Source organism: Pteronotus mesoamericanus, unplaced genomic scaffold (genome assembly GCF_021234165.1).
Source record: "Pteronotus mesoamericanus isolate MK-2021 breed Mesoamerican mustached bat unplaced genomic scaffold, CSHL_Meso_final contig_177, whole genome shotgun sequence".
In the NCBI taxonomy this organism is placed as follows: domain Eukaryota; kingdom Metazoa; phylum Chordata; class Mammalia; order Chiroptera; family Mormoopidae; genus Pteronotus; species Pteronotus mesoamericanus.
Genome location: NW_026555073.1, coordinates 4,729,412 through 4,873,590, shown reverse-complemented (window position 1 = coordinate 4,873,590; position 144,179 = coordinate 4,729,412). Strand labels below are relative to the sequence as shown.

The following is a 144,179-nucleotide window of genomic DNA, read 5'->3' as shown; positions in this document are numbered from 1 at the left end:
ATAAAATAATATTCAATGTCAACTGTGGTTGAAACATAAAAAACAAAGTATTAGAGAAAAAAAGCTGTGAAACTAAAATATAACTAGACAAGTCAGCGTCTAAATATGAAGGCTTAATAAAATATTCTCATATATTAAAAAAAGTAAAATAATCCAAGTTCATACATAAGGGGTTATGACTTCACCATATCTTTTTTGGGGGGTGTGGTACAGTTCAACCTATATAATCCCATAGTAAAAATCAAGGCTTTTTGAAATAGAGGTATTGGGGAATAAATCTCAGCTATACTTTAGGCCTTCAACAAGTCACTTATGTTCTATGAACTCCATTTCCTCATGTGTAAAATGAAGATAAGAATATTTACCTCATCCTGGTTTTTGAAGATCAATGCTAGTGAATCCAAAAAAACATGGCATATAGTAGGAGGTTCAAAAATGAGGTTTTAATTCACTCATCAAGTGATGGGCACTAAGGCTGTGCATAAAAAAGCTGCTGGTACAGTTATACAATGGAATATTATACAGTAGTAAAAAAAGAAGGGACTCTTACCTTTTGCAATAGCATGGATCAACCTGAAGAATATTATGCTAAGTGAAAAGACAATTGCCGTATGATCTCACTCACATGTGGAGTCTAATGAGCACAAAAACCAACAAACAGAATAGAAACAGAGCCTAGATACATGGTACAGCCTCATAGTTGCTGGAGAGGACTGGGCGAAAGATGGTGGAGGGGTTAACAGAAGAGCATTTATGCATGACCCGTGGACACGGACAGAGATGTGGGGATTGACTGAGGAAGGGGAGGAGGTGGGCTGGGCGGAGGTGGGCAGAGGGAGGGAGAATGAGGACAACTGTAATAGGATGAACAATAAAAAAAAGATACTTTTATTAACAATTTATTTGTCAGATAATTAGTAAACCAGCTTATATTTAGTGGAATTAGTGCACTCTAGTACTAAATGACACATATAATTTCCGAGTCACTTTATATGTTGTATCTAATGCTTGCTGAGATAATTTATGCCTCTACATGATTACATTGTAAAAGGCACCTTATCACATAGCAGATGAAAATAGTGCCACTTATGTTTTGACATCACAGATTCACTAATTTGAAAGAGTTCGGGAACTCCAAAGAGTATCTATCCCCCATCAAGATAATGGCTGCTTGGATACAAATTTTTTAGCTGAATCAAAAATTCAGCAGGAATTTCATTTTCAGACAGGACAAGTTCGTTGGCTAAACCTTGACAAGCATCAAGAATATAAATGGCTTGTTCTTTCTTTGTAATATCATGTACATCTTATGTACAAAATTGACTTAAATTTGCTCGGTCTAGGGAACAGCATATGACCAATTTAAATTTGTTGCTCTCACTTGCCATTTCCATGAAGCGCGCGCGTGTGTTGGGGGGGGGGGCAGGTGCCTCTATTACAAATGTGGAAGTAATGGAGATCTGAAGGACTGTACTTGATAGCAAACCACATGGAGCCTGTGCCTGGAGCATAAAGGCTGCTGTCAGCTCTTCAAAACGTCAACTTGTTACAATTTCCAGAGACTCATGGTGCAGATGTGTCAGGCAGAATTTGGCCCACGGTGTTGGGAGTAAATATACTAATCCAACCTAATATCCAAAGGGCGATTGCTAAATCTAGGCGATCAGAAATTTGCACCACTCTTTTATCGTCCTGGTCCCAGATGGCCTTAAATGGGCATAAGGCATAATGAGATCTGGGAAGACGTTATTATATTCTTAGTTCAAAATTCACAGTCCAATCTTCTTTTTTGGACCAGACGGGATGATTTCCTTGAAGTGCTAATATTTGCTTTTGATTGATTCTGCAGACTGTTTTCAAAGTTCACAGTTTTTATTTATTTTATGATTTTATTTTATTTTACTTATTTTATTCTATTTTATTTCATGGAAATGTCCCTTTTTATTTATTTTATTTTTTATTTTATTTTCCCATTACCATTTACCCCTCTTATACCCTCTTGTTACAGAGTATTTATTTTAGATATAAATAGGGTCATTAATAGCCAAAAGTCTGCAACAAAGATACCCATTCATATGGCAATTCACCCCAGCTACTGCAGTAAAAATAATGTCTACTTTTCTCTCAATTTATATTTACAGCTCTAAGAAATGTATTTTTGCAATGGGAAAGAAATGAACTTATCATAATGGCCAACGAGTACTCTCAATGCATCTTTAAACTGACAGTTTTCTACACAGCTCTTTTGAATCCAGAATGTTGTAAGAAAGCAAAATAAAGCAAAGTTTGAAATGTGTGCTTGTTTAATACCCCTTCCACCATCTCTAGCTGAGAATACAGGTGGCCGCGCACAAGAGTTCCTGCCAATTTCTAAAGTTACACTTTTATCCACTAAACAAGCATCCTGATCCGGGTTACCAAACAGGGCACTCAACAGGAGCCCCTGAGCGTGCATATTAAATGTCACTTATGCCTCTGCCTGGGCCATCCACATTAAGGAATGCTTGATCTCAGTCTGTTTCACCCTTTTCCTGTGCTCCGTGGCTTTGGGTAATGAACTTTCCCCAGAGACATTTCCCAGAAAGGATCTTCACGTAGAAAAGTTGATGCACATGCTTCTATTTTAAAAACCACATGTTCAGCACATTTTTCTTTTGTGAAATGGAATATGGTTTAAGTTTGTTTCAATCAAAAAGAGAGTTTGGCTGGAAAGACTTATGTCAAAGTGCAAAAGGTTTTATACACATTGAAGGTTTTTTCCTTCTTCTTCCTCTTATAACTGAAGAGGAGAAAATAATAAAACTCTTTGCCATAACAGCAGTTGATTTTTTACATATGGATGAATTTATAAGGCAGCTTGTTATGAAAACACCATCCTTTTTATTTATTTTGGATTCAGCTGATTTATTGTAAGAGTCACATCAAGAAAAGCAGCTCTTGCCTCTACTATGAAACTTAATATGTATTCACAGTAAATAGTCTCAATGTCTGAATTTAATGGATCATATTAAAGACGGATTCTTGAAGTAACTGCTATTGTATCAGCATGGTACCTAAGGAGTTTTACTTTAATAAATACCTCCCCTAATTCAGTATTCATATTCAATAAAATGCACATCTCAATATGGAAAGTCCTAGACAATGAGTAATAAAATTAAAATTTAATTGCTTATTTCTAAATCATATTATTAAATAACAGGCAATAGCAGCATGAAAAAATTCTTGTACCTGACATTGTTTTGTAATGTCTGAATTACTCAATGTCAGTTTAAGGGTAAAATTTTTGGAGGTTGACATATTAAGAAAAGGGGATCATTTTGAATCTTTAGATACAAGAATCCCAATAATTCCCATTCGAACACAGACTTGATGAATTTTTATTTTATTTTTACAAAGTTTAACTACTCATATTTAAAACCACATCAAAATAGTTTATCTACAGAATGCATATGTTAAATAAAAATCCACCAGGATTTATCGAGTATTCAACTTATTCAAAGCATAATATCAGGGGAATCTGTAAGAGCTACAAAAGAACGAGACAGCGTCCTCATTCTTATGGCATTTACTTTGCAATCTAGTTGAGAAGACAAGACAAACATACATAAGATAAAAAAATAGAAAATGCTAGTTTATAAGATGTCTTTATGCAAGCATCTGAGTTTTAGGAATACAATACCAGTGTTATTATTTATTAATTTTTTAAATGTTTACTGAGTACTTATCTTCTACAATCAGTGCCAAGAATTGGCCTTGGGAAAACTTAATGTTACCCATCAAGGCTCTACCTCCCTCCTCCATGGGCTACTAATAAAGAGACAATGAGATGATATACTTAGTAATATCCTCAAATATCTGTAACCCAGCTGATTCCATATGGGTGTAATGAATGAGTAACAAACTATTGAACTGGCAGATTTAGACCAGGTTTACAGTTTATTATCCGGAAATGATTTATAAGTGAAAGTTGCACTTCACAAATCTTAAAAAAAAATTCTCACCCAAGGATATGTTTTTATTAATTTTAGATGAGAGAGAGAAAGAGAGAGATGTGAGAGAAAAATATCCATTGGTTGCCTGCCGTACGTTCCCTGACCAGGGATCAAACCCACAACTTTTTGGCACATGAGAGGATGTTCCAACCAACTGAGCAACCCAGCCAGGGTAACACACGCCTTTTAGAAAAACTGTTATTGTTTTTTGATTGTTATCTTAGCTCAGGCTGTTATAATAGACACATTATAGACTGGGTGATTTAAAGAATAAACAATTTTTCTTACAGCTCTGGGGGCTGCAAGTCTGGGATCAAGGGCCCAGTCACTGTGCTGTTTGGTGAAGACCTCTTCCTGGCTTGTACACAGCTTCCTTCTTGCTGTATCCTCACATCAGAGAGACGGGGGGCAGGAGAAGGAGAGGGAGAGCAAGGGAGCAAGAGAGCAAGAGAGAGAAAATGAAGAAAAGAGAGAAGGGAGAGAGAATATCTCATGTCTCTTCTTTTAAGGGTACAATCTCATCATGAGAACTCGCTTTTGACCCAATTAGCTCCCAAAGGCCCCATTATCCAAATACTATCACATTGAAGATTAGATTTTCAACATATAAGTCTGAAGGATACACAAGCATGTGGCCCTTAAGAATTGCTTAATTAACCAATGTAAATGAAGCAGCCAAATTCAATATTCAATACTTACGCTAAATTCCTATGAACTCAATTGTGGTAAACTAAAAAATCAAGTGAGGGCTGAATAGATATGATTATTATTACTTTTGGGGGGAAGCAGGGTCAGAGGAAAAATTCATTGGGAGGTACAGTATAAAACACTAGGTAACTTCAATAGGTATAAATACGCAAGTAATTAAAAGAGAAAAATTATTCTTGTCAACTGTTTCTTCCTAAATTACCCGCCAATCTATATTAAGACACTAGAAAGTACCTTGTTTGAAGTAAGACTTGAAACTCTAACCAGGGCCAGTTAAGCACTAGGGACCTACAGCCTGTGGTTAGACTGGCTCAGACAGGTACCTTGGATGCGTCTTCTAGGACCTGTCAAGCACCCCCCAGGTCAGGTGGCTGAGATTGAAAACTGTCTTTGTCTTTTCTTCAATCTGGAACACATGATTGGCTTGTTCAGATATAATAAATTACCATAGATTGGGTGGCTTAAACTGCAGGCATATATTTCTCACATTTCTGGAGGTTGGGGATCCAAAATCAAGGTCCTGGAAGATTCTCTTTTTGATAAGAGCCTACTTCCTGCCTTGTAGGTGGCTGCTGTCTTCTTGTGTCCTCAAATGGCAGAGAAAGAAAAGGCTAGCTCTTTTCCTCTTCTGGACACAAATCCCATCGTGTGGGCTTCACCTTTATGACCTAATTGCCTCTCAAATGTCTCAGCTTCAAAGGATGGTAAGACTTCAACATATGAATTTGGGGGGGTGGGGAGGGATACACAAATATTCAGTCCATAGCAGTGAATGATATCCTGTGATATCTGTCACCCAGTTGATTCTGAGGATTGACCGACCCACTCAAGCTGCTGAGGCGGGTGTCCCCTTCCTCCCGGTTATATCAACAATGTGTCTTGGTAACTTGAGATTACTTCTGTATAAAGTAAAATATAGTATGATGTCTTCCAGACCTCCTGACCTTTCCCTTGTTGCCCCTCGGATAGCCTCTCTCTACCCTCTGTGTGGAAGAGCTTGCAGAAATTGTCGCTCTTTCCATAGCAGTGGTTAAAACTATCTCTTTTTTCTTTTCTGAAAGTAGGTCCCAAATGGAGAAGTACAACAGACAAATCATGCCCACCTAAGAGCACAAGCAGGACGGGTTCCACGATGAAACACTACTCAGTCAGAAGAAAAGAGGAAATACTGCCATTTGCAACAACATGCACAGACCTTGAGAATATTACGATAAACGAAATAAGTCAGTCAGAAAAAGCTAAGAACCACATGACTGCACTCATATGTGGGCAATATGACTGAAACCTGTGGACACAGACAGCAGCGTGGTGGTTACCAGAGGGAAGGGTGTGTTAAGTGTCGTCAATCAAGATGACACTGGGACCCCAAAGCACTGTATCACAGCTTTTCTGGCATTCCTGGAAGTGTTAGATTTCCTGCTCATGAAAATGACATGATGTAACATAGGAAAAAAATTTATAAAGAATGGTACGCAGGGTGTCAAAAGCTTTCCACAAAAAAAGCACGTCTACAATTTGGAAATGTACTCTGAACCCTTCATAAGTGTACTCAGAGTACATTAATTACGTGCATCAAACGTGTTGTTTTCCTAAGCCATCAACCTTTGCTGTCACATGATGACATTGGGGCCCAGGGAGTTTGATTCTTAAAACATCAACAGCCACTTATTGGTAAGTTCTAGTATATTTAGAGTGATTGTTCTTTAAATTTTGGAGTGTCAATAGAATGGATAGAGATATTATCTATCTATTTAGGATTTTTATAAAGTCCGTGGACTTTCTCCATAAAGATGCAAATACATACATATGCAGAAAATTTAAGATACCACTGAGTAAGTTCATGGAACCATTAAAGTTTCTTACTGGACTCAGATTTTAACAGTAACTTGTTCTTTGAGTCAGTTCTTTTGCAAGTCGTTGAGATACCTAAATTGATGAATCTGTAAGAATAAGTAAAAAAGATTTTCGGGCAGTATTTGGCATAGTAGGTAAAAAAAAATCCATCTTAATAGAAGCCAAAATACCTCCCTTTGTGTAGATTAAAGTTGGCTTAATGTCATGGTGTAGTTTTGCAGGCTTTCATTGCCATTCTTAGGTTAATCAACTTAAATTAAGAAGTAGAAATTTTAACACAAAGTTAACTTGTACTCATGTGGCAGTTATATTATTCAGACTTCATGAGATGTCAATTTTTACAAAGAATTTGTCTGCTTTTTTTCTGAATCATTTATTTACCTCTTCCCATGATTAGTCTGAAGTGGGAAATATATTTTCTTATCAAGGACCATAACTTAGAAAGTATTACAAAAGAATTTCTAGCAATGTCTTATCTAGTTAGTTCCAAAGATGCAAAAGATATTTTCTGTTTGGGCTATAGATCACTTTGCAACTTGTCATGCACAATCTGCAAACAGAGATGGGATGAAATAGGAGTACCGGTTCCTACTGAATGATTTGGCAAGGCTGATGTTGTGCTCATGGCAAGTACGGAAAAATGGAGGCAAAGTGCGGAAAGAAATATTAAGGCAATTAAGTAAACTTTTACAAAAATTGTACAAGAAAGTCATTGGGATGCTTTATCGTGCCCTCTATGTAGAGTCTTCTGGACTTTTTTGAAACCGTCTTAACACATATGCTTTTTGTCCAGAAGGTATTCAGCCATGTAATATGAAAAATAGAGACATTTATTGAAGAAGACACAAGATACAAGAAACATTATACATAGCACAATGACACCTCTGTCCCCTTCAAAGTAGGCACTTTGGGACCTCACACACTTCTCCCAATTGCCATCAGCTGCCCTGTCATATTTTCCTGAATCCCATTGATGGTCTGAAATCTCTTCCCTGTCAAAGGTGATTTTTTTAGCCATAAGTCTCAGGGCGCCCAATCTGGGCTGTGGGGGAAGGGGCTGAGTCACCTGGGTGATTTGATGTTCCACTAAAGATCTCTGCACAAGATGTGATGCATGAGCGGGAGTGTTGTTGTGAATGAAGCTGCCAGTCACCAGTTGTCCATACCTTCAGCCTTCTGAACCACCCGAATAGTTTCTGCAGAGGAATGTTCAAGTTTAACACAAAAATTGATGCAGATTCATTGCTCTACTCACTCAGTCATTTTGAATGTGATGGCCACGCAGTACACATGCTCACTCAACAGTGTTCACCACTCCCATTGACCAGTACAGTGAAATCATCACTGTTCATGCATGTACATTCCAGTCCACTCTCCTTGGCTGCCAGGTTACATTGATATCGTACAAACCATTCTCATTATATTAACAATGGCTGGACTTTTTCTGGACAGACCTTATATACTTACCTGTATTTAATCAATATAATGGCTTAAATATTTTCTTCTCAGATGTATCCATACACTGTAATTGACAATGATATGTATTTTTTTCATAAAATGTAGTTGAACAAACATGGCCTTAGGAGAATACAGGCAAGCTTTAGCTTCTAATTATCCCCAGGTTTATTTGTTTTGGTCTTTAAGAAGAACGTTAGATGCTACAGAATTTAGGACAGAGCCTTGTGACTCAAATTTAGAATTTCTTTGAAGTCACTGTTGAAATTCTACTTGTCATTTCCTAAATAGTATGTGCATAATCCATTTTCAAATATCTATTTACTACCCATGCCTGCCAACATTATGCATGTGCTATATCTCATATGTTCTTTTAAGTATCAAACTGGGCTCCCTTCTAAGTATAATACTAACATTCTAACACTCCGGAATCTAAGTTAATTTTTTTTCTGCTTTCAAAATCTTTTTTTTCACCCCCTGCACAATCACGCATTACCCTGGTCCTACCTGTTCTTTACTAAATTTCAAAAATTCTTTCAAATTTACCCAAGTTATAACCTCTATACAACTATTTAATTCTACAAAAACCTCTAATTCAAATTTTCTACCTCTTTTTAACTGCATCTCACCTCTAGGTTTTGTAATAATAATGATGATAATAATAAATTTATTATTATTGTATTGTGAAAAAATATGTAACATGAGATTTACCTTCTTAAAATTTTTTAACAGTACAGTAAAGTATGAACAATTGCACATTGTTTTTCAGCAAGTCTCTAGAACTTTCACCTTGCTTGACTGAAATGCTATACTTATTGAATAGCAACCCTCTCTTGGCCTTCCCCGCAACTAGTAGAAACTATAACTCCCCTTTCTGCTTCAGTGAGTTGCCCTACTACTTCATATACATAGAATCATGTAGTATTTGTCCTTATGTGATTGGTTTATGTGATGGCATAAGGTCCTTGAGATTCATCCATGTTGTTGAGTATGACAGGATTTTCTTATTTTTAAAGGCTAAATAATATTACATTGACATATCCATTATATTTTCTTTATTCATTAATTTATTCATTTATGTAATTTATGAGCATTAAGGTTGTTTCCATCTTTTGGATAGTGTGGCTAATGCTGCAATGAATATTGAAATGCAAATATCTCTTCAAAATTCCATTTTCAGTTCTTTCAGATATACACCCAGAAGTCAGATGGTTGAATCATATGGTGATTTTATTTCTATTTTTTTTTTTAGGAATCACCACATATTTTTCCATAATGCCTGCACCATTTTTCATCACAAAAAATTAGCGCGCAAGGGTTTCAATTTCTCCACATACTTGCCAACAGCTGTTATTTATTTATGTGCTATTTAATGGCCATCTTGACGTGCATGACATAATAGCTCATTGTGGATTTGATTTTCATTTTGGTGATGAGTACTAAGTTTGACCATTTTTTTCATATAACTATTGGCCATTTCCATGTCTTTTTTGGATAAATTTCTATTCAATTCATTTGCCCATTTAAAAAAATTGAGCAATATTTATTTATCCATTTATATTTATTACAATTGCATTGTAGAGTTCCTCACAGATTTTGGGTGTTAACTTCTCATGAGTTATATGAGTTCCCAATATTTTATCCTATTCTTTCAGTTGCCTACTCACTTATTGTTTCCTTTTCTATATAGAAGCTTTATAATTTGATGTAGTCTCACTTGCCTATTTTTGCTTTTATTGCTTTACATTTGGTGTCATATCCAGGAAATCATTGATAAGACCAATCTTATGAAGCTTTTCCTGTAGGTTTTCTTCTAGGAGTTTTATAATTTCAGGTGCTACAATTAAGTCTTTCAGCCATATTGATTAGATTCTTGTGTGTGGCATAAAATAGGGGTCAAATATCATTCTTTTGTATGTGTATATCCAGTTTTTACCAAGTGAAAGAAGCTGTCCTCTCCCTATTATGTAATCTTTCAGGCTTGTTAAAGATCATTTGATTATACACGCATGGGTTTGTTATTTGGGTTTCTATTCTGCTCCATTGGTCCATATGTCTGTCTTTATGTTAGTACTATCCTGTTTTAATTACTGTATCTTTGTAAGATTTGAAATCAGGAAACATGACACTTCCTGCTTTGTTCTTTTTTCTCATGAATGCTTTGGCTATTTGGTTTCCTTTGTGTTGCCATATGAATTTTAGGATTTTTAAAATATGTATTTCTTTAAAAAGTAATTGTAATATTGATAAGGATTATATTGAATCAGTAGATCACTTTGGGCGGTGTGGGCATTCTAACAATATTGTTTTTCAAACCATGAACATGGGATGTCTGTTCATATATTTGTGTATTTTAAAAATTTTTTCAACATTAAAAAATTTTTTTTAGTGTACACATCTTTTACCTCATTGATATTTTAATTCTTTTTAATACTATTATAAATGGATTCACTCTAATTTCATTTTCAAATGGTTCATTGTTAGTGTATAGAAATACAACTGACTTTTATCTGTGGATTTTGTAGCCTGCAACTTTACTGAATTTATTTCTTTTAACAGTTTATTTTTCTGGTATGAAATTGTTAGGGTTTTCTATATATTAGATCTTGTCATCTGAACAAAGATATCATTTTACAATTTTTTCAACTTAGAAGGCTTTTATTTCTTTTTCTTGCCTAATTGTTCTAAACTAGGGCTTTTAGCCCTATGAGGAATATAAGATGTGAGAGTAGGTATCTTGTTTTCTATCTGGTCTTAAAGAAATAGCTGTCAGTTTTCCACAGTTGAGTGTGATGTTAGCCGTATGCTTTTCATATGTTGAGTGAGTGTCTTATTCCCTGATTTTTGAATGTTTTTATTATTATCAATAGACAATTGGATAAAGATGTGATATATGTGCACAATAAAATATTACTCAGCTGTAAAAATGAATATAATTTTACCATTTGCAGCAACATGGATGGACCTGGAATGTATTATGCTAAGCGAACCAAGTTAGTCATGGAAAGACAAATACATTATTTCAGTTATATGTGTAATCTAAAGAACAAAATAGTTGAACAAACGAAATAGAAAAAGACTCATAAATACAGAAAACAACTGAGGGTTGACAGAGTGGAGGGCTTAGGGCACTGGGTGAAAAAGGTGAAGGAATTAAGAAGTACAAATTGGTAGTCACAAAAGGGTCATGGGGATGTGAAATATACATAGGGAATACAGTCAATAATGTTGTAATAACTATAGTCAATAATATTGTAATAATTATGTGTGTTGCCAGAAGGGTCTTAGTCTTAGTAGGGTTATCATTTCCAAAATTATGTACATGTCTAACCATTATGCTGTGCACCTGAAAGTAATATAAAACATTATTGAATATCAACTGTGACTGACAAAAAAGTGTTGAATTTCATCAGATGCATTTTTCTGTATCTTTTGAGACAATCATGTGAATCTTATCCTTTGTTCTATTAATGTGGGGTACCACACTTATTGAATTTCATATACTAAAATGTTCTTGCATTCCACGAATATATCTCACTTGATTATAGTGTATGATCCTTTTAATGTGCTGCTACATTTGGTTTGCTAGTAGTTTGTTGAGGATTTTTCTATCTATATTCATCAGCGATTTTAGTCTGCTGTGTTCTTGTGTATTTTTCTGGCTTTGGTATCAAGGTAACATTGGTCTTATGAAAAAAAAAAAAGTTTGGAAGTACCAGTTTCTGCTGATATTTGAAAGTGAGCCTTCCTATGAAACCTTTCAAAATGACATCAAGTAAAAAAGTAATTACTATTAATTTATGTGGCAAAAAATTGGGTGTTCCTAGGCCCCAAATAGAACAAATATAATCATTCCCCATGATGGAAATGCATAGTTATATCCAGTTTTATGCCGTGTAACACCCTTACAAGTTCTCTTAGGCTCTTCTGAGACCTTACAACATATCTTGCTAACAGATACACAAAATAATTCAAGATAAATCACAGATGCTCCCAAAGACCATTCAAAGCTAAAGCAGCTTGATGGTGAGATACTCCATATAGGTCCTTGGAAAGGAGATTGGCTGTTCCCTTCTCACCAAGAGTGATGCACAATAATGTTTCACTGTAAAACAAACACGGAACACTATTCTCATTTTTCACCTTTATTTGCAAAAGTAAAAATCCTCTTTGGATTTCATTTGGCTAGCAAAAACAAGTACTAATGTAAGTCTTTCTTTTTGGCAAATTGGTATAATGAGAATTTTCAAGTAGTAGAAAATACCTATATTCTTTCCTCTTTAATTTCTTGGAAGAGTTTGAGAAAGAATGATGTTAATGCATTTTAAAATGTATGGTACACTTTTCTACTGTAGGCATCTGGTGCTGGAATTGCATTTGTTAGAAGGTTTTTGCTTCATGATTCCATCTCCTTACTAGTTATAGGTATATTCAGATTTTCTGTTATGATTCAGCCTTGATATGTTTGTTTCTAGTAGTTTATCCATTTCTTCTAGGTTATCCAATTTGTTCATGTATAACAGTTCTTCGTAGTGGTTTAAACCTCTAACAGGACTTATTCTTGATTTCATTTGTAAGAGTCTTTCCTTTTTTCCATAGTCTAGTGAAAGTTTTATCAATTTTCTTGATATTTTTATATAACTGACTCTTTTTTATATTTAAAAATGTTTAATTATAGTTTACATTCAACATTATTTTGTATTAGCTTCAGGTGTATAGCATAGTAGACAATCATATATTTTAGAAAGTATTCCCCCTGATATTTCGAGTATCCACCATATAACCAACTTTTTAAAAAAATCCTCACCCAAGGATATATTTATGGATTTTAGAGAGAGAGTGAGAGAGAGAAAGAGAGGAGAGAGAGAAAGGAGAGGGGGAGAGAGAGGGAGAGAGAGGGGGAGAGAGAGAGAGAGAGAGAGAGAGAGAAAGAGAGAGAGAGACTTTGATGTGAGAAACGTCACCTGGTTGCCTCCCATGTGCACCCAGACTGGGGATCGAACCTGCAACCCAGGCATGTGCCCTGACCAGGGATTGAACCCTTAACCTTTTGGGGTAAGGGACAACACTTTAACCAGTTGAGCCACCCGGCCAGGGCTATAACCAGTTCTTAATTTTGCTGATTTTTTTAAATTGTTTTCCTTTTATCCCTTTTGTTTATCTCTTGTTTCCTATCTTTTATTTTCTTACTTCTACTAACTTTGAAATTAGTTTGTTCTCTCTTTCTTAGTTTCTTCATGTGTACATTTAGATTGTTTATTTGATTTTATTTTTTCTTTAAGTGTTTACCTGCATAAACTTGCCTCTTGGTACTCCTTTTGCTGCTTCCCATAAGTTCTGGTATGCTCTGTGTCTTGTTTTTGTCTCAATATATTTTCTAATTTATTTTTTTTAATTCCACTTTTGACCCATTGTTTTTTCAAGAGTGTGATGTTTAATTATTAAATGTTTGTGAATTTTCTAGTTCTGATTTCAGCTATCGATTTCTAGTTCCATTCCATTATGGTTAGAAAAGATACTTAGTGTGATTTCAGTCTTCTTAAACAACTCACCACTGCATACAAAACTAATAATAATAATAATAATAATAATAAATTAAGTTTCAATTGTTGATCCACAATTCCAAGCATAAATGTGGTCCAGAGAAGAGATGCAGCTTCCCAGCAGTTTCTAAGTATGTTGCTTTGCCCATCAAAATGGGTATAAAAATGTTTTATAGAATTCTATATCCAGTATAATTTTTAAAAAAAGTTAAAAGAGAGATATTTTAAGACAAAAAAGTAACAATCTATCGTGCTCAGACCTATACTACATAAAAAAGTAAAGAAAGTGTCTCAACTCTAAACAAACTGCTCTTGGATTGAAGCAAGGAATATAAAGAAGGAGTGAAGACTCCTGAAAGAATAAATAAATGATTAAATATAAATTCAGCATCGTGGTGGCATAAAACCTTCTTCCTTTCTGTCCCCCTTTTTTAACAACTAATTAGGCAGCCATCCATAAACAAAAGTGCCTCTTTGGGAGCTGTGAGATCCAGCACCAACTGTGCATCCAGTAATAGGAGGACAGATCTCAGCAAGTGTTACAGAAACAGCAGGAACCAGTAATCCTGCCACAATACCTCTTGGTGGTAGGTAGGAAAAACCTGGAGAGTGCTGACTTAGGCAGACACCCTCAGATTAGAGAGACTTTGTAAAAGTCCAGTCTCACTGTGGGGAAATTCCAGCATGCCATTGGAAGAACAAGAACAAGAGCAACTACAATATACAAGGGTGGACGCATTAGATAAGGTAAGAGGAACTTTGCAAATGCTTCTCTTCTGCAAGGTGACACAAAGCAAGAGTGACCTAGGGGAGAGTTGCCTCTCCACAGAGAACATGGCTAGTAGAGAGAGGGTGCCAAACTAACCCACCTGTGTAGGACACTGCTGAAGAAACACACTTCATTCCAGTGGCATCCAAAGTACTGACTCGGGGAAAGGAGGATATTGGGAAAGAGGCAGATAAGAATACCACAGTGCATTAAAGAGGTGTGTTTACTGCAGATATTATCAGCTTAACGTGGATTGTTTTTCTTTTTAAAAGTTTTATTTAAGCCTAATGGTAATCATAAAGCAAAATGTTCTAAAAAGTTAAAAAAGGAGAAACAGCATACTTCTATGGAAAACAACCAATATACAATGGTAGGCAGAAACAGAGGGGGAAAAAAACAATATAACTATAAAACAGCCAAAAAATCAAGAAATAAGATGACATTCGTGAGTCCTTACATATTAATAATTACTCTTAACTTAATGTTTTAAATTCACCAATCCAAAGGCAGAGAATGGCTTGATGGATTAAAAACAGCACTCAACAGTATGCTGCCTAAAACCTCCTCACTTCAGATTTAAGTACAGGAGGCTACATTTAGATTTAAGCACACTCATAGGCTCAAAGTGATGGGGTGGAAAAGATATTCCTTGAAAGTGGAAACAAAGAAAGTGCGTGTGGGGGGGTAGCTATACTTATATAGAACAGACTCTAAGCAAGAAGGGTAACAAGACACAAATATCGTTATATAATGATAAAGGGGTCAACTCATCAAGAGTATAAGAATCATAAATACATATACACACAAAATGGGAACACTTCACAATACAAAGCAAATACTCATAAACCTGAGGAGAAAATAGACATCATATTGACAGTAGGGGACTTTGATACATCACTTTCAATAATTATAACTCATCCAGGCAGAAAGTCAAAAAAGAAACATTAGACTTGAACCATACATTAACAAATTAGACCTAACAGACATTTATAGAACATTCCATCCAACAGCACAAGGGATATACATTTTTTTTACAGCACTTGAAACAGTCTCTTGAATAGTTCATATGATAGTCCACAAAACAAGTCTTAGCAAATTAAGAAAATTGAAATCATACCGAGTATCTCTTTGACCACACTGTAATGAAACTAGAAATCAACAACCAAAGAAAAGCTGGAAAATTTAGAAGCATGTGGAAACTAAGCAACACACTCCTGAACAACCAATGGGTCAAAGAAGAAATTAAAAAGGAAATAAAAATATGTCTTAAAAGAAATGAAAATAGAAACACAACACACCAAAACCTATGGGATACTACAAAAGCAGTTCTGAGCGAGAAGGTTACAGTGATAAACACCTACACTAAGAAACAAGATCTTAAATAAACAGCCTAACTTTCCACCTCAAAAAACTAGAGAAAAAAGAACAAACAAAGCTCAAAGTTAGGAGAAGGAAGGAAATAACAAAGATCAGAAAAGAAATAAATGACATAGAGACCAGAAAAACAATACAAATATCCAAAAACCTAAAAAGTGGTTTTTTCAAAAAGATAAAAAAAAAAACCTGACTAACTTTTAGCTGGACTAGCTAAGAGAAAAAAGAGGACTCTAATAAATACAATCAGAGATGAAGGGAAGACCTTACAACTGATACTACAGAAATACTAAGATCATAAGAGACTACTATGAATAATTATAGGCTTTATATGCCAACAAACTGGATAACCTAGAAGAATTAGATAAAGTCCTAGAAATATAAAACCTACCAACAGGAAATAGAAAATCCAAACAGACCAATGATGAGTAGAAGATTGAATCATTAAACAAAAACCTGCTAACACAGAAAAGCCCAAGACCAGATGCCTTCATTGGTGAATTCTACCAAACATTCAAAGAATTAATGTCAATCCTACTTAAACTCTTTCAAAAATTGAAGCAATAGACACACCCAAAATCACTTTTTGAGGCCAGCATTACCCCGATATCAAGCCAGATAAGGACACAAACACCAAAAAAAAACCCCTAAAGGCCAATATCCCTGATGACCAAAGATTAAAAAATTTCTCAAGAAAATACTAGAAAATTCAGTTCAATGATACAATAAAAGAATCATACACCATGACCCAGTGGGATGGAAAGATGGTTCAACATATGCTAATCCATAAATGTTATATATCAAATTAACAGATTAAAAGACAGGATCACAAATAGATGCAAAAAAATTTAACTAAACACAACAATTTTTCTTGATCAAAAACCCTCAACAAATTTGGTATAGGAGGAAGAACCTCAACATAATAAAGGTCATATATGACAAACCCAGAGCTAACATACTCAATGGTGAAAAGTAAAAGCTTTACCTCAAATAAAAGAAGTAAGACAAGGATGCCCACTTTCATCACTCTTATTCAACATGGTATAAAAAATCCTACCTTGAACAAGTAGGGAAGACAAAGAAATAAAAGGTATCCAATTAGAAATGAAAACACAAAATTGAGTTATTTGTGGATGATATGATCTTATATATAAAAAATCCTAAAGACTTTACCAAAAAGCTCTCGTAATTAATCAACGAATTTAGTAAAGTTGCAAGATATAAAATCAACATACAGAAATCAGTTGTTTCTATACATTAACAACAAACTATCTGAAAATAAATAAAAAAAACCTATCCCATTCACAATAGCATCCATATGATTTCACCTATACATGGAACCTAATCAACAGAACAAACAAGCAAGCAAAACATAACCAGAGACACTGAAATAGAGAACGAACTGACAGTAACCAGAGGATGGGGGGGATAACAGGGGGAAAAAGGGGAAGGGTAATATAGGAACACGTATAAAGGACACATGGACAAAGCCAAAAAGGGGTAGGATCGAGGGTGGGAGGTAGGGATGGGAGTGGTGGGGGGCAATGGACAAAACTGTACTTGAACAGCAATAAAAAATTTTTTAAAAAGCAATAAAAAACAGGAATAAATTTAACCAAGGAAGTTAAAGAGCTAAAAAGAAAACTGCAAAATTTGTTGAAAGAAATTGAAAAATATGCATACACATGGAAAATTATTCCAAGTTCATGGACTGGAAAAATTACTATTGTAAAAATGTCCATACTATTCAAAGCCAACTATAGATTCAATGCAATCCCCATAAAAATTCCAATGGCTTTTCACAGAAAGAGAAAAAAAAACAATTCTAAAATGTGTATGTTACCACAAAGGACCCCAAATAGCCAAAACAATTTTGAGAACAAAAGAGAATCAAGATGGTGGAAGAGTGAGTGGAAGTCATACTGAGCTCCTCCCAGGACCAATCTGGAATTACAACTAAATTGTGGAGAAATCACCTGAAACAAACAACTGAACAATAGCGAGAGAGGAGACTTATACCCTCAGACATACAGAAGAATCAGCGTTAGCACAACCTAACTGGGAAGGAGTGCGGTAGAAACTCGAGAAGGTGGGCAGGGCCCTCACGGGCAGCACCAGAAGGATATTGAAACAGTCAGTGGGATCCCCCTGAGAAGAACAGGGTCTAAACCATAAGTGGGGATCCCTAGCCTACAGCACCAGAGCCCAAAAAGTACACAGATAACAGCCAGCTGTGGAAAGCGGCAGGGTTGCTCTCTGCCAGAGATGGGCGGCTGGAGAAGCAAAGAGCTGTTAAAAAGGCCATTACATAAATTTTTATTTGTAGCCACTTACCCTGGTCTCCGGTAAAGGCAGGGGGAGAGTGGGCTGGAGACGCCTGGGGAGAGACTGGAGGGGGAGGCTTTGTGGGGAGAACTGAGGGAGTGTCTTGCAGGATCCTGGTACTGACTCATCTCTCATGCAGCAGCAGCCATCTTGCTCAGGCAGACCACACCCCTGAGCAGCAGCATGAGAGGACGCAATAGCCCTGCCCCCAGGAGAGACTCTGCCCCACTCTGTGATGTCTAAGCCTGACTGCTGAGTGCAGAGTGATTAGATTAACAGCTGAAGGAGACAGCCACGGACAGTAGATTCCTGGAAGCCTCGAACAGGCTGCCTAAGGTCAGGCAGGGTCAACAACTGACATCATCAAAGGCAGATCCACAAAGAAAAAACAGCAGTCTCCTAACATGGAAGTTACCCCACACCACAAGTTCACATAGAAGTTCACACCACAAAGTCAGGAAATTAAGACAGATCGATTTAAGAAGCAGAAGCAAAAAATAAGTCTCACAAATAATGGGAAGACAAAGAAATATGCCCCACTCGAAGGGAAAGAAGGAATCCACACAAAGAGAACCAGTTGAAATAGAGGAACGTAAACTATCAGATACTGAGTTCCAAACAATGGTTCTAAGGAAGATCAACGAGCTCAGTGAGCTCAGAGAGAATTACGAAAAGCTATAGGGACACTATGAGGGACTTACTGCAAACTATATTAGCATGAAAAAGGACATAGAAACTGTCAGTAAGAGACAAGAGGAAATGAAGGATACAATTTCTGAAAAGAAGAACACAGTAGAAGAAATCAAAAGCAGGATCAATGAAGCAGAGGATCGAATCAGCGAGCTGGAGGATAAGGTAGAAAAAAGCACCCAGAAAGAGCAAGAAAATGAAAAAAGATTCAAAAAGAATGAAGAGGAGTTGAGGGAAATGCATGACAACCTGAAACGTAATAATATCTGTATAATAAGGATAGAGAAGGAGAAGAAGAGAAGGAAGGGATAGATAACCTATTTGAAAAAGTAATGATGGAAAACTTCCCTAATTTGAGGAGAAGAAAAGTCACCCAAGTCCAGGAAGCACAGAGGGTCCCATTCAAGAGGAACCCAATGAGGCCCACTCCAAGACACATCATCATTAAAATGGCAAATATCAAAGACAAACAGAATCCTAAACGTAGCAAGGGAGAAAGAGGTAGCAACATACAAAGGAGCCCCGGTATGGCTAGCAGCTAACTTCTCAACAAAAACACTACAAGCTAGAAGGGAATGCCAAGAAATATTCCAAGGAATGAAAAGCAAAAGCCTGCAACCAAGACTGCTCTACCCAGCAAGGCTCTCAATTAAAAGGGAAGGCGAAATAAAAAGTTTCCCAGACAAAAGAAGGCTTAAAGAATACATTTCCACCAATCCAGCACTGCAAAATATGCTAAAGGGACTCCTTCAAGAAGATGAAGAAAAAGAGTCTCTGAATACGCACTTCCTGTCACAGTCACCAATACTTGGTATTACCAATATTTTTAATACTTTTTAATCTGATTGTGACAATGAGGTATTATTTTCATTGTTCCTTTATTATTTGTTAAAACTAAACCTGTTTTTGTATATTTCTTGCCTATTTGTATTATTTTTAAAAAGCTTTAAATGACTTTTTGGTATTCTTTATCTATTTTTTGATTAAAGGTTTGTAGAATTTTTTCCCTAAAAGAAAACAAAACTATTAGATGTGTTGCAAATACTTTCCTATTCTATTCCTTGTCCTTTAACTTTTTTATATGTATATTACTATATAGGCTTAAATGATTAATATAGTCATATTGTCAATATTTTACTTTATAGCTTCTGAGTTTGAATATTTTACTTCAGGGTAAGAAAAATATTATTTTGTATTTTGTCCTAAAACTCCTTAAATTTTACATATTGATTTTTAACTCACATAAGTATTTTTGGTATAATGCGTGAGATAAAGCTCTGTATTTGTTTTATTTCAAGTAATAGTGGTCCATGCACCTTATTTGTTGAATAAACCTTATTTTCCCTATTGATTTGAAATATTAATTTAATCATATATTACATTGTTATACAGATATATATTTTTGTTTCTAGAATGTTCATTTTATTTCATGGATCTACTTGATTATTTCTGTGTTGGTGTCATGTTGCTTTAATTGCTGAGACTTTATAATGGATTTAAAAATTTAAATATTTTAGAATGGATCTTGACATTAAAAAAATAAATAAATAAAATCTGCATTAAAAGAAAAGAAAGGAGGAACTTCTGGCTTTTGCGACAGCATGGATGGATCTGGAGAGCATTATGCTAAGTGAAATAAGCCAGTTGGTGAAAGACAAGTACCATATGATCTCACCTATAAGTGGACTCTATTCAACAAAACAAACTGATGAACAAAATAAACCACAGGCAAGGAAACATGGAGCAGCCTGAAAGTGACCGTAGGGTATGGGGAAGGAGGACAATGGTAGAAAGAAGGAGAAGGGGCTAAAAAAAAATGTATGAATGACCCGCGGACATGGCCAATCGAATGGGCATTGACTGCGGGAGAGGGGGGCAGGGTGGGATGGGTGGTGGAGGGCAAAGGGGGAAAATTGAGGCAACTGTAATAGAATAAACATGATTTTTTTAAAAAGTAAAATAATTACTTAAAAGTAAAAAAAAAATTTTTTTGAAAACAAAAGAGCAAATCTAGAGATAACATGTCCTGATTTTAAAATATAAAACAAAGGTATAATAATTTCAAAAGTATTGTCCTGACATAAAAAGTAGACATTTACACCAATAGAACAGAATATAGAAATGGTAAGTAAACATTCACATAGATGGTCAACCGATATTTGCCAGGGCTAATATTTGCCAAGTTAGCAACGGACCCTCAATGGGAAAAAGATCATCTCTTCTACAAATTGTGCTGGGAAAGCTGAATAACCACATGCAAAAAGATATCTTATACCATTCACAAAAATTAAATCAAAATTATTAAAGGCTTAAACAGAAGTCCTGATATTCCAAAACCTCTGGAAGAGGACACAGAGAAGGATCTTCTTGTCATTGGTTTTGGCAACAATTTTTTGGATATCACACCCAAAGCACAAACAACAAGAGCAAAAATCATCAACTAAACCTAATTTAAACTAAATACCTTCTGTAGGGCCAAAGAAACAACAAAATGAAAAGGCAACCATGATGTTGTGATTGATAATATGAAGCATAGACTTGGTTTTTGTCCAATTTTTGGCACTTAGTTCTCAATAACCTTGGCATTTCCTAAATGATGAAAGTGATCAAGGTGATTTGTGTGCATCTCTGTTAATAAGGTGATATTTGGAAAGCATATTCAGGATGGAGGCTAGTAACCAGAAAAACTAATCATGTGATTGGAATGTTAGAACTTTGTCATGCCACCTACCCGGACCTCTGGTGGGGAAAGACAGGTTGGAGGTTGACTCAATCGCCAGTGGTCAATGACTTACTCAAACATGGCTATGCAATCATACCTTTATAAACTCCAAACAGAGAGGGTTAGGAGAGCTTTTGGGCTGGTGAACACAAGGAGATGTGAGGAGATTGGCTTGCCTGGCTAGTGAACGGAAGCTCTGCGTTCCTTCACACATACTTTGCTCTAAGCATCTCTTCTAGTATATGGCTGTTTCCTGAATTGTTCCCTTTTATAATAAACTGGTGATCTAATAAGTAAAATGTTTCTTTGAGGTCTATGAGCTGCACTAGCAGATTAATTGAACCCAAGGTTGAGGTTGTAGGAACCTCCTATTGATAGCTGGTCAGTCAGAAGCATAGGTGACACTCTAGGTGCATAGTATCATTATTGAGTTGAATTGAGAACTGAGCTGAGTTGAACTGAGTTGAAAGCAGTTGTATGGAAACCAACCACTCCCATATTGAAAATGGTCTCAAAATTTTTATCTACATAATGAGAGAAAATATTTACAAACTATATATTGGATAAGAGGTTTATATTCAAAATATATAAAAATTCATATAATTCAATAACAAAAAGAAAGTCTTACTAAAAATGTATAGAGGAACTGAATAGACTTTTTTTTTTAAAAAAAGCATCTAAACAGCCAGCAGGAACATGAAGAGAGATGTTCAGCATCACTATTATCAGGGAAATGCAAATCAAAATCAAAATGAGTTGGCTATCGTCAAGAAGACAAGATAATACAAGTGTTGGCAAAGATGTGGAGAAAACGAAACCTTTGTGTACTCTTGGTGGGATTATAAACTGGTTCAGTTGCTATGGATAACAGTATGGAGGTTTCTCAAAAAATTGAAAGGTTGAACTACTGTATGATCCAGTAATTCCATTTCTGTGGCTCTATTCAGAGGAACTGAAAACAGGATATCAAATAGATGTGTTTTTGATATGCTATCTTTATTGCAGCATTGTATTAAATAAGGAAGATATGGTAACAACCTATGTGTTTATGAACAGATAAACAGATAAAGGAGAAACGATTGAGTATGGCGGCAAAATAAAGGAAGAAGTGAAGGCTACGCAAAGTGAAATAAAGAAAAATTTACAGGGAACCAACAGTTAAGGGAATGAAATTGGGACTAAAATCAACGATTTGGAGCAGAAGGAAGAGATAAACATTCAACCAGAACAGAATGAAGAAACAAGAATTCAAAAAAATGAGGAGAGGATTAGGAGTCTCTGGGACAACTTTAAACCTTCCAACATCCAAATCATAGGGGTGACAGAAGGAGAAGAGGAAAATCAAGAAATTGAAAACATATTTGAAAAAATAATGAAGGAAAACTTCCTCAATTTGTTGAGCTCGGAAATAGACTTCCAGGAAGTCCAGTAAGCTCAGAGTCCCAAAGAAATTGGACCCAAGGAGGAACATGCCAAGGCACATCATAATTAAATTACCCGAGATTAAAGATAAGGAGAGAATCTTAAAAGCAGCATGAGAAAAGGAGAGAGTTACTTACAAAGGAGTTCCCATAAGACCATCAGCTGATTTCTCAAAAGATATCTTGCAGGCCAGAAGGGGCTGGAAAGAAGTATTCAAAGTCACTAAAGGCAAGGACCTACATCTAAGATTACTCTACCCAGCAAAGTATCATTTAGAAGGGAAGGACAGATAAAGTGTTTGCCAGACAAGGTAAAGATAAAGGAGTTCATCATCGCCAAGCCATTCTTATGTAAAATATTAAAGGGACTTATTCAAGAAAAAGAAGATTAAAACCATGAACATTAAAAAAGCAACAAATTCACAGCTATCAACAACTGAATCCAACAAAAAAAAAAACAGAACAGAAACAATTACAGAAATGACGATCACATGGATGGCTATCAGCTGGGAGGAGGAAGGGGGAGAATGGAGGAAAAGGTGTAGGGATTAAGAAGCATAATATGTAGGTACAAAATAGACAGGGGGAGGTTAAGAATAGTGTAGGAAATGAAGAAGCCAAGAACTTATACGCATGACCTGTGGACGTGAACTAAGGGGGGATTGCTGGAGGGAAGGTGGATATGAGGCAGAGTTGGGCAAAGGGGGAAGTTGGCACAACTAACAGCATAATCAATACAGTATATTTTAAAAATTGTGTATTAAGTATTACATGTTTAAAACTCCAGCCACCTTCAAAGTACTTTACATTTGATGCAATGCAACTATGAATATATTTTTCCACTGCTCAAAACAGTTTTTGAGCTCATTGATTTTGATGCCTTTTAGTGCTTTTTTGCCTTTTTTGTTTCACCTTTTCCACATTGGCAAAATATTTCCTTTTGGGGACTTTTTTCATCAGAGAAACAAACAAAAAAAAGTTGCTCAGTGTGAGATTGGGTGAGTGTGGAGGGTGGGGCACAGAGGTCCTGCTGTTTTGGGTCAAAAACTGCTGAACGCTCAGTGCAGTGTGGGCAGGAGCACTTGTAAACCACCCACTGTGAAATGGGCAAACACAGAGAAAGAGTCTTCAAAAAAATTCCCTGAAACTGAATGCAGCCTCTCACAACAACACCAGCTGGTACACTGATACAGATGGGTTCCTAGAACACTCACCCAGCAGGGGAAAGCCTGTCCTACAAGGGGCTACCCTCCAGAAGATAATTCCAGTTCTTTTTGGATAAGCTGTCATACATTCACATATTTATATTTTACAATAATGATTGTACAACTGATAAGAAAAGTAAATGAAATTGAAGTTTGATATAGTCCTTGCACTATTTGAAAATGGTAAATATATTATTTTTTAGTTTTAAGTCAATGATGCACATTGTAATCTCTAGAGTAATCTCTAAAAGAATAATACCAATAATACATATTTAATAACATAATTTAGAAGAAACAGAGAATAATAATAAATTTGATTAGTCCAAATGAAGGCAAAGAAGATGAAAGCAGGAAACAAAGCAAAACTTGTAAAAATCTAAAACAATAATGCATGGTAGCTATAAACCAAACTTTACCAGAATTTACATTAATTATAATGGACTAAATGCCCCATTTAAAAGGCAAAGAAATCAGACAGTATAAAAATCCATATGAACCCCACTATATACATGTTTACTGAGGTACATCTTAAATAATGGGACACAGAAAGTTTGAAAATAATGTACACCTGAAACTAATATGAAATAATATTGAATTTAAATTGTAAATTAAAATTTTTCAAAAATAAAAAAATTAGTTTGATATAATCTTATTTATTTATTTTTCTTTTCCTTACTTTGCCTTTGGGGTCAAATTCATAAAATGTTCTCTATGACCAAGGTTCATAAATTTAGTACCTATGATTTTTTTGCTATGCACTTTATTGTTTCATATCTTATATTTAGGTCTTCGATCCATTTTGAATTGATTCCTGTACAAAGGGACAAATTGTAATCTAGTTTCATTCTAACAGGTGTGGTGTGGTATCTCATTATAGGTATGATATTCATTTCTCTAATAGTGAAGTTGAGCATCTTTTCGTATAACTGTTGGTCATTTGTATGTCTTCTTGGGAGAGGTGTCTGTTCATGCCCTCTGCCCATTTTTCAATTGGACTGTTTATTTGTTTAGTGTTGAGTTGTATGAGTTCTTTATATATTTTGGATATTAGCCTCTTGTCTGACTTGTTGTTTGCAAATAACATCTTTCATTCTTTTGGTTGCCTTTTTGTTTTGTCGTTGGCTTCTTTTGTGGTGCAGAAACTTTTCGGTTTGATAGAGTTAGAGTGGCTCTGATCAACAACACAGGCAATAACAAATGTTGAAAGAGTTGTGGAGAAAAGGGAACCCTCACTCACTGTTGGTGGGAATGTGAACTGGTACCACCACTATGGAAAACAGTATGGTGGTTCCTGAAAAAACTAAAACTGGAGTTACCATATGACCCAGAAGCAACTCTTCTGTGTATCTATCTGAGAAACTCAAAAACATTTATTCTCAAAAATATATGCACCCGTATGTTCATTACAGCATTATTCATGGTGGACCAAGACATGGAGACAACCAAAGTGTCCTCCGCTAGATGATTGGATAGAGAAGATGTGGTTTATCTATACGATGGAATACTGCTCAGCCATAAGAAAAGATGAAATACTACCGTTTGTGACAACATGGATGGATTGTGAGAATATTATGTTAACCAAAAAGTCAGTCAGAAAAAGCTAAGAACCATATGCTTTCACTCATATGTGGGATATAAAACTGAAACTCAGAGACACAGACAGGCAACGGTTATGGTGGTTACGAGATGGAACGGGGTGGGGGGTGATGGAGGGTAAAGGGGGCCAAATATAGGGTGATGGAGGGTGATTTGACTATGGGTGTTTAGGTGCACAGTGTGATATACAGATCGTGGTAGAATGTACACTTGAAATCTATATGACCTTATTAACCAATGCCACCCCAATAAATTAATAAATTAAATGAAATAAAAGTAATTTAAAAAGAAAATAATGTATGAGGAAGTTTACAGTGCAAACACTATCTAGAAAAAGCTGGGGTAGTTATACTCTGCACAGGAAAAAATATCAGTAATTGCTACTAGAGATAAAGAGAAATACTTTATAAAGATAAATGGACAATCCACAAGAAAGTTAAAATAATTCTAAATTTAATGATTCTAATAACATAGCTACAAAATCTCTAAACTAAATGTGAGAATTAAAAAAGAGTAATATGCAAATAGATTTTACCACATTTCTCTTAGTAACTGATAAGACAAACAGATCAACAACTAATAAGAATCTAGAACACTTGAATTCCATGATAAAAAATTGGGTCATATATAAATAAAGTCTATGCCCAACTACTGTAAAAATTTACCATATTTTAGCCAATTTCAAAGTATAGAAACCATACAAAATATACTCTCTATGCATAGCTTAATTAAGCAAAATCAATAATAAAAAATTAGAAAGTCCCCATATCACTATAAATTAAGCAATGCACTCTTAAATGATTTATAGCTTGAACAATAAACTATATTAGAAATTAGAAAATATTTTGAGCTGATAAGAACTGAGAAGCCCCCAGCAAAACTGATGAAGCAAAATATAAATAGGAATAAGAACAGCAATAATATCAATAATAGCACCTAAAACATTAGTTAATGCCATGTAACACATTAATCATTTAATATATTCCAGGTTCTGTACTGAAACCTTTACATGCGTTATCTTGGTGTTCTCAAAACTGGCTGTCTGTTAGAATCCCATAAAGAACTCTCAAAAAGTGATGTTCAGACTCCATCTAGACTAATTAAATGAATATCTCTGTAAGTGGGTGACAGCCGACGACATTTTTGGAAAACGTCCTCAGGTGATCTTAATACACAGCCTGGATGAAGAACTATGCCATTATATCATATAATCACTAAAGCAATCTTATAAGATACTACTATTACAATGCCTTTATTTTTGTAAATGAAGGCTGAGATAAAAAGAGGCTAAATAACATACCCTGGGTCATACAGCTAGATAAGGCAATTAGCTAGCCAATTATTTCTTTGCACAACAGGAAATGCTGTGGCCTCTCAGCCCTCTGATTGCCACAATCTATTCAAATAGTGGCTTTGAGCAGCTCTACCACTGAATCACACTGGAGTCCCTGAGTGAGACTTAAAACATCTCTGGGGTTTAGGATAAATGCCAGAATTTTCGTCAATCAAACCATGCCATACACTTAACCCATCTTTCACCAATCCTTCTTCTGTGTATATTTTGGTAGAATGAAAAATGCCACCATTTCAGTGAAAACTTTCCCGGCCATTGTCCCAGAGATACTCCCTGGTTTGTGGCACTATGGAGTGTTAAGACTTCTGCGATATGAGCTTCAGGGCAGAGACAACATGTTATTTGCTTCAGTGTCCCCAGAAGTTAGTTCAGTGCCGGCCACATGGGCTGTGCTTAGTAGTGAGGAATGAAGGAATGAAGGAATGAATTACTAGACGATGAGAAGGGAGCATCTCTTACAATTATCAATGTAATTGTTAAGTCTCCATCAGTGTGGAGGCTTTCAACATATTGCACACTGAAATACACAATTAATCATTTTAATAAAATACATTCTAGCAACATATAATCATTTCTATTAAAAGAAATACAGAATATTCCCGTTTATCAATAATCACGTTTTCTGCAAAATATTCTTGCTGCCGAGAACAAAGACATTTTCAAATAACATGTTTATTCATATTAATTTGTATAAGCAATAAAATTTGTTTCCTTTTTTCCTCATAAAGGACTTTTTTCCCTCATAAACTTTTCCCGTAGAGGCCTTGACCTCGACAGCCTTGTTAAACTCACAGACTATATACGAGCCATTTTCACTTAAATTATTTTGAAATCTGGGCACTTGAAAAATTGATTATCAGGCTTTCATCATTACCATTTTAATTAATCATTTGTAGGTTGATAACTGAGCAGCCAGATATATAGCTGGGACTGATTGTTGAGATCAACCTAATAACTGAATAGGACTCACACTTCAGTGGACAAGTTACTGCTTGGTAATTGAACTTTTGACATTTAGGAAGAAAAGATACATAAATGTGTAGATTGATTTTGTTCATTCTAGTATGCTATATAGAAACAGCCTTTGTTTCAGTTTTAGATAAACCTCACAAGTAAAGCATCTTTACCACTCACAGCCTCTGTTTAACTTACAGATTTTCTTCTTAATATTAAATGCACTTGATTTATAAGATAGTAACTAGCAAGACAAAATATATCAGAATGGAGACCAAAGACTCAGATTTGAGCCTCAAAGGAAAACTCTTTTGAGGCAGTGGAATAGACTTTGATATGTATCTAAGAGAGTCATTATGCTGTTCCACATTTTTTTTTCTGGTTTGAACTTCACATTTTAAGCACGCAATTTATAGAAATGATTGTCACCGAGCTTAACATGCATGTGTGTTATAATTTTACTATTCACATTCAACAAAATGTTTTAGATATTATAGTTTATATATCAAATAATGACAGATTATGATATTTAATTGCCTATAGAATATAGTTAGGGCCCAGGAGGCTAATTTGTTTGCATTACTTGGTCAGGTCAACTGCTTAAAAAACACAGATTGTAGAACTACTGGTAGATTGCATTACACCATTTAAATAAATAGTAGCAATTTGTCAATGTCATCTTAACTTCAACATTTCCTTTGAAACACCAGGAAACAGTAATTCCAACTAATCTGGGCCCCCTTTTTCAGAAAGCGATGACCTAATCTTGTTCTTAGTAGATAATGCCTATATGTCCTTTATAAATTCTTATTAAGCATCTTTTTGGAAAGATAAGTAAGTAAACTTTGGAAGGAATGAAGAGTTTTTGGATCAATTCCAACCTATATTAAATGCTTAAAATAATGGATTGCAGAGGTATGATGTAACAATTGGGTAAAATAACAAAGGTTTAAAATTACTTTCATAACTTACATGATATTGTTCTGAATGGAACCCTAACCTAGAAGACACATCTCTGACAGATTAATGTGTTATATGTCCAAAGGGCTTTTGTTTTTAACTTTTCTCTAAGAATTCTACTGTTGAAACCATCCATGGGAATGTCAATGTAGTTATTTGCTTCATTTATTTAGATTATCTAAAATAAAATACCGCTATAAAAGGATAAGGGAAACAGAGGAGCTGATGAGTGTCCTTAAAGAAAACAAACTTAAAACATTGGGATTCTTTAACCTGGGAGACAAAAGATTGTTAATTTTTTAACAATTGTTGATAAGAAAAGTGATCAAATTCCACTCCACCACAAATGATAGAGAGAGGAAGAATACATTATTTTCTCAAGTCCTGCTCAAGTAGAATAAATGGGCCTCCTTTGCTTCTTGAAAATAAAATGTTTAGGGAAATTATAAATATTATTTTACTTAATAGAATAAATTTTAAGAGACCCATTGTCTTCAGAAGTAGTCGTATGCTGAGAATATAATTGACAAAGATGTTTTAGTTAACTAGTGATTGGGAATGTGTGCCCAGGAATGAGAAACCTATGGTTCAAGTACTGCTTTTATTTATTCTTTCACCGTGTATTTTCTGGCTGTCTTTTATGTGCCAAGCACTTGATATAAGACAATAATTAAGACATCTGGTACCCACCTTCATGGAACTTACTATTCAATAGAGGAGGCAGACATTTAACAAAACATCATAAAAATTAATGTAAATTAAAGCTATTTTAAGTTTTTCAAGTTGATTTAAATCTTTTGAAGAAAAATATAAGTGTCTATGAGAGAGTAAAATAGTGGTGATGAGTTAGACCTGAGGGTTGAGGTAAGGAAAGTCCTCTCTGAGAACGTAGTGTTTAAGTTGAAACTTGAAAAATATGTAGAAGTAATTTAAGCAGAATAGGAGGAGAAGCACTGCAGACATAGGAAAGTGTGTGTAAAGTCCTTAAGTGAAAAGGAAGTTAGTTTTCTGGGAGACTTGAAAGAAAGCCACTGTAAATTGAGGTTAAAAATAGGGTGAGTGAAATGAGAGAAGGATGCAGAAATGGTCTGGATTAATTTGAATATGTTATTTAATCACATGATGGAGACTTACAATTACATTGATAATTGTAAGAGATGCTCCCTTCTCATCATCTAGTAATTCATTCCTTCATTCCTTCATTCCTCACTACTAAGCACATCCCATATGGCGGTCACTGAACTAACTTCCGGGGATACTGAAGCAAATAACATGTTGTCTCTGCCCTGAAGCTAATATTGCAGAAGTCTTAACGCTCCATAGTGCCGCAAACCAGGGAGTATACCCGGGACAATGGCCGGGAAAGTTTTCACTGAAGTGGTAGGATTTTCATTCTACCAAAATGTACACAGAGGACATGATCAAAGCCAACTGAGACCACTCAGACTTGCCCTCATTAGCAGAGATGTCTAGCTAACTTGTAGACTCATGAAAAATAATGTTTCTTTTTTCTCCTGTAGGTTGTAGAAACTTTATTTTTTTATTGTTGTTCAAGTATAGTTGTCTCCATTTTCCCTCCACCACCCTCCCCTGCCCCACCCACCCTCCCCTCCCATCCTCAATCCTACCCCTTTTTGGCTTTGTCCATGGGTCCTTTATACATGTTCCTTGACTTCACCCTTCCCCTTCTTTCCCCTATGACCCCCCTACTCTGGTTACTGCTAGTTTGTTCTTTCAAGTTCTCTCGTTCTATTTTGCTTGTTGTTTGTTTCGTTGATTAGGTTCCACTTGTAGGTGAGATCATATGGTATTTGTCTTTTATTACTTGGCTTATTGTTTTAAACTACTAAGTTTTGGTGTTTGCTATGCTGTAAAAGCTAACTAAAACAAATATCTTAAGAGTTATTAAAGCTATTTTACCCATAAAAGATGTAACGTGCACAGACTAAGAAGTATACAAGCACTGAGGGGGTTGTGTTATTCCCAATACTCTCTTGCACTGGTTCCAGACATGGTCATTGGGATTAAACTTTACCCTTGCTTATTACTGATTTGTGACTCACTTAAAGAAAAATAATCAGAGTGTTAAAGTGATAATCATTTACTTATCCTCATGACACATTATAACAGTTCTCTGGGGGAAAAGGAGTACAGTTTGTACGCTATCTCTGGAGCACTTAGTGTGTAATAAGTGCTCAAAAGATCTTTAAATATGTGAATCGATAAACAAATGTAGTAACAAATATCTGAAAACAATGGAAGTGGCAGTATAAATTGGTAGTGCTCAGAATGAAAGAGAGAATAATTGAGGAGGGTGTGTTGACTTTCTGAAAATATTTTCAGGGCTGTCATGAGAAAATTCATACCAGCTCTTGGCTAGCAAAGAGGTAATACGTTGTAAACCCCTCGTTAGTTAGGTATTTCAAGGAGGGGCTACGTGATCATCCATTAGAGCTTCAACAGAATATCTTTATCGGATATTAGGATCAACATCAGAGGGGCTTTTCCACTCAAAGGTACTGAAAATACCTTTTCTTTGTTAGGAACATGATAGTTCCTAGTGCTTGAATGAAAATGTGCACAACTAATTATCTGCCTCACTGGTTGCAGCATTACGAGAAAAAGTCCAATGCAACATGTTGTAGCCCAACAGGCTTGGTGCAAGACACATATGGGCTCAATTCTTGTTTGTGCTACTTAAAAAAAAAATTACAATTTAACTTCTCAGGAATCGATCTTCACATCTATTAGATCAGTGCAGATATCCACACTCAGGATGGATCTCAAGGGTATAGAAATTTTCCCTTAAAAGTGAAGGATTTGTCCTCTGTATGAGGCACCCTAACCTTTAGATCCCGCACAGAACAGATGAACCCCAAAATGCCTGGCTTTGAGAAGTTATGAGGATTATGGACAGGAAAACTATAAAACTGTAGGAAACAAAGAACCCACTCTTAAACGGTTCACACCCTGACTCACTTACCTCAAAATCCAGTGCAAAACACCAGTTTGAAAAGTGCCTAGCCAATATGTGAGGGAGACCCACTGACTAGTCTTAAAGAATCTGTCAGAGAGGTTGGGAACTGCTGGAATTCACTCCATGTTCAAAAACACTGCTAGTGATCTCATTTTTGATCAAATGCTAGTGTAACATTTTTGTGATCTCATCCTACTTGCTAAGGCCAGCTCTATGGTAGGCCCCATTTTGGAGCGCTCTTTCTAACCTGCTATAGCCAGAGAGATCATCACCCCACTAAAAGTCTTTCCCACCACCATACCATTGTAGCAGCCACGTGTCATAGTCAGGCCAGGCTTCAGCACAATTCACTGCCACCTTGAAACTGTGACCCTGCCACAGCTGATGGGTACACACAGCTCACACGAGGGTGGTCAAAGTGGATTACACTTTGGGACCCAACGTGACATTTACTGCACAAGGATTTTCCTTCAGGACTGATAGATGAGGATGTTTTGCCTAGTACATAGATGCATACACTGAGAGTCAGAGAAAATGTGAAGACAAAATAATATGAACAAGAAAAAACTCAGAAAAAGTCAGTCATTAATGAAATAAAGATAAACAATTTACCTGATAAAGACTTCAAAGTAGACATCCGGGTATCCAACGGCCTGTACCTGTGGTGGTTTTGTTTTTTTGGCTAAAATTGGGAGAGTGAGGCGGCCCAGGGTGGCACGACACCGGACTCCGGACCAACTGCACGGCCAGGGCTGGACTGACCTGAAGAAAATGTCTGGATTTCTAGAAGGATTGAGATGCTCAGAATGCATTGATTGGGGCGGGGGAAACGCAATACTATTGCTTCCATTGCTGCTGGTTTTCTATTTTTTACAAGCTGGTGGATTATCATAGGTGCAGCTGTCATTCATTCCACTATGGAAGAGTTCAACCATTCATACCATGCCTGTGGTGTTATAGCAACCATTACCTTCCTAATGATTAATGCAGTATCGAATGGACAAGCCCAAGGTGACAGTTACAGTGAAGGTCGCCTGGGTCAAACAGGTGCTCGCATTTGGCTGTTCATTGGTTTCATGCTGGCCTTCGGTTCTCTGATTGCATCTATGTGGATTCTCTTTGGTGGTTATGTTGCCAAAGAAAAAGCCATAGTGTACCCTGGAATTGCTGTATTTTTCCAAAATGACTTCATCTTTTTTGGAGGACTGGTTTTTAAGTTTGGCCGCACTGAAGCCATGGCAGTGAAGACATCTGATTTACTACTACTGTACAGCAGCCCTGCATGGTTATTTTGTTTTTGTTTTTGTTCTTGTTCTTTTTTTACTACTCACTCCCAATTTTTTGTAAAGCCATTTTCTAAACTTATTTCTGAGTGTAGCCTCAGCTTAAATTTGTGTGATACTAAAATCATGAGAGATCCCTATTTAAATAACAACAAAAATCTATTGTGGTATGCATTTGATTAACCTTTGAAATGTTAAAGAAAAATATTTCACATGAGTAATTTTTATTGTTTTGTCATGGTATAATTTGTAAAAATAAATTACAAAAGAAAAAAAAGACTTCAAAGTAATGGTCAAAAAAAATGCTTGTCAAAGTGGACAGACAATGGATGAACACAGTGAGATCTTCAACAAGAGTAGAAAATATAAGAAAGTTCCAAACAGAAGTCATAGAGCTGAAAAATACAATAACTGAATTGAAAAAATACTCTAAAGGTGTACAACAGCATACTAGATGAAACAGAAAAATGCGTCTGTGAGTTGAAAGACAGAGCAAAGAAATTAATTCAGACAAAGGAGTAAAAAGAAAAATAAATTTAAAAACTAAAGATACACTAAGGAACCTTTGGGACAATATCATTCAAAATATCACTTGCATTATAGGAGACCCAGTAGGAGAAAAAAGGCAGATAGAGTCAGAAAACTTGTTTGGAGAATTAATGGCTGAAAACTTCCCTAATCTGGGGAAGAAACTAGACATGCAGGTCCAGAAATTCCAGAAAGTTCCAAAGAATATGAACCCAAATTTATCCACACCAAGATGCATTATAATTAAAATTGCAAATGTAAAATATAGAGAGAAAATATTAAAAGCAGTAAGAAAAAAAAAACTTGTTATGTACAAGGAAAACCCAATAAGGCTATCAGCAGACTCTTCAGCAGAAACTTGCAATCTTTCTTCATGACGCATAGTTCAAAAATAAAAACCTTCCAATCAAGAATTATCTACTCAGCAAGGTTATCATACAAAATTAAAGGTGAGATTAAGAGTTTTCCAGATAAGCAAAAGTTAGAGGAGTTCATCACCACTAAACTGGCCCTATAATAAATGTTTATAGTACATCTTTGAGCTAAAAAGAAATGGCACTAATTCATAATAAGAAAACATACAAAAGTAAAAATCTCACTAAAAATAGGTAAATATAAAGTAAATGTAAGTCAATCACTTATAAAGCAAGTACAAAAGTTAAAAGAAAAAAATAGTAAAAATAACTAAAACTACAATAATTAGTTAAAAGATAAATAAAATCAATAGATCTAAAATGTGATATTAAAAATATATAATGGGCCTTGATGTTTCTCTCTCACAATGATGTTTCCCTTTCTGTCTTTTGCCCCCTTCCCTTCTTTCTAAAAATAAAAATAAATAAAATGTGGGGAGTTAAAATGTAAAGGTTTGGAATGTGTTCAAATTTAAGTTGCTGTTAAGTCAAAACAGACCATTATATATATATCACACACACACAGTTATATATATATATATATTTATATATATAAAGCAATACACACACACACACACACACACACACACACACACAATTATATAAGAACTTCATGGTAACCAAAAAGCAAAGATGTAGAGTAAATAGACAAAATAAAGTGAAAATCTCTAAATACACAATCTAAACATAACACTAAAGAAAGTTATCAATCCACATCGGAAGAAAGAAATAAAACAAGAAAGGAACAGAGAAGAACTACAAAAACAGTCAGAAAACAATTAACAAAATGTCAGTAAGTAAATACCTATCAATAATGACTTTAAATGTAAATGGAATAATTTCGTCGATAAAAATGCCTAGTATGTCTCAATAGAGAAAATAAACAAGACCTTCGATATCCTGCCTTCAAGAGACTCACTCTAGAGGTAAGGGCAGTCTGAAAAATGAGTGATAAAAAAAGATAGTCCACGTAAATGAAAACTCATAGAAAGATGGTGTAGCTATACTTATGTAAAACTAAATAAACTTTAATACAAAGACTACGGTAAAAGATAATGAAGGGCATTACATAATAAAAGGGTTAATCCAGCAAGAAGATATAATATTTGAAATTTTTTATGCATCCAATATGAAGAACAAAATATATAAAACAAATATTGATGGACCTAAAGAGAGACGTTGACAGCAACGCAGTAATAGCAGGGGACTTTAACAGCACACTTCCATCAATGTATAGAACATCCAGACAGAAAATCAATATATGACATATTAGGCAAGTGGAATTAGTAGGTATATACAGAACACTATTCTCAAGTGCTCATGGAACATTCTGCCGAAGTGATCACATGTTAGGACATAAAACAAGGTCAATAAATTCAACAAAATTGAAATCATATCAATCATCTTCTCTGACATATGGTATGGAACTATAAATCAATATTAAAAGGCCAGCGTACAGTTGAGAAATGACAGTCTCTTCAATAAATGGCTTTGGGAAAACTGGACATTCAGATGTAAAAGAATAAAACTAGACCATAATCTTACACCATACACCGAAATTAACACAAAATGGATTAAAGGCCTGACCGAATGTAAAACCTTGAATCATAAAATTCCTGGAAGAAAAGAGACAATAAGCTCCTTGACATAGGACTTAACTATATTTTTGTACACCTTAATCCAAAGGCAAAGGAAACAAAAACATGAATAATTATATGGGACTACATTGAATTAAAAAGCTTCTGAATAGGGAAAGGAACCATCGTCAAAATGAAAAGGGAGAAGATATTTGCAAATCATACATCCAACAGGAGCTAGTATGCAAAATATATAAAGAACTCAAGCAACTCAATAACAGCAACAAAAAGAATTAAAAAATGGGCAGAGTATCTGAATAGACATTTTTGCAAAAAGGGTAGACAGATGACCAGGAAGCACACAAAATATTCAATATCACTAATTATCAGGAAAATGCAAATCACGACTATAATGAGCTATTACTTTATACATGTTAAAATGGCTATTATAAGAAAGAGGCAACAAGTGTTGTAGGGGGAAGAGTAGAAAAGGAAATTTATTGCACTGTTGGTGAGAATGTAAAGTGGTGCAGCCAGTATAGAAAAGAGGACAGAGATTCTTCAGAAAGATAAAGACAGAAATACTATATGATCTAGCTATTTCACTTCGAGTATTTATCTAAAGAACATGAAAACACTAATTTGAAGAAATATATGTTCCCTTGTGCACATTTCAGCATTGTTTACAATGGCCAAGATATGGAAGCAAGCTGGTTTTCCATCAATAGATAAGTGGATAAGGAATGTGTGGAATGTATACAATGGGATACTACTCAGGCCCCCAAAAGATGATGAAATACTGTCATTTGTGACAGAATGGATGGACCTTATAGGAATTATGTGAAGTGAAATAATTCAGATAGAAAAAGAAAAATACCTTACGATTTCACTCATATGCCGAATCAAAAAACAAAACAAAAAAAGCCCCTCCTCTATCTAGTTAAAGAAAACAGACTGGTGGTTACCAGAGGGTAAGGGTGATGGAAGGGATGCAAAATGGGTAAAAGGGGCCCATTGCCTGGTGGAAGATGGTAACTAGGCCTCTGCTGGTGATCACTTTGCAGCACATACAGATGTGGAACTTACATAATGTTGTGTACCAATTTTTTCCCTATAAAAAAGAAAGAAAGAAAGAAAGAAAGAATGAATGAATGAATGAATGAATGAATGAATGAAAGAAAAAGAATAGGGTAAGAACCAGTGGGACATCTATTTTCAAATTTGGTGCAAGTTGTCTCTATTCATGTGAAGGCACTTCTACATACGCTCATGGACTTGACTGTGCATCAAGTTCCCTTGAAGGCCCTTGAGGTTATCGTGTCTGTTATGAGAATAAAACTGCCTGGTGTGTAGAGTGTCTGCGGCAGCGTGCGGAAAGTCTCCATGGTAATCTCTTTAACCTCCTCAGAGGTGAGTTTCTTTTGATCATGGATTTTGAGACAGGATTTTCAGCCTGTGTTTATCTGGGTTACACAGAAGTCCTGCGGTAATTTTGGTCAATAGTAACTACTCTCATATCTACAGTATCCAGAGCACTTGCAGACAAGTAACCATAGGAAAGCAAATCATCTAAACCACTTTCCCAGGTTCTATGAGAAATAGACTGACATTGTTTTTTTAAAAATAAAACGAACAAACAAAGAATGCAAGAGACTAGACAGCTTACAGCTAGATTCCTGGCTCCCACTCACACTCAACTCTCCAGTAGGAAAAAATTATATAGTCAAATATACCAAGTAGAAATGTATCATTACCAATACACATCATATTTCCTCCTTTTTTCTTTGTCTCATATCAACTATTCTCTCTATTGGTTGACACCACTGCTTACTCTTCCAACATTTCCACTTCGTCTTGCCTTCAGCATGCTGGCAGCCATTCCTAAAAAGGAGCTAAATGAATACAGACTTGCAATGTACTAGCACTGTATCTGAAGGCAATGCTGAGAACTCATAACTCCTCCAGTTAGGCCATGGGCCTATGGGAGGCCATGGGCCTATAAGAGACAAAGAGAACCTGAGAGATTTTCTTCAGGGGCAAAGAAAATATCATAACTGTGTGAAGATGCCAGAATGCGAGACAAGGGCAGCAGTGAAGAAAACCAGAGAATTAATGTCTCACCAAATAGCATTAACTCTTTTGTTTAAAAACACTGGTCAGGCAAGTAAAAGGCAACTAAAGTCCAGATTTCATTTGGTTGGCCTTCATATGTGGTTTCACAAAGACCAAAGGAAAGTCTCTCAAATATTGGAGTTCTAGACTTTGTAGCAAGTAGTTTTAGAATACTTTGGGGCTGAAGGACCAGTTGGAATTCCCTTACAAAGTCCTCAAAATTATACCAATACTCCTGGAAACCATATTCCAGGGATTTTCTTGAAGGTCACCCCAGTTATAACAAAGTAGTTTTCAGAAACATCAGCTGACTCCAGCCACTCGCCTCAGCACCACACACTTTGATCCTCTAATTTGGATGAACTGTAAGAGACTTGTTTCTCACTGATGTTTATATGAACTCCACCTTGGCCACTCTAAGCTCTAATTAGCCTTCCCGCGTGGATGAGTAAGAATAGACAGAAGACGGACTTAAGGATTAAATACCTACCTTAATTTTGCTTTTGGTAAGACAGTGGTCAAAATCATTGCGTTCTATCATGCGATAATGCACATTTCTGATAATGTTCAGGTCTTTAAAAACAAGGCCAAGTTTAAAAACATGGAACAGGCTAAGAGATCTCAGAGGGGACGGGGGTGTGGGGACTGGAAGAGATTAGCCAAAGAACATATGTACATATATGCATGGTCCATGGGCACAGACAACAATGTGGTGAGGGCTGGGGGTTGGGTGGAAGGGGAAAAAAGGGGAGGGAATGGGGGACATCTGTGGCAGCATCAACAATAAAATCACAGAGCCAAGTATAGCAGGACAATTAAAATTCAAGGAGAAATCATTAAAATTGCATGGGATTCAGTATGTTATTTAATGCCTCTAACAAGGGTCAAATTCCAGGAACGATAAAAAAAAAAAAAGTCCTGATGTCTGTCATCACACTGAAGACACAGCTAGTTAGAAATGACACTTTGTGAGACATGGCGCCACAGACCTCTCTAAACTAATTTGTAATGGTCATGGTTCCATCTGACTGAGCTAAATCTGTCTGTCAACATAAACTTACTGAATTCCTTTGCATACCCTGTGGTGGGTTTAGTGATAGAAAGAATACCCAAAAGGGAGGATGGACATGTTGATCTAGTGGAGGTCCTATCCAGAGAGGGAGTCAAGAGTGATATGCATAGAAAGATAATTCTCACTTTGACTATATGGAGCTCTACATTTCACAGTGCTTCTCCTTATGCATAGTTTCTTTCTCTTTAAAAAAGAAATTTAATTTATTTATCTTTAGAGAAAGGGGAGAGGAGGGTGAAAGGCAGAGAAACATCCATGTGTGGTTGCCTCTCGCACGCCCCCCAATGGGGACCTGGCCCGCAACCCAGGCATGTGCCCTGACTGGGAATCGAACGGGCAACCCTTTGGTTCACAGCTCAGCACTCAATCCACTGAGCCACACCAGCCAGAACTCCTTATGCATAGTTTCATTACATTTTATAGAGACCCAATATGGGGAAATATACTAATCTAGTGATGCAGGTTATGAATGAATGCTCTAGTCAGACGGTGTTTTCAGACCTCTCTAAATGATTTCTTCTATTATAAAGAACTTGAAAGAAAGCTAGTGTGGCAAAGTATTGGCAACGTCTGCGGTAAAATTTGGTCATCAGTATTTGCCCACCAAGCTTGAGTGCAGCTGGCTTTGCTGAAAATCTATAAGGAAAATGATGTGCTCAGGGATTATGATATCATGATATGATAGCTGCCTCGCTGCCTTCCTTACCAATTCTATTTCAAAAGACATCATTGGGTGATTATTCTTCTTAGTTTTGAGGCTACATTCTCTTTTGTGTAAGTACTGGGTAAAACAGAACTACAACAAGGGTAAAGGTTCGCAGACTTCAGAAAGAAGTTAGGTTTTGCCCACTCAATTTAGAAGTGTTGCAATGCCCTTGGTAAGCTTCAGCTTCATACATAACTCCATTTAAGGGTTACTTATCTGGTCTTTTTACAGATATGACAGGAAAGCACTTTTTAATCCCAAAACACTTGGAGTTTTATCATTGGCAAGTCCTCCACTATTCCTTTCATAACATGGTGACCTTCCTTTTTTAAGTTCACCCCATCACTAAACCCATAACTTGATGTGTTGTAGGGGTGGAGTGAATCCGTGTTGTTTGACTAACTTAGCTCAATGGATTGCAAGCAAAAACATTACAAATCAGTTAAAAAAGGTCTGTGACCCCAAGTCTGATAAGGGGCCAATTACTAACTAGATGTGTCTCTGGGCAGATGACAAACATCAGACATTTTCTTTTTTTTAAACAAAAAGATTTATTTATTTTTTGAGAGAGGAGAAGGGAAGGAGAAAGAGGCAGAGAGAAACATCCACGTGTGGTTGCATCTCGTGTGTCCTTCACCAGGGTCTCGGCCCACAACCCAGGCATGTGCCCTGACTGGGAATCAAACCGGAGACCTTTTGGGTCGCAGGCCAGCCCTCAACCCACTGATTGCCATCCAGGCAATCATCAGACATTTTCTATTGTCCTTGGGATTCAGTCCTGGTTGAAGGCAATGGATAACATAAAAAAGATGCATTTAGCTGTGGTCCCTGTCTTTAAAAATTCCATAGGCTCATGGAGGAGAAAGTTACTGAAATAATGAGAGGTTTAATTAATTAGATGTTTGATAGCTTCATCAGAAGCCATAAACAAATACCCTCAGAGGCAAGGCAGGTAAAAAAGCTAATGGATAATATATGATAGGGAGTGGTAAGGATTGTAATCAAACATAAGTGAGCATGTCCTATCTAAAGCTTTCAAATTTACAATTATTTTAATATGCTCTATCTACCAATATATTGTCACCTGCCCAGGATATCAGGACTCTTTATCTCCCCAGAAGAAGAGGCTTTTAGTGTTAGGGACAAGTTGTTTGTGCAGAAAAGTAAAACTATGTTGATAGCTACATTAAATCCAATTAAAATGAGTTTGTCATAAATAAAGGTATTTAAAATCTATCATGATCTCACCTACAAGTGGAACCTAATCAACAAAACAAACAAGTGAGCAAGATAGAACCAGAGACACGGAAATAAAGAACTAACTGACAGTGACCAGAAGGGACGGGAGAGGGGGACAATGGGGGAAAGAAGGGGAGGGGTCAAGTCAAGGAACATGTATAAAGGACCCATAGACAAGGGCAACGGGAGGGGGGAGGATTGAATGTGGGAGAGGGGGGATGGGCAGGACAGGGGAAAGCAAGTGGGGGAAATAGGGACAAATGTAATTGAACAACAATAAACAAATTAAAGAAAAAATAAAATACATCATGGAGTGTGCATATCATGGAAACAGAATATAGTCATCTAAAGTTATTTTTTCAAAGAACATTTAATGACATGGAGAAATTCTCAAAATATGAAGACTGAAAGGTCCTGATAAAACTCTCCTTTTTTAATAATCCGAACACATGGACATGTTGTGAAAAATAAAGCCAAAATGTTTGCATTAGTTTACTCTGAATAGTGGGTTACCAAAACTTCTTTATTTTCTTCTTTATATTATTTCACAGTTCTGTAATAAAGTATAGTGTTGTTGTAATCAGGAAAAATTGTAATTATACTTAAATAGGCATGCTAATCCTGAGAAATAAAGGTCTTTCAATACAAGGAGAGTAATTGTGTATACAGTAGAGAAAGGGTGAATCTCCCACTTTCAAAGTCATATAACCTAGGCAAATCCATAGAGACAATGCTAAATCTGTCACAATTTGGAAATCGTTCTTGGCGGCTTATGCTAAAATATATGGCGTCTAGCAGATCCTAAACCTAGTTTTATTATCTAAGGCTGTAAATATATACTTTTTAAGATTTACCAATGCTCTCCCTTCTCTGTTTACTAGTATAACTTCCTTCAACTAATAAGTGTATTTCCTAGGATATGTGTGCGTGCGTTAAACTAACTTTAACTAACTTTAGTTGAGTACTTATTTTGTCTCTCGTAGTGTGCTAGGTGTTTTCCAAACACAATTTCACTTAATTTACACAACAGGCCAGAAAATGAAGTACTGTATTCCATAATTTACAGGTGAGAAAGCTGAGACTCGAGAAACTTGAATTATTTGCTCAAGGCAATGTGCACAGTTGCGGAGTGGCAAAGTTGAATCAAGTTCACCACAGTCTGGTCACAATAGGTGTTCCTTCTATGATACCATTTTGGCCGAATGTTTGCTGCCTAGCCTTTGAAACTTGGTTTTCTTTATCTTTAACATGAAGAGTTGACAAGGTAAAAAAACAACACAGGACTCTTTCAGGTCTCACATTTTATGTAGTTGCAATTGCAACCAGCCTCACAGAGAAGTTATGAGGATTTTGTGCATTGCCTTAAAAATGAGATAAGTATGGTACAAAGTCGAGATGTTATTTTAGGAAATAAAATTCCATTTTTTTTCCATCAAATCGCATGACAATTGCAGAGCTGCTTTATCATTCCAGCTGACAGGTCTTCAACAGACAGTTGCTCCTAAGATTTTCACTCTAAATTTCCCAGGCTTCTAAAGTTTTCATCCTAAGTTTCTCAGGCTCTATGTCTCTATGCAGATAAACAAATGTATGCACAAATGCTCTCTCTCTCTCTCTCTCTCTCTCTCTCTCTCTCTCTCTGTGTGTATGTATGTGTATTGACGTGTGGGAGATCTTAGAAAATTGGATATTCTCTTTTGTAATGTGAATAGTCTGGATTTAATTGCATTTTCATATATGACTTGTTTTTGTAGTTTTTGTTTTTCTAAATAGAGCCTACTCGAAGTAGAAGTAGCGTGGAGTACAAATGGAAAAATCACCCTGAAGTAAGTGAAATGCTACTTCACTCTGTCAAGTTTCTTCAAGATGTTTTTTTTTTTAAAAAATGTATTATCACTGGCCTGGTACTATGAGGAACCCGCATTCCCTTTGTGATTCTGTCTGTAATTTAAAGCAGATTTTTAATGAGTTAATTAAAAAGGAAAATCTTTTTCATAGCTATTTCCTACTCTTCCCTAAACTCAGCTTCCCAACAATATTAACCAAGTTGTAGAAAAGCAAAAGCCATTCACTACTGAATTTCTTGTACTAATGGGCACAGAATGCTTTCCTGTCTGTGTAAATGGCTTGCATGTGCAATCCCGAATTCAGCAGGTTTAAATTAAGGAACACACATAACAAATTTGAGAGGGTCTTCTGCGTCTTAGACTACATTTCTTCTTCTTTTAAAAAATGATATATTTAAATATATACACAACACCATGCGTTAGGAGTTAACATATTTTACATGCTTTTGGAGGATGGGGAGGCAAGGGGTATTTTTATGAGCGTTCTAGAAAAAAATCATTTTGATCTGTTCATATATTAAAATCATGTAGCAATGTTTATTGTGACAGAATTTTCGAAAACCAAAGAAAAATCCTTACAAGAAGTTTTAGCATGGGCAGTAGAAAGTAAGTAACCTCTTAAATAAATACTAGTTTAAATATAGGATGGCTATAGCAAATGTTCTATGTTAAGTTGATATAGACTTGATTAGTGATATTTCAGGTGTGTTTAAATTATGTAATGTGATGATGTTGTCTTCGGTTTTTCTTCTAAATCAGTAGACTACAATTTTACACAAGCTAGAATATTTTTATTTTACTCTGTTTTAGTCTGTTGCCAGAAGCAATATAATAGTTTGGAATAAATGAATCTAGGGGTAAATAATTATATTTACAGAAATAAATATTGTGCTCACTTTAGCCACACATATACTAGGAATAAATACTATTGATTGAAACATGTTTAGAATTTGGGATAACATTTTTTTCTAACCTATTCATTCATACAGACCAATTTTTAAGATAGATAATTCTTTGTCCTCATAAAAGTCTCTGTTACATGGATTCTTCTTTGTACTAGTATCTGAATATAGTTTTTTCATACGAGGAATAGCAAACTTTACTAACATTTGGCTTAAAGGCCAGGAATGGAAGTCCCTCTTTTTTGCCCGTTGTATAAACTATTGGACAGAGTTTTAATGTACAGAATTCACATGAGAAGACTTTGCACAGATCTATATTAAAAAGATCCAACATGTTAAAAATTATAGTGTCTATTGTCAGCAATACCGAAAGAAGGTCAATATGGTCAAATCAGGTTCTGTAAGAAACAAGTCAGAGCGGGGTCATTTATGTATTGGCAAGATATTATCACTAGTTTTGCAGCAAAAAACCAGAAGGACTTTCAAGGCTCGATTTCATCTTAAGTCACTACTACCTGCCAAAGATAGTAAACAAAAATAGATAAATAGAAATAAAGGGTACTTAACATGGGTAACTGCAGTTAGTTAATTGGCTTCACTTTCCTTCGTGTTATGTGCAGTTTTTTGGTCTACTGAATTGGGAGAAAACCAGCACAGAAAGTAAAAGTTGCATTTGGATTGTGTGGTTGTTTTTGGATTAACTATGTTGTAAATAGTTTATTTTTTAGTTCCTTTCACAGCTGAACAGTTTAGCTGTCCTTTGGAAATGAGTAAATCCACTTCAGCAGAAGTCCAGAAACCACAGTCAAAATATTTCGAGCCATGTTGTGATGATGACGACAACGTAATTCTGTTACTAGCACATTCTTTAACTGTAGCAGCTGTCTGAAGACTTGTATTATAAATTTAAAAGTAAATAAACAGCAGGTATTAAGCCAAAAATAAACAAACAAAACCTTTTTATCATTTTGACTGGTTTTAATGTCAACTGCTTTGAAAATGAATTGATTCCTTTAAAAGGAACCCTGACCAATCACAGCTGGAATACAGAATACAGCCCAGCCACTACTTTAGGAGATACAGTGCAGATGTTCTGTAATAAAGGGAGGTAGAAATTCACCTGGGTAATCAACTTTGTGACCTCGAAGCTGCTTCGTTGCTTACAGGGATATTCATTTAAGTGAGAGCCACACCTGGTAGTAATGATCAAAATGTGCTGGAATATTTAAGATCCCATCATGCTGACATTCTCAGCAGCAAGTGTACAGCATACGCTGGGATTGAGGATAAAAGGATTGCTACAGTCGAGTTCCAGGTGTGAAGGAGGAGATTTATGACAACCGATTTATTATGACTTTCTTTAAGGCCTAGAATCCCTACAGTAATTCACCTGAAGGGCCTAACGGCACTGCAGTGGTTTGCAAGAGGAACTGATCTACATATAAGAAAGCTTTGTTTCTGAGGGCATTAACCATACAGATAATTGCACTTACTAACTCACATGTCACGCTTGCATTTGGAGATTGAGGCTAAATGGCCCCTTCTCTGCTGCATAATGTCTGAAGCCTTCCTACTTTTACAATGACTTTTATATTTATTTTTAGAAAGAAAAAGAAAGGTGTCCCCGTGATTTCAATTCATTTGGTATGCCCCTCCTTCTTTATTTTTTAAAGTATAATTAGTATACAATACTATGTTAATTATTAGTTTCAGGAGTGCAGTATAGTGATTTGACATTTTATACCTTGCAGTGTGACGTGTTATACATATATCAAGCATGTACACTCAATAATTCAGTAGACAATGCTTTTCGCATTATGTCCTCTTCATATTGCAATGCTTGGAGTACTGTATAAATCTCATGCATAATATCACAGGATATGTTAAAGTCAGACGTTTCTTCTTCTGTAAGATTGGAAGAGAGGGGGAGAAACATCGATGTGTGAGAGAAACATCGACTGGTTTCCTCTCGCATGCCCCCAGCTGAGGACCTAGCCCGCAACCCTGGCATGTGCCCTGACTGGGGATCGAACTGGCAACCTTTCGGTTTATAGGCTGGCACTCAATGCACTGAGCCACACCGGCCAGGGCAGTCAGACATTTCTAAAAGCAAATGCCGGCTCTGCTACTTCCTTGATCAGGTAATTACACTTACTTATAAGTACAGTAAATTACATAAGACACATAAACAGATTGACAAAAAATGGTATGGACTTAACAATTGGCAGTTGCTTATTAAAGTAACTTTTTACCCAATTCAAGAAAGCAGGGCCATCACTCTGAGCATCCGTTCTCACTTTTAAGAGCCAGATATTGATAATATTGAGGTGAACTGCTCAACTTTATCACACATATTTTCGTAGCTAGTTGGTAGGGGTCAGGAAACATGAATCCTGAATATCAGCTTTTATATATTTGTCTCTTTCTTACAAAAATACATATTTAAATTTTTAAAAACTGTTTGATTTTCCGTCAAGTGGGGAAGTATTGTCATTACAAAAGGATTTTGAGATGTAATTTTAAAATGTACATTAGGATTTGCAAATACTTATGTAGTGTTACTTCAAAACGCTACACTCCCATATATCACTGAACACAGAGAACTATGGAAAAAAAGTGCAAGATTCTGAAAGTAGCGTATGGATAACTTGATTACTTAACCAAAAAAATAATGTGAAAAGAATTAGGACGTTTTTAGATTTTCAGTTTCTATTTAGTCAGTTTAACTCTTAATCCTTCCCCTAAAAAAATTATTACCAAAGTCATGTGGTATATAAGACTGGTCTATATTTCAGATGCGTGTGTGCGTGGATGTGAGAGACAGACAAAGAGACAGGGAGAGAAAATCCTTCAATGCAGTTTACTATATAATGACTTGGCTTTCACCTATGGGGACAAGTGTCACCCGAGTATCATTGGTCACTTAGCAGATCAAAGAGAAGAAAAACAACCCAGAGTCTGAAATGTCAAATGCCTGCTTTTTCCTTTCACATGTATATTTCAAAACAAAAACCAGGCTTTCAAAACAGGAGAATTTGGTAAGTTTCATGTGTGCTGCAGCCTCCCTGTTTCAGGCTTGTGTTTATATTGGATCCAAATGCTTCACTGACAGATGTGGGGCACATCCAAATAGTTGCTTCTGGATAAAGTTATTTACACTGAAGTTTGACCCACAAGGGCAACAGAGCAGCTAAGTACCCTGGGTAATACTAACAGACAGCTCTACTTTGCTCCAGATCATTTAGATTAAAAAAAAAAAAAAACTTTCTGTAAACTTCAAAGCTTTTTACCCCAGCATGCATGCTAGTTTCCATAAAAATAAAATTTTGAAACCTATACCCTTTATATCAAAATATCAGGAAACAGGATCTTAGCGTTTGGTCTCTGTCTCAAAAGCCTTCAGCAAAATTGGCCACATACCATTATCTATTATAGTTCTAGGCCACCAAGGTCACCAATGTGAAAGCAGGGGAATCATTATTGCATCGTAAGGTCCATTTAAAAAAGAATGTTGGAGGTGGATTGCAGGGAGGAAGGATTTAATTTGGTCCGCCATATGCGTGCTCATCAAGCAGGAATATACTTATGTAACATGCATTATACTTTGTGTGTATGTTCCCAGTCCCTTGCACATTGTGGCATAGGAAATGTTGCACAGTGAGAATATTTTGCCCATTCGTCTTGGTTTGATTGAAATGTAAATCTTGAGTTAACTGTAAGTTTAAATTTCTAATGCTGTAACCAAATTTAAGGGAAGGCTGGAAATGGAAAGGCAGGTAGATTTGTTTTCTAGTCTTTTATTTTAAAGGAGGACTTCACATAAGCATGGGGCATTTAAAATAACATTAAAGCCAATATCACAACACAATAAGATGTTATCCAAGTCCCATGCCATGTTAAGAAGGGAAATATGTCTTTGAAATAGTATTCAATACAACAATTTCCTCATGTATTAAAAGGATTAGCCTTTTGTAGTTGAACTGTAACAGAGAACTTTTCTTTCCATTCATCCCCAGCCTTCTTTTATAGTAATATTGCTTTCCTTATTATTCAAGTGGAAACAAGACAGCCTTGAAATCTGAAGGACAGACCTCCCCAACACATACACAATTTGCAAATGAGCCTTCATAGCATTGCACTGAAGAAAAGCTTGCTTTTATATCATACATGTGATCCAAATTCTTTGACAAAAAGTGAGTGTATTTCAACAGCTGTCAGTAACTGTAATGAGTTCCCCTCGCTGAAGATGAACCTATAATTTGGTAGCAGTAGATATGCTAATATTTTAAACCATGGTGTTCTTCTCGTTTACCTGTGGCAGCGATCACCTTTGAATTATACCCGTGCCATTGATCTAGATTGCTGCTCATTTTACCAGGAAAATTATTCTGTATCCCCTGCAAGGAACTTAATCCTGATGTGAATGTCAGTCTGAGACGAATAAGCGGCTGTTCTTGAAACGGGCTAACTTTTTATTTGGGAGTTTGGGATGAGAAGACAGTTTCTTACTTTGGGAGCAGGTAAAAAGGAAGAGAAAGAATTTCTTTATGTGGCCGAAGACAGAACAACTTCATTCCAAGCCCTGTGCCCTTTCCCGTGTGCTGCAATCGTTTGACAATTGTGCCACAAGAGCAACTGAAGAGGGGAAACGTTCCTCCTTGCTCGGGAGAATCAAATATTTTCCTTGGGGAGACCAAGTCAAAGAGGAACTCAAGGAAAGCAGCATTAAAGAAACTTTTGAAATAATACATTGTTTCTTCTACTTCAGTGAGAGTTGCCAATATTTTCAAAAAGAAAATAAGATAGTACAAATGCTACTGTCCACTTGAAGCATCTCTGAGAAACCTGCCAAAGTCAATGTTTATATGAAATTTAAGATTGTTATTCCCTTTCCTGTGTGGGGGTGGGGGTAGGGGAAAATTCCATATTTAAAATTTTTGGCACAAACAATAAGGGGGAAAAACAATTTTTCTGTCATTTTTTCTCTGAAGAGCTAATTTATTTTAGTGACACGAAAAGTAGTAGGTATTTATATGTAATAGTATAAGAATATATTCATTATATTTCCAGTTTCAAAATCAGAGGCTCTTCACTCTACTATACATCAAGTGAATGTAAATCCATAGAGATAGACAATTTATCCCACTTAGAATAATGGAGAGATTTCCAAGCATTTTTCTCTCAAGGTTACTGCTTGGTTGTAGAAGAAAAAGGAGATTAGAAGGTTAGACACCAAAATGTTAACATTGAGTACTTTTACGTACGTCTTAGCACTTGGTACTTATTTGAATTTCCTGCATTTTCTAAAATATATTAGTAGGAGGAGTAAAAGTTATTATTTTAATTGTGGCTTTGACATTATCACATATATGCACCATTTGAACCTTTTAAAATTAATCATTCTGATTCACAGTTCTGAGACTCGTGAGACAGACATATAGGAAGTGGCAGTGAAAATCTGCAGTTATTCTTCCATGTATTCATTCTAAAATATTTCCTATACATGTCTCATGTACACATCACTATGTTAGGTGCTAAATACTTTCACAAGAATCTCCTAATAGCCGCGCGTGGTTAGGGGTTGTAGTGCAAAAGCTCAGTGCGATACGAGTAGTCTGTGAATACCAGGTGAGAAAGTTTGGATTTTATGTTGTAAGTAAAGAGGAGAGATTGGAGGTTTTTAAATGAAGAACATGATCTAAAGAACGTCTGAGAGAGATATAATTTCTGTCCATGTTTGTTGTGCAGCATTAGATAGAATAGCAGGAGTCTGGAGCGAAGAGGACACTTAGGAGGCTATTGCAACGCGAAGTGCCAGAATTACAATAATGTTATCAGTGGGCAAGCGCTGCGAAAAAGCAATCTGTCTCAGTGCAGGGTGAGCCTGGAGCAGGCAAAGAAGGGGGTGCTGGCTGGCCACAGAGAGGATGGCAACAAAATTATCTCTGCCGTTGTTAACCTGGAAAGCGGAGGGAAATATTATCACATGCTAACAAATAAAATTCTGTCCGTCAGTGGTTGCATAGGGCTGCTGATGAGTTTTCATTTTCGCAGGAAAGTTTACCATTAAAAAAAAGGGAAAACAAATTCCAGGAATCCTGTTACTTGGCAATAGTTTAACAAAAGGACCCAGGCTAAGGGATTAGGAGGCTATGGTAATATTCTGAGCCCTATCACTAGCTACTTTTCTGTGCCTCTCTTTCTCTGTCAGCGGACCGAGTGAAACCACACTTCTCTCACAGGGATATTCACTGAGAGGTGGGGCAAGTGATTAGGTCTCCTCAGAAGGAAATTGACATAGAAATCCTAGCTTCATTATGTTCTGCTCCATAATAACCGACTCACAGGGAAACAATGGCAATGGTTGAAATATCTGAGAAGCAGTGCCTAGTGGAAACCGAACAAGACTCTTTTGTGAGGAATAAACTGGTCTTCTGAAGAGGAGAGAGAGAAGAGTAAAATCAAAAGGACTTAGTGCCCTCTTGGTGATCTCAAGGTCTGGAATAGTGAATGCATGTCTGTAAGCACCTTTTTTACTTTTCATTTCCTAGGCTGATTAGACCCATAGAATATTACAAGAGGCAAACTCATACTCAGGGGTACCTGGAGCAGGGGTTGTGAATGAAAGGGGAAAATCTAATTACATGACACTTGAAAATGGACTTCAGTTAAGAACAGCTTGAATTTTTCTCCCTAATACAATGGCACCTATTTTGTTCTCTATTGATGGTCCCATTTAATTTTTTAATTTGGTACAAGGAAAAACTAATATTTTATCTTCTGCAATATTACTTAAAATTTGCATTGCATTGCAAATAAATAAAATTGAGTGGGAAATAATTTTTCAAAAGAAAACAAAGACCAAAAAGAAGCTCTAGGATTGGAGGTTTTTCCACATTCCTTTTGTCATAAATGTGTGCTAAGTTATTGATCTTTATAAAGTAGAAACAGGCTGATAAAATTGTATACCCAAACAAGAGTATAAAAGTGTTCACAGATTTGATCCAAAAGGTGCCCTTTGAATCTAAGTGTTTATTTTTAAAATGGTTCCTTGATTAAATTCACATTTTGTCTTCTGATCATCAGATCACTCAACATCGTTATAGTTTACCAAAACAAAGATAAATCCTGAAAGAAAATGTGATTCCTGAATAAGAGCTGTGAAGTCAAAGCCATTGAGAAATCCAGATGAGAATTGTGTTCTTATCAGCTTGATTCTCACAATGGCAGCTTAAATTTTCATGATCAACTGAACAGATCACAACCCAATTTAAAACTCAAAAAATAAATCCACAACACAAATTGAGGGAAAGTGAAGCTTACTGACTTGAAAAACCAAAGGGATTGAGGATAATATATTAATTTGAAATGGGAGACTACCTGAAGAGACAAGATAAGGAGACAAGCAGAAAATGTTCAGCCAAAAGCATTAAAATGAGTTGTACAAGGAAGTTTGCACAAAGGATTCAAAAGAGGAAAATACAATAACTGAAGGTTTGAAAGTGTTAATGCATATAAAGAATAGTGATGGAAATCACTCAATAACAACAAAAAGCCCACAGTAGGTGTTGTGGCAGATTGTTTTTGGGAAGGGGATGGCTTTGAAGTAAGTCAACTCGTGATTTTCCTTAGAATAATATACACAGTAAACGCAACGCAACTAAGCAAAATATGAAGATGGAAAGAAGCTTTGAGAGGACATTTTACTTGGGCCCTTCAGGCTGGATTTTAAGAAAGAAAAGCCATTGTTGCCATTAAGATCTATTTCATAACCTAAACAAAAACACCTCCCGATTCAAAGGAAAGTCTCAATGACAATATCCGAGATGAAGGTGATCATGATCAAAACGGGCTCTCCCTCTACTCCTCCCTACCCCCCAATTCAAAATTCTATTTCTCTGAGAAAACGGTACACACACATCTCAAAATAAACACCTTTTGAATCCATAGGAACAGGTCACAACGGGCTCTGATGGCAGGCTGCGTGTTTGGGCAGCCAAGGTAGCAGTCTGAGGGACGAAGGAAGTTAGGATGACCTCTTTTAGTCGCACTGTGCTTTCCACATCTCAAAATAACTTCCAGAGTCCTAGCTCTTTTATTTAGCACTATTTCTATATCATTTCTTTTTCTCTGTCCTCTCACTTAGCAAGCCTGCAAAATACTGAACCGGTTGAAAAAGTGACCGAAGCTTCTGATATTTTAGAAGTCTTTTAAATAGAAATGTTTTTTTAAGTACTAGTGGTAACTAAATAAGTGAAATCTGATGCTTAAAGAGCATGTTTATTTTATCTGGCGGTATAATTCCTGTGTGTGGAAAGTGGCGGTTCCACATTCCTGCACCCTTAAGTAGCGGTCAGAGTGGCCTTATTTTAAGGGCACTTTTCTTAGGCCAACGGAATGCGGTCCAGTTCCTCCCAGATAATTTTCCAGGACGCACTGGCATCCGAAATCTTGAGCATGGCCAGCAAAGGTTTTGTGACTGCCATGCACACAGTAGCGTGAGTTGAGAAAAGCGGACCGTTTTCAGCTGGGGCCCAGGCAATGCTTAGGCGATGTCAGGAACCAAAGAGGGAGTGAGGGGCACTTGCTTCCACTATGCAGTCCAGGATACTGCGGATTTATCAACAGTGTTGCAAACAAGGGCCGAACACATAGGGTATCTATTTTCTCTAGGACCCTTTTTTTCTCTGGTTTAGCAGGGAAATAGGTATGAGTGAGAGATGCAATGGTCCTTTAGAACAGTGCAACACATTTTTGAGCCTCCTAGCCTCCCATTTAAATGTTTATTTAGTTAATGCAGAGATTTCCTTCCTTTTCCCTAATCCAAGTCTCTCTCTCTATTTCCAGCTGCTTCCCAATTAATTATTATGGAAAGACTCTCTGATAATCACAATGATTGGTTACTAGGTAGGATCCCCTCCAGAAGAAAACAGGACAGTAGAGGTACCTCCCAAATACCTTGTCTCACAGGCCTCAGTGGCTGCCGACTGATGCCTGTACAAGACTGGTCCTATTTAAAAGAATTTCTTTCGATCAGAGCGTACTGCTACAGCTTTTGGGTAGAAAAGGAGCTAATAAATTCTTGCTGGTTTGAGGTGACTTGACTACAGACCTAATACATATATATGAGCCTGCTTAACTTAGCTGTAGTTCTGAAAATAGCACTCACAGGACCGCAGACTTCCATACATGAGTCGAGGGACTCCTTCTCTACATAAGGACATCATGCAATACACACAATGGTCACGATCCTAATGGTCAGGGCTCTTAGCTTCCCATTCTTCACATTTTGACACGGTGCCCAGGCGGAGCGCTCAGTCACTTCGCATCCATGTTTGATACAAACTGATTCCTCGCAGCAAAGCACAGTAAACGATCCGTGTGCATAGTGGGAATGGGTGCTAAAGAATTAGGACAACAATGACAAATGAGATAAAACCTAATAAATAAATGATTTCCCTGTCATCAAAATGGATTATATATTTAGGGAATATTATTTCACCCAAAGAGAGAAGGCTTGGCTTGGATTTCCAACTGTCCACATTTAGTCATTCTCTTTTTGGGTACACAAGGGGCATTCAATCCAAATTACCCATCCTATAGGGCTCTCTCTCTGTCTCCTGCTTTTTGTTCCCTATTCATGCCTTGTACAAAGCCTAGCCTATAGAAGGAGTGGCTTGAGGGCGCCTAGAGGCATCTTACATCAATGGCTTTGAGTTCTCCATTTAACTCTTCAACTGATTAATATTCTGTGTAGCCAGAAGCCAGCCTGACTCAGGGCCTGGGTTTAAAGAGCAGATGGATTATGGCCACTGCTCCTCAATTGATTCATTATTTAGGCCATTAATTTTCTTCTCACCAAAAACATCTGGCGTCTGATGCTTGGGGATAAACTGACATTAGCTGCAAGCAAGTTTAATAACAGGTTCATCATCTATGATTGCAGGTTAAAACCACAGACAAGAGTTCAGAAAGTGTGCAAGTATTTCAAGGGAAAGGAGACTGTATAATCTGCTTGGTTTAGAAACAGTCTCAGACAAAGAATTAATTTTGTTTTGTTTTGTTTTCAATAAAAATCCCATTCACTCTTTGGCAACGTGACATCCCCAATCATTTTAATTAAGAGAATAAATATTAAAGAACTTTGTGAACTGTGAAGATAAACAAATAAATAACATTATTATTTTATTTAGCTCAGCCCTTTGCACACTGGTGTGCCGCAAGAATTTTTAAAACATGCAATACCTGATTATTTAGTCAGGGGCACTGGCTGACCTCTTTTCTCTTAGATTGTCATGTAAAAAATGACAACAGTCAACACAACAATAGCTGGTCAGTGTGAATAAATCAAAACTATACCTATTTTTGTCAGATTGATCAAAAATATATACTTTTGGTGTGCCACAGAATTTTAGTAATTAGTTTATGTGTGCCATGAGATGAAAAAGGTTGAAAATTGCAGTTTTAGGTTATAGGACTGCTAATGATATATTGACTATATTTTATTTTTGTATCACACAATAGGCCATGTTTATTGGCCAGATACTTTTCACCTCTAGTACTACTAAATCACATTTTGTCCACTAAGCTGGCCCCTGTCAAACTAGCTAAAAGTTACCTCCTACAACTCTATTACCCCTCTCTTTATCTTTTTTTCTTCCTCTAAGATTAAAACTTCTTCCTTTTCAGTGTTCCATCAACTTTTGCCTATCATAATACTATCTTGGGGAAAGATTCTGATATTAGTCATTCACATCTTAGTATAAATGTGACCTCTCTCTTGTAAAGGACTTGCAGTTAGTGGCTAATATTTCACTGTGAAATGAAAGGACTCTGGCAAGGGAACTTAGATAGATAGTGAAGGCATAAAATATCTGCACACACATATGCATATATTTTTCTGTCACTGGGTACTTCTTACCATCTCTGAAGACATACTCGCATACATGGCTCGCTATGTTCCCTCTGTGCCTAGCCGTCTATATTGGCTGCAGGCAGGCGTTTGGCACCAACCTATAAGAAGTCAAATGCCCAGATTAGTTGCCAACAGTAAACAGTTGTGTGGGTGGACCTAGCAAGAAATTCACAACAGACATCTGGCTCGGACCACCCCTGTGGGCTATAGCTTCAACATGTTCCATCCCCCTACTCCTCAGTTCCATGCAATGCCTGCTGGAAAACCGCCCAAAGGTGAATTGACTAAGAGGGGTGAATAAGCCTACGCTGATAAGCCTCCAATTTGTAAAGCAGCGCATCCTCCAACTCCGGAATTCAGCAGAAGCTGTGTGAGTCAATGACAAGAATTATTCACTAGGCTAGTAAAGTCCCAATAGAAATGACTGGTTATTTTAAAGGGTCTGTATCCCAAGAGTGGACTTTTCTCCCAATTCTCTTTGAAAAGAGATAAAGGGGGTCTCTGCTTTCCCCCTCTTCCCACAGTTCCTTCCTTCCTTCCTTCCTTCCTTCCTTCCTTCCTTCCTTCCTTCCTTCCTTCCTCCCTCCCTCCCTCCCTCCCTCCCTCCCTCCCTCCTTCCTTCCTCCTTCCTCCCTCCCTCCCTCCCCTCCCTCCCTCTTTCTCTCTTCATTTTTCTTCCTTTCTTTTTCTTTCTTTCTTTCTTTCTTTCTTTCTTTCTTTCTTTCTTTCTTTCTTTCTTTCTTTCTTTCTTTCTCTCTCTCTCTCTTTCTTTCTCTCTCTTTCTTTCTTTCTTCCCTTCCTTCCTTCCTTCCTTCCTTTCTTTCTTCCTTCCTTTTTCTCCCTTCCTTTCCTTCTCTCTCTCTCTCTCTCTCTCTCTCTCTCTCTCTCCCTCTCCCTCTCCCTCTCTCTCTCTCTGTGTTTTGCTAGTTTTTTTTTTCAGGGTAAAAATGTTCTGGCCTGTGCAAGTTCTTAGACTGCATGGTGCAAGTGAAAGATGACCTCTACACCTGTGTTTTAGTGCTAAAGTCCAAAGACAGACACTTTAGGGATGTTTAGAGACTGGGGCAGCCAAAGTGACTTCTGAGGCAAAGTTCAGTCAATTGGTCTTTTTGGCAGTTTGACTAATTTCTCCTTCCCAGTTCTTCTGCCCATTGTTCACCACTGAGCACCCCGTTTGCACCCCTTCCCACCACTTCTGGAGCTTCCAGGGCTGCTGAATTGCCTCAGAGTTGTGCAGACGAGTAATTCCCAGATTTAGAGATTTCATAGGTCAGTTCAGCTTCATGAAAGGATTATTTGACCAACATAGGCTGCAAGGCTGATCATATTCTATTCTGCCGAATAATGAGATATTTAATGCTATCTGCTTATACTTGAGACAAGGTAAAAATATCGCTCACTTTATTGTTCATATTTTTCGTGTTTCGCTTCGACACAGGTCTTTTGGGGTCTAGATGAGGCCTGGCATTTGGGAACCCGTGGTGTAGGCATTATGTGGCTTCTCAGCAGGCACAGAAACACAGCTTGCGGAATTTATGCCTGTGATATTTACATCCACAGTTTGCTTAAAATGCTGTATTGGCTTTTGAATTCAAAAGTCCTTAACGCTTTTAATTGTCATTAACAGGAATGGCCTTGCTCATGGATCTTCATTGATGCGTGCATGTATGTGCTGTGATTTGAAGAGAACCATGAATAACCTCTCTCGTGGATTCAGTGCGTCCTTACTTAAATTCTTCCATTGAGGAGTCACTTCTTGGTGCTAAAAACACATATCCTGTTAAAAGTCAAATATCCCTGGAAAGTTAATCTTATACTATGAAATGTTATCAGTAGCTTCTACTTTTTTTTAATCCTCACCAGAGAATATGTTCAATTATTTATTTATTTATTTATTTTTGAGAGAGAGAGAGAGAGAGAGAGAGAGAGATTAATGTGAGAGAGAAACATTGATTGGTTGTCTCCTGTTCGCATACCAGCTGGGGATCAAACCTGCAACCTGGGTATGTGCCCTGACCGGGAATCAAACCTGCAACCTTTTGGTGTATGGAGTGATACTCCGACCAACAGAGCCACCTGGCCAAGACAGTAGCTTCTACTTTTAAGTCAAATGCTCTCCTCATAAATATTAGCTCTGACAAAGACATTGGAAGAATGAAAGCTTTGAAGATCTGAGGTCAAGGTTGAAGGACTGAAGGCTAATTCTGGACCATGGAAGAGAAGCACAGAATTCTGATTGCAAAGTAAAGCAGGTTTCAGAGATGACATCAGACATTACTAATATAAATTTTAATTTTTCTTAGGGTACTATGACTATAGGCCAGATCTTGAATTCTCCATTTTTGGAGTACAGTAAGCCCTCACTTAATGTTGTCCATAACTTTCTGGAAACTGTGAGTTTAAGTTAAACAAAAAACAAAACCAGTTTTGCTTTAGGCTAATTGACGTAAACAAGAGTTAAGTTCTCACGAATGTTTCTGGGTACAAAGAAGGTCACCAAACTTCTAAATAAATAAATACCCCAGATACTTCTAATATTAAATACTGAAACATGTAACACACACATACATTTAAGGAATATTAATAAAGACAAGTAAGGTCATTATTTTCCAACCTGTTTCTTCTCCTTCAGGCTTGTGGGTAGCCTGAGCCCATCCAGGCAGTTCAGGGTGCAAGATGGGTACCAGCCCTGGATAGGACATCATTTCATTGCAAGATGCCCTCAGACACACCCCCATACCTGTTCATACTGGGACGAGTTAGACAAACTAATTAACATAACGTGAACATATTTGGGTTATGGCAGGAAACGGTGTACTGGGAATAAACCCACACAGACGGGATGAACATGCAAGCTCCACGCAGGCAGCAGCTCTGCCAGAAATGTATTGATTTTTCTCATCAACAATACAACAAAACAATGTTGAGTGAAATGCCGTTATTCTAGGAACTGCTATATTCCACTTTTTATTCACTTTATCCTCTATTACTCTTACCCAAATATTTACAGAATATGTGATGTTAATGAGTAGAATCGCTTCTGATAACATAATGGCTGTGCACCTACAATTTAACAGGGTCTGCACAGCTAATTGTAGCCCTTCCTAATGAACCTAGCTGGGGAGCAGCCTACCATTGGGTACAACAGCTCTTAAGATAACTATACACCTCTGCGTCCAACGTTAGTTCTCATTTTAGAGAGATTTACACAAAGCACTTTATAACCCTGGGAAGGAGGAATGTTTATTCCTGTTGAATTTACCTCCTATGTCTCTTAAACCCAACAGTGGGAGCACATGTATATCTACCCAATTTCACTGTAGGCATTTTGCTTTAGTTTCTTGACATTTGGTTACTCACACTACTCTGAAAAAACGACTCTTCACTAAGATGAGAAAACCACCATTATTATCTTTCAAATATCCCTTTGTTTATCTTACCAGAAATTTGAGAACCCGGTCTTGCCATGACCTCTTGGGTCCCCCGAGATGGGTGAGTGTATAAATCATACTATGACTCTTGGCCATATTCATTAAGCCTTACTGCTCCCTGAAATTATCTTAATATCTTATTGATTCTAATTAGTACCTAGTATATTGTTGACATTCCATATAAGCCTGTTACATGTGATCAAAATGAAGATTACACTCATAATGGTCTGATGTAATTCCCTAGGCAGTTGGGAAGAGAAAATCAAATCAAACAGCTACTCTGTGGTAAAGTAGTCACGTTCACTTTGCACAAAATGATACACTGTTTTTCATGCGTTTCCTTTATATTCTCCAGATTTTACTCAACAATCAGGGAAAAAAGGAAGGGAAGTATTTCTCCTGGCTGAAGGTGACTCTCCTGAAAATGTGGAAAATTAGAAGGATGGAGCAAAACTTGCAAGCATTGTCTCTTCTCCAGCTACTTCCCATGAGCTTCGTCAGCCCTTCGCTTTCCATCTGTGACTACGATGGATGAGCTGTTAATCCTCACTTCCCGAACTCAGATATAACCTGATTTTCTGAAAGTTCTTTTTAGTTTGGGCCCCAATGCAATGTATTATAACATTAAACTAATTAGTCAGGATAAGTTTGCCAGGTAAGATACAGGACATTTTGGGTTTTTATTTGCTAAATCCTGGCAACCATAGAGAAGAAAGATGTGTGGCAGTGGATACAGGTTTTAGTATCTGACTGACTCTAGTTCATACCCTGGCTTTGGCATAGAGTAGTTACATAACCTTAGTAAAATCACTCAACCCTTCTAGACCTCAGTGTCTTCAACTGTGAGTGGAAATGAGAATAACATTTAGTTCATTCGGTTTTCTTAGAACAAATTAGATTATTCATGTAAGTTGGTTAGTCCAATACTCAATAACCATTTTTTATTGAGTGTGCCTATGTTAACTAGTTTTGAAGGATATTTCAAAGAACCAAAGATTATAACTCTGAAGTAAACGAGAGACAATATGTGAGAAACTTTAGGAGAGAATTTGGTGAATGCTGCTCTCTGGCAGGCTCTGCTAACTGCTTGAGTTTCTGAGAAGAAAGTCACTACTTTAGCCATGTTTGTTTAGTATTGGACAGGCCATCTTCAAGTATTGGAGGTAGACAAGTAATTTAAGCTTACTGAAATACAACTTGGAGTCATACTCTGAGAGCAAAGTTGTCATGTTTATGTGAGCCTTTCTTCTAAACTACAATGCAACTGTACACAATTCATGATTGCCTATTTCTTTTCTGTAAGAATAATTTACCTGTGTTTCCTAACCCTCTTCTTCATTCACTCATATTTACCCGATAACTCCAGTACCACTGTCTTAGTTTGCTAGTGCTCCCTTCACAAAATACGAAAGACCATGTGGCTTACACAGAAATGTATTTGCTCACAGTTCTGGAGGCTAGAAGTGCAAGATCAAGAGGTCAGCAGGTTTGCTTTCCTCTGAAGCTTTGTTCCTTGGTTTGCAGGTAGCCACCTTCTTGCTGTGTCTTCACAAGATCTTCCCTCTGTGTGTGTGTCCATATTGTCTTCCCTTGTGTCCAAATTTCTTCTGCTTACGAGGACAGCAGGGAGATGAGATTAGGATCCGCATCAGCCTCATGAATTTTTTTAGGAATGATTTTTAAAAATGTATATTTAAAAAATTTTTATTCAATGTATTAGGGTGAGATTTGTTAAAAATTATATAGTTTCAGGTGTACAATTCTATAAGAAATCATCTGTAGATTGCACTGTGCGTTCACCACCCCAAGTCAAGTCTCCTTTTGTCACCATTTATTCCCCCTTTACCCTTTTCTACCTCCCCCCACCCCCTTGCCCCTCTGGTCAGCACCATGCTGTTGCCTGTGTCTATCACTTCTTTTTTTGGCTTAATCTCTTCAGCTTTTTTACTCTGCCTCCTAACCCCATTCCCCTCTGACAGCTGTCCGTCTGTTCTCTGTACTTATGAATCTTATATCCCAGTGATTCACATTCTGGGAATGTATCAGAAGAAACCAGAGACACTGATTCAAAAGAACATAAGCACCCCTATGTTCATTGCAGCATTATTGACACTAGCCAAGATTTGGAGGCAGCCCAAGTGCCCATCAGTAGATGAGTGGATTAAAATGTGGTACATCCACGCAGTGGAATACTACTAGACCACGAAAAAGAAGGAAGTCTTACCCTTTGCAAACAGCATGGATGGACCTGGAGAACATTATGCTATGTGAAATAAGTCAGTCAGAGAAAGACAAATACCATGTGATCTCACATATGTGGAATCTAATGAACAGAATAAACTGACAAATGAAATAGACTTGTTTTAATTTAATCACCTCTTTAAAGGCCCTGTCTCCAAATGCAGTCACATTCGGACATATTGAGGTTTACAGCTTCAATATGTGAACTATGTGGGGAACAATATGCAGCCCATAACAACCGCCAAAAGTACAATTTATTGGCTTATGATTCTCATAGCTTTACATTGCTCAGAAGACAAGAACACAGTTTAAATGAAGGAAGCTTTTTGGCATCTTGAAAAAAACATATGTTATCCTCTCTAAACACAGAGTTGGTTACTACTGCATGGAAATCACCATTGGAATAATAAATTCACGCCAGAACATTTAACCCATGTTTCATTTGTCCTCGGGAGCCAGTGACCAGATCATATTTTTATCATTTTATTCTCTCTTTTTTTGTTGTTTTAAATAGATTTTACTTTTGAGAACAGTGAGTTTCACAGCAAAATTGAATGGAAAGTACAGAGAGTTTTCACATAGTCCCCTCCACCCCACCCTCCACCATTGCTTCTGTTACTATCAACATTTGGCATCAGAATGATGCATTAGTTATAATTAATCAACCTACTTGAACATGTCATTATCACCCCAAGTCCAAAGTTTCTATGAGGTTCATTCTTGGCATCGAACATTCTGTAGGTTTTAACAAATGCATAATGTCACATATCCACCGTTATAGTATCGTACAGAATAGTTTTGCTGCCCTAAAAATCCTCTGTGCTCTTCCTACGCGTCTCCCCCCTCTCTAACCACTAACAACCACATCTTTTTACTGCCTCCATAATTTTGACTTTCCCACAATGTTGTATACTTGAAATGATATAGTATGTACCCTTTTAAGATCGGATTCTTTCAGTTTGTAACATTCATTGAAGGTTTCCATGTTTTTTCTGGGCTCAATAGATCATTTCATTTCAGCAACAACTGACATTCCATTGTCTGGAAGAAGAAACATTTATTTATCCATTTAACTACTGAAAGACATGTTGGTTGTTTCCAAGTTTTGACAATTATAACTGAAATGGCTGTAAAGATCTATGTGCAGGTTTTTTGCGTGGACAGAAGTTTTCAACTTAGTTGGCTAAAAACCAAGGGGTATAATTGCTGGGTTGTATGGTTAAGAGCACATTTAGTTTTGTAAGAGACTGCCAAATAGCCACATCATTTAATTTATTTTATATTTTTGTAAATAAATATCAGAATATAAAGACAAACTATGATATCAAAAACTCCATGTTCAGAGTGTACCCATAATACATATGGGTCTAGAGTCTAAAAGCATCGTATAGAATTTGGACACAACAATATCTTCTATCTATGTAATTTGAGGACAATTAACCACAGATAGCTATGTTAATAAAAAGAGACCATAATAATGTGGGTATGATGAGTCAATACAATTATATGTATTGATGTAGTTTTAAAGATAAACTTAAAATGCACTGAAGTACAATGATTTAGGCAATTTAAATTATTCATCTAAATATCTTTATTTATGGTAGTTTTAAAATTTTGAAATCCTTTGTCTTTGGTCCTCTCATCTTGATAGCTAAAGAAACTGATAGAGAAATCATTTTTCCCTTCCTAGGTCAAACTGGGGCCAGAATCCAGGTCCCTTGCTAAGTCAGGTCTCTAGTCTTTCAATGTTCACTGATGATTCCACTATTATGAGAAAACTTGATTCCCAAGAACTATAACTCTTAGCAGATGTTCTTATTCTAAATTAATGCAACATAAAGACATGGAAGATATATGATTTTCCCATGGACACATAGAACCTAAAAAAAATCTCAAATGTATTTTTGGAACTTGTCTTTTCTTTGGAGGAAAAATGAACTATTTTCCACAAAATACAGAGAAGCAAAAGTATGTTGCTTTGATTTGAGATGAGATCTGAATTCATTACTTTGTTTGGTCTCCATGTTAAAGACATAGACATTTTTGGTATATAATTGAAGCACTATGAAAAGTATTAACTTTGAAGTCAGTAAATGAAAAGTTTATCGTGCGAATATTATGTGGGTTGGTACATTTCTTTAAAACTTCATTCTCTTCATTAAAAGATCCCTATTAGAGTCACTGATTGGCAGATTGATCTGCCCCTAAAAATTATCTAAATCAAATTGTGATTAGACTACAATGAGGAAAATGACGGCGGCCTTACCATTTTCACTGTAGCAGTAAATTTGTCCACAATGCTGGGCTAATCAGACGGCAAAGCAATTATCATTAGGAGACTATCTTCTTTGTGAAGGTTATGCTATTAAATGTTTATAATTAATTAAAAATGAATCCGATAAATGTCTCCTTTTAGTGCATGTAAAGGGCATAAATATTGTTGTTAAACTCAACGCGTTATTGTGTATACCTTAAATTTGAGCTAGCACTTGCATGAATGTGCGCAGACACACACATACACCGTGCCCCGCCCCCCCCCCCCCCCCCCCCCGCACAGAGACCCATATACATGCTCATCATGTTATTGGGCTGGCCAGAAAGTTTGTTTCGTTTTCTCCATAAAATAAGAGACACATTTTTCATTTTCACCAACAACTTTATCGATCTGGATATTTTGAGTATGTCAGCTATCTCCTGAGTGGATTTGTAACATTGATTGTTCTCAGTTAAGGTCTTGATTTGATTACTATCAACTTCAGCTGGTTTCCCCGACTGTGGAGCATCATCCAGTGAGAAATCTCCAGCATGAAACCTCACAAACCACTTTTGACACATTCGATCAGTCATAGCACCTTCTCCATACAAGGCACAAATCTTTATTTGCATTTTACTTGCGTTTTTACCTTTCTTGAAATGATAAGCGTAATGTTGTGCTGAAAATGTTGTGTACTTTCTTCTATCTTCAGTATTAAAATGGCTACACAAAAATTCCCCAATTTTGATGTTTTTTAAATGCACGCTGATATGACAGCCGTCACATTATAATCTAACAAAATTGTTTCAAATCAAGTTAAAGACAACTTAGCGCTACTAAAGCCATCTTACAGAAAAAAACAAACAAACGTTTTGGCCAACCCAATACTAAGATACATCTGTTAAAGAACCGGTACATCTTTACACTTAGAATATAGGAAACAGAGTAACCCTAGTTGGGACTCAGTAGTTTATGGCTTCTGAAAACTTGAATCTGCAGACAAATAGACTTATAAAATATCCTGTTAGAAACTATGAATAAAAATGACATTTTGCCATGAGTAGGGTGTTTTGACCAGTTCCTGCTAAGGCTGGGGAAGGATTCACTAGAAAAATAAACGATGCTATCATAAGGATGATGTAGATTTGTGTTTCTTGGCCAAAGCCTGGTGAAATATTTCAACATGCTCCTAGAGAACAGATTCAGAAATAAAAATGATTATTGTAGTTTTTCCAAAGGACCAAATAAGGATGTGTTTTCAAAGAGTTAGAGCATCACTTCTTGGACTTTTGGCTAAGTGTAGAAGAGTTAGACCCAAATTCATAATCCATTTTTCTTATGTAATGGAACTAGAGATCTTTTGTAGAGGTAATGATGGTACACTTTTGTGCGTGTGTGTTTTGTTTTGTTTTGTTTTGTTTTGTTTTACTTTGAGCCTAAACTTAAGTCTAGGTAGTATTCTTTCTATTGTTCTTAGAGACCAGTTTAAGGCAATAATGATGTAGAAGAAGAAACTGGATTAGGAGACAGTTGTGAGTTTTCATTCCAGCTCTGAGATTTGCATGATAAGTTCTGATTCCAAGTTTTCTTTCATTTATACATTGGTGATGGCACCTACCTCACCGAGCTATTGCAAGGATGTCAAGTAAGACACAAAGATGTAGGCATAAACACATGAAAGGGTTCTATTTTTCTAACAATCAATCCAGTTATTTTAAAAAGCAAGTGTAAATTAAGTGAAAACAATTTTGATTATTCTGGCCTAAAAAGTTAGCATCCATATGACCAGATTTCGGAGCCCCATTTGTACTTACTTCTCAATTAGGTAAGATTTGTTAAGCTTTATTTTTATTGTTGACACTATTACCAATGTCCTCATTTATCCCTCCTTTGCCGACCTCCACCCAGCCCCGACCCCCAACCTGGGCCTCCCCACACTGCTGTGTGCGTCTGTGCATCATGCGGATATGTTCTTTGGCTCATCCCTTCCAAAGCAATTTATTTCAGACTTGAAACTCTATCTTGTCCACAATATTGACTCGTAGATCCCAGTATAATCATTTCTTCTCTTAGCTATTTCCACATTCTTCTTTCACCAAGCTTTGAGAATATAAATATTTCTCTACAGCACGCAGACACTCCTGGGCAAGAACACGCATCCGTGGGAAACAAATTAGAAAATGAAAGACAAAAATTCATGACATTTCTCTCTTCTGACATTACCTGCTTAATTTATTTTGACCTTGATATTGAATACATGGGGACTTGATGTGAAGTCCAGATCTCATTACGTCTGCTACCTGAGATCCCGGCCAGCCTTTGTGAGAAACGCTTTCTTTCAATCCTACAAGTTTATAATCAGGCAAGTTATTTGAACAGCGTGTGTGTGCATGCATGCTGGCGCACGTTTCCCTTTCCCTCTCCCTGGCCCTCCCTCTCCCTTGTTGTAATATTAAGTTCTGAAAGCATCTTAAAAGACTTAGATTAAGCTCAGAAATCATAAGGAATATTGAAGGCACTAGAATGGAAAAGTCGGAAAAAATCTCTGCCTTCCAGCTGTGGGAAAGCTCACATCGGATGGGAGGGAAGGAGAACTTTTAATTGTAGAATGAGAGAAGGCATTTCTCTCTTAGTAGGCTATTGCAAACTCTCCTAAAGTCCAGAGATTGTCTGAAATTGTCATTTCATTAGAGACGACTTGTACTTGCGCTGTTTGACTTTTTGCTTTAATAATAGCTAGCTTCATTTCCCGCAGACATCATTACTGGGAGAGTTTGTAGAAAATAGAAAGCTTTAACAAAGTTGCCATTAAATCAAAGAGCAATAAACAAACTGAACCAAATGACAAGTCAGAGCAATGGAACATGCTTTATTCTTTCACACTTTTCTGTGGCTCCGTTCCTCTAGCGCAGTGCTTAGGTATAAACCAATGGATCAGCAGGGAGCTGTTACCTTAATTATAAAATGAAACAACCTTGCTAATGTAGTCTGAAAGCCTGGTTAGTTCCCACTCCAGACTGGTAATTCTGAATGGGCCCCCAATCCAAATGCTTAGAAAACGCTGCTGTTGCCTGATTGCGATGTGAAGGTTGGAAACGGCCCCGCATCATGTTTGCTCTTATTTATTTACTTATTTGGAACCTCATTCTTTGCCCTTAGGGTGGAGATGAAATGCTAACATTCCTTGGGTCCGAAACAGCATGCACTTTCGAATAGTTCATTCCCAGGGAGCCATTTGTGTGAGGAGGCTTTTTGTCTGCTCATCGGCCCTGGCCGTTAGGGCTCAGGCAGAGATCTGATGAGCCTTGCAGGAAAAATTAAAGAAGATGTAAACAGTAAATGCAGACATTTTGCAACATAGCTAAAAATAAATTGCACTACAGGCAATTATGCAAGTTTTACTGGATACATTAAAAAGACATTAAATGCACAGCTGTTTTAAGTGTCTTTTAAGCTGATAAATTAACTGTCTAATAAATTGTAAGATTTGTCAGCTAATAATGCTATTTTATCTGCTTTAACATATGCCTTCCTAGTTCATGAAGCATTATTGTAAGTGCCAAAAGGAGATAATGTGCATTTTACAGTGTTATGTCTTAAGTGGAATGGATCATTGGCCATGAAGAAGTGTGTTAATAAATCTCCTAGGCTTTGTTAATTGCACTCAATGAAGTGTCACTGTTAAAACACAAAAGATGTGATAGAGAAAGCCGAACATAATGTCTTTCAGTTTTACAATTAACAGTTCACTAGGCAAATCGACCAAAAAGACCATAATTTGTTGAAGCCTTATTAACTTATATTTTCCTAGTCAAGGTCATAATTGTGGATGGCTCTAAAGCTATGTTTTAATGCTCATCACAAAGAATAACCTTGCTGGAGAGAAGGAACGTTTTTCCTCCGAGTGACATAAGAAAGCCTACCGGGTTCAAGAGAAATAAAGCAGCACCGAATCAAACATCAGTCTTTTAGAATCATTCACCATCAAGCATGCGTTTGTCCTTGACTTGAGAAAAAAGCTGTTTTGTATTGCTTGTCCTAAGATGGTAGGTAAAGGCGGGTAGTGTACACTATGATATTCAAAGACACTACTTCAGACGCCATTAAGCATAAGTCCTTGGCCATTAAAAAAGTAATAATAATAAATTCAAAAAGTTTAGTTTTGGCGAAGTTAATGTATTTTTTTCCTTTTGAATTCAGACAAGAGACACAAGTAGACTCCATTTGCAAACTTGACATGGGAATCGTTTTTCCTTTAAGTTTTCATTAACTTACAAGAGTCGTGTTGTTTACGTGTTACAGCAAGAAGTGTTTTATTGTCCCTTTACCGCTGGGAATTTATCCTTGATCAGTTCTGATTATCCTATCAGTTTGCAATTCTAGCCCTGCAAATCAAGAGGTGCATCTTTAATAAAGAACAGTGACAAAGTACAGAAACTACGTACTTCCTGTAGTACAGATGGAACTTTACCTTTTGGGCCAAGTATTACATATTTCGTGTGTTTGTTAGAAGTATACAATTTACCAAGATATTTAACAATCAAAAAGCAAATCTGAAGCAATTTTAAAAATCCTGAATTAGAGTCTCTGTTTGATTCCTGGCTTATTTATTTATTTATTTATTTATTTATTTATAAACTAAATAAGAACATCTACCCCATAGGATCATTGGCAGGATCAACACAGAAACTTTACGTGAAGGTACTTTAAAAAGACAAATCAGTACTAGTTATTCTCTTTCTTAATTTTTAATTGAATTTATTGGGCGACATTGGTTAATACAATTATAAAGGGGTCAGGTGTACAATTCTATAATATATCTGTATATTGTATTGTGTGTTCACCACCTCAAAGCAAGTCTCCTCCCATCACCATTTATCCCCGCTTTACTCACTTCTACCTCCTCGCAACCCCCTTTCTTCCTAGTAATCATCATACTGTTGTCTGTGTTTATGAGTTTTTTTCTTTTTTTCTTAATCCTGTCACCTTTTTCACCCAGCCCCACAACCCCCTGCCTCTCCGACAGCTCATCTATCTATCTTGTTTGTGAGTTTATTTTGTTCATTAGATTCCACATATGAGTGAAATCATTGTGGGTTAAAATGCCAATAGTATAATTCTATTATTCAAAGCACTTGTATATCTACTATCTCAATTTATCTTTAGCACAATCTTTTGAAAATGGCAGGGCAAGTATTTCTAAATACAAATATTTTCCGTTCGCCTGCTGAGTATAAAGTGCATTCTAGAGCTTATATTTTGCAAGTTATCATCTAGTTGTATAATCATACTGGCGTTTCAGCAGAGGTAATGGAGACTCAGGGGCGTGAAATCTTCCTAAGCCCACTCAGTAAGGTTAGAGGGGGGGAAAAAACCCCCAAGCCTTCAAATACATTTCAGCTCTAAAAACCCCTTGTGGTTGGGAAACAAATCCTCTACTAATTGTCAGTCCAATGCGCCTCCACATGCCCACGCGGCTTCACTTAGACCACACAGAAGATGAAAATGAAATAGGTCAAATGTTAGAAACCATTGTGGGAGTTCTAAAATCTATGTTGATATTAGGACTAGGTTGGATAGAAGGACAAGAGTGAAAGAACTTCAAATCTTTTGTGTTACATTCAGTAAACTATTTGAGTGTCTTCATTTCTGGCCAGACCACCCCAAAGAAGTAGGAAGTCCTCATTACCCTCACTACCAATCCTCTTTGTGACTGAGCATGAATGGGATGATTTGATCTTAAGTGGAGATTATACACTGTGCCATGCCAGCCAGTCTTCAAATGAGCTTAAAAGAAGCTTTTAAAGATTATAAATCATCATTAGTGGAAACTAGATTGTTTGGGAGTGGTTTTTTGCCCCCCCCCGCCCGAAACTCCAAAACATTTTGATCACTTTTCTTTTTGAACTGCAGCTTCTACTTGAAGTTAGGAACTGCAAGGAAAGAAATACCATTGGTCCTTTTATTGATGTTTTGATATTCATGTGTAGAAAAGAAAAAAAATCAAAAGTTATCCAGTTTGCATGAGATTTCTAAGCGCATGACTGCTCTGTGCACAGTTGAGAAAGTTAGAAGTCTCTAAACTTCTGAATACAGTCGAGTAAAAAAAGTATGCATCATATTGACCTCAAGATAAGAATTATGCATTTTAAACAAAATGAATTAGAAATAAATCAAGAAACCCAGAAAGATAAAAAGATAGAAAAGGATAGAGGGAGAGGAGGAGGGAGAAGAAGGAAGGACGGAATAAGGAAATACACTACTTTATATTAAAAGATGAGAAGTGCATGCATTTGGAGGCCTTCTCAATGGTCAGTGTCAATATTACCATAAAACATGTAAAATATTTCACATCCCAGCAAATCCCAAAGTTGTATTTTCTACTATATACCAGCTCAAGTTTCCATGGTATAATAATAATAATAATAAAATTTTATTATTATTATTATTCTTTGTTGAAGGCTTACTACTTTGGGAGGACTAGTGTAAGAACTTTGCTTGTACTAGCTCATTTAATTCGGCAAGAACATCACGAGGCAGGGTATGTAAATATGTTTTACTTAACAGATGTTCAAAAATGAAGACACAGAGAGAGGTTAAATAACTTCATCTATATTATAAAGCTAGCTTAGCCACAATACATGTGAAAAAAAACCCTGAAGGGTATTTATTAACAGCAAGTTCACTGACTGTTATGAGAAAAGGTGAGCTGATGTCTAGGAGCTATCAGGATTATATTCGGCATGTATCTCAAACACCCTTGCCTCCTCCCAAAGATAATACATAAGTTTTGTTATAATAACTTTTAATATATTTATTATTGCAGGCAAGGTATATATTCTTCATAGACAATTTAGAAAATAGATATATAAAATTATAAAAAGAACTGAAACGTCCATATTCCACATCGAGAAAAAAAAGAACCGCTACACAGTACACACACACCACACCACACACAAAATTGCCACCTGCGCAGAACATGTGAAGCATAGCTTAACCACAATAAAGGTGAAAAAACTGAAGGGCGTTTATTATTAGTAAGTACAATGCGAGAAAGAAGAAGGACATATCTTGGTTTCTAAGATGCTAAGGCAATGTTTAATAAAAGAAAAAATTCTAAAACAAAGAAGTTGATAGGCTTGCACTAGTTTATATTACTCTACCTACACCTGGAAAACTATGTTTGGTTATGGGCACCACACAGGATGTTGACAAGTGAGAGTCTATTTATAAGAAAATGTCTGAAATAGTATAAGGACATGCAAGTATATCAGAGTAGGGAAATTTGATAGAACTTGGGAGTAAGAATAATAACGAGTTCAAGTGCCTTTAATTTCTGTATTTAGATAGTTGAAAAACTGTTATATGAAAGCAATATAACTTATATTACAACAAACTAATAGAAAAAATTTCAGCCCTGGCTGGTGTGGCTCAGTGGATCAAGCACCAGACTGTGGACCAAGGGGTCACCGGTTCGATTCCCAGTCAGGGCATAGGCCTGGGTTGTGGGCCAAGTCCCCAGTAGGGGGCACATGAGAGGCAACCACACATTGACGTTTCTCTCTCTTTTTCCCTCCCTTCCCCACTCTAAAAATAAATAAATGAAATCTTTTAAAAAAAATTTCAGTGTTCATGAGAACAAATATAGAGTTTATTGCCTGAGAAATTACTGAGTTCGCTGTCAGTAAAAGTGATCAAGCAATGATACTGCACATTCACATGTTTAAAATGTTCTAGAGGGGACTCAAGGTTTGCAGGAAAGAACCAAAGAGTCTCTTCTTAGTCCAGTTTGGAATACAGTAATAAACATACCATAGACCAAATGGCTTAAACAATAAAAATGTATTTCTCACAGTTCTTGAGGGTATAAAGCTGAGATCAAGTTTCCAGCATATTTAGTGTGTAGTAAAGTTTCACTTTCCTGTTCACAGAGAGAGCCTCCGCACTGTGTCCTCAAATGCAGAGGGGGCAATGGAGCTCTCTGGGTCTCTTTTACAAGGAGACTAATGCCATTCACATAGACTCTACTTTCGTGATCTAAATATTTTCCAAAGGCCCCGCCACCAAATGCCATGACACCTAGGATGCAGTTTCAACATATGAATTTGGGGAGGAAACAAACATCCAGTCTATAACAAGTCTCAAATGCTCTCCTTATTCTGAATCTATACATAAATTCTTGAGCCTTAGGCATTCAAAGACCTGGAACCTTGAGAGGGGAGTCCTTCTGCAAAATTTTGAAGATAATTGATCTTACTTTTCAATGCTCCTTTCCTCTGCTGAGATCTTTCACTGTTCCCTTTGAACAGAGTGGGGATAAACCCCACTCTTACCTCATCTATGACTAGCAGCTCAGGTAGACCCCATGCTTGTTACTTGCCTACACTTCCGCCTTAGTCTTCTTTTCTATTTCTTTAGGTGCTACCAGTTCAAACAATAATCCAAGCAAATTGTGTAATAATGGGTTAATAGTTTTCCAAAAAGATAAAATATGTGCCTTCTGACCTTGGCTGGGTAGCTCAGTTGGTTAGAGTGTCATCCTGATACACCAAGGTTGCGGGTTCGATCTCTTGTCAGGACACACACAAGAAGCAACCAATGAGTGCATGAATGAGTGGAATAGCACATTGATGTCTCTCTGTCCCTTCCTATCTGTCTCTAAAATCAATTAAAAATATATGTACTGTCTTAGTGATATCCCCCATACAGTCAATGAAGGGATGTAAGGATGTTTCACAGTGGAGCCACACACCTCTGTTTACTGCAGGTTCTTAAAAGAGGGCTGAGAAATGAAAGGAAATATGCCACAGAATGAGAGTTATGAAAGGTCCTTTATTCATATAGTTCCTGTAACATATTTTCTCTATCAGTGATCATAACCAGAATGGAAGTCCAGAGACAGCCTCAAAATATCTAGTGGAAGTTTCCGGAATCTTCTTCATCAATGGAGATCTATAAAAGAGCATAAAATAACCTTTGTGGGATACTAATAATGCCCTTGGGTATTGTAACAGGCAAAGCCCTTCCAAACATGTAATCTCATATCAGTCTTTCAAAACTCTTTGAGGCAGAAGAGATGGGAGTAATTATTCAAACTTTACAAATGAGAAACTTGAGGTTCAGAGTCTTTACATAATTGGCTTACTTTATCTATGCCTAATTGTGGACAGAGCTAAGAAAAAAATAAATTTACATATTCTAAAGCATTGTTTAGTGATATTTTTGATAATTTTTAAAATTACAAATAAACATTTATTGGGTGCTTATTATACAACTAACCCTATCCTAGGCAATTTATACATATTGTCTCATTGAATCCTTTGGAAACCACTATGATATAGACATTATCATGTCAGTGCTACATCTGTGGAAACTGAGGCTCATAGAGATTAGCAAGACTACACATATAGTAAATGGGAGAACTAGGATTTCAGGCAAAATTTGTCTGAATATTAATTCCCTATTGTTTTCTCTTTAAAGTCACCATCTGTGTGTCACACTGGCTCTAGAATAAGTTGTTTACTTTCAAGCTCTGCATTTCCAATTAGCCCTTGTCTATTGAATCACTAGTTAAAATCATACACGGCATTAATTTCTTAGTTTAAAAGCTGATATATCTAGCCATCGAAAGTGGACACCTTTAGTTTTAAAAAATATTTGAAACAGATAATACATATGCAAATACATGATTAATATGTATTACTTAATATATGATGCATATGTTAAAAATCAAAGGACACGAAAAGGAATAGAGTGGAAAGCAAGTTTCTCTTTCATAAATGAATCCCCGCCCCTGAGTCTCCCAGAAATCACACCCTCCATGCCTACCATGCTGTTTCAAAAAGCAACCGCTCTTTCCAGTTTCTGGCGTATCCATCCAAGGAGATTGAGTTTTTGCATTTATATAATTGTATGTGTACGTGTACACTTGTATATATTATATGAGTATAAATTTAAATACAAATATGCAACTGTATGTGATGTATATGAGTGCATGCGTATATCTGTGACAAAATCCCTAGAAGTGGTATTGTTGGGACTCACTGTATGTGTAGCTTGTTACTTTGATAGATATGGCCAACTTATCTTCCAAAGAAGTTATGTCAATTTAAGTCCTACCAATAATCTGTAAGAATGCCTGTTTTCTCACAGCCTTTACAACACAATATATAATCAAACACTTTAAATAATGCTAAAGTTATAGGCAAAATGGCATCTCATAGTTTTAATTTGTGTATGTTTTCATTTTTTTAAGGAAAGGTAATTTTTTTTAGATTTTATTTATTTTCAGAGAGAGAGGGGAAGGGAGGGAGAAAGAAAGGAAGAGAAACTCTCACGTGCCTCTAGCTGGGGACCCAGCCCACAACCCAGGCATGTGCCCTGACCGGGAATGGAACTGGCAACCTTTCAGTTTGCAGGCTGGCACTCAATCCACTGAGCCACACTGCCCAGGGCATGTATATATTTTCTATTGTTCATATTTTGCTTTATGTTTAAACACCATTTGCATTTTTCTATGAATTGTCTTTATATGTGCTCTGCTTATTTTTGTATAGAGTTGTTGGCTTTTCTTATGGATCTTTAGAATTTTCAGTATAATAAAAAAAAGTGTCTTGTCACATGTATATTTTACATTCTATTTTCTCCTTGTCATTTGCATTTTTATGGTATATTATTCAATGCATATAATATAGCCTGTAATAAAGTCACACTTATCTAATTTTTAAAATTGTTTTTAGGTTTTGTTTGTTGCTTTAAAAAAGCCTTACCCAGTCCAGGATTATTTAAATAAGTTCCTTTTATTTTGTTCTAGATCTTTTAAAATAACAACCCTTAAAAAGCCAGATTTGTGCCTTGGCTGGCCTGGCTCAGTGGATTGAGCACCAACCTGCAAACCAAAGGGTCACCAGTTCAATTCCCAGTCAGGGCACAGGCCTGGGTTGTGGGCTGAGTCGCCAGTAGGGGGCGCGTGAGGGGCAACTACGCATAGAGGTTTCTCTGCCTCTCTCCCTTCCGCTGTGTCTAAAAATAAATAAATAAATAAATAAATAAAATCCTTTTTAAAAAATCCAAATTTATGAATGAACTGTGATCAAAGCATACTCTGATCTCCAAGACATTATTGGAACTGCTTCAATGTTTTAGCAAAGCGAAAATGTAGTTATTGAAATATATGCCTGATATATCAATTTTGATTCAGTTACTTATTAGGAAAGACTTAACCAAAATTTGTGAAACGTGGAACCACATGACAGTAAACTAGGCAAAGGGAACTTTGGTTAGAATCACAAAGGGAGACAAATAAAAGACTTCTTATACTGGATAGTAAAAGCAAAATTGTGTGTATATCTAATTGTAAATAAATGGTCAGAAATATTGCTGAAAGGTGCTAAAGGTGGCGTCAGGATTGGGAGTGGCAATAAGCATTGGAGAGTGGGATTTCTGCCATGCTCAAACTAATTTACTTCCTCACAGAGAAGTTCATCCTACTGACAGAACTGTTTTCCAGAGATAAAAGATGGAGGCTCTCACACTAAATTAAGTATACATGAAACATGCATGTATTTCCTCCTGCTAAACTCTGAAGGGCTTGCCTGTTGGCAGAAATGACCCATTATGACTTAAACAGATATCCATCTGCAATACATTAAATAAATTAAAGGCTGAAATTACTTAACTGATGCTCAATATATTTGCCGAAACAATAAGCTCTGAGAAAAGTGGATGCAGCTTTATTTCCCTAGGAAATTTCAATAATTCATTCAGTAGATGAATGCAAACCAATTTTAGTGCAATGTAACTAGTAGGCAAGACACTCAATTTCAGGAATGTGAAGAATGCTGCTTCATTTTGGCATAATCATGGTCTCCCTTCTTCCCCTCCCCAAAGATCGCCAAATTATACATGTTTCTTTCTTTACTCTTCACATCCACTTTAGGATTAAGATAAAAAGCTTAGGTTTACCTGAATAATTTTGCCTCATCATTCACAATAAAGATGAAGGCCTGCAGATGGGAAGAACATATACAGCAGTTCTATGAATGTTCTTTAAAGCTGAGAGAAAAGGCCTTTCTGAATATGCAACATCCGCTTCCTCATTGTTCATAGCCTCTCTGATTCCAAACAAGATGGTGTTAGAAAGTGGTATGAACAGCAAAGAATGGAAACACCAGAGAAAAAAATATATGCAAAAGGAGACTCCTTTTATTTGGCACTGACCCAGCCAAAAATGTAGGTAAAGTGTATCTTTGCTGGGTGCCCCCGCGTCCTTTAGCTGTCGCTTGGCCCCTCCTGTTGCTTTCACATGTTAGGAGCGGCGAAAACAACTTCTGTTGGGAAAAAAAGCTGCTCAATTAACACCACCTTAAATGACCACATGGTACATATACAGAAGGCCGGTCAGAGCCAAAAGAGCAATGCTGATCCATAACCTAGTTTAGGGAATAAGGCCACGAGCTTTGGAATAAAACACAGTCCCCACAACATTCGACCTTTGTGACCTCTGAGAAATATCTAATTGTTTCTGATGCTCAATATCCTCCTTTGTTGATCGCGGTACTTATTTCACAGGGATGTTCTGATAATCATATTAGAAAATATGTAACATTGCCTAAATTGCTTAGCATATACTATACATTCAGTAAATGCTAACTACTGTTATTTGACTATTTTTTCTTCGATGCCGCGATTTGTAAATGTCTAACCCAGTGCCTATGACATAGTGAGAACCCAGATGGATGCTAGTTGAATCTGAAAGACATGTGATTATCTGTTTCACACTAAAATGTTAACAATTTAGTTTATTTGTTTAGGGTGAAACAAATTAGTTTGTTTATTCCTTTAAGGGAAAAATTCATTTAGATGGTAATACCTTAATTCAAATTCATGAATCATTAATAATGCATATTCTAAATACCTACGTGGGCAGAGAAATTGTTTAAGATTCAGAGATCTTGTCTTTATCTACAACAAGGTCCCAACAGGAGGTTCTGATGAGAAAGTAGAATCACTGTGATTAGGATCATGGACTTTGGATTCTGAATGATTTGGAGTCAAGTCCTGGTTCCTTCACTTTCTAGCAATGTGACCTTGGGTAAGTCACTTAATATTTCTGAGCCTCAGGCCAGAACTCGATGAGTGTTCTTTTTGATTTTTATTAGTTGAGACATAATATTGTCTTTAACATAAACTTTAAACACAGAGCACAGAAATTCTGTAGTATAAGGAACCCACATAAAATGGATCCAAATGAAAGAAATGGCTAACCAGTCTTAAGAAGTATAATAGAGCACATCTCAGTTAAAGCACAGATATACAGGGTTATATGTTTGTAACACTGTATACATATGGACGCATCCCCTGAAGCCTTTCTCAAGTAGCTTTGTAATATTGCGCTTCGAAATCACAGTAAATGCATTTCCTAATAATCACCACAGAGTAGAATTTGATTTAGTACTGTAGGGGAATTCTTAAAAGCAATAATACTCCTTTCAGGTACTCTTAGTAATCTGAGATTCTTGTACAAATGTACTAAGACAAAATATCCAACATAACAATGAACCAAAAAGAACTACATCATTCTGGTCTTTATGCCTTGGCAATGGGTCAAAAGCTAATTGTAGTTTAAAATGCATGCATTTCAATTTAAGTGGTCTAAAAGCCAAAGGCCTTTTGGAAAACGAGTAACACCATACAATGTCTTAACTCTCTAGATTCTAGTACTTACCAGTGCTTTACAACACATTGTATTTCCCTTTCACAACTCTCTATATTTTACCTACTTTGGTGACTGTTTTTCTTCTGAAGGATAAAATTTAAAGTGTTTTTTATAAATAGCTCTTTAGTGTTGCAAGTTACAAGATGTTTAAAAACTGGGAACTATATTTTTTCCCCCTAGCAAGTAAAATGTGAATAAATAGTGAGCATAGGCAGTAACATGATAAACACCTACTTTCAAACATTGTCATCCTGTCATTTTAACCTAGACAGGACATCAACCATTATATTATTTTTTCCCATTGATCCAATATATTAGATGATATTCCTAGTTTTGCCTACAAATGTCACTGAAGGTAACCTCATTGATATACGTGGGTAAGTTAAGCATAGTGATTCAGCACACAGCTTGTTCGTGATCTGTTGATACCATCGCTGAAGCAACTCTGCAGCTTAATCAGTTCTTTAATTTCTTTTTTAAATTTTATTTATTTATTTTTAGAGAGGGGGAGGGAGAGAGAAAGAGAGGGTGAGAAACATCCATGTGTGGTTGCCTCTTGAGTGCCCCCTACTGCGGACCTGGCCTGCCACCCAGGCCTGTGCCCTGACTGGGAATCGAACCTGTGACTCCTGGGTTCACTGGCTGGCACTCAATCCACTGAGCCGCACCAGCCAGGACCAGTTCTTTAATTTCTGTAAGTTAAGTAGGACAGATACATTTTCTCCATTTCAAACCAGAGAAACTAAACCACATAGAAATTGTCTTCTACTTTGCAGAGCATCTCTTCTGTAGTAGATCCTGAGGCGGAAGACACAGATGAATCAAGCCATGATCCTGTCCTAGAGGATTTCAGACTCTTGAATGAGACAAATTTGTAAAGATATTTAAAGACTTAGTAGTAATGTGGAAAGTATTATGACAGGATTATGCTTCAAGTGCTGTGGAACCCCAGAGGAGGAAAGTTTTTTTTAATTGAATGAAAATTCTTAAAAGGTATAGGTAAAAGCCCTTGCTGGTTTGTCTCAGTGGATTGACTGCCAGCCTGTGAACCAAAGGACCACCGGTTCGATTCCCAGTCAGGGCACATGCCTGGGTTGGAGGTCAGGTCCCCAGTAGGGGATGCGCGAGAAGCAACCACACATGGATGTTTCTCTCCCTCTTTCTCCCTCCTTTCCCTTCTCTAAAAAATAAATAAATGAATAAAAAAATAAATAAAATCCTTTAAAGAAAAGAAGCTGGAAATATGAGCGACAAGGGCCCACTCATGAAAGTTACTGTAAGCTCAGCTTACGATAAAGAAGCACTAAAGAATTTTAAGCAGGGGAGTGGCATAAGATTTTTAGATTTTCCTAAACATTTTCTGAGGATGGCACATATAGAGAGATGGCTGAATTTAATTATTATTGTATAGGTGTGGGTGTTCTCATGATCATGTAGCAACCTTTTGATGAGCAATAACATCAACAGATAAATAATTTACAAATGATTCTATATTTGTCCCAACTTCTTGTGAGTTTTAGGAGAGAGCCTTTTGTCCATCTCCACTGCCATTGTTTTCTTTTTTCTTTTTTTATTGTATTTTTTCCATTACCTTTTATCCTCCTTATTATATCCCTCTTCCCCCACAATCACCGCTATTGTCCATGTCTGTGAGTCCTTGTATTATTTTCAAAAGTGTAATTCTCTCTCATACTTCAATATTTTTAAATTTTTCTAACAGCCTTCACCCTTGCCCCATTCTCTGATTGTCTCTATCAGTTTTTTTGAATCAACCACAATCATGTATTTCATATATTATGGACACTCTTATGTCACATAAGATAAAGCACTGATATTCTATATTACAAGATATTTTATCACATAAACATCTATGTCTTATATTGTAATTGTCATTGTTTTTAGTGCACTATCTGTACCCACAGAATATTTCATAATTTCTTATTTCAAAATTTTCAGTGCTGCTATGTTATAGTACAATGGGCTACAGTACTATGTTGTCCAACTTGTTAAAATTTCTTTTAATCAAGATTATACTTTGACCTTGAATGAACTATATATACCTTTCTTTAGAGCAGTCTCCATAGAAATTAGCTTGAGTCATATTTTATATTTTGCCTTATGATTGTGTAACTATTTTCCTTTCCCCCAAAATTATTATTTTTGGAATGTCACCTTTATTGCATATTTTCATGCATTCCTTTCCTTAAAGAGGAATCATTTTACCTATTTTAAACTGTCTAATCCTCTTAAATATGAAATAATCAAACAGGTTTATATTCGTTAAGCTCTCTTTAATATTATTAACAAAATACAATGGTTTCCTACCAAGTAACTGTAGATAGTGTAAATTCAAAATTAGTTTTGTTTTCAGGTAGAGGCCGGTAATTGACCTTCATTTAAGGATCTTTTGTTTATCACTTAATTCTTATAGTGCATTTCTATTTTGTCTAAATTAAATATAATTATTTTAACAGCATTTTGTTGACATTCCACCATGTGTCTAAGGATGGTTGTCAGGTGAAAATTAATAGCTGTTAAATTAAGGTGTTCTATCCTTGGGCAGACCCAGAAATTATCATGTAAAACTTTGCAACTTTTAAAAGAAAAAATTATTACTATCAGCGCAGCTGAAGCCATGTCTCCCAGTATAAAATTCAAGATGTTCAATATGTGCTCTGCAAATAGCACAAAAAATGCTTCTGTATTTTCAGCTACGATTTCAGCTACATTTTTTAAAAACCAAACTTGTCAGTATCATTAACATAGGCTTGTTATAAACACTCTTTTGAATCCAAACCTAAAGTTGAAAATGGTTTATTTTTCACTCTCTTACAAAATTAAAACCTGTACTTTTTATATTAAACGTTATTTACTCAACATGATTTTCCTTGCCATAACTTAGTTGCACTGGATAAAATTCACTTTTAAAATTACATATGATTTATTTTCTTATTTTTTAATCTATTACATTAAAAATATCGTTTTCAATTTTCCATCATGGAAAAATAAATAAAATTTATTTTTTAATCCATTTTACAGGTTTAACCAAGAAATTTCAAAATATTGTAGATCCTAATAAAATTATTTTTTTGTTCTTCTGTAAATACTGTGCACTACTCTGCATGTTAAATGTTGGAAACCTTATTTTAAGAACATCATGACAATGTTTTGTGTTTGCCTTTACTTGTCTTTGTTGAACAGTAATTAATACTGTTTACTGAAAAGTTTTTCTTTCAGTTCTCATCATTGTATTTATGCGAGCGACATTTTGTGCTCTTTTAATTGCGAATCTATTGCAGTGAGAGTGACGAAATACATTGTTTTCGAATGTAGTATACAGAATTCATTTTCCACAGTTTATTTCTCCATTCAGAAAAATTTAGATGCTAAATGAAACACTAAATGTTCTGTTATGCTCATCCAATTGGAGAAAAATATAGCATTAATAAAAATTGGATTATGCATTGTTAACAACATTCTCATGTTGTTTTAAGGACGTGACAGACATTTTCCATGATCACAATCCAATGAACATAATAAAGATTCAGAAGTTTCATCTTTCAATTTTCTGGATTTTACGAATATCATTTTCTTCATCATCTAATGGTCTGGACAGAGTTGTATTAGTTGCTTCTGAGTTGTGAATTTGATAAGAATATTTTTTCTTTTTTTCATTGTTTAGTAATTAAATATCTACGCAGTTAAAAATGATTCAGGTATTTTTATCTGACCCATTCAAATTGTGGACCTAATGAGAATAATTCCTTGGCTCAAATTTTTTGTTTTGATCAGGAATTAACCTTACGTGACATAAAGAATGTCTAATAGCCTCCTGTCTTTTTAATGAATTTTGTGAGGATCGTGCTCACCAGAAATCTGCTGTCATTGTTTCTTTTTGTAAAAAAAAAAAAAAAAAAAATCACTCATACAAAATCTATTTTGTTTTACTTTTAGTTGTGTTTTAATTTTTTTAATCTTTTGCGTTTTTTAATTGTTGTTCAGTTACAGTTGTTCCCATTTCCCCCCAGTTATTGTCCCTATGTTACACTTTCATGTTATGTTTTTCTTTTCTGAATGTTTCCTCATGTTAGTGATTTAAAGGATTACAAAATATAGGTGTACTCAAAGCATGTAAAATCGTATATATTTTTAGCAAAAATGTAAATTTGAGCGGATATAAAGTAGAAAAATTATTTATAAATTCATTTCTAGAATATTAAAATAATTTATTGAATTTACAAGAAAAATATAAATTATGTAATGAACATGAAATTTATAAGTCCAAAGTTGCTCAAGTAAGTTTGAAATTTTTAAATTTAACTTTCTGAAACTGAATTTTATTACATGATTTTATAAAGTAAAGCTCTTTGCATTTCTAATGTTCTGATATTTTAGTTGCCAAAAATTCAGCATCATGATTGATTCATGTGAAGTCCAGAACTACATATCTAAATACATGAGTAATATAAATTATTCAACAATTTTCACTGAATTGTTTATTGGAAAATGTTCCTCAGTTGATAAGTGTGTATATCATAGGAATTCATGAGTATGTCTAAAACCATGGATTGAAACATAAAACAAGAACAATGCATGTTCAGCACCTCTAAGAAATTGTACATTGTTATGCAAGTATATGACAATCATAGTATCTGAGAGAAAAGTATGTGATAGGTTAAGTTACATTTTCACTTATCTAAGAGTCTCTGCTGCCTAATTCTTCCTCACACTCTATGGAAATGCCCATTTCCAGCATTAGCACAGTCCACAAACCTTCATGTCATTTGAGTGTAGCCATGGCTTTGTTCAGGCCGGAGGGTGAGGGATATGGAGGAGAGTTGCCATGGAGCCCAAATAGTCCCAGCTGTAAGGTTGTCTGTTTGGGGTGTTCGGTCATGCTCTGTCAGTTCTGAGGACTGAATCTTGAGTGATAGTGAGGTCCATGTCTTCTTCAATAAATTTATTTTTATGTTTTAAATGATAAGGATGCTTCAAAGCAGAGACCCCAATTTGTAAAGGCAGTAGAGACGAGCAAGGTGGAAACTAATTACTTACAGGATAAAAAAGACAAAATGTCATTATGAATCAGACATAAAGAGTGAGAGACATGTTAGGAATGATTTCTAGATATCTGGTTTAGGTCCATGGATGAATTATGATATAGTTAATAAATATTTGAATATAGAACGTGTAACAGGTTTTGGGTAAAAATGTTGATTTTATTATTGGACCTGTTAAAGGAGAGATGACTCTATGATATCAAGGTAGAAAGAGCCAGTATACTGTTGGAAGTATGTATGATGCTCATACGTTCTAGACTTTGATAAAAGAACTATTTTAGTTAATCAGGGTCAGAAATTACAATTGATATCATATTAGCGGACAAATTTGGGTAGCATTTCCTCCAGACTTTATTACTTAAATAGTAAGAGAAATAATGGAAAGAATACACTTAACAGTATATGAATGTTGCAATATCCCACAGAATCTGTGCATTGCAGTAAAAATAACAGAAAACATATTCACGCAACTCTATCCCTCCCAATTTTTAGCACCAAGAAATTAAGAAATTCCGTCAGCCTCTCTAAACCTCAGCTCTTTTATTAGAAAAATGAAGTTAGTATGTGCTTATAACATTTTAGATTCTTTTGGCTTGAAAGTAACAGAAAGAAACCGTGGCTCAGATAACTTAAACAATATGATATGTATTATTTGACATAGTAAGAAATCCAGAGATAAAGTGTTTCTAGGATTAGTTCATTTAACCGCTTGGTGACACCATGAAAAACCAAGGTTCCTGCCATGGTTTTGCTCTGCCGTTCTAAGCATTGAAGCTTAGGTCTCTTCACAGGGGCATATAGCTGAAATACTATATGTACATATTGTATACAGACATAAACATGTCCAGAAGAACAAGAACAAGAGGTCCTGTTTCTTGCACGTGCCTGTTATTTTTTTATTTAATCATCATGGAGTGTTTTTCCCCGATGTTCCCAAACAGACTTCCTCTCAGGCCACCATGGTCAGAAGTGCATCCTATGCCTATAAACCAATTATTGGCCTAGAAAATGACGTCCTAATCTTGCCTAGGCATTGCCATTCATCTGTTGGATTTGAAAAAGCATTGGGTTCCTTAAATATAAAACCTTTAGGGCAAACTCAATACCGAAACAAAAATAAGAGTTCTATGAGAGAGGAGAAAGGGGAAAGCTGTAAACAATAGTGCCTTAGAAGATTTTTTGAATATTAAGTAAGACAACATACATTAAAGTAGCTGGCGTATAAGAGCAGTCAAAGTACTATAAGACTCAGAAGAGCAGAATTTAAGTTCACGGGAATAGCAAATAAAATTTTAACATCATCATCAAAAATGATTATGGGCATAGCACCATACCTGGTACAAAGTGGATTTATAAAATGTGGAGAATATGCCACAATTGATCTCATTAAGCTTCACTCTTGTTTCCATCTCTAGGTGCTATGATGGAAAATAATACCCCATAAGCCAAATACAAAATCGGCAAAGCTTGAGATCAAGCTGTTGCATCTGATTGTGTGTTTTAAGAAAGCCGGTATTCTCTGGCCCCAACATGTATATGTGTGCACTGAGACCATTTTATCATTGTTGTATCCATGTTTCTTTCTCATCATTTATTGAATTTTTAGAGAAACTAGGCAAGAAGTCAATGTGTGCAATTGATCAGAAAAAAGCGTTTGTTTGCTTTTTGCAATGGGAAACGGAAGCTGCCGAGCTACGTTTTAATAATGAGCAAAGCTGTTCTCATAGACCTGAGGCTGACCTGAAATCTTCCCAGGAGCTCTCGCCCAGATAGACAATCCATTGGGTGTTTCCTCTGGCTCCCTGGATTAGAAAAGCACCACAGAAATAAGGAAAAAGGCAGATAGCCCACAGATTCTCTGAATGTTCTGTGCAGACTGATTTGAATAAGAACAAATGTGAAAAGGCAGGAGGACTCTTGCAACTTCAACCTAAAATTCATCCCATCCAGTCTCCTCATTAACAAAATTGAACGCAGGGAACTGTCTACATGACATTTGCAGACGTTTAGGGATCTGGATTAGAAGATGAATACGTATGTGTATATATGTATATAATGTATTATATTATATAAAATACATTATACACCATGGCTAACTTCTAGACTCAGCAGATACGGTCTCTCTTATGTTCCAGCCAAAAAGTTGTGATGTGACTCCAGAAACAAAGGATGCCAAAACATCTGGTCAGCAGGAAGTTGCAAATACTAGAACTCAATGTTCTTTATAGTTGAGAGAGGTTTATAACAACAAACAGCTTTACCATTTTACCATAGCTGTTGGTAAGCAAAAAAAAAAAAAAAAAAAAAAAAGAGAGAGAGAGAGAGAGAGAAGAAAAAAAAAAGGAAAAAGTCTTCTAAAAACACTGTCCACATACCTGCACTGGAAGAGCAGGCATCTTTAGGTCCAGAAAGCTGAGAGGGATGTCTCCTACAAAGCATGCTGGGAGAATTCCAATAAAGTTTAATTTGTTGGGAAGGCAGCTCACTTCTGTGTTTTCTACTTTCTGGAAGATTGATAAAAATGTATAGTGCTTCTGGGTCAGTCTACTTGCAAGAACGGTCACTATCGTACATAATCTTGTCACACTGTGCTTGTGGAATTAATTTTTTTAAAAGATTTTATTTATTTATTTTTAGAGAGGAGAAGGGGGGAGAAAGAGAGGGAGAGAAACATCCGTGTGCTGTTGCCTCTCATGTGCCCCCACCTGGGGACCCGGCCCACGACTCAGGCCTGTGCCCTGACTGGGGATCGAACCGGTGAGCCTTTGGTTCGCAGGCTGGCGCTCAATCCACTGAGCCACACCAGCCAGGTAATTTTTAAGTGTGGTATGGTTAAAGGACAATAAGTTACAAGTATGAAAAAGGAAAAGGACTCATGGACACGGACAACAGTGTCGTGATTGCAGCGGGGGAGGGGGGTGTGGAGGCGGAGGGGATATAAGGGGGGGATCAATGGCGATGGAAAAAATACAATTTAAAAAGTTGCTAAAAAATAAGTTACAAGTATGAGTCCTATGGATGTTTTCAGAATTCAAAGAGATAATACATTAGCATATCTAGAATAAACCTAATATAAAGTGAATGTTCAATACATTCTCTTCTTTTTACCTTTCTAAGGTCACTTAAATTGGTAAGGGTTTATGTTACTCTATCATTAGAGGCTATTTAACCACTATGAGTGAACAAAATGTAGACGTTTGTAATCTAAGACAAAAGAGGAGTTAGAAAACAAAAGCCAAGACAATTTTTTGCAGATATGTGTATTTTTTTTCCTCCATGTTTCCTGTTCACTTTCCAGCAACAGCAAAGGCCTCCTTAGAATAAATGACCGTTTTGAAGAGTTGACCCAGATTTAGTCTTTCTCACGAAGCAAAGTCCTCCCTTTTTGCAAGCCTGAAATATATCAGAAGAGTTCATAACCAGACAGGATTAAAACTAGATTCACCTAGGAAAATTCTGAAACACTTAGGTTACTTTGCTAAAGGAGAAGCTAGGCAGAGGACAGGGGAGGAAAAAGATCAATGAATCTCCTTTTTCAATCTGGGGAAATTAAAACTTGAAACATTGTTTCTTTCCACCATTTAATGCTTTATTATAAACTCCAGGAGCCAAAAGGCTATGGTCAGATCAATTATTTGACCTTGGAGGACCTTTGGGGGGAAATGTGACCCTCTACTCCACAATATAAGAGGAGAAAGTTCACCTGCGACCTTTCAGGCAGCACAAAATCGACCTCAGCAACCCCCCATAACCCACGGAGGCACACCTCGAAACCACGGAGGTGCCGAGTAACTTCCAATATAGCTATTTAATTCACTGGCCTGCTTGTACTTGTCTTTTTATAGCCTTGCACAGATTATGCCACATTTAAAATTAATATTTTTGCACAGCTTGCATCATTCGCACAGATGCCCTGGTAAGAATAATTAAATATATTCTCAGTGGGTGGAATTCTTTCTTTCTCCCTCCCATCTCCTTCTGTGGAACATCTGTGGGCGATCCTTTTGAATAGGGCGAGCTAGTTCACAAGCAGAAGATGAAAGTGCTCCGCGCCATATTCCATATACTCAGCTGTAATACTTTTGTTAATTTGTAAAACATGCCACGTGGTCATTGATTGACTTGTGACGATTTGGGAGCAGGAAATAATAAAAGTGGCCCAGCAAAGTAAGTGGAGAATGCAGGAATTATGTCGATGCCTGGTCAAGCCAGGGTAACATCAGAGGTGACCCAGGGGTCCGGGGCTGCTCGTCTATCGCTGCTCTTCACTAATGCTTCTTTCCAAAAAGCGATGCTGTAGCTTTGAAGACTTCAGTATTTACTTTTCGTCAGGCATGGAATAATCACTCCTTACCCTTATCTATGCAATTCCTTACTATCTAAAACCACTTCGTGTCTCATATCCAAGTCTCACTTCTTGCTGGAACCCGTCCTTGATTACTTCAGCCCATATTGCTACCTTTTCTTTGAACACACATACATCTACCACATGAGCCTCCCTTTTCATTTTTACTATAACATCGTGCCTTGTGGTGTTGGCTTATACTGGTTTATGAATTGTTCAGTAGCTATTATTGCGTATTTATCTGGTCTCTTCACATATGGTGCAGTACCATAAGGGCAGAAGTCCTATTATCTGCTTCTGTGTGTACTGCAGCAGCTAGGGCCAGACCTTGCCCATGGTGTTCACTTAGTAAATCTGTGTCAAAGGGATGTAGAATAAATTTCATGTTGACAGATGTAAAGGTTTTTACAATCTAAGATTTTAGCTGATAACAAAGATCTTATTTTGGGATAACTTTTCAATTCCCTCTCAGTAATGATATCAGTACAGAGTCTATTATTTTTTTCAGTTGCCCAAGGCTATTCACCATCTATTTACCCACATGTTTTCTGGAATGTTACCAAGAAGTGTTGACGCTGGAAAGCTTGGGATACGTGTTTCTCGATATAAACTCAAATTAAATCTAAGGGATATATATGTGGCAATATACTATGTGGTGGTTATGAACCGCACAGAGAAAATCTCTTCACAAGTTGTCTTCTTTTCATTTTCTTCTGGAAGTTTAGAAAAATGCTATGTGGATTTATACAAATCATAGACTTGCTCATCATCGGCACTTCCTGTTTGTGCTCAATCACCCGTCTTTCTCCCCTACATATTATTTTTAAACTGTAAACTTCTTGGGTTAGAATGGAAATGATCTAGTCAAACTTTCCGAGGAGTACTCTATATATGACAGCAAGCCATCTGCTACAGCTTTCTTCAAAAGAGGTCCACAGCCTCTATGCTGCATCCTTGTAGGCTAGGCTGTCACATGATGAGGTGTTTCAGATATTTTAATAAAGTATGTTCCTTTGGAAGAGCTCCGCTGTGGATATAACAGAGTAAATTCAATTTGAGAGTGAATACAGCTGGAATGAGCTGAGTTTTCACAATATAAGAATTGGAAATTCACCATAAGTTAAAATGCAAACTATTATGACACATTTTCTTAACTGTCTTGGAAGCTAGTAAATTTAGAGAAAATTGCTGGGACATAGTGAAAGGGAAGTTGAGGAGCACTTTTAAAATAATTGATAGTTGTTTTTTTCCCTTTTTATCATTTTTATATTTTACAAAGGGGTATGCACACCAGGTTTTTATATTCTGATTTTTTTTTTTTTAAGATTTCAGGGTAGGAGAGAAGGAAAACATTATCCGCCAGGACTCTTTGTACCCCTGACTGTACACAGCCTATTAAAATATTTTAAACTTTCACTTTCTAGCCTACAGCTTACTGCTCATAGCTCATGCTATTATCTAACTGAAAACATTCATGGAGAAGAAAAATAATCATCCATGGTGCCCATTTTAATTTTGACTATTAATTAGAAATAAAATCCCAATTAAACTAAGAATTTTTAGGGAAATACTAAATCAGGCTAGTGTTTTGAATTAAAAGATTTCTTAACATGAATCAATAATTATATCAAATGTAAGAGAAAATAATTAACTTAATGAAAATTAATACATAGACTGGAAAGTATAGAGCACTTCATTCTCACTCTGCATATAGTATGATCATCATCTTGATATCAGGCGGGCTCAATACAGGATATGTCTCTAATTCCCTAAAATTCTAAAATTTTAAGGAAAGCAGAGAAAAAGAAATGCATCATAAAAATATCTAACACATTTTAAAAAAATTCCCATATCTTTCGCGTTATGTACTTTTTGACATAAATATAAAAATACAATATAGAGAAATGATAATTTCTCCACTATTATTAAAGATATCACAAAATTTTATTTTATTTTGAGTAAATGAAGTAACTCCAATTCTTAAAATCTCGTGGGTGGCAGATTGAGGACAATATATTCATCCATAATGTTGAAATAAATATTTCAATATAAAAATTAATAATGCACAAAGACATCATTAGCTTTGGGAACATTTTATAGAAGAGTGTCCCCAAAATAACCACTTGTTGGAAAAATTGCATTCAAAGTATGAAAAAAACATGGAGAGAAATGTCTGGTGCCACAACCATATTGAAACTACAAGGAATGTCAAAGACAAAAATTCATTTAATGCACACATTAGTGGCCTAAAATGAAGCTTAGGTTAGTGAAATTCGACTTTAGTACTGGCGTAATATATTACAGAGCTCCACACACAAACAGATGAACACATGCATCTACAAAATTACACGAGTGGAAAATGAAAGTAACTAATGGTAGCCAGTTTACAAATGATTAATTTGATTGATATTATCCACAGATGGTCATGTAATTATTGCCAAATCAGAATACTTACTATAAATCAATTAGATATAATTGCAAAGGAACACAACATGAAAACTTCTCCACATACAAGGAGAAAATGAACAGATACAAGTATATCACACTTGGAGCGAAAGCGATGGTTAAACCATCAAAAACTTAGCTAACTTTTGGAGCTGAAATTATCTATTATAAATAATAACGTGTACTTTTTTTAGTTTGTCAAATTTTGAAAGGACTTTCTAAACCCTTCATATCATTTGATCTTCACAACAACCTTAGGGGATAGGCCACGTTGGAATTATTGTATTTGTTGAACATAATGTACATATAAAAATTGGTTTTGAATGAACAAACTTATAATAAACAGAACAATGTAAATACAAATTGGTAAATAGATGATCACAGGTTTAAAGAATAACATTTTACAAGACCACATTCGAAGGAGAACTCTAAAATGATGGCAAATATGGTAGCATAATGCAGACGGACTAAGGTAAAATTGGGTTTGGGTTATGCCTCTGCTACTTGCTTGCTGTGTAACCATGGAGAAGCTATTTAATTGCCTGAGCTCAGCTACCTTATTTATGAAATGGAGATAATAATCATGATACCCAGCCTGGTGCCTGAGACCTAGTAGAGGCCCAATAAAAAAAAGATATTATTTTTATTATTATTATTATCCACCTGAAAAAGTCTTTCATTATTAAAACCCACCTCCTCCGTGAACCTGTTTTCTAACTCGTCCTCCACTCAGAATGGTGTGCTTTCTCCTGTCTCTCCCACGTCACCCTGTTCTGACACTGTCAGACTTGTCATTGTTTTCGATTAATCGGTTTTCATGTCTGTTTTCTTCACTAAGACTGATTTCTTGAGGCTGGGTTTTTTTGTTTTACCTGATTTACTTGGTTTACTTATTTGACTTACTTGACTTATATTGCACCCTACAGCACATTGTTTGGCACATGGTAGATGGTCAATAAATAGTAATTAAAAAAATATACAGTGGCTATTTTCAACAACTTCAAGGGCATGTTTAAGGGCCTTTGGGACTTTGGCATTGTACTCTGGGTTGTATGGTGTTAAGTCACAAAAATTTAGGAGTGTATAAGCAAACACAGAAAACACTGATGTTGAATGTTCTATCCATTTACCAAAAGTTTCAGGGAATTTTGAATACCTAACAATTGGCCCTGCACTAATTTATGCTCCAGAAATGTTTGTAGCAATAACAAAAGAAACAAACTCAGAACAAAGATGCTATAGATGGCCCTTACATTCTAAACACTCTATTACAGCACCACAGTACAAAGTTGTGAATATGTAGGTAGCTAATGCACGAAACATCCCCCAAGAACTCATTCAACGCTTGCAGGCTAACAGGGAGGGGGGTTGGGGGGGAAAGAAAGGCAAGGGTTGGGGGAGAGGGAGAGAGAGAGAGGAGGAGGAGAGGGTAAAAAAGAAAAGTGTGTCTGATGGGAGGGAAAGGAAGATTTCAGTCTCAATCTGATCTGGACGGACTGCTGTTGGTCCCTTCTCTGCCTTCCTCAGAGGTATTTTAACAGAAAGCAAAATCACTTTGTAAGTATAAGGAATCATCATGATTACTATTGTGAATGTCATTTAACTGAAGAAGGGTGCTTTGAAGATAAAAGGAAAAAAATAACCCTTATTTCTCGTTAATTAGATGCAGTGAAGGAAAAGAGCACTTTTAGAATGGTTAAAAGGTGACAGTTGACACATTTGTTTGTGAAAGGAGTATTTGAACACTTGCGGAATCCTTTTAAACAAATATCTTTAAAAAATCAACATCTAATGAGTGCTTTCTGTACTGTTTGTGGAGAATTATGATTATTTTCATGGATATTTTAGCCTTTTTTATTTGCATATCTTTACAGGAAGCATTCAGCATTATATAAGGAAGAGAGCCTCATTGAAGACATCTAGGATAGGCTGGCTTTTGAACCTCACCTTGAGCCTAACATTTGTTTCCGCATACGGTACTCTATACACCAGGCTGCACAAAGAACAGAAAGCTAAAACATCCTACAAAAGGGAAACTGCATTTTAGTAAATATGCAAAAGTGAAGAGGGTAGTTAAAAATATTCTCCAGCAGTCAGTAACAATCAAGGCATGTACCTTTTGGTTATGGGGCATTCATCCTTTTTTTCGTGACGTGCAGAACGGCAACTAGCCACTTCTCTGGGTAATTCTGTAGATGTCCAAAGAAGTAAAACCCTTAGAATGGGCCCAGGTCCTTAGACTGACTTCTCCTTTCCCTGTATCTTTACTCAAGACAGCTATTTAACTCAAAAAACGTTCGCATGGCATCTTTAACTCTTTTTAAAGCTTCTCTTGGTTGCTTCTCTGTGAGATGCTACAGTGTGCTAAGCATTGTGTGACAAAGTAGGTAGCCTGGTTTTGGAAGGAAATTTGTTAAGACTTCTAATTCATGGAGTACTTTCACGTCCCCAGAGAGGTCTAATGGGGTTTGATCCTCCATTTGCTTTGATATGCAAATAGTGATATTGCTTTCTCCCAGGGGACCCTGGAGATCTGCCAAAGAACATAAGGGTAAAATATCCTTCAGGAGAGAGAGGCTGAATTGCCTAGAACAGCCAAGTTTGTGTTTGGCCTTCACAATAAAATACCTTTGTTAATAGTTTCTACTTCCAATAAAAATGTTTATATATTTACTCAGCTTAGTCATTTTAGTTAGCCAATAGCTAGAAAACAATAGTTTTACAGTTCTGTTTTTCTGGTGATGTGTTACTAAACTTATAGCTTGACTTTTTAGATGCTATTTATGCTCCCTTTGACATATTGCATAAAAATACCCATTTTTATTTTTTATTTTTTTTTAGAGTTTGACATTTTAAAGTACCCGTTTTAAAAATAACATTTATCTTAGCTGGAAGTTGGAACAAAGTTTCAGCTACTTGCTTCAGTGAAGAGAACGACTATGAGAAATTGCTCATCTACAGGAAGAAAGAATAGTTTCCATCTTAGATGTCATACACATCATGTTTGGAAGGAAAAGCAAGGCTGGACACTTAAGTGGAACCTTTGTCCTTTAATCATATTTATCTTCTGTTTCTTGACTTCCTTGTAATTATTCCTGTTCATTTAATATAAAACCCATAAAGTAAGAGTAAATAATTCTAGTGATTTTTATTACTGCCTTACATCACTGATATCTCCTCTGAATTGACAATTCTTGTTACATTCTTGACTCTGAAGCATTTAATTAGTGATTCTTATCATATATTGTAAACTATAGTATTAGTGATAACCTTTTATATGAAAGCTGACATTATATTTAAAACCTTTGCCATTTTTATAATTAAGGCATAGTTATCCACTTTAACAGTCTAAAACTAGATAATTATAGATTAATTTATAAATAAGTTTCTTGTAAATGACACAAAATACCGTACAATATTAAGATCAAGATTCTTACAATATCATATATTTGGGATGGAAATAAATTCAATAAGTTTTCCTTTAAGGAAGAATAATAATGATTTTATTTGGCAGTATGATGGTAGAATTAGACACGAAGTTTGATGGAATGAAAAATAAAGTTATCTCCTAATTTCTTTCCCCTCCCTTCCAACTTCCTTCCTCCCTCCCTTCCTTCTTTCCTCTTTTTTTCTCTCTGTCTCCTTTCTTCTCTGTCATTCATTTTATTTATAGTTCTATTAATTCTGTATATCTATTTTTCTTCCCTTCTAGAGTCACCATTCCTAGCTCAATCTTAAAAAAATTATTTTTCTCTCCTGGGATTTGATTTACAAAACCCACTTTAATCTATGAAATGCCTTTACTCAAATTATAACAAACACAGATATCCCCAAATTCTAAAATTCATAAACTCATGAAGCAATAAAGATAAAAATAGCAATAGCATCTACTTTCCCGATCTTAAAATGATTCTCTCTGATGTAGGGAAAGCCTCCTGTACTTGAAAAATTGCTGACTTTTACTTTTGAAAGGTTCCAGCTTCTTGACTGTAGCTTGGTGATTCCTGGACACAGTAAATTTTGCTTACAACACCTTGAAGGAACGAATAACTCTTTCTGGTCAAGCACAGGGATATTCTTAAAATCAGAAACAAATGATGCAGGGACAATTTCACGGATCTTTATTTCTTCATAGAAAACTACTGAAAATAACTGAAATAAAAATATATAAAATCCTCTAAGATTCACTGCAAAATAATATGTGCATAAACACATTGGCTAATTAAAAATTATAGGGTGTGTTTGGTTATGAAATATATTTTAACATTTTATGGGAAACTGACAATGCTGTCTTTATTCTTGGAAATGTGCAGGGAGACTCTGGCCACTCATAGCAAAGGCAATGTAACAAAAATGCAGAGAATTACAGAAGGAAATCAATTTGGTAGCAGTTATGATGATCAGTTTCCAGTTTCAGTTTCACCATGAAATCCCTTTGGTAGCGTGATTTGAAAGAGAGGTGCTAGTTTATTTTCTAAGATGGAGGGATGCAGTGTATACAGAAGTAGAAATTATTGCAAAGAGCTAAGAACATACAGGCACTAAGAGATTGAAGAAGTTCTCCCTGGATGCTTGATCTGGATGTTTGGGTTTATTGGCAGTTTTCAAAGGCACATCATTCTCAATGAATTATTCTAATTTACAATTTCTTAAAATAAATTCATCTCCCTGGGAGTTTGTTGAATGCCACATTGCTTTGAAAAATCCATATTCAATCATTGTTAAAAGGTAATTTAATCATTTAACTTCTATTAATCTGTTAGAGGCATCTTCATGTTGATTTTCAAAAGGAAATATCACAACAAAACCTGTCAGATCTTGCAAACAAATATTTATTTTAAGCAACTCAGTTACCCATTCGAAATATTTCTAACATTTTCAACATCAACAAGATAAACAAGTCAAACAAATTAAGAAAAATGAATTGGCAAAAGCAAGTCTTTACCTGCCAGTCACTACCATTGTTGTATTATAATTATCAAAAACCTTGCAACCCGGTCCCAGTCGCCAAGGCCTGGAATAATTCCTTGTGGCAAAAACGCCATAAAACAAGGGAAGCACTTCTATGACAGAAGCAGGTGAAAATAAATAATTGAAGAAGCCTCAAAACCGAAAGCCTGTAATATTTGTGATGCAGCCTCAAAAAATGAAGGGGTCTTTTACGCAGTAGTCCTCCTGGGATACTCTAAATTCTTCCAAAAATGTGTAACATTTCAATATCCGTTAACATTCTCCATTTCTGTTTCCCACCTCTCCAGATTTAACAAAGCTCTTTTTGATGGCTTCCACATTTTGCGCACTGGATTTATCTTGTTTTGAAATTGGGTTCTACCACAGAGAGTTCCACTCATACTTCTAATGATTGCTCCTTTCAGGAAATTTCTAAGAACTCCAATTCTCCCCAGTATGCCTCACTGTTAGTAATTGGTTACTTATGTAGTATTAATTTATGCAACAAACTCATTCATCAAATAGTTATTGAGTGCCCACTATGTTAGACATTGAAGCATAATTTAAGTATTTAATCAAAACATTATACAAGGGCTCCCGGATTTCAGGGAAGTGATCAGAATTTACTGTTCTAGTATATTGATGTGATCCCACCATTAGCTGTTCAAGAATAAGCAAATCTCCTTGGACTCAGTTTTATGCCTGCATAACGGAGGTTAAAGTGACTTAAAAAGAACAGTTTTTTTGGAAACTCAACAACCATGCAATACTGGATCATAAGGCCTTGTATAAAAAGGCATGACTGGCATTTTTTAATGATATAGAATAGAATAGAAAATAGCACACCATGTTTTAAGATTATACAGACTTGTGAAACCTTTCATTTTTAATTGTATATGCACTTGTATGTTGTACAGTGGGTATAAGTATATTTTTCTAGTGAGTAATGGTATAAAATATATTTTCTTAATGTGGATATTAAAAAAAACTGTCAAACTGTCAAAGCTTGTGAACTGGGAGACTGGGGGAATCTAATGTGTTAAATATTTTGTGAATTTTCTATTTGATATTTCATACTAATGAGCCTTCTAGGAGAATTGTGCTTTTTATCTGGGTCAAGGTAGCATGTCATTTGACATCTTGCAGTTGACCAAAAAAAAAAAAATAAGGACTAATGAAGAGATTATCTTTAGCTGATTAAACCTAATTGATATCTTTGTTCCTTTTTTATGATTTTTATATTGAGAGAACATTGGCTTATAACATGATATAAGTTTCAGGTGTACAATATTATAATTTGATAACTTTATACACATATCACACAAAGTCTAGTTTCCATTAGTTACTGTACATTTGACCCCGTTTGCCCATATTGCCTTCCTTGTACCATTCTTGTCCCATGTTAAGAACTAATATGTTGTTTGTATCTATAGGTTTATTTTTGTTTCATTTTGTTTGTTTCCTGTTTTGTTGTTGTTGTTTTACACCTCACATAAGTGAAATCCTATGGTTTTTGTCCTTCTCGGTCAGACTTATTTAACTTAGTGTAATATCCTCAAGGTCCATCGATGTTGTTGTAAATGAAGATATTTCATTTTTTTATGGGTGAGTTGGTATCCCATTGTTTATATGTACCATATCCTAATACATTTATTGGCCACCATATAGGTTGTTTCCATGTCTTGGCTACTGTAAATACTGTTTCAATATACAGAGGGGCATGTATATGTTTTCAAATTAATGTTTTCATATTCTTTGGATAAATACCCAGAAGAGAAATAGCTGAAACATACAGTAGTTCTATTCTACATTTTTGAGAAACTTCCATATTGCTTTCCGTAGTGGTTGCACCAACTTACATTCCCAATGATAAGGTACTAGAGTTCCCTTTTCTCCACATCTCTCCAAAACGTCTTAATTCTTGTTTCTTTAATAGTAGCCATTCTAGCAGGTATAAGGTGATACCTCATTGTGGTTTGGATTTGCATTTCCCTACTAATTAGTGATATTGAATATTTTCATATGTTTATTGACTACCTGTATGTAGTCCACCTGTATGTAGTCCTTGGAAAAATATTTATTCAGGTTTTCTGCTCATTTTTAAATTAGGTTGTTTGTTTTTTACTTGTTGAGTTGTATGAGTTATTTATTATTTTGTATATTAACCACTTATCAGAAATATCAAATGCAAATATCTTCTCTCACTCAGCTGGTTGGTTTCCTTTGCTGTGCAGAAGTTTTTAGTGTGATGTGTTCCCATTTGGTTATGTTTGCTGTTGTTTACTTTTCCTTTGGGTCAAGTCCACAAAAACATTTCTAATACTGATGCCAAGGAGCTTACCATCTATTTTTTCTCATTCTAGGGGTTTATGGTTTCAGGTCTTACATTTAAGTTTTTAATCCATTTTAAGTTAATCTTTCCATATGGTGTCAGATAGTGGTCTAGTTTCGTTCTTTGGCATGTGGCAATCTGGTTTACCCAACACAATTTATTAAAGAGCCTTTTAATTCTCTGTCATATGTCTTTTGCTCCTTTGTTGTAAATTAGTTGTTCGTTATGTTTGTGGGTCTATTTCAGGCTTTCAATTCTGTTCCACTGATTGTTGTACCTGTTTTCTGGCAATAAAATACTGTTTTGATTATTCAAACTTTGTAGCGTATTTTAAAATCAGGGAGTGTGATACCTTTGGCTTTGTTATTTTTTTCTCATTATTGTGTTGGCTATAAGTGGTCTTTTGTAGTTTTATATATATTTTAGGATTTTTGTTGTGTTTCTGTGAAGAATGCCATTGGGATTTTGATAGGGATTGTATTGAATTTGCAGTTTACTTTAGACAGTGTGGACATTTTAACAATATTAATTCTTTCAGTCCATAAGTACAGACTCTGAATTTCTTTGGGTCATCTACAATTTCTTTCAACAATGCCTTAGAGTTACAACCTTTTTGATACACTAAATTATATTGATACCCTCTTTTTTCTTAATAGAAATAAAAACTCTGAGTAAATGGGACTGAGCCTGGCTTAATTAATGGAGGAAATATAATTAAGAAAGATTTTGAATATGATGCATTGCCTGAAGAGACTACTCAGTGAGGTACCACAAGGGAGTAGTGATGAGAACTTAAGAGACATGGGCAGCACAAGATAGCTGAGAAGGCTGGAGTAGCAAAATGCACACAAGACTTTGAGAACTGTGTTCTAGTCCTTAGTTGTCTAATATAATTGGACAGCAATTTAATAATTAGGGTAATGTTGACTACAATAACAATTAACGTTTGTTATTCATGAACTATAGCCACTGTTCTAAGAACTTTATATGTACATTATTTTATTTATTCTTCACAGGAGCCCTAAGAGGTAGGTTTAACTTTAATCCCTATTTACAGATGAGAAAACTCAGGAAAATAAATTATGTATTGACCATAGGTTACATACAAGACACAATAATAGGCATTTTAGATTCAAAGATGAGTAAGATATTTTCACTGCTCTCAAGGATTTTACTGTGTAGTAGAAGGACAGGCATGTGAAAAAATAATTATAATAAAATAGAATAAAATCTAAACAAGAATTGCATAAAATCACAATGAGGAATAGAGAGAAGAAAGAAAACTCCTTAGTATTTGAAAAATGTTTCATAAACTATATAAGACCTGTTCTTGATGGATGGGGAGGAGATTTTTAGGTAAATAAAGTAGGTAAGATAATTCTATAGATTTATGGATTGGCCCAGCAGAGTTCTGGAAGAGTACGGTGTATTAAGAGTTGTTCAGTGATACCTGATAAATCTGCAACTTCTCCCATGCATCCTGGTTATAGACTCTGTGGTTTAATAGGTCAAATTTGTACCCTTTTCCACTTGTCAAGCTCTTGTCTGAGGAAGAACTGATATTCCTTCTAGTCTACTTCGTACACACTGATATTGAGCAAATCATTAAATTCTCTAAACCTCATTTTCCGCCCTATGGACTAGAAGTTTTAATATATACAGGAGAAATGCAATAGGAGAACTATGACTCATATGTTCAAGCTTTATAAAATAACAGCACCATATACATGTAAGTGATAGTTATATCAATATATAGGCAACACAGGGCTGATTTAGAATCAGCATATGATAGTAATTATAGATTGTTTTCTTTTAGTTATAATGAGGAAGGAAGAAAATAAAAACAACAAAAACTATGTGATACAGGAGGTAACATTATGGAAGATGGCAGACTAGAAAGAACCAGGAATCTATCTCTCCGCCAAGACAACAATTGTACTAGCAGAATCTTCTAGAACAACTATTTTTGAATTCTGCTAGCTACTGGAATCCTTGCAGTTTCCAAGGGAAAGTTTGGCAGGTTAATTATAGTTGATATTGGTCAGTTTCATCCCTCAATGTGATAGCAGCTATTCATCCCTCCCTTAGGGCTATTCCATGTACCAGTGAGCATAATGACACATAGTTCTGGTGTGTTCTGCCCAGGCCAAGGTAGGAATGAAGGGCCTTGTCCTACAGATGCTAGGGTTCTGTGTCTGAATAAGGATTCCTGATTCTGATCCCTGAAATGCAGGCACATAAGCTGACTTCCTGCCATAGTTTCACTATCAACTTCTAAAGCAGCATCCGGTGGATTTAAAGAGGCTGCACCTGTTTTTTGGACTTTCAAAAACAGCTGTATATGTGAAGGGTTTTAGAAACTTCATAATACATGCTCTTAAAAAAACACAAGCTCATAAGAGACCTTAAGATGTACTAACTTTTAATCTCAGGTTGACCCTTAGCATAGTAACACAGTACAACATTAACAATAAGAAAAATGGAGAGGAGTCAAGATGGTGGAGGAGTGAGTCACACTGACCTCCTCCCAGGACCAACCTGGAATTACAACTAAATTGTGGAGAAATCACCTGGAACAAACACCTGAACAACAGTGAGAGAGTAGCCTTACAACTTTGGACAGACAGAAGAATCAGCTTTAGCACAACCGAACTGGTAAGGAGTGCGGAAGAGACTTGAGAAAGCAGGCAGGGTGCCCACGGGCGTCAGCACTAGAAGGATATTGAAACTGCCAGTGGTATCCCCCTGAGAATAGCGGGGTCTAAACCATAAATGGGGATCTCCAGCCTACAGCACCAGAGCCCCAAAAGTACACAGGTAATAGCCAGCTGCAAAAAGTGGCAGGGTTGCTCTCTGCCAGAGATAGGCAGCCTGAGACGTAAAGAGCTGTTAAAAGGGCCATCGCATAAATTTTTATTTGCAGCCACTTACCCTGGTCTCCAGCAAAGGCGGGGGCAGAGTGGGCTGGAGAGGCTGGAGGAGAGACTGGAGAAGGAGGCTTGGGGGAGAGAACTGAGAGAGTAGCCAACAGGATCCTGGTGCTGACTCATCCTCCATGCGGCAGAAGCCCTCTGGCTCAGGCAGAGACCACGCCCCTGAGCCACAACAGCATGGGAGGACCCAATGGCCCTGCCCCCAGGAGGGACTCTGCCCCGCCCTGTGGTGTCTCTAAGCTGGCCTGATGAGTGCAGAATGACTAGATTAACAGCTGAAGGAGACAGCCATATACAGAAGATTCCTGGAAGTCTGGAACAGACTGCCTAAAGTCAGGCAGGGTCAACAGCTAACATCACCAGAGGCAGATCCAAAAAGAAAAAACAGCGGTCTCCTACAATAGAAGTTCACACCACAAAGACAGGAAACCAAGACAGATCAATTTAAGAAGCAGAAGCAGAAAAGAAGAGTCTCACAAATAATGGGAAGACAAAGAAACACCCTCCCCTCCGCCGCCGCCCCAGTCAAAGGGAAAGGAGGAATCCCCAGAAAGAGAACCAAATGAAATAGAGGCAAGTAAACTATCAGATATTGAGTTCCAAACAATGGTTCTAAGGAATCTCATTGAGCTCAGTGAGCTCAGAGAGAATTACAAAAAACTAGAGGGAAACTATGAGGAACTTACTGCAAACTGTATCAGCATAAAAAAGGACATAGAAACTGTCAACAAGAGGCAAGAGGAAATGAAGAATACAAATTCTGAATTGAAGAACACAGTAGAAGGAATCCAAAGCAGGCGAGATGAAGCAGTGGAATGAATCCGCAAGCTGAAGGACACGGTAGAAAAAAGCTCCCAGAAAGAGCAAGAAAATGAAAAGACTCAAAAAGAAGGAAGAGGCATTGAGGGAAATGCAGGACAACCTGAAATGTAATAATATCCATATAGTAGAAATACCAGAAGGAGAAGAGGATAAGGAAGGGATAGAGAACCTGTTTGAAGAAGTCATGATGGAAAACTTCCCTAATTGGAGGAGAGAAAAAGTCACCCAAGTCCAGGAAGCACAGAGGGTCCCATTCAAGAGCAACCCAAGGAGGCCCATTCTAAGACACATCATCATTACAATGGCAAAGATCAAAGACAAACAGAGAATCCTAAAAGCAGCGAGGGAGAAAGAGGTAGTAACATACAAAGGAGCCCCGATATGGCTAGCAGCTGACTTCTCAACAGAAACAGTACAAGCCAGGAGGGAAGGGTGAGAAATATTCCAAGTCATCAAAATCAAAGGCCTGCAACCAAGACTGCTCTACCCAGCAAGGCTCTCCATTAAAATGGAAGGTGAAATAAGGAGTTTACCAGACAAAAGAAGACTAAAAGAATACACCTGCACCAAACCAGCATTGCAAAGTATGCTAAAGGGACTGCTTTAAGAAGATGAAGAAAAGGAGTCTATGAATAGCCAGTTCCTTTCATGGTCCCCAATAGTTGATATCACCAATCTGTTTAATACTCATTAATCTGATTGTCACAGTGATGTGTTATTTTAATTGTTCCTTTATTATTTGTTGAAACTAAACCTGTTTCTGTATATTTCTTGCCTATTTCTATTATTTTTAAAAAGCTTTAAATGAGTTTTTGTATTGTTTATCCATTCTTTGATTAAAAGTTTAGAGTTTTTTCCCTAAAAAAAAAACCAAACTATCAAGCCTTTTTTAGATGTGTCGCAAATAGTTTCCTATTCTATTCCTTGTCATTTAACTTTTTTATATGTATATTATTATATATGCTTAAATGTTTAATATAGTCATATTGTCAATGTTTTACTTTATAGCTTCCAGGTTTGAATATGTTACTTCAGGGTAAGAAAAATATTATTTTGTATTTTCTCCTAAAACTCCTTAGATTTTACATATTGATTTTTAACTCAGCTGAATATTTTTTGTATAATGTATGAAATAGGGCCCTATGTTTGTTTTATTTCAAGTAATAGTGGTCCATGCACCTTATTTTTTGAAGAAGCCTTATTTTCCACGTTGATTTGAAATATCAATTTAATCATATATTACATTGTTAGAAGGCATATGCATTTGTCTCTAGAATGCTCATTTTATTTCATTGATCTACTTGATTATTTCTGTGCTGGTGTCATGTTTTAATTGCTGAGACTTTATAATGCATTGGCACTTTTTAATATTTTATAATGGATTTTGACCTTAAATAAATAAATAAAATCAATCTGCATTAAAAAAAAAAGAAAGAAGGAACTCCTATCTTTTGCGACAACATGGATGGAACTGGGGAATATTACGCTAAGTGTAATAAGCCAATTAGTGAAATACAAATACCGTATGATCTCACCTATAAGTGGAGTCTAGTCGACAAAATAAACAAAAAAAAAAATAAACTGTTACCGAACAAATGGACCCACGGAGGGGGAGGTGCCCAGATGCTATTACTGAAACAACGACGCCCCCCCTTCCCCGGGACCCCTCGGTTGTGGGTCCTTTGCCCACCGCCCTTGTAATTATGGCTCTCAATGGCAGTTTGGTGAAAAGGAAAAGAACTATTTATTCAAAAGTTATGCAGGTTTGATGAATGGCTAAATGTCACCCGTAAACCTCAAAATCCCTTTAAAACAATCACCAGCACACACACTGTCCTGCCTCCCCCACTTTGCCCAGTTAGGCCAGTCAAGGGCACCGTCCCTCAGAAGGAAAGAGACCAGACGTCCGGGGCTCGGCTGGGCAGGCCTCTCGCGGGTCTCAGCACCAACCGCTGCGTCGCCGCGATCGATCTCCAGCTCTTCATCCATAACCATGTGGCCCCTTCTCAGGGCCCACGAGCAAGAGTCCTTTCTCCCCTCTTTCTTCCCACATGGTCTTCACACTGTTCCCCAGAGTCTGTGTCTCTTTGTCTCTCCTGCAGGCCCCTGTCTGTCTTTCTCTCTCCCAGTTACATTCTGTATTAAGTCTCTTAAACCTTCCTGATTAGCTTTCGTGATAGGCAAAATAACCCTTTGTGCAAATGAGGAATGAATCTATCCTGTTAATGACATGCAAAATGATTCTCAATGGCCCTGCTCAAGGCTCCCATCCCCCATGGCGGCCCGCCCTGGGGTGGGGAGAATATATTTTTCTTGGACACCCCCATCTCTGGACCCTGTTACAAATACCCTTTGGGGGGGTCCTGGCTGTGCCCCCTTGCAAAACCACAGGCATGGAAACATGAAACAGACTGAAAGTGACCAGAGGGGATGGGGAAGGAGGATAATGGTGGAAAGGAGGAGAAGGGACTAGACAAAGAACATGTATGAATGGCCCACGGACAAGGACAACAGAGTGGGAATTGACTGTGGGAGAGGGGGGCGGGGATGTGTGGAGGAGGGCAAAGGGGGAAAAATGGACACAACTCTAATAGAATAAACATGATTTAAAAATAAAAAAAATTTTTTAAAAAGAAAAAAAATAAGAAAAATGGCAACAGCAACAATCCCTGTGGAAGGGAAAGAATATGATTCCCAGAATTAACATGTAATAAAATTCAAATGCCATATTTACAACAACAACAAAATCACAAGGCATACGAAGAAACAGCAAAGTATGGTCCACTCAAAAAAACAAAGTAAATTGAAGTAAAATATGCCTAAGGAAGCCTAGATATTGGAGTTACAGTACAAACATTTAAAACAACTAACTAAAAGACTTTCAGAGTTAAAGGAAGGCATGGACAAAGGCAGGAAAACAATGTGTGGAAATATTAGAATACCAATAAAAAAGTAGGTCTTATAAAAAGAAATCATAAATAAATTCTGGAACAGAAAAGTGCAATAACTTGAAGAAAACTACACTAGAGGGCATAAAGGGAGTTTTAAGAAAAGAAAGAAATCAGTGAACTTGAAGATAGGAACATTGAAATCATTGAGTCTAAGGTACAAAAAGAAAAAGGTATCAGGAGAAGAGATAAAAGGGCAGAAAGAATATTTGAGAAAATGTTTGATATTTCCAAAATTTACTGATGTATAGGAATATACAAATCAAAGAAACTGAGTAAAAATTATGTAAAATTATTTAGTACCAAATGACCCAACAGTTGTACTTGTAGGTATATAAATTCAAAAGAAGTGAAAAACAGAGTTTCAAACAGATACTTGCACAGCTATGTTTATAACAGTAGCATTATTCACAGTAACAAAAGGTGGAAGTGTAACGGGGCAGAGCCAGGGCCCCCCCAAAGGGTATTTTAACGGGGTCCAAAAATTGGGGTGTCCAAGAAAAATATGAGCTATTCACCCTGCCCCAAGACAGGCTGCTGTGGGGGATGGGAGACCTGGAGCGGGGCCACTGAGAGCAGATTCTCTTCCTGGATCAGTAACAGGCCAGCTTCTTACCTGAAGTGGAGCAGGGCCACTGAGAGTCATTTTGCATGTCAATAACAGGATGGCCTCAGACCTCATATGCAAAGACGGTTATTTTGCATCTCAACAAGGCTCACCTGGCAGGTTTGAAAAACTTTTAACACAGAATGTGACTGGGAAGGGGAGACTGGGCCTGCGGGAGAGACTAGGGGACACGGACTCTGGGGAACCGTGGGAAGGCCACGCAGGAAGAAAAGGGGAGAAAGGACTCTGGCTCGTGGGCCGTGAGGAGGGGCCACGTGGTTATGGATTCAGAGCTGGAGATCGCGGTGCCGCAGCGGATGGTGCTGAGACCCGCGAGAGGCCTGCCCAGCCGCGCCCCGGACGTCTGGTCTTTTCCTTCTGGAGGACGGTACCCCTGACTGGCCTGACTGGGCAAAGGGGGGAAGGCAGGACTGTGTGTGTGTGCTGGTTGTTTTAAAGGGATTTTGAGGTTTAAGGGAGACATTTAGCCATTAATCACACCTGTATAACTTTTGAATAAATAGTTCCTTTCCTTTTCACCAAGCTCTGCCATTGAGAGCCATGATTCCAAGGGCGGCGGGCAAGGGACCAACAACTGAGGGACCCCGGGGAAGGGGGCAGGGGGCGTCGTTTTGGTAACAGCATCTGGCCACCTCCCGCCCCTCACCCTGGGTCCGTTGTTCAGTAACAGGAATAACTCACCTATGCAAGATAGAAAGATGAACGTACATAAATACGTACATATGTACATAAAAAGGAATATTATTCAATCTTAAAGGGGTAAAATTTTGGTGTTACAAAATAGATGAATCTTGCAAACATTCGGCTTTGTTAAATAGGCTAGGCGCAGAAGGTTACGTAATGTGTGAATCAACTTACGATTTGTCTAAAATGGTAAGTCCATAGTTAGTAAAATAGAGGTTTCCTGGACTTGGAAGGATAGGGGAAAGGAGATGCATTATTTGATGAGTATTGAATTTTTACTGGAGGTGATAAGAACTTCTGGATATAGATAAGTGATAGTTACACATAACTGTGAAATGCATCTGATGCCACTAAATTATACTCTTACAAATGGTTAAAATTATAAGTATCATGTTATATATATTTTAACTCAATTAAAATAATTATAATTGAGGGAAAAAAGTTATACAAAAGAGACAGAAGAAGCCCAAGAAAAGAAAACCAACGCAATGATTACCTATGACCTAGTCATAATGCTGAGCATTGACTCATAAATTATTGCATTTATAATGACAATGAGAGGTAGGTATTATTATTGCGCAGCCAAGGAAGCCAAAGCTCAGTGATAGTAATAACCTAAGATTATCTGAAATCACCAAACACTCCATGATATATGAGTAGGATTAGATTCCAAGGTAACTGACACAAAAGTTAATGGCATCAAGCAGCTTTCCTACTGGGAGTAGAGTATTCTTTTGTAGTCTGTGGTCATTTCTATATCCTGAGGAAAATAGAATCTGAAAGCTTTATGATTGAAGCATCCAACGCTGAGACAAAGTTACATGCCATGTCCAAATTCAGACAATCTAAGTGGAAGAAAAAAATTACTCAAAACATGCAAGAGATCCAAGCTTCTATGACATTTGTACTGGCAATTACTGCTGACATTTAAACATCATTACTTTCATGTCATTGTAACAGGGTGCCGAGTGAGGGTCCCCTGAAGATAGCAGAGCGTATTCCCCGAAAACCTTGCATGCAGGAAAAAGGAAGTGGACGATAAGGCATTTAAGATACTTTGTATAACAAAGGCAAGTTAATAGCCGAGCATTTCTTCAAGGGGAGAGGGCTGTGGCCCAAGGCAAAAGGTGTGTGTGACTTAGAGCATTCAGGGGCTCCAGACAGAGCCGGGGAACTTATACAGCACCTGCATGAGAGGCACAGGGCAGATGCCCAACCTGAAGTCGCTGGGGGGAATTCTTGCCCTGGCTAAAGATGGCAGCTGAAAGAAGGCCATAATGGCACATCGGAGGAGGGGCTGGATATGAAGTCACACAGGAAGTTCCAGGCCAAGCATTTAAAATAAGGTCAGGCTGAGAGAGAAGCAGCAGCCACGTGGTCTGAAAGGGTGCAGTCACAAGTCGGTGTGTAAGGAAGAAGCCATGTGGTTTGGAGTAAGAGCACCCTGCAAGGCCTGGAGTAATAAGGAGAAGATAGCGGCAGAGCTGAGGGAGCTGCAGGGACCTGCCTGAACAAACACGGATTCTTGGGAGATGCTTGGGGCTGAAGTGCGACGGGGAACGCTGAGCCTCCGACTTCTGCGTGTCTGGAAGACGGTCCCTCGGGCGGGCTGCTCTGAAAGTGGCCGGGTTTGGCCAAAAGACGCGGGCTTACCAGTTCGGGGCGTTCTCGAGGGAATGGGACGTCGGGGCCGACGTGCGCCGTCGTTCCGAACCGGCACCCCCTCCCGTGAGCCGCCCCTCTCCTCCCCCACCCCGCTCCTGGCGGGGGAGGCGCGCTCCGTGGCGGCGGGCACTCGAGCCCCAGGGTGGGCCGGAAGGGCCGCGCCGGCGGCCGGATCGCCCCCGCGTCGCCCAGGCTCGCCGGGCGCTGGCGTCGGCGCAGACACAGTGCGCACGCTCGCACGGCTGGGGAGCGCCCCGTAACCGGAGGGGGGCTCTCTGTCTCCGACCCCGCGCCCCCTGGACTGCATACAGTCTTCCAGGGGTTTCAGAGACTTTTACGCGGACCACGGACACGGTGCTCGTCCCCGGTTCTCGCTTTGCAACTCGGCTTTCTTTTAAACACCCTTCCTCTGGAACGGGCTCCTCCGGACCAGCGCCGCTGGAAGTGACGGCCCGTCTGCCGAATTTTCCTGACGCCCACGGACACCCACCGCCTCACAGCCGAGGTCCCTGTGGGAAACGCGGCCGATCCCGTCATCCAGGCTCCAGGCTCCTGGAGAAGAGTGTGCCCTTCTCATGAGCCTGTGCTCCCCACTCTGTGCCATGAGGTTGGATGGAAGAGGCGGCGTAGCCGGGCCCTGGCAGGCGGGAGGCGGCCCGAACGGTGAGAAAGGAGCGCACGTGCGCCGCGATTCCGGTTTCAAAGCTTCACTGAGGCTGCAACGCCGAGCACATTCTTCAGCCTCCTTTGGGCTTAACTTTCCCAGTAATAATATCCACCTGACGGTGTTACCGATATTGAAAATGATAACGTATGCAGAGTAGCACGTAATCACCGATAACGTAAACATTAAAGGATGGGTGAGACTTCTGCCTAAAGATGGAGGAGTAAAGCTGGGTTTTTTTTTAATAACACTTCCTTCTGTTGAAATCCATTGAGTAAAATTAAAACATTCTGGAAAAACTTTTCCACCTTCACTTAAATAAGGAAACTGGTAGAAGCTCAAACCATAACTTAGGAAATACCTAACAAATGCCAGGAATCTACGCTGAAACAAAGTAGCATGATGAGCACCTACACAGTCAACTGTCTCTTCACTTAAAAATACTTATTGAGTATTTTACATCAGGCACTATGATAGTGGCTAAGAATAAGATGAGAAAAAAACAACAAAACAAAACAAAACAAAAAAACACCCCCAAAACTGACCCAGTTGTTACAATTAAGAAAAATGCCTTCTTGGTTCTTGGACATCAAAGAGGAAATATGAATGTTTCCAAATTTATATATCATCCTGATAGGGATATATAAATATTGTTTTGGGTAATGGAAATAAAATATTCTTTGTTTGAGTGATTTAATTTGAGGTATGGGTAGGGTACAGGAGATATAGAATACTTGCACACAAATTGCAAAAGTAAAGGAAAAAAGAAGCATGTTAAAATAGGAAGCATAAGAAGAAAATGCACTATAAGAGAAGCTGTCCAAGGAAATGCAAGGATGTTGACAATCCTTCACAGTCTCAAAGAAATTAGACATCTATCATAGTCTCCCTCAAAATTAGTCCCCCAAAGGGACTTAAAATAGAGAGGAGCAAAATCTAACTGGTAGAGTTCAAGAAATAAAGGAAAAAACAAGAAGATTAAAGCCACATAGTCTATAATTGAAAACACAAGAATAAAGTGTATTAGTTCAAAAGAATTTAAATTGAAAAGAAGAAACGAACATATATAAATTATCATAGAGGTAGTAACTACACAGTACGTATAAGGGAGAAGCAGTACATGAATAACTGAGAGAAGACCACTTTGTTTGCAGGTACACGCTGTGAGCCTAAGGCTAAAGCATAATGATTCAAATGATGAAATCAAGTCTCAGTTAAAGCACTTATCTACCATTGTACCACTAAGACTTTCTGAGCCAAGGGTAAAACACATGGATCTCCAGTTTCGAAGTTAATGATCTTTTCTCTGCATCAAACAGCCTTCTGTATTTGGAGGGGACTCCCAAGCCTCAGTGGCTCAATGGCTCAGGTGGTTTTGATTTGCCTGCAGAAAGGACAAAGGTAATAGCAGAAAAGTGAGAATAATCAGAGGACAGATTTTGCTATCAATCTCTTTTTAGCTTTTTTTCCCTGGGTGCAAATAGAGCCAAATGAACTGATAGCGCTCGCTCTCTATCCTAAGTCTCAAACTAAGCTGTTAAGTCACTAGCAATGTTGTCGGGCATGGAGATCCCCACAGCTGATCCCAATGAACATTTGCAGTGGTTGGATTTTACGAATTTTGGTGGATTTTGCTGACATTTTTCATCTTCGTATGTCCTCAATATATAAAATTCTTAAGACTATTCTATACTTTCTGCACGTTTTTATACATAGCTTAGTAACTCAAGGTAATATAATACTACGTGGGTCTTAGTCTTTTACTGAAGCCTACTCACTTAACCTTTCTTTGTTTTAAATATTTAAAATTATTTTTCAGTTGCAGTTGGCATGCAAGGCTGTTTTGTCTGTGGAGTCTAAAGAACAATATAAATGAACAAACAAAATGGAAACTGACTCAGAGATACAGACTGATGGTTTCCAGAGGGGTGGGGGTGGGGGACCGAGGGAAAAAGGTGAAGGGTTTGAGAAGTACAGATTGGCAGTTACAGAATAGTCACGGGGATGTAAAGTACAGCATAGAGAATATAGTCAATAGTACTGTAATGACTATGGTGCCAATTGGGTACTGGAAATATCAGGGGGACCACTTTGTAAAGTACATCATTGTCTGAACTTTTCTATGCCAAAAGAAATGGTGAGCACTCCAGGCAATGCTACTGTTTGAAAATTCAAATTCTTACTTTCCAATAACCATAGCACTGCCCTTTTTTGACCCCATCCCCTGCCTGCTTCTACTGATGCTTCCATTTACCCTCCCAGTCACAAGGGAAATTAGCAATAGATAAAGGGCGGTGCATTAGATCATTTGCACTTAAATGCCTCTCTCCTCCATATGTAATCAGGAGAACTGAAAGGAGGTGAAAGGGAAAGAGTGGGCAGCTGTGAGAGCATTTTGTTGTGAAACAAATATGCTAAGATGTGTCTATTCATGGGGCTTTATAAGACCTATTCTTTCCAAATGAGGGGATTCTTTCTTTTACCCAAAAGATAAAATAATTAAGAATTACTACTCTTAAACTCTTTGGAGACTCTGAAATCACTACCTGGCCTGGCAAGGTAAGCTCAGTTCTGAAGAAGTAGTTGGAATAAAGGGTTAAAAACACAGACAACCAATCAGTGGTTTGAAAAGGAGGAAGTTTTTTCCCCCCACACAACTCATTCCCCTCAGTATCTAACATCATACAATGTTTTATGATTTATTAAATGCATTATAAAATATTTTCCGGTGTACTGTTTTATTTAATCTTAACTAAAATGCTATCTTATGGGTATGAATTAATATTATTATATAGATAGTAAAAATGTCATTTTAACAGTTGCTCCAAATGTTCATTCTTCTGATACAACTGTGTTTACTTAGGAAAATACCTCTGTAGGCAAGAGTAGTGGTACAAAATAAAGCCCTAAAGAGAAAGAGAAAAATGAGCACATTTTTTTTCTTAAAAAGCTTTATTATGTCGTGGGCAGTTACACAGGCCTGAGCAGAGCAAGGACAATGGGCCAGTTACAGAAGGTCACCAGAGTGGAAAGCCCCGGGTGCCTAGCAACGGGCAAAACATGGAAAACTAGGACCTGGCCCCCGGGGTAACCATTCCCCCGCTAGCATATCACTGGTCACACGGTTTGGACCCCCTGACTTTTCGTATCGCAGGTCATGCAGCCTGGGCCCTCCCTCGCCCTTTCCTCCCTGGTCCGTTGCTAGTCCTGCAGGTTAGACCCCGTAGAGGGGCAACAAACAAGGAGCCAGAGAAGAGCCCTTAAGCATGAAGTCCCCAGCACAGTGAGGTTCTGCCCTTCATCAAATGCATGTAGACTTCAGTTGTGTTTCTGCTTCAGGCCCAGAAAAACCAGACAAGGGACACCATAGCTGACATCTGGACCAGACGCAATGACTAAGGACCCCTTGCCCTGGCACCAACCAATCAGTTGAGACCATGACCCTGAACGACACACCTGGGAAGCTGATGAATATTCTACTGAAACCCTTCCTTGGGACCTCCAGATAAATACCTTTGAGTGAGAGGACCCAGTGCAGCTTTCCTCGTCAGCAGCACACCCCACTTTTCCAGGCCTCCTCATCTTTCCCCCAGGCTGTTTACCTTTACCTTCCTCTCTCCCAAGCTCCATGGGCCCTTCTTTTGCCTCTGTAACTTGTTTTCTGAGCCCATTTCTTCTACGATTCCCTTCTACCTCTGTGACTTTCTAAATAAACCTTCCCTTATAGTTTGAGCCTTGGCTTTGAATTCTTCCTTAGCCAAGAATCAAGTACCAAGGTTGCTGAACCCAGATTCCATCTGATTCTACCAATCTAACACCTGCTGCCAGTTTTGCTGCTTCCAACAAGTATTTTTTGGGGGAGGAGCAGGGCGCAAAGAAAGGAATCAGTGAAAGCAGAGCTGAGGACGAGCAATGAGTTGAGTATGAACAGTAAGTTGAGAGGCTGAGCCTGAAAGAAAATAAAATGTCCAGTGAGAAATTGCTGTGACTGGAACCACCAAAGATTTGGGAAGAATGGAAATAGCTTCAATTCAATTTTAAGTTGCCTATTACACTTCACAATATGTGTTCCTCCCTTGCAGAGATTGTGTAAGCTTATTTTAGAGAGCAATGGAATTAAACTACAGTCTAGCAAGGACACCAATTGCACAGAAAATGGACCCAATTAGAAAAGTGACATGGTCTGGAAATTGAACAAATTCAGTAGGAGCAGGAATTCAGAGTTGGGAATGATTAAGAGAGACATAAGAAACATGAGAGTAGCTTGATCTATGGGAAATGAACAATGGGCCTCTGTATGAGGGTATTAACTCATTGCATTAATGTTAGTGTCATCCAACATTAATGAAAAGATTGACCACAACTGTTATAATTATATATGCAAAAACTTAGATGTAGTGACTTTAATCGATGTGTCTAAATTTATATAAGTAGCAAGAGTTGACACTCACACTTAAACCCAGGTCTGTCTGATTTTATCTCATTCTTGTTGCATGCTACGAGAATCTTCTACATAATGAGGGTAATTAGGTACACCATCTTAAAAAGCCCTGTGGGCCCTTGCTTATTTCCTAGTTTCTTGTTTAAAGATTTACTCACAAAATCTCAAATCACAATAGAAAAAATTGATAGAACAAATCAGGTGATAGGCTAAATTAAAATAACCTAGAAACAAAAGAAGTTTAAAGCAAGTTGTGGTGGCTATGCTTATATCAGGCAAAATAAACATTAAAACAAAGATTGTGATAAGAGGCAAAGAAGGTCAGTACATAATGATAAATAGGTCAATCCAACAAAAGGATATAACATTTGTAAATATTTATGCACCAAATTATACAAAACAAATATTAACAAATTTAAAAATATACCACAATATCATAACAGTAGGACGCTTTAATACTCCACTTTCATCAATAAATAGATCATCCATGCAGAATCAATAAAAACATTGGCCTTAATTATACATTAGATCAGATTGATTTAAACACATACACAGAGTATTTCATCCAAAAGCAAAAAAATGTACATTCTTCTCAAGGAAACATGGAACCTTCTCCAAGAGAGATCATATGATAGGAAACAAATATAATCTTAATACATTCAAGAATACTGTGATCATATCAGGCATCTTTTTTGAAAACAATGGCATAAAACTATAAATCAATTACAAGAAGAAAACTGGAAAATTTATGAAGATGTGAAGATTAAGTGAACATGCAACTGAAAAACCAATGGATGACAAAAATTAAAAGAGAAATAAAAAGAAAACTTGAGACAACTGAAAATGGAAGCACAACACACCAAAGCTTATGGAATCCAAAAAAAACTGTCCTAAGGGGGTAGTGCATAGTGTTAAGTGCTTATATTAAGAAATAAGAACAATATTAAGAAACAAGAAAGACCTTAAATTAAATAACCTAACTTTATAATTCAAGAAATTAAAAAAAGAAAAAACAAAGCTCAAAGTTAGTAGAAGAAGGGGAATAACAATAATCAAGCAGAAATAAATAAAATAGACACTAAAAAGACAATAGGAAAGATCAATAAAATTAAGAACTGTTTTTTTACATAGATAAACAAACAAACAAAAAAACAGCATTTAGCTATTATTTTCCTTAGACTCCCTAAGGAAAAATAAAGAGAGAGGACTCAAATAAATAAAGTCAGAAATAAAAGAGGAAACATTACAGCTGATACCACAGAGATACCAAAAACATACAAAACAACTATTAATAATTATATAACAAATTGGGCAACACAGAAATGGATAAATTCCTTGATATGTACAATCTACTAAGTCTGAATCATGGAGAAAGAAATCTGAGTAGATCAATTACTAGTGAGAATATTGAATCAATACTCAAATAATGTGCAAAAAAACAAAAGTCCAAGAATACAAGTCTTTCTGGCGAATTCTACTAAACATTTAAAAAATAATTAAGGCCAGTTCTTCTAAAACATATCCAAAATATTGGAGAGGAGGAAATATTTTCAAACTCATTTTGTGAGGCCATCATTACCCTGATACCAACAGCAGAAAAAGAAAACACACAAAAAAGAAAATAACAAGTCAATATCCCTGATGAACATGCAGGCAAAAATCATCAACAAAATATTAGCAAACCAAATTCAGGAATATCTTATAAGGGCCATACAACATGATGAGTTTAGATTTATTCCAGGGATTCAAGGGTGGTTTGACATAGGCAAATCCGTCAATGCAATGCACCATATTAACAAAAAGTGAAGGATAAAAATTATGTGATCATCTTAATAGATGCAGAAAAAGCACTTGATAAAACTCAAGAGCTATTCATGACAAAAATCTCAACAAAGTATATGCAGAGGAAACATCCTTCAACATATTGTCATAAAGGCCATTATGGCAAGGCCACAGCTAAAATAATATGTAATGGTAAAAAGCTGAAGGATTTTTCTCTAAGTTCAGAAATAATACAAGGATGCCCACTATTGTAAGTTTTATTCAATATAACATGGGATGTCTAGCCAGTCAATTAGGCAAAACAGAGAAATAGAAGTCATTCAAATTGGAAATGAAAAAGTAAAACTCTATTACAGATGACATGTGCATACATATAATGTTATATATACACAATATATAAGATTCGTCTGGAAAAAGTCCAGCCATTGTAAATATAATGTAACCTGGCAGCCAAGGAGGGTGGGCTGGAATGTGCGTGCGTGAACAATGACAACTTCACTGTACTAGTCAGTGGGAGCGGTAGACACTGTAGGAAGAACTCCCTTCTCCCTTTTCCATCCTATAGCACTCTCCTGTGCTACCTGAGCAAAGACTAACCCTGAGACCTAAGATTAGAAAGGGGAATTGTTTCTCTTAGGAAAAGTTAGTTCCGACTGCTAGATTTTTGAAGCCTTTCTTTGTACCATTTTAGATGCAAAAAAAATCATGGATGACTGTGTATTTGGGTGGTACTTTTTAAATAACCAGTTTTTCAGTCTCTTGAGAACATTGTAGGCCAAATTTTAAAACTTAACACTTTGCTCTTGGGGAACAGAACATCTTTTCCTCTTAAGGTAGATTCTCTGATGCTTTTAGACATCATAGCTCATTAGTTCTGTTCCTGTCATCCTAACTTGGCATGAGTGGGTTGAAATCATCTTTATACTGCAGTGTTATGAGCATGGCTGAAGCATTAAAAACTTAATAATAATGTCTGTATCTTATAGAGTGAAATTAATGAAAATTAATGGAAAATACTTGACTGAGTCTAAAGATCTGTGATCAAATTCTTCAATGTGCTTTACCTGGAGTAGTGGTACACACATAAATCATTAAGTGAATAAATTATTTAAAAAACCAAAAAGAAATCAATAAATGAACAAGATGGAGAAGAGGAAGATGAATAATGATAGTGGAGAAGAAATATTTGTTTTATGTCCAACTTGAAGTGATAATAGCTTTTTAAAAAAGGCTATCCAACTTAAATACTATTGAGAAATTAATGTTGATGGCACAAACAAATACAGATTCTTAGGAATTGTGATTTGTTCTATGATTTTATTGCCTGTCTACACTAAGAAGTAAGGCTCCTGGCATATTAAAATTCTTGTTACATCCCTGTGGGGTTGGAGAGTAAGCATGCTTTATTATCGACAGAACTCTGTATTTTATGGAGTCAATAACAGATGTATGTGGTTTAAATATAGCACAAATGAACAAGATTTAAGATCTGTGTCTTGGTCATTGCCCTATGGCGATTAGTGTAGCTGTACCTAGAATAATAAAATATAAAACATTAAGAGAAGTTTAAACCAAGCTACAAACTCAGACCTTGAAAAAACATCAGGTTGTTGGAGGAGGATGTGATGGCTAGTTTTGTGTAAACAAGGCTAGGCTATGGAACCCAGTCACCCAGTTATTGAATCAAACAGTAACCCACATGTTGCTATGAGGGCATTTTGTAGTTGTGGGTTAAAATCTACAATCAGTTCACTTTAAGTAAAAGAGATTACCCTGGATAATGTGGATAGGCCACACATCAGCTCAGGTGGAAGGCCTTAAAACAAAAACAGAGGAAAGAAAACATAGAAGAAAACTTCTGCCTCAAGTTTGAAGTACCAACTCCTGAGTTTGCTGTCAGCCAGCCAGCCCTACAAACTTCAGAGTTACCAGTCTTTAAAATCATGTGAATAAATTACTTGAAATCAAATCCATCTGTGTCTTTGTGTACTCTGTCTCAGTTTCTGCCTCTATCTGTCTCTGTCTGGGAGATACACACACACACACACACACATGTGCACGTGCACACACAACACACGGCATATACACACATGGACAATATATCCTATTGGTTTTGTTGCTCTGGAGAACCATGAGTGATTGATACAGTGAGTTATAAATTTTCTAAGAGCTCAGAGTTGGTCTTCACACCAATACTCACGTTACTAACTATGTTATTATTCAGGTCCAATAAGTGTGTAAAGGGCTGCTAAATTCTAAGCATTGGCAGCCACCTAAAAGGTGTCAGACTTGGGAAGTCATCTAGCTTAAATTTTTGGTTGGGCTTTTCTTTAATTAACTTGGTGTTCCAGTTAATTAACTGCAGTAACCAATAAATCCCTAATCTCAGTGACTTAATACAACGATTTATTTCTCCCTCACATCAGATAGGGAGACGTCCTCGTTCAGCTCTTATAGCTTTGACTCAGAAATCTTCCACCTTATGAAGGATATAGTCTTCCTGGGCCAAGATAGAGATCAGAAGATATTTGAATATTCAGTCAGTTGCTCTAGAACAATTGATCTGGGGCAGATAGTCTTCCTGGGTCAAGATAGAGGTACCTGTTTCAGCTAAGTATTGCTGCATATTTAGTATCTTAACCACATACATTTGGTTACCATAATTCTGGATTTCGGGCAGAGCTCAGGAACAATTTGTCTCTGTTCACGCGGTACTGGCTAGAACAGCTCAGTTTTGCATGGAAGATCCAAGGTGGTCTTACTCATCTATTTGGTGCCTCAGCGGGGTTGGATAGAATGTCTGGGGACTGCCTTGGACTCTCACTCTTCCACTGTAGTCTCTAATACTCAAGGACCTGTTTTTCCTGAACTTTTTTCTCTTCATGATGGTTGGCTTCCAAGAGGGGGAAAGCAGAACTACCAGGCTTCCTAATGGTTGGGTTCATCACTGGTTGGGTTCATTACTTACACTGCATTCTGTTGGTTACGGAAAGTCAAAAGGTGACCTAAAGTCAAGAAAGAGAGGTCAGACTCCAACACTTGATGGGAGAAACGATATAAATATATAGAAATGGAAGAATTTAAAACTTTGTTTGCAGAAATTCCACTGCAGTAATCTCTGGGTGCAATAGATCAATGGAGATATTCAGAGTGGAAGACCGGGCTCTGTTTCACCAGTTTGAGGGGAAAACTCAAACAATGCTCTCAACTTCTTTCTCCTCAGTTTTGAGAGAGCCATTCATTTCAATTAAGAAACATGCATTCTAGGTGTTTGAAAACAACATAAGCAGGATATTTACAAATAATATTCCTGAGAGCACAGATAGTTTCAGTAGGCCTCAATAATTTTTCTGTGTAAGAAAAAAAATTCCAAATACATTTAGAAGAACAAATGGATATTCCACTCCCATCTTTAGTATTTACATTATAGATTGAGGTATTACAGGCTCAGAGAAGTACTACAAAAATATTGATTGTAAAGTATTCAACCCAATATTTCTCAAAATTTTTTGACACCACTTTTTTTTCTTGAGACACCTATTAACATCTTACAGAATACGACTCTTTGAAGGAGACTCTGATATAGACATAGTTTCACTGACACCAAGATATCTAAGTACGTTATCTGTGTTATCTGCTCACCTGTTAGCTAATGTTTCAATCTATAAATGGAAGAGGCAGTGATTTTAGAATTGTTTTTGATGATTTTTGGTGTTTTTTTTAATCCCACTGGATCCTAAGTGTCTAAAATATTGTCAGCCCTGTATGACAACTGTTTTAGTTGAAATACACACATTGCATTTACTAAAGTTTTAAAAATGCACAATACCCTCAAATACACATGTATGAGCTCTGTCTGGAAAAAGTCCAGCCACTGTTAATATAATAAGAATGGTTTGTGCGACACTGATGTAGCCAAGCAGCCAAGGAGAGTGGACTGGAATGCGCATGTGTGAACATGACCACTTCACTGTACTAGTCAGTGGGGGCGGTAAACGCCATCGAGTGAGCATGTGTACCGTGTGGCCGTCATATTCAAAATGACTGAGAGTAGAGCAATGAATCTGCATCAAATTTTGCAGTTAAGCTTGAACACTCCTCCAGGGAAACTGTTCAGATGATTCAGAAGGCTGCACCTATGGGCAACGGGTGATTGGCAGCTTCATCACAACAATGCACCCACTCATGCATCACGTCTCATGTAGAGTTTTTTGGTGAAACATCCAATCACCCAGGTGACTGAGCCCCCTTACAGCACCAGATTTGGCTCCCTGCGACTTCTGGCTTTTCCCAAAATTAATATCACCTTTGAAAGAAAAGAGATTTCAGGCTGTTAATGAGATTCAGGAAAATATGACAGGGAAACTAATGACGATTGGGAGAACTGTGTGCCTGCTTTGAAGGACACTGAGGTGTCATTGTCCTATGGACAATGTTTCTTGTATCTTGTATTTTCTTCAGTAAATGTCTCTATTTTTCATATTACATGGCTGGATACCTTTTAGACAGAACTTGTATATCTAAAAGTGGAATTACAGGGTCATATGGTAATTCTATGTTTATTTTCTTGAGGAATTGCCACACTGTTTTCCACAATGGGTAAACCATTTTTACATTCTTCACAATTCATGAGTGTTCCATTTCCATATTCTTGCCAACACATGTTTTTTTTTTTTTGTTATAGTCATCTTAGTGGAAGAGAAGTAATACCTACTTTGGTTTTGATCTGCATTTTCCTTATGACCGATGATGTTCAGCATCTTTTCATGTACTCATTAGCAATTTTTATAGGTTTTTTGAATAAATGTTTATTCAAATTTTTGTACAGTTTAAATTGGATTGTTTGTCTTATTGTTGATTTTAAGTGTATTTTTAATATATTCTTGACACTGGAAACTTAAAAGATACATGATTCAAAAATATTTTCTTGTAATCACTAGGTTGTCTTTTCACTTTCTTGATAATGTCTTTTGATGGACAATTTTTTAAAAATTTGATGAAGTCAAAATTATATGTTTTTTTATTTTGTTGCTTGTGCTTCTGGTGCCATATTTAAAAATCCACTGCCGAATCCAAGCTCATTAATATTTACCCCTATGTTTTCTTCTAAGAGTTTTATGGTTTAGCTTTATAATTTGGATCATTTATATATTTTGAGTTAATATCTGTAATATAATATGGCATGAATGTCCAGTTTCTTTCTTTGTCATGTAGATATTCATGTAACAAATTGTTGAATAAACTGTTATTTTCCCATTTAATGAACTTGGAACTCTGGTCAAAAATCAATGGCTATAGATATATGGATTTGTTCCTGGGCACTCAATTCTATTCTGTGGGTAGAGATGTCTACCTTATGCCAGAACATACTGTTTTAAATACTGTATCTTTGAGATAAATTTTGAAATTGGGAAATGTAAGTTTTCCAGAATTTTGGACTTTTTCAAGATCATTTTGGCTGTTCAGGGACCACCATAATTCCATATGAATTTGAGGATTAGTTGAATTTTTTATTTCTAGGGAAAAGCCAATAGAATTTTTAAAAGCATTGTGTTAAATATATAGAACTTTTTGGCCGTTATAGACATCTTAACAGTATTAAGTATTTCAAGTCATGAACATGGGATGTCTTTCCATTTCTTGAAGTCTTTTAAATTTTTTTCAGCAATATTTTGTTGTTTTAGTTATAGCAATAATGGAACTTTTTGGTTACATTTCTTCCTAGATATTTTCTTCTTTGGATGATGTTGTAAATATAATTTTTAAAAAATGTTCTCATTGTTCCTTACTATAGTGTATAGTGTATAGAAGCATGACTAATTTTTGTGTGTTTTCCTTATACCTTGCAACTTTGCATATTTTCTTAATTAGTATGAGTGGCTCTTTTTGTGGATACTTTGAGATTAGATAGATAGATATGATAATGTTATTTCTATTCTGATTTAGACCTTTATTCTTTGTCTTGTCTAATTGCTATATCTAGTGTTTTCAGTAAAATTGGCTTTTTTTTTTTTTTCAGGAATTGGCATCTCTATTTAAGAGATACTGCTCTGTAATTTTTTCCTTGTAATTACCTTATCTGGTTTTGGATTCAGTGTAATGCTAGCCTCATAGAATTAGGTTCAAAACATTCTCCCATTCTAATTTTTGCAAGAGATTAAGAAGGATTGATTTTCATTCTTTAAATATTTAATGGAATTCAGCCATGAAACCACATGTTCCTGAAATTTTCATTGGTAGAGCATTGTTATTATTTATTTAATCATTATTTTTATGCTTTATTCTATTACAGTTGTCCCAATTTTTTTCCCTTTTGCTCCCCTCTACCCAGCCCACCTGATTGTCCACAGGCAATCCCTACACTGTTGTCCATGTCCATGGGTCATTCATACATGTTCTTTGACTAGTCCCTTCCCCTTTCTTCCATCATTCCTCCCTCCCACGTCCCCACCAATGTCTGTTCTATGTTTCCATGTTAATGGTTCTATTTTTCTTGTTAGTTTATTTTGTGCATTAGATTCCAGTTAAAAGTGAGGTTGTATGGTATTTGTTTTCCACTGACTGATTATTTCACTTAGCATAATAGTTTCCAGTTCTATCCATATTGTTGCAAAAGGTAGAAATTCCTTCTTTTCTTCTACTGTGTAGTATTTCATTGTGTAAATGTACCACAGTTTTTTAAATCCACTCATTTACTAATGGGCACTTGGGCACATAGAGCTGCTATGAACATAAGGGTGGATATATTCTTTTGAACTGGTGTTTTGGGATTCTTAGGGTATATTTCCAGCAGTGGAATCACTGCATCATAAGGCAGTTCCATTTTTTAATTTTTTGAAGAATTTCCACAGTTTTCCACAGTGGCTACACCAGTCTGCATTCCCACCAACAGTGCACTAGGGTTCCCTTTTATCCACATCCTCGTCAGCACCTATTGCTTGTTAATTTGTTTATGATGGCCATTCTGACGGGTGTGAAGTGGTTTCTCATTGTGGTTTTAATTTGCATCTCTCTGATGGCTTGTGATGCTGAGCATCCTTTCATATGTCCCTGGGCCCTCTGTTTGTCCTCCTTGGAGAAGTGCCTGTTCAGGTCCTTTGCCCATTTTTTAGTTGGGTTGTTTTTCTTCCTGCTCTTGACTCATATGAGTTCTTTATACATTGTGGAAATATAAACCGTTGTCTGAAGCATTATTGGCAAATATGTTCTCCCATACAGTTGGTCCCTTTTTAATTTTGCTGATGGTTTTTTTAACCATGCAGAAACTTTTTAATTTGATATAGTTCCATTTGTTTATTTTTCCTTTATTTCACTTGCCCCAGGGAATATATCAGAAAAAAAATTGCTATGTGGGATGTCTGAAATTTTACTGCCTATGTTTTCCACTAGGACTTTTATGATATCACAACTTATACTTAAGTCCTTTATCCATTTTGAGTTTATTTTGGTATATGGTGTAAGTTTGTGGTCTAGTTTCATTTTTTCATATGTACCCATCCAGTTCTCCCAATACTATTTATTGAAGAGACCGTTTTTACTCCATTGCGTGCTTGTGCCCCCTTTGCCAAATATTAATTGACCATGAAGGAATGGGTTTATTTCTGGACTCCCTGTTCTGTTCCATTGATCTATGTATCTGTTCTTATGCCAGTACCAGACTGTTTTGATTACAGTGGTCATGTAGTATAGTTTAATATCAGGTATTGTGATCCCTCTAACTTTGTTCTTTTTTTTTCAGGATTGCTGAGGCTATTACACCACAATCAAGTGGGATTTATCCCAGGGATGAAAGATGGTATAACATTTGCAATTAATGTGATTCACTACATAAACAAAATGAAGGATAAAAACCACAGAATCATATCAACAGGTACAGAAAAAGCATTTGATAAAATACAGCACCCATTTATGATAAAAATATGCAGCAAAGTGGGAATAGAGGGAGCATACCTCAGCATAAGAAAGGCCATATACGAGAAACCTATAGGCCAACATCATACTCAACGGGCAAAAACTGGAGTTCTTTCCCTTAAGATCAAGAACCAGACAAGGGTGCCCACTTTCACCACTCTTATTCAGCACAGTACTGGAAGTTCTAGCCACAGTGATTAGACAAGAAGAAGAAATGAAGGCATTCAAATTGGAAAAGAGCAAGTAAAACTCTCATTATTCACAGATGACATGACGGTATACATAGAAAACCTTATAGTCTCCACCAAAAAACTTCTTGACCTAATAAGTGAATTTGGTAAAGTAGCATGATACAAAGTTGATACGCCAACAATGAATTATCAGAAAGAGACTAAGAAAAAAAGATCCCGTTTACTATAGCAACAAGAAAAATAGAGTACATAGGAGTAAATTTAACCAAGGTGTAAAAAATCTGTACTTGGAAAGCTATACAACACTAAAGAAAGAAATTGAGGAAGATATAAATAAATGGAAGCATATACCGTGTTCATGGATTGGAAGAATTAACATCATTAAAATGTCCAGACTACCCAAAGCAATCTATAGATTCAATATAATTCCTATTAAAATACCAATGGCATATTTCACAGATATAGAACAAATATTCCAAAAATTTATATGGAATCAAACCTATTGTTATTGGTTTGCTCAGATTTTCTATTTCTACTTGAGAAACTTTTGGTAATTATGTGATTTTAGGAATTGTGTCCATTTAATCTAGGTTATCTATTGTTTGTGCAAAGCATTTATAGTATATTTTTATAATCATTATGAAAAGTGAAACATTGAAATCTTCAGCCATTATTGTAGAGCTGTCTATTCTCCCTTTGATGCTGTCAACTTTCATTTCATACTTTTGGAGGCTCTGATGTTGGATGTATAAGTTTATAACTGTTATATCATCTTTAGCGTATTGACCCTTTAATGATACGTGATGTTTTTGCTCTTGCAACAGTTTTTGGCTTAAAGTCTTTTTTATCTGATATTAATATAATATTTCAGTTTTCTATGGATGGCTATTTACATGGATTATGTCTTTACATTCTTTCGCTTTCAGTATTTGTACCTAATATCTAAAGTATAACTTGTAGACACTTGGAGTTGGATCATGTGTTTTTTATAATGTAGTATGGTAATTTATGCCATTTTTTGGAGAGCTTAATTTATTAACATTCAAATAAGTAAATAGCAAGAATTTACTTTTGCTCTTTTGCTTACTGTTTTCTGGGTGTGTTGTACTTTTTTTGTTTCTCATTCCTTCAATTATTGCTCTTTTGTGATTGTTCAGTTGGCTTTTTGCAGTGTATTACTTGTATTGTCTTTTAATTTCGAGTATATATTTTTACATATTTTCTTAATGCTTACCTGAGGTTTACAATTAACATCCCAAATTTATAACTTTCTATATTAAATCGATACCAACATTTCTTCCTAATCATTGCTGATCCCTATTATGTTCTTCTTCTTGTCACAAATTGTGTCTTTACACATTGTATGCTCAATGACATAGATTTATAATTATTTTTATGCACTTGACTTTTATATTATGTGTAAGAAATAAAAAGTGGAGTTAAAAACCAAAAATACAGTAATAATGACTTTTGCATATATATATATATGTAGTTACCTTTAGTGGACATTTTTATTTCTTTGTACAGTTTCCTGTTATTGTCTTAGTATCCTTTGATTTCACCTTGAAAGCATTTTTGTTTAAAAGATTGATTGGTAAAAATTCCCTCAATTTTTGCCTTGGCTGGTTGGCTCAGTGGATTGGGTGCCGGCCTGCAAATCAAAGCCGGGCTGGATTTGGTTCCCGGTTTGGTTTCAGTTTGGTTCCCAGCCTGGGCACATGCCTAGGTTGCGGGCCAGGTCACCAGTAGGAGAGGCAGGAAAGGCAAGCACACATTGATGTTTCTCTCCCTCTCTTTCTCCCTCCCTTTCCCTCTCTCTAAAAATAAATAAATAAATTCTTTAAAAAAATTCCCTCAAATTTCATCTGTGAATGTCTTAATATTTTCCATCATTTCAAAAAATTTGGTAAAATGTATATAACTTTTAGCATCAATTTGTACACCTTTTTAAGTGTACAATGTGGTGCATTAAGTACATTTGCATTGCTGCATGACTATTACCACCATTCATCTTGCGAACTCTTTTCATCTTGCAAAACTGAAGCTCTGTATCCATTAATCAACAACCTCCCATTACCAAGGTAGGATAAAGGGCAGAAGCCAAGCCAAGAAAAACAAGAAACATAACAACTTATTCAGACTCGATAGCTTCAATAATACTAGGTAGAGTTACATACAAAATACTGAATTTCACTGCAAAAGAGTTTGATAAGTAGACACAAAATAAAAGATTAAAATTGCTTATTCCTTTCTAGCCTGATTTAAGATCAGTCTCAGCGATTGGGGTGGAGTTGATTCCGTGGGTGACCTTAATATGGATGTGGAGAGTGAAAAGCATAGTTGAAGAAGGGAAGGAAGAGTTAATTTTTCTTCAACTATGGGCACTGAAGGACCTTGGTAGAGGAAGGGAATTTGGCAGATTTTTATTACATCTTACCTCTGACAGTAATACAGTGTTTTTCCCATAAATGTAGTCTTTTTGTATACACCAACAAAATTGTTAATATTTGCTAAAGACTATATTTATTCCTCAGCTGGAGATTACGGTACCAAGTCTTGCTTGCAGCAAGCTGTGGCCATATGGCTAAGTATTGGCTAGTGTGATAAAGTAGCGGGTACAATACCTTGAGTTTTCTGCTTAAATATAAAAGCATTCCTGGTACGCTTTCACCTTTACTCCTTCCTCCTAGCTGACATTAGAACACAATGGTGGAGGAGCAGAAGCAGCCATTTTAGATCAAAAGATGAAAGTTGCATTTTGAGGACGTTAATGCCACAATGGAGAAAGATCCGGTTTCCTGATACTTGTGGAGTTAGCATATCAACCCTGCATTACAAACCCAGACTTCGTGTGAGATTAAAACAAACTTCTATTTCTGCTAATCAACTATTATTTTGATTTTTGATCTCTGTTATAGCAGGTCAGCCGGGATTGTAATTAATACACTTCCAATGGTTAGCTTTGGGCTACATTCCACAGTTCTCTCTTCTGAGGCTCGCAAGTTAAATAGCTGTAGCTGCAGAGCTATGCTTAGGGCAAAGGGCTCGTTTGATACAGCACAAACAGATAACAAAAAGAAAAACACAAAAGTGAAATGTTGCGAAGGCCTGGTGCTCACTGAGAGGCTTGGGACTTGTGCTTATTCACAAGTCCTATCTGTTTTTACTTTCATAAACCATAATTCATTGTCCAATCTCTAGTAATTCCCCTAACTGAAGCAGATCATGTATTAACTTAAAAAACAGCTATTGTGATTCAAGCTTCTGACACATATACTTACTTTTGAATTTGTTTCTTTCTTTCTAAATTATCATAGATTAGATTTTAGCAATTCCTAAAACATTCTTAAAACTGTCTTCATGTGAATTTTTTGTCTTCCTAAAAGTCATTTCTATGAAGTTTCTAAAATGTTTCCTAATAACTTGAATGCTTTTTAAAATGCAAAGTCATAGGAAGTCAGAGTTAAAACAAATGGTCAGCTGTTCTCAACTCTCGCTGTATATTAAATTCACTTGGGCTATGCTTTTTGGAAGACACTGATATCTAATCTGCAGTGCCAGAAATTGAGTAAATTGTTTTCTAGAAGACAGTTGAGTCAACAGCAGTTTTTAAAAGCTTCCTACAAAACTCTAATGTGCAACCATGCTTGGGGATCGCTGATCTACTCCAATCGTTCTATGTTAAAAATGATACCCTTGGGATGATAGTAATATGGATTACTAATGTAGTCCATCCTCTTTGTTCTATGGATAGGAAAATGAAGATATAGATAAATTAAGGGATTAAATCAAGTTTGGTGAAAGGTCCAGGTGAAGTCAATATAGAATCAATTTCCCAGTTCATTATTTACTTCATTCTAGCATGCTATATGAAAGTCAGTAAAAGAGTTATTAGAAAAGGGTTTTATACGGGACAAAACAAAGTTAGTAAATTTGAAGTAATTACAGGGAGACTCTAAATGGCAATGACATGTAACTTTAATAAGACTGATAGGACAGAAAAGGGAACAGAAATTTATTCCTTTAATTTTTTTTCTAGACCATCTACTATGCGCCCACTACTGAGGTGTACAACAGGAATATGACACAGTGTTTCTAGTCTCAAAAATTTATCATATAGATACACGATAGGACCAAACCTATGAAGTTTAAAGGGGGAACCACATCAGAGCCATGTTTTTCTTTTTGTTGCTGAATGGTGGGGCTGGCATTTAATAGGTACTCAGTGTTTACAGAGGAAATGAATATATTCAATATATGTAGTAAACATAATAGAGACTTAGCAAGAGGGGAACTAACTTCAGTTAAAAAAAAAAACTGGAATTATTTATTTATTTATTTTTAGAGAGGGGATTTTTAGAGAGGGGAAGAGAGGGAGAGAAACATCAAAGTGCGGTTGCCTCTCGCGCGCCCCCTATTGGGAACCCGGCCTGAAACTCAGTGTAGGGAGCAACTGAGGGTCACCCCCGGGTTGCACTGGCGACCCCCTGGTTCACAGGCCGGTGCTCAATCCACTGAGCCACACCAGCCAGGCCTAACTTCAATTTTAATTAGTCAAGAAAAACAATGAAGGAGGGATCTGAGTTTACTGTTGAGGAAAAGTATAAGTATGAAAGCAGGGGATAAGCATGAAAGAAGAGGCAGGTAATCCGGGAGTAGAAAACATGCAACAGTATGCATAAGAGAATTATGAATGGCACGGATAGTTGGCAGAGAGGAGGCTGACAAGCTGGAACGGAATTATTTTGGGGATCAGTAAAAAAGACCAGCTGAGGTCAGATTGTATAAAACCTTCAATGGTACTCAACTGAGAATTGGATCTTGAGGGCAGCTGGCGGCCATTTGTGATTTTTGAACAGGCAGATGATAATGAAAGTCAGAAAAAGGGTATCATTGAGACTTCACGATGATTCTGTTTTACTGGGGAATAATTTTAGTCTAGACCAGCTCTACTTACCTGAAGAAAAGAAAACAATATTGCTGCCATAGAGCAGTTAGAGTTTATAATTGCCATTATATTAAAAAATTACATTGTTAAGGAGGGGATTCCTTCAGGGTATCATATTTGCACTCTTATGAAGTAGACCATCTTCAAGAGACTGTTAACGTAGTCAAGTGACTTTTGAGTTCAGCAGAATATATATTTATAAGTAAAACAGACTATACAGCAACAAGTGAGTAAATTGATAGCATTTTTGTTTGGTTATCATTGACATCTCTTGCTGAAGGCCAACAAAATTCTCTTTAAATTCGCAGGGCAGTTGTTAAAAAGACTAGTATTCTCATCATGATGTATTTTTTTAAACTTGAGCTAGGTGCATACACTTAAAGATGATAACATGAAAATTTACAAAATTATCTGACACTGGAGAGATATTACAAGGAAATTTTGATATTTTACTGCAAAATATTGCCAATTATGGAAGCTGTCAATTTAACAATAGGCTTATTCACTATGGTGTTTGATTAATGTGAAATTATTCAGTTGGCTACCTTGTAGTTGGCCTATTTTTGTGTCCAATTAGTATGCTAATAATGGTAATTATGTTCTATACTGCATGTCTCATCACCTAGAGGGTTTTTAAAATGATAAAATAATGAGAATAAACAAGCTGATGCTGACATTCACTGGGCCATTCTAATTACTTACTGAGAGCACACTGGGGAATCAACACTCAACCAGAGAAAATGATTCTTGCATACTTTGTTAAAACTACTCATTCCAAAGAGCAGTAACAGTTTGCTTTTGTTCTCTTTATTACTGGGATATTTTATATCCCCACTCTATTTTTTATTTTCTATATTTTTGGTATTTATTAAAAAGAAGATGACAAATTATATCTGTCTTGTAACTAGTATTTGTAGAAGGAGGTCAGGAACAAAGAATAGAAAACTGATCAGTTGTGCATCTTTGCACCCGGTAGCTACTGTTCACATTTTCTCTCCACTGCTTATAAAAAGAACAAAATAAAAACTACAAAAGAAATTTCTTCTACAAGGAATTCTGTACTTGGAGGAATATTGTAAGAGGTGATGACTTTTGCTAAGTCCTCAGTAAGATAACCAAACACGCTAGTGTGCAGGGGGATTTATTCTCAAAATAAGAAAAAAAAAAAGCTGATTTTTGTTTAGTTTATAATACTATAGTTTTAGATGGCCAAGTGATCTGTATTGGAATACTAGCATGAAATTACTGATCAAGCTCTTATGATACTTTATAATTACATTATTATAAAATGTATTTTATAATTCAAACTATAATATATCAAATTTAAATGTATACTTGGTAATTAATACCTTTATGGCTTTCAATAGAGATACGAAGTGGATTATGAAATTGATCCTCTAAATCATTTATAGCTAAACTTGCAGCTTGAACCTCACAAAGTAAATCAAAACATTCCACAATCTCTTTCTAACCATCTTTAAGATAGTTAAGCAAGGAGATTTCCATTCTGTGGAATCTTCATGATGAGGTAGTAAAAGCACTTGATGAAACCTCTCATCCTTTAATCATGTGATTAGAAACTGTAATATGAACATTAGCTGTGTTCTTTGATCTTTCGTTATTAACTGCAAACAAGAGGGTTGAATTAGACCAGAGTTTCTACAATTGTGCTCCGTGGGTCTATTAAATGTCATGTGATTTTAACAATTTTGCATAAAGAAGGGTTTCTGTGGCCAAATCCATTTTGAAATTCCAGAGTAAACCAAGGTAAATATATTTGTTTACTGTAGGAATTGTCAAAGCATTTAACATATTAATTTATCTTATGGATCTTAAATTATTGTGATACATACAATTTCTCAGTTTGATCATTAAAACGCACTTATTTATCAAATATATATATTAATATCTCATGGGAAACTATGATTTTGTAAATATAGTTTGGAAAATATTAGCCTAGACAAAATTTTTGTAATCTTCTAAGTTCTAATATATTTTTTCCTCACCAGACTGTAAGTTTTATGACAGTAATGATAATTCTGGTCTTGTGCCGATAACAGGCTAGGTGCTTGTACAAAGCATAGCACTTTCACAAAGTATATTCTTAATAAATATATGCTAAATGAATAAAGAAGTGAGTAAATGAATTAACTAATACATGCATACATAAATACATTCTTTGCTTCTATAAGAAGTCACCACATCATGGGAAGGGGATGATTTGGAGGTCATACTGCTCTCTTGTAGATTGAAGTTTTCCCTTACACTTGTTCAGATGGCTATGCATTTGGTCTGCAGTGAAAGCAAAATGACAAGCTTTCCTTGTTATCATTTTAATCTCATTCTTTATTGACTGGATAGGAATCATATAGTTACTGCTTATTGAGCAACAACTAAATTTTTGGCACTGTGCAAATTGCTTTGTTTATATTAAGTAATTGAATCCTTTCAAAAACGTCATGTAGAATATATTATTTCCTCTCTATGACAGAGAGTTAAGAAAAGGTCCCATAATAAGTGGCAGTTACAGAATTCAAATAACGTTTGACTTCAGAATATGAGCTCCTTTTCATTTTTTAGCGTTTTTATTGTTTATGCTATTATAGTCTTTCTAGTATTTCCCCTTTTGCTTCCTTCTCCCCAGCCCACCTTCCATTCCCAGTCAGTCCCCACACCATTGTCCATGCCCACGGGTCACGCATACATGTTCTTTGACTAATCCCTTTGTCTAATCACCTTCTTTCAATCAGTCTCCACCTCCCCCTCCCCACTTACAGCTGCCAGTCTCCCATGTTTCTGTGCCTCTGATTCTATTTTGCTTGTTTGTTTACTTTATTCATTAGGTTCAAGGGAGATCATACGGTATTTGTCTTTCATTGAGTGGTTTATTTCATTTAGCATAATAGTCTCCAGTTCCATCCATGCTGTCACAAAAGGTAAGAATTCCTTCTTTTTTTTTTTTTTTTACTGCTACATAGTATTCCGCTGTGTAAATGTACCACAGCCTTTTTATCCACTCATCCGCTGATGGACACTTAAGCTGTTTCCAAACCCTGGCTGTTGTTAAAAACACTGCTATGAACGCAGTGGGGTATATATTCTTTTGAATTGGTGTTTCAGGTTTCTTTGGACACTTTCCCAGAAGTGGGATTGCTGGGTCAAAACACAGTTTCATTTTTAGTTTTTTGAGGAAACTCCATATTGTTTCCCACAGTGGCTGCACCAGTCTGCATTCCCACCAACAGTGCACTAGGCTTCCCTTTTCTCCACACCCTCGCCAGCACCTGTTGTTTTTTGATTTATTTATGATGGACATTCTGAGCAGTGTGAAGTGGTATCTCATTGTGGTTTTAATTTGCATTTCCCTGATGGCTTGTGATGCTGAGCATCCTTTCATATGTCCCTGGGCCCTCTGTATGTCCTCCTTGGAAAAGTACCTGTTCAGGTCCTTTGCCCAGTTTTTAATTGGGTTGTTAGTCTTCCTGATGTTGAATCGTATAAGTTCTTTATGTATTTAGGTGATTAAACCCTTGTCTGATGTATCATTGGCAAATATGTTCTCTCTTACAGTGGGTTCCCTTTTCATTTTGCTGATGGTTCCTTTATTTGTGAAGAAGCTCTTTAATTTGATGTAGTCCCATTTGTTAATTTTCTCCTTTGTTTCCAGTGCCTTAGGAGATATATCAGCAAAAATATTGCTACATGAGATATCAGAAATTTTACTTCCTATGTTTTCCTCTAGAATTTTTATGGTAGCACAACCTATATTTAACTGTTTTATACATTTTGAGTTTATTCTAGTGTATGGTGTAAGTTGGTGGTCTAATTTCATTTTTTGCATGTACCAGTCCAGTGCCCCCAACACCATTCATTGAAGAGAGTGTCGTGTACTCCATTGTCTGTTCTTGCTTACTTTGTGAAATGTGAATTGGCCATAAAGGTGTGGGTACATTTCTGGGCTTACTGTTCTGTCCTATTGATCTATGTTTCTGTTCTTAAGAATATGAGCTTTTAACTCTTATAACATATGTCTCACTATGATGTCCTTTGACTTGTGCAATGCTCCAGAACTTGTTAAAGAACAAAACATTTCATGACAACTTAGAAAAATCTATCCTAGGAGATCTATAGTATCAGAATGATCCCTGTTTATTGACCTCCCATGTTTCTTTGTGATCTGTGCAGAAACAGCTACTGCATGACAACTTGTAAGTCAATTCAAAAAGTACATTTATTCTACACGTTTCTACCTTTATTTCTTTCAAGATGAATCAAATTACCCTATGTAGTAAACTAGTATTATTCATATTTTTACTAATGAGGAAACTAAAAAAAAAACAAAAAACTATTTCTATCGCAGTCCTGCTTTATTAGGTAAAAGCAAGATTCACATTTACTTCTGTCTCGATGTACCCAAGGCAGATACCTTTCAAATAATATTAGATATGAATTTTACTCCTTCTCGGAAGCAGAGAACATTCTTATAAATCATACATTGTATTCAGTGTGACATGGATACATAGGAATGTACTGAGCTACAAATTAATATTTAATTGTGTGACACAGAAAATAAGCATTATGACTTTATTAAATTAGCATTTGTTAACTGGAGCACAGGGTGTCTAATGGTGAGCCACAGTTCAACAGAATACCACAGTAGTAAAAAAATAAAGCTAGACTACTTTCTTATATCATATACAAAAAAAACTCCTAAAACTGAATTTAATACAGAATTGTAAAACCTGAAACTATAAATCTCATAAAAGAAAACATATCCAGTAAACTGTTAGACATTTATTTTTCGATATAATTCCTCAAGGGAGGGTAACAAATTCAGAAATAAACAAATGGGACTACGTGAAACATAAGAGCTTTTGCAGAGTGAAGGAAACCATCAACAAATCAAAAAGACAACCACGTGAGTGGGATAAGATATTTGCAAATAGTATACTTTATAAGAGATAATATGAAATATATACAGAAAACATACTCAACACCGTAAAACAAACAAATGAAAAATCCTATTGTAATATTGCAGAGGGCCTGAAAAAACATTTCTCCACCAAAGTCAGATAGATCTCCAATGAACATAAAAAGATGTTAAAAATCATCATCAGGGCAATGCAAATCACAACAAGATGTAACCTCACACCTGTCAGAAAGGCTATTATCAAGAAGTCTATGAGTAACAAGAGTTGTCAAGGATATGGAAGAGCCGGAACTCTTGTGCACTGTTAGTGGGATTGTAAATTGGTGTTACCACGAGGAAAACAGTATGGAGATTCCTCAAAAAATTGAAAAACTGAACTACCCTATGACTCAGCAATTCCATTTCTGAGTGCTTAGCCAAAGAAAGCCAAAAAACTAATTTGGAAAGATATATGCACCCTCATGTTCACGGTTGCTTATATTTATAATACCCACCATATGGGAGCAACCTAGGTGTCCGTCAATACATGAATGGATAAAAAATGTGTGGTATGTGCATACAATGCCATGTAACTCAGACATAAAAAATAAAATCTTGCCATTTGTAACAATATGAATGGAGCCAGAGGTTATTAAGTAAAATAAGTCAAAGGAAGACAAATATCATATGACTTCACTTATATGCAGAATCTAAAAAGCAAAGCAAATAAACAAAACATAGAAACAAGCTCATAGATACAGAGAATAAAGCGATGGTTTCCAGATGAGTGGGGCGTGCGTGAAAAGGTGACAAAGAATAACATTTATAAATTTCAAGATCTAACATAACAGCAGAGTAGGTAGAAATTACACTCCCCTCATTTCAGGATCCAGCAGAAATTACAACTGAGTTATAGAACAATCATCCTAAATAACCAATGGAAGACTAGCTGAATAAAAGTCTTAAATAAAGGATATACAGAAGCCACATCAAGTCTGGTAGGAAGGGCAGAGACACACGAAAAGGGCTGGCCCTACCATTCCAAGCTCCTGCCACGTGGAGGAATCAACTAACTGCAGATAGTCTGGGCCCACATTGCAGAATTCCTTGGAAGATTCTTAAAGAGGTCAGGACAGACTCACAGGGTATCAGGGACACAGAGAGAATGAGATTTAGGGCAAGTGCTAATTTTCTCATGTGTATGACTGGTGCCTCCCCACCACAGTGCCTGCCTGAGGAGATGCAATTGCCTTACCTTCCTGACTCAATGTGATCCCACCCTGTGGATACTGTGTGCTGGAAAGGAGTCTGCTTGCTACGACCGACCTTGCCTTGCATTGCAATCTTTCTTGGAAAACTTTCAGAGAGGTCCAGGCAGACTAAGGGGGTGTCAGAAATGCACAAGGAGAGGCTGAATAAAGTGGCTTTAGAAAGAAGGTCTATTTTCCTGTGAGCACCACCAGCTCCCCTCCTCCCACAGCATTGGCCTCAGGAGATGAACTAACTCCATACTCCCAACTCATTTTGGCCCCGAACTGCCAGGCTCAGATGCTGCAGAGGCGTCTGCTGGTTGTGGCCAGCCCCACCCTTTTTTGCAGTCCTTCTTGTAAAGCTCTCGTGGAGGTTCTGGCAGACTCAAGAAGTATGAGAGACACACCGGGAGAGACTGAAATGTGTGGCTTTGGGGCAAGGGCCATATCTCCTCATATGACGAGACTGGTGTGACATTTCTCTTCAGTGTTCTCCCTGGACAGGGCAAAATTTAATTTGTTTTAGCCTGATGAAATCTATCGTCCCTACTGTAATGACTCCCTAAGACCCTGCCCTATTGCAAAGGTCCACAGGACCCAGGCTTTGGTGCATCCTGAGACTCTTGCTGAGTAGCTTCTGACCCAGATATGACACTAAGTTTGGATCTGTATCACATCGGTGAACACCACTTGTCCCTGCCTGGTGACTCACTGAAAACCGACCACACACAACTCACGTAATATCAGAGGCTCTCTCAGAGACTGAGCCCAACAAGCAGCTAAGAGGTGGCAGTAACTCTCGAGGTGCATTGTGCTCTTTCATGACCTGCTCCACACTTGGTAGTGGCAGAAGCTAACATCGGTACGCAGTTCGGCCTCCCTCACATGCAGCAAGACCAAGCAGAGACAGCTGCCAACTGTGTTTACATTGTACCTCCTAACAGGTAGCCAAGGATGGTCACAGAAAATGTCAGACTTTGACCAGCACTGGAGCCAATCCCAGGAGTCCCCAAAACTAACACACCTAGTGGCAAATTTCGGACCACATCAGAACGCAATCCAATTTACTCCACAAATGGTACACCCCAGGGGAGATAACGGCAGTCCTACACACAGCTGGGACAAATTCTGCTTCATCAGTTAGCCCCTGCACTGTGGTTGACACATCAGTCCTCACAATCAGTCAGCCTGATGTCAATCCTACCTGCGGACTGTCCAACGGCAATCAATGCTCAACTACGAGACTAGGGCTAACATACACATACAAGGGACATTCCTAGCACCTAGCGCAGGCGATCAGAGAGACTACACCAGTGAGATCCACAGGACTCATATAGCGTAAGCCAAGAGTTGGAGACGTAGCAGATCTACCGAATATACAGAAACAAATACAGAGATGCAACGGAAATAAGAAGACAGAGAAACATGCCCCAAATGAAAGAAGAAATCACCTGAAGAAAGACTAAACTAAACGGAAGCAAGCATTCTACCACATTCAGGGTTCAAAACAATGGTTATAAGGTTGCTCAAGGAACTTAGAAAGAAATTCAAGAAAGACATAACAAGCATATGAAGGGACATAGACAATTTTAAAAGAAGAGTCAGAAATAAAGAATACAATATACAAAATGAAATATAAACTAGAAACATTTAACAGTAAAATAGATGAAGCAGAAGCTCAAATCAGCAATTTGGAAGACAAGGTAACAGAAAACACACTCAGAGCTACATTAAAAAAAAAATCCAGAAAATGAGAATAGCTGATTGGATATCTGTGAAAATATGAACCATAACATCCACATTGTAGAGATAGACCAGAAAGAAGAGAGCAAGGAATTGAGAAACTATATGAAGGAATAATTAGTGAAAAGTTTTCTAATGTGAGGAAAAAAGACACACACGTAAGTTCAGAAAGAGCAGACAGTCACAAGCAAAACAAGCCAAAGAGGCCCACCTAAAACACATCATAATGGAAATGGCAAAGGTTAAAGACAAAGAGAGAATCTTAAAGTAAGAGGAGAAAGACAGTTACCTAGAAGGGAACTCCCTTGAAGCTCAGCTGAGTTTTCAACAGAAACATTTCCGCCCAGTTGTGGTTTGCACAAAGTATTAAGTGAAGAAAAGCAAAAACCTGAAATCAAGACGACACTACCCAGCAAGGCAATCATTTAAAAGTGAAGGAGAAATAAAGCATCCCAGAAAAAAAAAAAAGATAACTAAAAGAGTTTAACACCACCAAACAGTATTGTAAGAAATGCTTGCTAAAGAGACTTCTTTAAGAAGACATTGAAAAAATAAAAGATGAACATAAATATGTATAATAGAATGGCAATAAATACATACCTATCAATAATTGCCTTAAATGTAAATGAATTAAATGGTCCAGCACAAGATATAAGGATAGCTGAACGGAGTGAAGAAAAAAAGATCCATATATATGAGGGGGGACCCTCCAAAAATGGAATTATCTTCTGCAGGGCTTCCCCGTTAGGTGAGGGTTCTAGGAACACATCTGTATCAGTGCACAAACTGGTGGTATTGTGAGAGGCTGTGTTCAACTTCAGTGAATTTTATTGAAGACTCTTTCAACAAGTATCCCTATTTCATGAGGGGTGATTTATTAGCGCACCTGCCCACAGCAGCGTTGAACGTTCAGCAGCTTTTGACCAAAAACCAGCATGACCCCCAAGCCCCACCCTCCACATTCACCCGATCTCGCCTCGAGCAACTTTGTTTTGTTTCCCTGGATGAAAACAGTGCTCAAAGGGAAATGCATTGCGGATGTTAAGAGGTAAAACAAAACACAGCAGAAACAGTAAAAGGCATCAAAATCCTTGAGTTCAAAAGCTGTTTTGAGCAGTGGAAAAAAAGTCTCAATAGGTCTATTGCATCATATGATTAACCAAATGATTTAACTGAGGTTTAAACAGGTAAGAATAAGTATACAATTTTTTATAAATAAATTCCGTGTTTTTTGGGTTCCCCCCTTGTACGCAGTCAAAGACACACACAGACTGAAAGTAAAGGAATGAAAAATATTTTATGCAAATGGAACATCGAAAAGCGGGGGTAGCAATAATTATAACAGCCAAAATAGACATTAAAACAAAGACTATATTCAGAGACAAAAACCGGAGGCTTTAAACATGTGTTTTTACAAAACACAATAGCCTGAAAGTTAAATATACTGAACAAATTAGAATAACAATGAGTAAAGCAATTTGCAGTTCAGACCTAAATATAGCTTTGAGCCTAGTTGGGAGCCAGAGAAAAATATTGGAAAGTAATCCTAACCAGCAAGTGGTGCTAGAGCCAAAACTCGAATGTCCCTGAACAGATTTTTCAAGTTTAAGGTGTTTAGTTGTTTCTAATTCTATGTGGGAAAAGTTCTTTGCAAACTTCCTTTTTGGGCTGCACGCAATGAGTTAAGCAATCTTGTCAAAAACTACTTGAGCTAGGGAATCAGAAGACATTTGTTGTGCTTGTTGGCTGCAGCAATAGAGCAGGCTATTTTGTTAACAGTTCTGGTTAGATTTCACATCCTTATATCTATCTGAGCAATGCCAAAGCCAGTGTGTGAGCGTGCAATTCTAAGGAGGCAGTTCTCTCATACTAATCTTGAAATTCTGTTTGGCCTTCTCTCGGAATGATCAAATTGTAGCTACATCTGAGAAACCTTAAGAGGAATGGGACTGATGAAAATCAGAAGCTGTAACTAAAAACATCATCTCACATGCTTTACATGTTTTCTGGTGATGATGATGAAAAATTATACAACTGGGTTTTAGCTAAGTACACAAACTAGTATTAGAATTCAGGCAAAGTGACATTTACATCTACAGAAGTACCGGAATCATTTTCAGATTTACAAAGAGGCATAATAATTTGTAACCAGCTGTTTGTAAAATTTGTAATGGAAAAGAATGCAAAATCTTTATGAACAACACAATGTTAGTATGTGGCAAATTATACCAATCAAGCAAGCAGTTCCAATTTATAAGGGTAAATAACCAATGTCGCCGAATTTCTAAGCATTATCTCAGTGCCAACTTGGTTTCACCTAAAAGTTATCCTATTAGTAGAAAAATTTTAAATGTTACCCCTCTTGCAACACATCATCTTACTTCCAGAGTTAGAAAGAAAACGATTTAATTTCTCTCTCACTTTTACCCATATTCATGAATCTGATACTAGTTTTATTGCAGTGTTTAGGCTAATGTAGGTATTCTAAAGGATCAAATTAATTGAATTTTCTCAGACCTAGAATATTGCTGGATTGTACAATAAACCTGTTTGTCAGAAAGCAATGTCTCTCGTTGAAACATTTTTTTGACTCAACAATCAAAAAGTAAAGATCAGCCGCCAATACAGACAGACTGTTTCCTAATTATCAGATGGTAGTTTGATCCTTTATATCAAATTAAAATTTCTCAGGAAATAGGACAAGGTTTTATTTATTTTCTCCAACCTCTCTAGCACCTATTCAAGTGTTGAGTACATGAGTACCATTTCATGGATGGTACCTGGAAAAGGATTAGCTCTGTCTCAGGGAAAACACTAACACATCACATGGCACACTTTAATTCTTTTAACAGTTTACAGAATCACTAACATTTTAAATTATGATAGATGCTATCCATGCTAATAGATGTTTGTATGTTAGGATGAAAATACTTCACTGAAATGCATTTCAATTTTTAAACACTGATGTGATGTGAAAGATAAAGAAGGGAAGTAATCTTCAATATACTGAGCTCTATTTAACACAATTAACCCTAAGTGTGAGGTAGGTAAAGTTAGAGCCTTAAGCTGGCAGAAAGATTACTGTCCTGATATTAAACCTATATGAATGTGTATTTCTTATATATTTTTATATTTGAAAGTACTCCTTTTTATTTTCAGTTTAAGGCTTTGGGAAAAACAATATATATTCTAAATTATTCATAATTTCATACCACAGTTTTTCCTATCCATCAATTTTTATCTTACCATGTTGCTCTAAATCACCTCAATTAATATACAAGTCCTTTCTACTTGAATAACTCATCAAATATCAACATAGGAGTTAAAATCCTTCCAGCAAGATAAAAGGAATGATTATCATTGAAAAGGTTGTATGCTTCATCTCAAAAATTTATATGGAACCATAAATGACCCCAAAGCCTCAGCAATTCTGAGGAAGAAGAACAAAGTAGGAGGGATCACAGTACCTGATATCAAACTATATTACAAGGCCACTGTAATCAAAACAGTCTGGTACTGGCATAAGAACAGACACATAGATCAATGGAACAGGATAGAGAGTCCAGAAATAAACCTATGTTTCTATGGTCAATTAATGTTCAACAAAGGGGACAGAAGCATAAAATGGATTAAAAATAGTATCTTCAATAAATGGTGTTGGGAGATCTGGACAGTTTCATGCAAAGAAATGAAATTTGACCACCAGCTTACACCATACACAAAAATAAACTCAAGATGGATAAAAGAGACTTAAATATAAGTCATGACACCATAAAAGTCCTAGAGGAGAACATAGGCAGGAAAAATTCAGATATTCCATGCAGTACTATTTTCACTGATATGTTGCCTAGAGCAAAAGATATAAAGGAAAAAATAAACAAATAAGACCATATCAATTTAAAAAGCTTCTGCACAGATAAAGAAAATGTCAGCAAAATGAAAAGGGAACCAACTGTATGGGAGAACATATTTGCCAGTGATACCTTGGACAAAAGTTTGATCTCCAAGATATACAAAGAACTCACAGGACTCCACTCCAGGAAGACAAACAATCCAATTAAAATATGGGCAGAGGACCTGAACAGACACTTCTCCAAGGAGGACATAGAGAGGGCCCAGAGACACAGGAAAGGATGCTCAGCATCACTAGCCATCAGAGAGATGCAGATTAAAACCACGGTGAGATACCACTTCACACCCATCAGAATGGCCATTGTAAACAGATCAGCAAACAACACATGCTGGTGAGGATGTGGAGAAGAGGGAACCCTCGTGCACTGTGGGTGGGAACGCAGTCTGGTGCAGCCACTGTGGAAAACAGTTTGGAATTTCCTCAAAAAACTGAAAAAGGAACTGCCTTTTGACCTGGCAATTCCACTGCTGGGATTATACCCAAAGAAGCCTGAAACACCAATTCAAAAGGACCTATGCACCTCAATGTTCATAGCAGCACAATTTACAATAGCCGAGTGCTGGAAACAGCCTATATGCTCATCAGTAAATGAGTGGATCAAAAAACTGTGGTACATTTACACAATGGAATACTACACAGCAGAAGAAGGAGCTCCTACCCTTCACAACAGCATGGATGGAACTGGAGACTCTTATGCTGAGCGAAATAAGCCAGGGGGTGAAAGACAAATATCATATGATCTCACCTACAAGTGGAACCTAATCAACAAAACAAGCAAAGTATATGAAGCTATAATTTTTTTCTTTGTATCTACTTATTACTCCATCAGGTGGTATGTGAAATTACTGAAACACCAACTTCGATTGTAGAGAGGCAGAACCATGCTGAATATGGCTGTTTCCTGCTAGAGCTGTCTTAAACAAAGGGTTTTTATAAAATCAAAAGTCAGGTTAGCAATGGTCAAGAAATTACTAATTTAAATAAATATGGAATCATCAGTTTTATTAAAGGTAGAGTCCAGCTTCAGATGAAAAATCCAGCATTCAGACAGTTTCCCTGAGGAGGCTAACTTTTGAAAATAGTGCATCATAATATTACATGTCAAGGTTTCCCCCTTGCAAGGGTAAAAACAACAAAAATCTGACTAAGGATTAATTTCACCTGGTTTTGAAGTGTGTGTAATAATTCAGTATGTATTTTTTGTGTCCAGTTTCCATCATTATACATGACAAAATGTATCAGTATTTGCTGGGTACAATTGTAGCTCAAAATTCTCATTGCTATATAGCATTCCATTTTATTAATAAACTATAATTTCTTTATCCATTCTTCTGTTGATAGAATTTTGGGGTATCCTGATCATTGCAAATAATGTTTCTATAAACATTCATGTACCTGTCTTTGATAGAGTAGTTTAAAAAACAAAGAAAAAAAATTCTGTGTAATTGAGGGTTATTAATAGGGAGTAACTAGAATATACAATTTAAAGTATAGGAAAGTTGACTTGCTTGTCACAAGAAATGTAAGATTACTAATATACCTAGGAAGATAATCATTATGACAACTATTAAACATTAGGGTATGTAAAGCAGTAGTTGACTTTACAGGCCTGGTTCCAGATCTTGCAAAAGGACTTCCGCTTCAAGTGCCATCTACTTTTTTCCGAGGTGGTTGTCTGCCTGAGATAATTTTAACTTGAGGTCCTTCCTACAGGCTGAGATGTACAGTTAGGTGAAGGAAGTGCTCGTGTAGGAACTGTTTTAAATGAGATCATAAGTCCCTGAGCCAATCTCTTTTAACTCCAAGGCACAGGGATTAGTTAACAATACAAGGCATGGCCCCTTTCAGAAGGGCGGGACTGAGACCATGTGGAAATGTCCCTTTTAATGGATATCCTCAGGCTATGATGTTCGATGTTTTTGTCTTTCAGGAGCAGGCTTTGAAAAGATTTCTCTACAAGCTCTAAGTTAACTTCAAGATACTTGTAAGTTCTTTACAATAAGTCAGAATTCCTCCTTAATAAGTGAAGTTTATACATTTCCTGATTTAGCCTTATAAGGTCTTCTGGAGACAAATTTAAAAGGAAACAATTGATGTTGAGCAAGTGATGGGCTTTGGGCCAAGGCAGGTTAAAAGATCCAATCTTTTTTACCAATTGAATTTTAACTACCTCATCAGTTTGTTTTATAAACTCAGAGGCTGGGGGATGACAAGCGCAATGAAAATGATGAAATATCAGCCAAATTTTGCATACCTTGTGCAGAATTTGCTTTGTAAAGTAGGTCCCACACATGCTATGAAGCTCTTTGAGTATTTCTAAGCAGAAAAAAATAATTTCTCATAATATTAAAGAGAAATTTGTTTATTTTAGTTGCTTATTTCATCATTCATTTAGAGAGATCATGAGCAATTATAGAAAGTTAAATGATTAGAAGCAAAATTTCTTTCAATATTAAGAAGGTTTAATTTACTTAAGTAATCAAAAACTTGATGATATAGAGTACAAGGATAATTTTAAATAAACAGACATGTTTGTTATTTCCTTTATAATTTCTTATCAAAAGCACATGAATAGTACAGAAGAACATCTTTTTTAATGGAGAGAGAAACCCTGATTTCATTTCTGTATTTCTTTTCATTTTTAAGTATATTTTATTGATTATGCTATTACAGTTTTCCCATTTTTCTGCCCTTTATCTCCCTCCACCCTGCACCTCCCTCCCTCTAGCATCCCCACTTTAATTCATGCCCATGTGTCATACATATAAATTCTTTTGTTATCGAACAAATGTACCTGTTGGGGGGAGGTGGCGCCCAGATGTTATTACCGAAACAACACCTCCCTTCCTCCGGGTCCCTCGGTTGGAGGTCCTTTGCCCGCCGCCCTTGGAATTATGGCTCTGAATGGCAGAGTTTGGTGAAAAGGAAAGGAACTATTTATTCAAAAGTTATGCAGGTTTGATGAATGGCTAAATGTCGCCCTTAAACCTCAAAGTCCCTTCAGAACAACCACCAGCACCCACACCATCCAGCCTTCCCCCCTTTGCCCAGTCAGGCCAGTCAGGGGCACCGTCCTTCAGAAGGAAAAGACCAGAAGTCCGGGGCTCGGCTCGGCAGGCCTCTCGCGGGTCTCAGCACCGTCCGCTGCGTCGCCGCGATCTCCAGCTCTTAATCCATAACCATGTGGCCCCTTCTCAGGGCCCACGAGCAAGAGTCCTTTCTCCCCTTTCTTCCCACGTGGTCTTCCCACTGTTCCCCAGAGTCCGTGTCCCTTTCTCTCTCCTGCAGGCCCCTGTCTCTCCTCTTTCTCTCAGTTAGGGTCAGTATTAAGTCTTTGAAACCTTCCTGATTAGCTTTGGTGATATGCCAAATAACCCTCTTTGCATACGAGGAACGAAGTTATCCTGTTATTGACATGCAAACTGACTCTCAAAGGCCCTGCTCACGGCTCCCATCCCCCCTGGCGGCCCGCCTTGCGGTGGGGAGAATATATTTTTCTTGGACACCCCAATCTCTGGACCTCATTACAAATACCCTTTGGGGGGCCCTGGCTGTGCCCCGTTACACTTTGGCTTCTCCATTTCCTATACTATTCTTAACTTCCCCCTGTCTATTTTGTACCTACCAATTATGCTTCTTAAATAAATCAATTCCTATCTTCTTTACTTGTCCATACATTAGATTTCTTTTTTTCAAGATTTCTCTTCTACAAACCTTCTGCAAATCTCACAACCTCTCTGCAACTGTCATAAACTTTTCAGCTTTTATCCTATCTTTTTCTTTGTTATTCAAAAAAAAATCTAGAACAAATGAGGTGTGATGTTAATCTATGCTAAATGACTATCTTGTTCTTAAAGAAAATGTATTTTCATTTCTTATACCTTCTTTTACCAAGCACACCTGTCATTTTCCATTTATAATTATTTTAAATCAACATATCATCCTAATCAGGCTTTTTTCACAAGTGGGTGGATCTCAATATGAGCCATCTACTGCCTTTTTAGCCTTGTAAAATAGCACACTAAGGTTTCCTAATGCATTACCCTGCTTTTTCATCTGGTGCTAACCACAAAGATAACAGAGCAGTGGACAACATGTCTTTGTAAATTATATTAACAACCTTAAACTAGTTTTTACCTAATGGAGATTAATCCTAGATTAAGTGCAGTTGAAAATCAATTAGGTTTGTTTCTAATATTTATCTCATTGATATAGGTACTAATTTGTTTTAAGTGAATAAGTTCCTTTACAACCCAATTGTGAAATTACAATTCAATCTGAGCAATACAACCAGCAGTAGAAATACATTGTTTATAATATACATACCTAGAGAGACATAAACATAAACACAGAGATTTCATATCTTTCATTTTAGAATGGTACATTTTGTATACCAAGCACAAGAACACAAAACTCAAAAGGAAAACGAGGACCAAATTATGTTTTAACAGACTAAGATGAGGTTTTGATCAGGCAGCCAAAGATTGCGTGCTATAAGAATTTCTTTAAAGCAATTTTTAAAACTCATTCATATCAACCAAAGAATACATTCTATCATCTCTGATAGGTTTGAAATCCTCTTCTTCAAGTTTGCCCCTTAAGGGGGACTTGTTGACAAACACAAAAAGAAATGGAAAGCAAGTCTGCATAATAATGTTGGAAAGCTCACTAGGCAATGAAGGTGGCCTCAGAAAGCTTCAACTTAAAGGAGGCGGAGTTTCCTAAAGGGGGAAAGAAAAAGCTGACACCAGAGGTGGAGTTTGAGCACAAGGAGGCTGCTGTCCACTTCCTCCCCCAAGAGAGAGGAAATGGGGGAGGGGAAAGGTGTCTGAGAAGACATTTACAGTATGTAAGCTGTTGCGTTTGTTTTAACTTAGAGCTCTCCAAATAGGTTAAAATAAAAAGTTTTTCTATGGTTTCTGGGAGGTTCAGTATTGCCACTGTTTTATTTTTGTCCAGGGGCCTGGCCAATTCCAAATTTCTGGATTGCATATTTTGTTCATGTAATCAGCCCAAGTCCCTACTGCTATTCCCTGGAGTTGGCTTATTAACATGAGAATTTTAGAGCATTGGCTTTCCACGGAATTCCCCTTTTATGAGGTATCCCTTCAAAATGCCTGGAGAAGTCCCTCCCTGAAGTACAGAAGATCCACTTGTTACCAAACATGAATCATGTGGAGGGTCCCTCTCAATCCAAACATATAGGCTGAGGCCAAAATTAAATGAGGGTCTCTTGTCTAAAGTAAATAAAAGTCTCTGAGAGGACAACTGATAGCATGGGAGATCTTGGATCTGAGATGACCTACCTAAGGCATTCTGGTACCCCCAAGAGAAAAACTGAACTCAAGGCTCTGATGCATTCACTCAGGAAAATGTCAGGAAAAATATTAAGATATAGTCTCAGACTTTATTGCTACCACCATTTATTTTTTATTTTTTTTCTTTAACTTAAATTGTATTTTTCAAACACAGTATATATTCAATATTATTTTGGAATAGTTTTGGGTGTACAGCATAGTGGTAAGACAATCATATACTTTTCAAAGTGTCCCCCCGTGATATGCCCAGTGGCTAACAGGCACCATACATAGTTATTTTACTATTACTAAGTATATTCCTGTACTTTACATTACTGTAACTACTTTGTGGCAGGAGATATTCAAAGTGATGAAAAGCAAGGACCTACAACCAAGACTACTGTACCCAGCAAAGTGATCCTTTAGAATGGAAGGACAGATAAAGAGCTTCCCAGACAAGAAAAAGCAAAAAGAGCCCATCACCACCAAATCAGTATTACAAGAAATGTTAAAAGATTTTGTTTAAAAAGAAAAAACAAAAAGGAACATAGCTATAAGGAATAAAATGGCAAAGGTTAAAGACAGATTCTTAAACACAACAAGAGAGAAGCAGTTAGTTGCCTGCAGGGGAGCTCCCATAAGACTGTCAGTTGATTTCTTAATAGAAACTTTGCCGACTAGAAGGGAGTGGCAAGAAATATTCAAAGTGATCAGGAGCTAGGATATACAAGCAACAATACTCTTCTGGGCAAAGCTATCATTTTATATCAAGGGACATACTAAGAGATTTGCAGACAAGAAAAGACTAAAGGAGTTCAGTACCTCCAAACCACTACTATGTAAAATGTTACAGGGTCTTGAGGAAGAAGAAACATGAACAGAAGAAGATGTACAATAAAATGGCAATAAATGCAAATCTATCAAAAATTAAATTTAAACAAACAAAAAAACAGTATCAGAAATAGAGTCATAGATACAGAGACAGTTTTGACAGTTGCCAGATGGTTAGGTTGGTTGGGGGAATGGGTGCAAATGTAAAAGGATCAAGAAGGTTGAAAGAAAGGTAAAGGAATCAGTCAAAGAACATATACGTATGACCCATGGACATGGACAATGATGTGGGGATTGCCCGTGGGAGTTGGGGGGAAGGCTGGGTGAAAGAGAGCAAAGGGGAAAATTGGGACTGTCATAGCATAAACAATGACATATTTTTAATAAGAAGTAAAAATTGATAGTTACAGGACAGTCATAGGGGTGTAAAGTACAGCATAGGGAATATCGTCAATAATATTATAGTAAGTATTTATGGTGCCAGATGGGTACTAGATCTATCTGGATGATCACTTACTAAGTTATATAATGTCTAATCACTGGGGTGTACACCTGAGACTAAAATAATATTGTATGTCAATTATAACTGAAAAATAAAAAAAAGATTAAAAAAATTTCTCTATGATTTTGAATAATGACTTCAATGTTCCCAAAAGTTCATATGCCTGCCACTGGTAGTGTAGGAGATGATTTTAGAAGATAAATGGACATTTTGTATGTTAACAGTTATTCATTTAAAATATTTATTAGAAAAATAGTACCTACATAACCAACCTGCGTTTTTATTAATATTTTTACTTAATATAAGCTTAAATTTCTAAAGGGTTGACTGAAAGTCAACTTACAATAAATAAAGTTAAGAATAATAGAGTTCATATTCAAATGTGATAAAGTTTACAAGAGTGGTAAAGAAATAACTGAATTTTGAGATACAATAGAGCCATGCACATTTTGGATACGTACAATAATTTCAAGAAACAGTTCCAACCCATCCCTGAATTCTATTTTTTTTAGCTTGTAAACACTAGTCTATATATTAAAATGAAATCTGTAATTATCTACATGAATAGGTAATGGTCTATTGATAAGTCTGTTGTATATCATTTGTAATATAGGAAAATATAGAGAAGACTACAAAGGAATCATTTACTTTACAGAAGATTTCTTTTAAATTTCAACACCTCAATCATCTTAAAAGGACCAAGCAAATACATATTAAACAGATATAATGACTTAAGTAATTATTTTCCCCACATTTTTGACAGAATCATATATTTTTATATAATTTGCTTTATGTTAATACATCCATCACCAGCACAAGAACCAAATAAAAAGAACTAAAACTCCTTGA

The 144,179-nt window shown here is 36.7% G+C and overlaps 1 pseudogene; it reads left to right on the top strand.

The window, feature by feature from the left end:
- Positions 1–32,654: 32,654 nt before the first annotated feature.
- On the top strand, positions 32,655–104,325 carry LOC129065365 (transmembrane protein 50A-like; annotated as a pseudogene).
- The last annotated feature ends 39,854 nt before the right edge of the window (positions 104,326–144,179 follow it).